The 139,908-nt window shown below is 37.2% G+C and overlaps 15 protein-coding genes, 4 non-coding genes and 1 pseudogene across 21 annotated transcripts; 10 read left to right on the forward strand and 10 right to left on the reverse strand.

Moving 5' to 3' along the window:
- Positions 1–5,920: 5,920 nt before the first annotated feature.
- LOC111793539 (uncharacterized) lies at positions 5,921–16,360 on the reverse strand. Its single transcript, XM_023675466.2, has 9 exons — positions 16,106–16,360; positions 15,563–15,643; positions 10,412–10,532; positions 10,207–10,301; positions 9,918–9,989; positions 7,297–7,584; positions 7,082–7,190; positions 6,454–6,640; positions 5,921–6,311 (listed from the first exon to the last, which is right to left on the reverse strand). Exons 1-9 carry the CDS (start codon positions 16,127–16,129, stop codon positions 6,209–6,211), a joined length of 1,080 nt encoding a protein of 359 aa, XP_023531234.1. The 5' UTR covers positions 16,130–16,360; the 3' UTR covers positions 5,921–6,208.
- Positions 16,361–17,202: 842 nt separating this feature from the next.
- CLPR1 (CLP protease proteolytic subunit 1) lies at positions 17,203–21,381 on the reverse strand. Its single transcript, XM_023675781.2, has 9 exons — positions 21,077–21,381; positions 20,558–20,673; positions 20,170–20,376; positions 19,970–20,074; positions 19,753–19,815; positions 18,056–18,167; positions 17,842–17,903; positions 17,585–17,767; positions 17,203–17,488 (listed from the first exon to the last, which is right to left on the reverse strand). The coding sequence occupies exons 1-9, from the start codon at positions 21,282–21,284 to the stop codon at positions 17,402–17,404; spliced, it is 1,143 nt and encodes a 380-aa protein (XP_023531549.1). The 5' UTR covers positions 21,285–21,381; the 3' UTR covers positions 17,203–17,401.
- Positions 21,382–24,259: 2,878 nt separating this feature from the next.
- On the forward strand, positions 24,260–25,076 carry LOC111793920 (C2H2 type zinc finger transcription factor family). Its single transcript, XM_023675997.2, has one exon. The coding sequence runs from the start codon at positions 24,284–24,286 to the stop codon at positions 24,893–24,895; it is 612 nt and encodes a 203-aa protein (XP_023531765.2). The 5' UTR covers positions 24,260–24,283; the 3' UTR covers positions 24,896–25,076.
- Positions 25,077–31,026: 5,950 nt separating this feature from the next.
- Positions 31,027–42,759, reverse strand: QWRF2 (QWRF motif protein (DUF566)). The gene is made up of 6 exons (XM_023675831.2): positions 40,958–42,759; positions 36,754–36,873; positions 32,107–32,223; positions 31,933–32,022; positions 31,598–31,705; positions 31,027–31,500 (listed from the first exon to the last, which is right to left on the reverse strand). Exons 1-6 carry the CDS (start codon positions 42,434–42,436, stop codon positions 31,420–31,422), a joined length of 1,995 nt encoding a protein of 664 aa, XP_023531599.2. The 5' UTR covers positions 42,437–42,759; the 3' UTR covers positions 31,027–31,419.
- Positions 42,760–55,649: 12,890 nt separating this feature from the next.
- LOC111792571 (small ribosomal subunit protein uS14z/uS14y/uS14x) lies at positions 55,650–57,079 on the reverse strand. The gene is made up of 3 exons (XM_023674079.2): positions 56,919–57,079; positions 55,982–56,081; positions 55,650–55,872 (listed from the first exon to the last, which is right to left on the reverse strand). The coding sequence occupies exons 1-3, from the start codon at positions 56,978–56,980 to the stop codon at positions 55,864–55,866; spliced, it is 171 nt and encodes a 56-aa protein (XP_023529847.1). The 5' UTR covers positions 56,981–57,079; the 3' UTR covers positions 55,650–55,863.
- A 1,206-nt stretch (positions 57,080–58,285) lies between these two features.
- On the reverse strand, positions 58,286–61,756 carry LOC111792187 (leucine-rich repeat protein 2). The gene is made up of 7 exons (XM_023673528.2): positions 61,325–61,756; positions 60,909–61,041; positions 60,550–60,621; positions 59,976–60,119; positions 59,831–59,902; positions 59,663–59,734; positions 58,286–58,615 (listed from the first exon to the last, which is right to left on the reverse strand). Exons 1-7 carry the CDS (start codon positions 61,401–61,403, stop codon positions 58,549–58,551), a joined length of 639 nt encoding a protein of 212 aa, XP_023529296.1. The 5' UTR covers positions 61,404–61,756; the 3' UTR covers positions 58,286–58,548.
- Positions 61,757–62,327: 571 nt separating this feature from the next.
- Positions 62,328–62,401, forward strand: TRNAN-GUU (transfer RNA asparagine (anticodon GUU)). The gene has a single exon. It is a non-coding gene; the product is annotated as a tRNA-Asn (tRNA).
- A 145-nt stretch (positions 62,402–62,546) lies between these two features.
- TRNAN-GUU (transfer RNA asparagine (anticodon GUU)) lies at positions 62,547–62,620 on the forward strand. Its single transcript has one exon. It is a non-coding gene; the product is annotated as a tRNA-Asn (tRNA).
- A 496-nt stretch (positions 62,621–63,116) lies between these two features.
- Positions 63,117–63,190, forward strand: TRNAN-GUU (transfer RNA asparagine (anticodon GUU)). The gene has a single exon. It is a non-coding gene; the product is annotated as a tRNA-Asn (tRNA).
- Positions 63,191–68,692: 5,502 nt separating this feature from the next.
- Positions 68,693–71,087, forward strand: LOC111792297 (RING/U-box superfamily protein). Its single transcript, XM_023673670.2, has 3 exons — positions 68,693–69,118; positions 69,739–69,929; positions 70,458–71,087. The coding sequence occupies exons 1-3, from the start codon at positions 68,900–68,902 to the stop codon at positions 70,825–70,827; spliced, it is 780 nt and encodes a 259-aa protein (XP_023529438.2). The 5' UTR covers positions 68,693–68,899; the 3' UTR covers positions 70,828–71,087.
- A 4,946-nt stretch (positions 71,088–76,033) lies between these two features.
- Positions 76,034–77,922, forward strand: LOC111792246 (putative protein phosphatase 2C 63). Its single transcript, XM_023673601.2, has 4 exons — positions 76,034–76,464; positions 76,627–77,000; positions 77,164–77,400; positions 77,481–77,922. Exons 1-4 carry the CDS (start codon positions 76,206–76,208, stop codon positions 77,748–77,750), a joined length of 1,140 nt encoding a protein of 379 aa, XP_023529369.2. The 5' UTR covers positions 76,034–76,205; the 3' UTR covers positions 77,751–77,922.
- A 924-nt stretch (positions 77,923–78,846) lies between these two features.
- Positions 78,847–81,536, reverse strand: LOC111792128 (uncharacterized; annotated as a pseudogene).
- A 122-nt stretch (positions 81,537–81,658) lies between these two features.
- LOC111792129 (uncharacterized) lies at positions 81,659–83,997 on the reverse strand. Its single transcript, XM_023673462.2, has 2 exons — positions 83,603–83,997; positions 81,659–82,087 (listed from the first exon to the last, which is right to left on the reverse strand). The coding sequence occupies exons 1-2, from the start codon at positions 83,900–83,902 to the stop codon at positions 81,968–81,970; spliced, it is 420 nt and encodes a 139-aa protein (XP_023529230.1). The 5' UTR covers positions 83,903–83,997; the 3' UTR covers positions 81,659–81,967.
- Positions 83,998–85,740: 1,743 nt separating this feature from the next.
- Positions 85,741–93,931, forward strand: LOC111792815 (phenylalanine--tRNA ligase beta subunit, cytoplasmic). Its single transcript, XM_087123471.1, has 20 exons — positions 85,741–85,900; positions 85,997–86,052; positions 86,131–86,228; positions 86,588–86,717; positions 86,804–86,919; positions 87,289–87,355; positions 87,666–87,707; positions 88,179–88,220; positions 88,363–88,439; positions 88,723–88,849; positions 88,935–89,102; positions 89,563–89,688; positions 89,794–89,895; positions 89,986–90,120; positions 90,278–90,352; positions 91,343–91,450; positions 91,872–91,967; positions 92,077–92,160; positions 93,182–93,271; positions 93,643–93,931. Exons 1-19 carry the CDS (start codon positions 85,843–85,845, stop codon positions 93,248–93,250), a joined length of 1,776 nt encoding a protein of 591 aa, XP_086979597.1. The 5' UTR covers positions 85,741–85,842; the 3' UTR covers positions 93,251–93,271; positions 93,643–93,931.
- Positions 93,932–97,229: 3,298 nt separating this feature from the next.
- LOC111794144 (U2 spliceosomal RNA) lies at positions 97,230–97,425 on the reverse strand. The gene has a single exon (XR_002815037.2). It is a non-coding gene; the product is annotated as a U2 spliceosomal RNA (small nuclear RNA).
- Positions 97,426–99,516: 2,091 nt separating this feature from the next.
- On the forward strand, positions 99,517–100,365 carry LOC111793679 (uncharacterized). Of its 2 annotated transcripts, none has more exons than XM_023675673.2 (2): positions 99,517–99,912; positions 100,117–100,365. In XM_023675673.2, the coding sequence occupies exons 1-2, from the start codon at positions 99,544–99,546 to the stop codon at positions 100,126–100,128; spliced, it is 381 nt and encodes a 126-aa protein (XP_023531441.2). In that variant the 5' UTR covers positions 99,517–99,543; the 3' UTR covers positions 100,129–100,365. The 2 variants fall into 2 exon arrangements, with proteins under 2 accessions (XP_023531441.2, XP_023531440.2); XM_023675672.2 differs by having other exon boundaries at positions 99,520–99,912; positions 100,138–100,365.
- A 9,698-nt stretch (positions 100,366–110,063) lies between these two features.
- Positions 110,064–115,038, reverse strand: LOC111793513 (MAR-binding filament-like protein). The gene is made up of 6 exons (XM_023675425.2): positions 114,727–115,038; positions 113,953–114,158; positions 113,337–113,628; positions 112,724–112,831; positions 111,313–111,557; positions 110,064–110,453 (listed from the first exon to the last, which is right to left on the reverse strand). The coding sequence occupies exons 1-6, from the start codon at positions 115,027–115,029 to the stop codon at positions 110,327–110,329; spliced, it is 1,281 nt and encodes a 426-aa protein (XP_023531193.2). The 5' UTR covers positions 115,030–115,038; the 3' UTR covers positions 110,064–110,326.
- A 5,208-nt stretch (positions 115,039–120,246) lies between these two features.
- LOC111793621 (cyclin-A3-1) lies at positions 120,247–123,673 on the forward strand. Of its 2 annotated transcripts, XM_023675581.2 has the most exons (7): positions 120,262–120,707; positions 121,491–121,735; positions 121,823–121,898; positions 122,327–122,400; positions 122,497–122,680; positions 122,819–122,953; positions 123,312–123,673. In XM_023675581.2, exons 1-7 carry the CDS (start codon positions 120,432–120,434, stop codon positions 123,408–123,410), a joined length of 1,089 nt encoding a protein of 362 aa, XP_023531349.1. In that variant the 5' UTR covers positions 120,262–120,431; the 3' UTR covers positions 123,411–123,673. The 2 variants fall into 2 exon arrangements, with proteins under 2 accessions (XP_086979135.1, XP_023531349.1); XM_087123009.1 differs by having other exon boundaries at positions 120,247–120,707; positions 122,327–122,680.
- Positions 123,674–125,485: 1,812 nt separating this feature from the next.
- LOC111794097 (TIP41-like family protein) lies at positions 125,486–128,858 on the forward strand. The gene is made up of 8 exons (XM_023676232.2): positions 125,486–125,768; positions 126,493–126,678; positions 127,102–127,192; positions 127,485–127,601; positions 127,721–127,780; positions 127,883–127,924; positions 128,087–128,215; positions 128,561–128,858. Exons 1-8 carry the CDS (start codon positions 125,629–125,631, stop codon positions 128,669–128,671), a joined length of 876 nt encoding a protein of 291 aa, XP_023532000.2. The 5' UTR covers positions 125,486–125,628; the 3' UTR covers positions 128,672–128,858.
- A 3,735-nt stretch (positions 128,859–132,593) lies between these two features.
- On the reverse strand, positions 132,594–135,131 carry LOC111792351 (uncharacterized). The gene is made up of 3 exons (XM_023673753.2): positions 134,940–135,131; positions 133,974–134,134; positions 132,594–132,869 (listed from the first exon to the last, which is right to left on the reverse strand). Exons 1-2 carry the CDS (start codon positions 135,089–135,091, stop codon positions 133,984–133,986), a joined length of 303 nt encoding a protein of 100 aa, XP_023529521.1. The 5' UTR covers positions 135,092–135,131; the 3' UTR covers positions 132,594–132,869; positions 133,974–133,983.
- Between the last annotated feature and the right edge of the window lie 4,777 nt (positions 135,132–139,908).

A 139,908-nucleotide genomic window follows, 5' to 3' on the forward strand; every position in this document is an offset into this window, starting at 1 on the left:
ATCATTCAGGATACAATTTCTAGCCGAACGGATAGTAAGACCACTTACTTGGTTGACCTAGATCGAAGCTAGTACGATCCCTTGATGGTAGCTTGACGCTCTTCTATCAAATTCAATTCTATTTAAGGAGGTTCACAATTATAAATTAGCATTCTACAGTGAAAATTGACTCATCTAATTTAACCTAAAATAATTAAACTTAATCCTAATAATTTAAACTAACTCAACCTAATTTTGTATAAAATAATTTAAACGAAGTAAATTTAATTTTGCATAAAATAATTTCAATTAACTCCAACCCATTAAAACGAGTTAAAAGTAGTCATTACTAACCTTCTAAAGAGTTGAAACTAGTAAAAAAAGAGTTCGAGCATCAGACCCAAGTTGGATTAGTCAAAATTCTAGCCTTGAGACGTCAGTAAGTGTATTCTCCGACTAGCTCGAACTCTTCAAGTGAGATGATAAAATGAAGTGAGGGACCTTCCTTTGATAGTGGAAGCCAACTCCCCACTTCTCAACTTAAAGTAATGTGGGACAAAAAAAAAAAAATTCTTCTTCTTCTCCTCCTCTTCTCGTTTTTGGGTTGTTACACTAAACTTCCTTTGCACCTTGAAAGAAACACGGAGCTGTATGGGAAACTAAGAATAACCTAGTTATAGGGATTAAGAGTTTCGAAACTCAAGTTGTGCTAGGAATAGACTAGCATGACCTAAAAGCTAGGCTACGAGAGAGCCTACAACTTAATAACAAACCTTCTAGACATGTGATAAGTATCGAGAACAAAATAATTCAAGCAAACAATAAAATTTAAACATGACGGGAGGATATAATAGTTTTCCCATAAGTCTTTCTAGCATGTTTTGTTATCATTCATAGGAGGATATCCGACATAAAATTGTTCTAAACAAAGTACGCAACTTACAAAATTCACTTCGACAAATACGTATATTGGATAGTAAAACTATGTCGTTCGCTAAACTAGGTTGACATCAGCAATAGCCACAACTGATATGCATTTCGATCGAGAAGTTTGAAGTTCAAATTCCTAAAGTATTTTAATTCAAAATAATTCAAATGGCAACTACACAAGCACTAGATGGAGCAAGAGGGTGGCGCACCACTTCGCTAGAGAGGCTTCACTCGGTGGCTTGTTTTTCGAGGACTTTCATGTTTGGTTGTTGCTTAATGAATTTATTATTTGAAATACAATATTATATATTAGATATTAAAAAAAAAAGAAAAAAAAAAAAAAGAAAAAAGAAAGGTTAGAAATTCCTGACAGCCGCAATCTTTGGTGAAGAATAATTATTGAGAACCAATTAAATTCAACCTTAAAGTCTTCAACCTATTAAACTAACATATTTTAGTTAGCTGGATTTTTTGATAATCACTGTTCTTTTTTTATATTATTAATTTAAATTATAAAATAAACAACATGGTTTGTGCCTAACTTTCTAAGACTTTAAACATGTTCGGGTTCACTTGGGTTCATTTTCACATGCATACCAAACTCATTATTACACTAGAAAATAAAAGATATGTACAGGAGGTCACCCAACTTAGAATTTCTCCAAGAAAACTACACTTAATTTTGGAGTTTTTATGATTGAGCCACCAAAAAGGAACGTGCACTTTGTTGGTATAGGTAGTGGCATTCAATTCTTTTAAGATTTTCTTAGTCATCCTATCCTCAAGATCGCTCTCATTCAAATATAGTCGTTGTTCACTTGTGTATGCCTCCTTTACTCAGGTATTATATAGTATATTTAGCTTGTGGTAGTGACTTTCAGTTCTTTTAAAACTAGGACGCTAGAGTTAGGTTGGCTAGATGATATCCTAGGTTAAGACGCCTCCAGCAAACTAAGCAGCTTAGGATCCCGATCTATGGTCAGAAGGTCTAGACCCTAGTTGATATGAGAAGGGATCACTACAAGGGAAGTAAGATTCGGATTACCTTGTTGATCGAATATCTCAAGACAAGAACATTGTTTGAGATTCGAATCACTCCACAAGTAAGATCGATCATGTCTAGCTTGAATGATTCTTGTTGATCAAATATCTCAAGGCAAGAATACTTGCTTGAGATTCGAATCACTCCACAAGCAAGATTGATCATGTCGAGCTTGAATGATTATACATGCAACCTAAACTACATAGAATTGCAAAGAAACTTAGCCATTGGTTAAAGAAAGCACAAATGCTCCTTTTACTATATTTTTCAAGTCTTCCTCCAAATACAACATACATGGCTTTATATAGCCTCAAAATGAAACTACTAAAAGCATTCCAAAAGTGGTAACATTCATACTTAAGGGCCATAATTAACCATGATGTAATTGTAACCTAGAGTAAATTAAAAGTCTTAAAATACATTAATGAAATACAATAAATCTAAATTACTCTAAATTGTAATCCACCCAAAATTTATAACATGAAACTTCATTCTTCTTCAATGTGGCATGAATTGAAATATCTTTTGATAATTTCAACAATATTTTCTTCACATCTTCGTTGAAGCATATTGTTCTCTAGACCCTAGTGCTCCTAAACTAAGAAAGACTAGAGGAGAGTACCTTGGAGCAAGAAGTCCGTGTTAAGAAGCCACTTAGCTGCCCTAGGAATCCAATAGATTCTAGTAGACACTGCACTCCAGGATCGTGAGCATCAATCAAAGGGATAGACCTATATGCACCCAGAGAGGCGTTAGTCTTAGATGTCTTAGAAATAAGAGAGAGTTTTAAATGCCTAGACGCCCCTAAAAATCTAGTAGACCTCCATGACATCCAAAAATGAGAAAGGTAACCTTTAAGATGTTAGCAGTTGGTACGGTATCAACATAGTTTCTACGTCCCTTTCTACTTCGAAGGATTGTGTGTTTGATAGTTAAGCTAGATTACCCCGCATAGCAAATTTGTTCTAAGAAGGGACGTAGGAATATGTGGGTAGTCTTAATAGCTGACAAGCACAGGGGTTGTTCCCCAACCCTGGGTGACTAAATGGTCCTGTGGGTAGGGTTTACTAGCTAACCTCCCATGCATGGATAATGAGAGCAGGTTAGCACACACTATAGTGTCCCCACCAAAAAGGGAGCTTTACGAGGTAATGCATCGACCTACGACACCAGTTGCACACTTCTTAGGCAAAGCAAGCTACCTATGTTTAAGAACAGAAAAGTAATTCACCCCTAAAGATGAGATTCGTGTCTAGACCTACAATGCCAGAAATAGGTGAACCACCTCATCGATACCTAGAGTGTGTCTATGAGCAGTTAAAATACCGCTTAAAATTTTGAGGCAGCCCAGATGCTTAAATAGCAGCAGAGACTAGACCCGAAACTTCCTGAGCCAAGAGTAAAGTCCATGGATACCTACTAGGATAAGGATCGATGAAAGTTTACAGATAGGTTGCTTACCAAGTATTTTTATAATCATCCTTTCTACTTTCTTTTTTTTTTTTTTTTTTTTTTTTCAGATGTTTGCAGGCTGTCAATTGAGGTGGAGGAGCGTTCGAGAGTTGTGTGGTCATTTTTTAATTGTATATCTTTGTATTTGAGTTATTTGTATTTCATTTTTTAATTGTATCTCGTACTTATTTTCTCATTTGTAATAAATTTGAACAGCACCGTCCTATAATTGGATTCAATTTAATTTTCATCCTGTTTTCATCTTTTATTTTTATTTATTTTCATTTTTGTCTTGAAATTATTTGAGAATTAGGTAAATAAAGTTCGTTAGAATATTTCTAATATGATGTTATCGGTCCACCTAGGTTGAAACGAATTTTCAGGGATGAAGTCAAGCCAGTTTTAGGAATACTCTGAGACTCCGACTCAGGTCAACTAAGTAAGTGGCTCCAATATCGGCTTGGTTGGATGAATTGTATAATGTATGATGATGTGTGTCCAATGTTGGATGAATTGTATAATGTATGATGATGTGTGTCCAATGACCCCGGCACGTATCATATGTATGATTGATATGTTATGCTATACTATGTTATGCCATGATATGCTATGTTATGTCACGATAAGTTGTGTGATGCCATGATAAGTTATGTTACGTATAAAAGCTATGTTATAACATTATCATGTCATGTTATATAAAACTGCTAGAAAACCGATGATCTATGATGCCTCCTTAGACCATAATTCATAGACTTATTATGTTATAGGTAAATGAAGGTTTGTCTTGCATCATACATTATGTCATTATTAAAAGCTACAGAGACCACATGCATATTTGTGTGTCATGTGCATCGAAATACTTCCCCGTTATGGTGAGTACATATACGTACATCACGACTGATGATTTACGACATTTATGTTCGCAATGATGTCATGCAAGTCCTTTCCCTCCTTGATGTTTGGCGCAGTCCGTTAGCGAGTGCTAGCCCGACGAGCAAGGTGAGGGTGTGCGAACCCGCCTAGTGGACCCATGCTTGCATGCATGGGCCATGTTTAGAGAAGCACTACACATCCAACCTTGACTAGACTCGAAAGCTGCCTAAGAGCATGTTATAATGTTTTTCAAATGATAGGTCTCTCCATGTTGCATGTGTGTGCATTTTCCGACCCCAATAGTAGAGTTACTTAGTCAGTATTTCTTAAAAAACTCAAGTCATGTGCTACTCGTACATTTCAAGTAAAGATAAGGCATGGCTGTATAGATGATCGCGGTGTCACAATGAAAGTCGTCGAACCACTATTAGGATAGCTGCATTATGTCTTTCTATAGCCCTTAAGGTCAAAACAAGACATTGATTTTTTTTTTTTCTTCAAATGCTACACTTTATTTTTCCGCTTTACCATTTTCTTAGTGTTATTTTTATAGTCTTACTTCACATGTTTAAGTTCATGACATCGTTTAAAATTACTTTAAATTAATATTTCTACACTTAACAGTTATATCATACATATGGTAACGACCTTATTATAGTAGAAAAATAGAGTCCATAGTTACTTTTCGTCTATGAAATTTAGCATATGGATCCGGATGATATAGATACTTTTTTTTTTTTTTTTTTTGGTTTTTAGGATTTTTCTAGTCTATTATATTTCTTTTTTTTTTTTTTTGGTTTTTAGGATTTTTCTAGTCTATTATATTTCAAACGATTTCATGCCTCACACGGTTATTTGTTAATGCATATTTAATGAGTTATGAAACATATTCTTATTGTTCGAATGGTTTGAAAAATTACTTCAAATATACTTTCGTGTATATACTCTTTATTCTAGAATTTTTGCAGACGAACCTGGGTTCTTTTAGCATGTTTTGTTCTCTTACTCACATGTTTACTAAAAAAATTTCAAGCCAAACGCGCTTAACATCAATGATTGAGCTACCAAATCAGAAGATGTTTTTAAGTATATGTAATAACTATTATTTTTTTTTTGTTAACCAAATTGTTATAAATTAATATAATGTTTAATAACACCATATATATATATATAATGTTGCTCAAACATAAAATAATTAAAACATGGCTTACTTAATCTATTTGAGTTTCCATTTCTTTATTGATTTAAATATCTAGTTTTAATGATTAAAATAATATGTAATATGTTGTGCTCTCCACTTTGTTAGTGATAGAGACAAAGGGACAAAAATGGGTATTAATATCTACTAAGTATATTACTTTTCATATCTATTTAGTTTTAGGAAATTTAATTAAGAATTAAAATGTGAAACCATTTTCTAAAATTAAGAACTAAAAATAAAGTATTTTATCGAGGCTTGGACGTCTATTCATACTTATCTTAACACATAAAAGTCATATTACTAGGCGTAATTGATCTTCCCTGTCTAATCAATTAAGATATCTACGTGAGTATCATATAAATAACTCTTTACTACTGGAGCAACACAAACTAAAAACCCCTATGATGTAAAATTATTGACTGAATGAGTAATTACAAAACAAATAGTTCAAATCAAAGATCTTTTCTTTAACCTAATTCTCTGATCCACAATCCTTACATGTGAAGGAACACAAGTAGAGTTGTAAGATGACAAAAAGGCTCGCATAAAAAACAAAAAAAAAAAACTTCATCTCACTGTGGCAGAAAAGCCTCAAGTAAAAGATACTTACAGTGTTCGTATATCGTCTGCATGAACTCGTAAAAGGTCCGATATCAAGGAGCCATACAAATTCTAATGCGAGCTACAAGGCTGGTAAGAGCTAAAGATTATAGACCTCTTCCAATATGGTCTCATTGTGCTGCTTTCAGTTGTTGCTCGTCTTCCACAACTTCTTCTCCTATACCTCTTTGTGCAAGTCTGTAGTACAAAATACCCATGGTTGCCAGACATGCCCTGCACATGATTCAGGAAATCCAATGCACATACACATTACACATTACACAATTAAGAAAAAGGAGCGCTTCAAGCAAAACCATAAAGCATATGATTAAGAGAATGAGAGGAAAAAAAAGGTATATAAATATACGGGAATTACATGATTGCTATGACAAGAAGAATTTTTCTGGGATCCATTCTGGAGGGTCTTTGGTGCCGAACACGGCCTTCACTGACATCATTGGCACCCAATGAATCTTTACGTGGAGGCGCAGTCACGGGTAGGGTTGGCAATGCTGTCGACCAGAAAGGAAGTAGTGCTCTAAGAAACTTGTGCCTAAAAGGACCTGCAGGCAACAAATAAATGGAGTAATGACAATAATTACCAAAATAACATGCAGCAAAAATGTGTAAAGTAAACTAAGGAATATATCAACAACAAAAACAATTACTAATATTAGTATTGACAAGGCAGAAAATTAAGAAGCCAAAACCATGACTGAAGCAAGGAGCTCACTGCTCTATTTTGTGGAAACAAAAAATAAAATGGTGCTGAAATTAAAGAGTCTCCAAAATATGTGCTGCGTAAGGAAATGGTGAGCTTACTGTCCCATTATCAAGAACTTTCAAGATGAACTTAGTTACATCACAACTTAAAAGGGAAGAAAATATATGACCACGAGTTTGATGTCTATTTTAACAAGGAACAAGTTTATGCAATTCCCGGATGAGAGTAAAGAGGGAAACAAATGGCCACTTAAGTGACGTTTGATAAGCATGTAACTTACCTCTTCGAACGTATTTCTTGTGGTTACCATCTTCATCATCAGCATAATACGAAATTTCAGAACTTTGCCTGTCATAATTGATTGCACCCTTTCTTGTGGTAGCAACAGGCTGGATTGCATTCGAAAATTAAAAATAAATGGTATGAGAATAAACTGAAAGTAAGCAAATGAATAATATGTTGACTAATCATCTTTCAATGAGAAGATATTCTTACGGCTGAAGGACTTGAGCCTTTCACAAAATTCCCTTCTGGACCAGGAATTTCAATCTCAACAATATCTGAAATGTTATTTTTGGAAGATCCAGCTCCAGTTGTGGCTGAGAATCCTTCACCCGTATTTGAGACAACGTTTGCTATTGAATTTAATGAGCTCTTATTGTTATGTGCATCTCCTGAAGAGGAAACCAAGGGATCTGAGGCAAAGGCAGGGGGAGGCCCATGGGATTCTGTTGCTGATAATCCTACTGGATGATTTCCAAACAAACTCTTTTCCAGACCAGTCTGACGAACAAAAAGAAACAATACTAGTAAGACAATAACATGGTACAACCAGCAACATAGCAATAGAACCAGGAATTAGATGAGACTCAAAGAGTCTCAAATAAAGTTCATTCAGTACAATGTTCCACCGTGAAGATCCCATAGGATGATCAAAAAAAATGTCAATAGTGTAGATTTTGTAAAAAAATAATAATAATAATAACATTCAACTTTTGCTAAATAGCTCAACCTTTTTTTTTTTGGATAATTTTCTATTTGGGAGATAACCTTGTTTGTTTAGATAGTATTTTATATGATTAAAGCTTTCCTCTGCATTTCAATATTGATAATGCACATGTTGGACATCATTAACTTAAATAGTATTTGAGCCTATAGACAAAACAGCAAGCTAAAAAAAGTTTTAATGAAGTAGGGCGATTGTTCGAGTAGGTCATATCGCAGCAGCTACATGAACCCCTTCCTTTCTGTTGCAGGCAGCACCTCGAAAAGCATGGACGAGCCACATACAAGGAAACTTGCACGTGTGGTTCTGGCCAGGATGCCAGTATACTGTACTAATATGTGTAGGTCCCGTAATTCAAGCCAGGATTGAACTCTACATGAGATTCATAATTGCACATCCACCACAGCTTCAGTGTAAAGGTAGCTACAAAGAGGTGGGCATTCTCACTGCTGTTTTCACAAAGACTGCACCAACTTAATGAGAGGCACCTGTACAGCTCTTTGTTGTTTTCCCAAAGAAAGCACTAACTTGATGAGGGGCATTTGTAAAGATCCCTATACTTTGTCACACTCATCCCCTAAAGCACGCAGTTTTTAGGTGAACCCTACACTTTTTAGGGCGTTTAACCTTTCAGATAGCCTTACAAAGAAGATCATTAAGATTTTTATCTTAGAAAAAAAAACTATTAAACAGAGAAATATATTCACTTAAGAAGTCATGCATAAAAGAAGGGAGATGAGATATCCCCAAAAGGCAAAGGGATTACAAAAAGGCTTCCCAACTGGCCAAAATATGTAAATCATAGCTACAAAAGAATTTAGAAAAGAAACCAAGAAGAGGAATGAAACTTGATAAGATCCCACAGATTTTCAAAGCTCATCTGCTGCTGCAGAGTGGAGGTTCTCTTATATTGCTCTAGCTAAAGACACCACAGGACAGCATCCACTGTATCAAACAACACAACTATAGCCACGTGATTAAGATTTAGGCCGAGAAAAAGCCAATGGATGGCCTCTTCAAAAGAGCAGGGAAAACACCAACTAACCCCAAAGATACTGAAGAGCTTTGCCCAAAAGGGGCAATGATTCAATGAACAAGACTCTCGGGGCTTCTTTTGCATAACACACGCCTATTTGGAGAGAGTAGAAAGTTAGGCATTTTCCTTCGGATATGATCATCAAGAATTTCTATTCCTCTAGTAAGCTTGTTGTATAGACTTCACAAAAAGGTTACTCAAACTGCATGGAAACTAAGTTCTAGTTTCCTCAAACATCATTGTAGGAGCCTGAAAGTTACTGATTAAAAAATGAGAGATCAACATTTTGCTCGAATTCCCTCTGATTAAGCTGTCTACAAAATACAACATCGTTCTTTTAAATCTCTGGTTAACTTTAGGTTGATCACAGAGATAGGACAGTAGATGGCAGGCTCTTGCAACTCCTTTTCACCTTCTCTTCAAGATGGCTCAAGGGGGCTCCTAGCCATGACCTTTATATTCCTACTTAGAAGTACGAAGTTCCAAGAGAGAAAAGGAGAGGAAAAATAAAAGTAGTTTCCATTTTCATCTGCTCTAGCTTCAAAAGCAGAAGGCCGGTAAATTCAAATGGGGCATCCAGTCATACATCATAGACCCCATGCTCGTGCAATACAAGTGGAGGAGAAGCTTGACGATGAATCTGATTATTGTTTTGTGATAGTGATTATTCAAGGATTATGGGAGGTTTTTAGCTTCTTGAGTGTTTCTTGCTACCCTGGAAGATTCTATGAATTTACTCAGATCAAGCTCAAGAAGCATATTAAAGATTGAGCGATCTTATAGGTGACTTGAAATGAAAGAAGAATAATTTTAAGGAGAGTGATTGGAACTTGAACTGTGGGATAAAGTTCAGCTTATTATCATTCTGTGGTATCATTCTGCAGTATCTAATATTGAGTATCCAGTAATTTTCCCATTTGTTTGCAACTCTTTAGTTTCTTAATTAGAGCATCACACATCCCCTGGGATTGTACAGGCAGTAAAAGCAAGAACTAAGGAAGAGAAAATAGAAATAGTCATATGAAAACTGAGATAATCATCTCCCCAAAAATTTCTCAGGCATGTGAGCCTAACCTGCAAGATAGCTTCCTTTAGCTTTGCGTGTAGGCGAGATCCTGAATCTTTAATGTTCTTCGGAGGCCATATCTGCACCAAGAATATACATGTATCTTAAAGTAATCAGACATGTGAGACAATATTGTAGTTTCCATTATAGAAGACTATATTCACATCAATCCGGGAACTTGAAAAATTCATCATCAAGAAGAAACAACACAACAATGACATAGAGGTGTCAAAGGCATGTCCTGGGATCATATATGAATTTGAATTAAATAATAAAAAGTGTACATATATACCATACCGAAATGGAACAGGCGGGGCAGTCGTAGCCAGCAGGGGCAGTGGATGGAGGAAAGCTCTTGATATGTGAGACCAAGCAATCCGTATGTATAACATCTAGCATGAGAACAATGAATTACATAACCACTTCAACATTTCAATTGAAATCCACTCTATTCTTAAAAATTGCATGGAAAGAAGGTAAGTAAATATACAAAGTCACATACGCAAGCATCCCAATCGAGTAGTTTGAGGACCAGTTCCTTCCTCAAGTGTAGCATGACACAGGCAGCAATTTGGAGGCCAATCATAATCTCCATTCAATACCCACTCTGAATAGGTGCGAATCTTAAAGGAAGAAGAAGCACAACATTAACATAGCACAAACCTAAAAGGAATAAAGCCTAACAAAGAGAATTGCTCATATTCTAAGTCATTCTATTGCAGCAGCTGAACAAAGGAGCTATTTAGGTGTACTTTTGAAATTTTGATTTAGAAACAATAGAATCTTAGTGGGGGAAGATATACAGGGAACGTTTGTTCTTTTTCTAAGTTTATGTCGTGCTTTCAATGTTTGTGAATAATGACTACTGTGATCTTTCATTTGGTCTTATTCTTTTGGACTACAACAGTTTTCTTTCTCATTAGGTTTCTGTTGGGTTCATTTGGGCAGTCATTTTTTAGACAAAGTTTTCTTGTTGGCCCACATTTTTTGCCCTATTTGGACCCTTCTATATTCTTTCATTTTTTCTCGCTGAAAACTTGGTTTCAATAAAAAAATAATAACGCTTTAGAAAACTGCAAAATGAAAAAAAACAAAGGTATAATGTGCACAGAAGAGAGAAGAAAAGAACTATGAGAAAACTCTCCAAAGAATTAGAGTCTACATGTAAAAATCCCTGGCCCCAAGGTGAAGTTAAAAGTCAACCAACAAATAGAGTAGAGAAGAAACATCATGAGATTTCTTATCAGACAAGTGACCCCAAAGCCAAAGGTATTTGAGGTGGAAACTCCAAAAATATATATAGAAAGAGAGGAACAGCAAGAGAAACCCCTAGAAGAATCAGGGGTCCACACCCTAACATCTCTCCATCTCAGAGTAACAACCTGATCTCAAAGGATATAAAGAAGCCTCACCCCATCAATCACCTCCCTATCAGTAAGCGAACAATGTAACCATTAGATTAAAGTAGAGAACCAAGAGAAGACAACACGGAGGATATCAAATACAACCTCTTATTCAAAAGGCAATAGAGACAAGGAAAAAGAAGCACATGGGTTTATCGCCAACCCAAAGATCCTCCCAAAAAAAAAAAAAAAAAAACTCACATCCTTCCCCAACAAAGCACCTGATAAACTGAGAAAAGAAAGAAAACATGAAGATATAGCTTTCCAGCGTTTTTTTTTTTTTTTTTTTTTTTCCCTTTTTGAAGCCCCTCAAAACCACTCAACAGGGTGAGAGTCGTACCTATTCACAATCACTTTATACCACAGATTGTCAGATTCTAAAAAGAAATGTCACAGCCACTTTGCCAAAAGCGTCTCATTGCACAACCTCAAGAGCTCCCAATACTCAAGCCTCCAAGCTCTACAGGCTTCAACACCAACTCCCACTTAACCAAATGGGACCCAACCCTCCTCAACCTCCTCCCACAAAAAGTTCCTCATCAGTCTCTCAAGCGTTTTACTCATAGTAACATGGATCCTAAATAAAGATAAGAAAAGGATGGGAATCCCACTTAAGACTGCTTTGGAAGAAAAATAAAACTTTTACCAACCAGACAACCATTTCTGAAACTTTTCTAAGATTAGTTCTAGAAAACATGACCCCTGACCAGACAATTTCTGAAGATTGAAATTTACAAGAGGGATGTATAATCCATGGTATTTACAAAAGACCTTCCCAATTTGCAATGAGGGAGGTATAACTATAGGAAGTAAAAATATTAGACAGTTTACACTAAGATATAACTTGGTAAACAACATTGTCGAAAAATTTTGTATAGGTCTGTGTCTTTTCTACAAATATTCTCTGATTTCTTTCTTTCCACAGATTCCAAAAGAAAGGCATGATAAGATTTTTCCATAATAGGGCTTTTGTGTTCTTGAAAGGGTGGTATGTTAAAGTCATATCCAAAAAATCCTTTACCTCCCTAGGAAATGTGAGATGTCATCCGAATACATTGAGAATCGTTGTCCAAAGATTCTGCGTATGTGCATTGCATAAACAAGTGACTTTGTGATTCGTTTTCTTTCTGACATAATGGACACCAATTTGGAGAAAGAGTGATGTAAAACATTCTTTTTTTTGAAGATTTTCACTTGTGCTGATGGCTTTATGCGCTATTTCCCAAAGGAAGAACTTCACCTTTTTAGGTTGATGTCCTTTCCATATTGTCTTTGCTAACGTGGGATTTATTGCTTCTACTTTTTTACCCATGTTCATCATTAAGGATTTTGTAGAAAAGACCCCGTCAGCACTGGGGAGCCAAGTCAATGAGTCTTCTTTGTTTGACAATACCACAGGGGCAAGATCAAGGCTTAATTTGGCCCACTCCATTGATTCATTATCCTTTAAATTCCTACCAAGCTTCAGGTCCCAAAATTTGTTGACAACATTCCACGTTTCTTTAATCGTGGCTTGCCTGTATGAGAGAGCCTGTACAAAAGTTGATACTTCAAGGTTAGCGTGGTGTTTTCAATCCATGGGTCAGTCCAAAATGATGTGCTTCCCCCATTACCCACCTTATGGCGAGTTCGGTTGGTGATGAGATTTTGATGTTTCTTTATGTACTTCCAAGGCCCTTTTGTAGAAGATGGAGGGGGTGATTTTTGTTTGATGTAAAAGTATATTTAGCCTAAGATTTCACCATAAGGCCTCTTCTTCATGATGATATCTCCATATCCATTTGGCGAGGAGAGCTTTGTTCTTCCTCCTTATCGAGAGAAGACCGAGGCCTCCCTTTTCTGTTGGGAGGTTTATAATATTCCAACCAACAAGGTTTGCGTCATCTTTCCACAAGTAGTTTCTGAATAGTCTTTCTATATCCACGGCCACTTTTTGTGGCATTTCAAATAGAGGCATGTAATAAGTAGGGAGGTTGGATAATGTGACTTGTATTAGGGTGAGTCTTCCGCTTTTTGAAGTATAACGTGATGACCATGTTGACAACCTTCTTCCTATTTTCTCAATAATAATCTTCCCAAAGGAAAAGGATTTGTGGTTCCCTTTTAGAGGTAGTCCTAGGTACATATTTGGTCATTCTCTCTTTTTACAACCATAAATGCTAGCAAATTCTTCAATGATCTCTGTGCAAATATTAATGCCCATGATCTCTACTTTAAGGATTACCACCCAAAAGAAGTCCTAAATAAGTAGAAGGGAACTGACTAACCTCACCCCCACAGCCACGACCCACAACGCTATCTTGGAAGGACAACAAATTATACCAAAAATGGAACTCTTCCTCTTGTTAATCTCAAGACCAGATAAAGCTTTAGAAAAAGACAAGGATCTATTTATATTAGCAAAATAACTCTCATGTCGAGAGCAAGAGAAGAGTGTCATCAAAAAACTAAAGGTGAGATTGATAAACCAAGTCGTTACCCACCTTGAAGCCCTCAATCCCACCTTTTCCCCTAATGTCAACACGTGCCTACTGAGAACATCAACCACTAAGAGAACTAAGAAAAATCTTGTCTTTGGGTCCTAACTTAGTTCCACATCAAAGTTTTCCACTTGACCCAAAACCCTTCTTCCCCAAAACTCTATCCAAAAAGTTTAAATCCACATGGTTATAGGCTTTCTCAAAGTCAAACTTAAAAATCATCCTTTCCTCTATTCTTTCCCTATAATCCTCGATGGCTTCATTAGCCATAAGAACTTAATCCAAAATTTTCTGTGCAAGCTCCCTGATAATTGGAAATGGAATTTGAAAGGACTCTCCTAATCTCCAGCTAAAGTCTTAGCAATAATCTTATGCAAACTTGTTATAAGACTTATGGGTCTGAAATCTTCCACCTTGTTTGTCTTCTCTTTTTTTTGGAATAAGACATATATAGGTTTCATTCATTTTAGAATCAGTAATACCCCGCTCATGAAACTCACAAAAAAACTTCCACATGTCCTCCTTAATGTTGTCCCAATGCTTCTAAAAGAAGGTTATAGTGGAGTTGTCAAGACTAGGAGACAAACCTATCAAAACCAAAAACCACCTTACAAATTTCCTTTAAGGTGAAAGGGGCCTCTAGCTCTTCCCTATCGAGATAGGATTCCACTCTAACCCTTTCTACAGATGACCTAGGGAAAGGGTAGGAGCATAAAAGATTTGATAAAAAAGAAATAATCTCCTTTCTCTCCCTTAGCACCTCCCCACTATCTTTCTCCAAGAAATAAATCCTATCCTTGTTCCTCCTTTCTCCAAGAAATCAATCCTATCCTTGTTCCTCCTTTCTCCAAGAAATCAATCCTATCCTTGTTCCTTCTTCCTTTGGCCCGATTGTGGAAGAAAGTGGTATTTTTTTTTTTTTTCTATCCTTTGCCCACTTCACCTTAACCTTTTGTCTCAAACTAGTATCCTCCTGACAAATAATAGATTCGAAGTCCCCTTCCAAGGAGACACATTCACTTCTCTCTCTCCTCCCTAGTCACATATTCATGAATAATATTTTTGTTTCTATCCTTTGCCCACTTCACCCTAATTTTAATCATAATCTACACTTTCTTTTTCCTAAGATCCCCAAAAATAGAAAGGTTTTGCTCCTTGAGAGTAACTTTTAAGACTTTGCAACTTTCCAAGGAAACAAAAACCCACCCACCTTCCATCTAAACAATGGAAAATGAGTAGTTATTCTCCCTATACCGTTTAGAGTATAGCTGAAGGAATACCATTTATTTGTCTCCCTGTACCGTTTAGAGCAAATTTTCCTGTTTAGCTTAAGAAGTTATTCTTAAGAAGGAATACCATTCTCCCTATACCGTTTGGAGCAAATTTTACAAAACTAAACAAGGAATAACTTCTCAAGCAGGAAAATGAGATTAAATAATTATTTCTCCCTATATAATCAGGTGAACTCTTTGGTAAATGATCCCTTCTGCACTATAGACAAAAGGTGGAAAATACAAAGGTGATCCCATGGTAGCTAATTATACAAATATTTATCAACACTCCATATTGTGAACCGCCAAAAATTACCACAGGAACATACGAGAGAGAGAGAGAGAGAGAGAGAGAGAGAGAGAGAGAGAGAGAGAGAGAGAGAATACAACTGAGAAGTCGGAAAACAGATTGAAATAAATTGCAAAAGAAACTCATGCCATAAGAGATTGAAATACAAACAGTATTTTCCCCCTACTGTAAAATGATGAATAAGCTTACCACGCATATTTGGTGTTCTGGGAAACATATGCATTCTCCACATACGGGAACCTTATGAACAAAACAATACAACTTCGTGGCCTGAAGCAACAAAAACACAAAGCAAAAGTATTCTCAAGTTCATTGATTTTAACAAAGCCAGAAAAAAAAAAAAAACAAGGCTATCACGATAACAAATTACAGAAACAATAAGAAACCGCATTTCAGTTAAACGGTAAACCAATAAGCAACATAGCGAAGTAAACTTGGACATTTCCTCGATCCAAATAATGATGCTTACAAAATTCATGAAAATCCATAGAAAATTAAAACTACCCCCGTAGCAATGAGCTTATAATTCCGTAATTCTACATACAATCAATTAGTCAACCATTCAGATCGCTTCAAATTCCAAGCTCCCAACCCCGGATCCGATCCCAATTTCAACATCAATCAAGCCTCCACAACCCGAATCAGAAATGAAAAGGAAAAATAACAAGTATAATCCTGCCCTGCACAACACAATAGCGACAGAAGGGAGAGGAAGAGGGAGAATCGTAGTACCTTGCGGCATTTGCAGACCACCATTGCAGTGACCGACGCGGAGACGCTGTGATGAAACAAAGTTGGACCGGTATGGAAAAATGGCAAAACTAACAATTCAACGACATGGATATAGATCTCCAAAGCTCTGAAATGTCTCGACCAAGGGTATCAATGGCTTTGAGCTCTCTCTACCTGAGTGAAGCACAACGAAACCCCCACCGTTTTCTTTTGCTTCGCCGATCCCTCCCCCCTACACTTTCTTTTTCTTTTTTTTTTCTTTTTTTCCTTTTTCTTTAAGACTGAAATTTCAATTTCTTTTGGAATATTTTTTTTATTTTTCTTCAATAATTTGGAAAATATTTTATCGCCATATTGTTTTATTAATTTCAATTATTCATTTACAAATGCTATATTCGCACACATGCGAATTGAGTGTTGTTTGTGTTGAAAAATTTAGACCCGAACCATTTAGTTAGTCTAAAAAATAGTTTAATAACTCAAGTCAAGTCTAGCAGATATCGTCTTTTTTGGACTATGTTTTGATATTTATAAAAGTTAGAGAAAACATTCAAAGAAGAAAATGTATTTATTGTATTCAATTATTAAATATTAAAATGATTAATATATATTATATACATTAAAAAAAATTAGAAAATTTGATTAGGTTAAAATGGGTAAATATATCTAAAATGTGACTCAAATTTGTTAAATATAAATTTTAACATATTAAATATCTTAATATATTACTTAATTATGACAAATATTTAATATTTGTCCAAAGTCACTTAAATAAGGTCAAAGCCATATGAGATATCCCGACATTTTTTCTTATCTAGAAAATTAGAGAATTTTCTGTTCGAATCATAATAAGAAAGATCTTATAGCGGACTAAAACGAAAGAGCAGCCAGATAGCTTGAAACGAATGAACATTCTCTAATCTAATGTTCAAATCATAATAAGAAAGATCTTATAGCGGACTAAAACGAATGAGCAGACAGACAGCTTGAAATGAATGAACGTTCTCTAGGACTGGCTCACATCGCATACGATTGCAAGAGCAAGAGCAAGTGTGAGTAAACATCACAAAATCATAATAACCTTAAAAACACAGAACTAAACCTAAATGAGAGAGTTTTTCAATATACAAACCGGCTATAAAGATCACATTGCTGATGTTCATTCATTAGTCAAGTCCTTCAGAAGTAAACCAAAACACCCCACCCCAAGAAAGAAAGAATTATAAAGCCCATCCAGGGGGTAGCAGCTAGCTATGAAAGAGTGGGGTTGTGTATCCTTCTATTTCTACACTTGAATTACCTCAACCCGGATGGCGCGGCTTGTGGATTGCCTCCAGCTCCTTTCCTCATGGCTCTCGACTGCGCAAGCATATCGTCGTAGTTCTGATTGTAGAAGCAAAATGTTAGACTTGCGTGACGAAATTCAAAGCATCTTAAAAGAAAACGAGAGAGAGAGATAGAAATGTATGTGATAATGACCCTCTTTTCGAACGCAGAATCCCGAGAGCTGATTATCTTGTCTACAAGGCCATAGTCAATGGCTTCTTGGGGACTGAAGTACTTGGGTCGTTGAACATCTTTAGCAATCTCTTCCGCAGGTTTACCAGTTCCTTTAGCTAATAGCTCGATATAGTAATCGGTGTTGGCATCGAGTTCTCTGGCCTAAGACACGAGTTCCAGGAAAATGAGAGGGAGACACTGGCTAAAGCTCAACAGAGAGAGGGAAGTATGCGTACCTTAATCCACATATCTATGACCGCACCACTTGATCTACTAACTTTAGGCAGATACAGTTTAGCTGCAATTATGAAAGACAATGGTCAAAAAGGAAGGGAATGATCCTCGCGAGCCAGGAAAAACAAGTTACCATAATCCTGGATGGTTGATGAGCATGCAGAATTATGCAAAATGAAAGAATTATATATCAGTTTTAAGAGGCGAGGAACGTACCGGAGGAGTTAGGCTGGACAGCACGGTAACCCTTGGTTCCAAGTGACAAAAGCATTGCTGCTTGACCGAATGCCATTCCGCAGTTTATAGTATAGACATCAGGTTTGCAATACTACACAGATGTAAAAAGAATTAAGCTGAGACCTTGTTGATGGCATAATAAAAACAACGAAGTAACTAAATCATAAACTATTGATACGGTTTTATTTTGGCACATTTTTACTTATCATAAAATAATTTAGCAGCCGACGTTGATGGATTAATAAGCTATCATCAGGTAGGAGAAAATGTCTCTGGGTCCTCGGTTTACTTCCAATGTAAGAAAGCTTTACGTGATAGAGGGGATGAAGCTGGTATATTTCCCTTTTAATCCTTCATTCAAGGGGGCTATCTTCCACCATTTTGGATTCCACAAATATCAAGTTTGATCTCCCAAGTCATTTGGAATTTCTTAAATTATAAATCTTTTTCCAATCATCCCTTTGTGTCCTAGTACGAAATCTCACCTTAGTTGAAGAGGGAAATGAAACATTCCTTGTAAGGGTATGAAACCTCTCCCTACCAGACGCGTTTTAAAACCTTGAGGAAAAGCCCAAAAGGGAAAGCCCAAAGAGGACAATATTTGCTAGCGGTATTTGGGCTGGTACAAATGGTATCAGAGTCAGACACCGGGCGGTGTGCCAGCGAGGACGTTGGGCCCCAAAGGGGTGGATTGTGAGATCTCACATTGGTTGGAGAGGGGAACAAAGCATTCCTTATAAAGGGCGTGGAAACATCTCCCCTAGCAAACGCATTTTAAAATCTTGAGGAGAAGCCAAAAGGGAAAGCCCAAAGAGGACAATATTTGCTAGCGGTGGGTTTGGGCTGTTACAGTTTGTTTTATTTGATACCTTGTAGGCAAAGGAACATCTCCCTTACTTGGGCTTTAGCTTGCAAAAAAAAAAAGAATAAATAAATAAATATAAATAAAACAAAAAGAAGAAGAAAGAAAACTTCTTCCAATAGGTGTGTTTCATAAACTCTGTGCCTGGCTCGTCATACATGGGAAAATTAACACCGTACTCTTTAACCCAATATTAACTACTTCGAGCTTAGGTCCACATTGGTATACTAACTCTAGGGGCGGGGCAGGGTAATGTCGGGGCAAAAGAATCACATGCTTTGACATTACTCTTTTTCTGCTTATGTTTAGGGAGGTTTTTGAAGACCAGCCTAAAGTTGATACTATCGGTCAATATCGGATGGAAATCCTTCTATAACTCCTGTTTTAGGATGAAGGAGGGCCATCATAGTAGGCTGTTTTTTTCGCTATCTTAAGGAATATTTAGCAGCAAGGAACACAAGATCTTTCAAGAGGGGAATGCTCTCTATGGGAAAGATATGGCATATGCTCACTTCAACACTTCCTTTTGATTTCTACCATCGATTCTTATAGAGATTTCCCTTCGCTTTTACTACCAGCAACCGGAGCTCTCTTGTAATATCGATTCCTGTTTGTTCATTTTTGGCGGCTCCTATGATGGTCGTTGCCTTCTTTTTATTTTTATAACCTCCCCAACTTCCATTTTTCTTACTGATCAATTTTTTCTTTTCAAGGAATGCATTTTACCAAAAAATTCAAAGACCAGATACGTAGTTACTCAATGACAAATATTGGACAAAAGGAATTAAGTTCAGTTAAGGAAGAGACTACTTACAGCCATCATATCTGCTATAGCATATGCTTCAGTTTCGAATCCAACATTCTCCATCTTCTCATTCTAAGTTATCAACAAGCACCAAAGCAACAAAAACTAGGTCTTGAATATTAAAATAACAACATGGTCAAAACAATGAAAATTACAACGATACTCCAAGCTTCGTTAGAACAGGAAATATAATACTTCATGGATTAAGGAAATATCAATTAATAACCTGCGTCCCCGGAGAGTTTATGTAGAGATATATAGGCTTTGATGGGTTATCATAGTCTAGCCACATAAACTGAGCAACAAGAAGCTCAGTCACTGCTGGTACGATCTGCATTTATTTCAACAAAATACAGTGATGTACCCCTGAGAAAAAATATCTTGCAAAGCAGAATTGAGTAAAGAATAAATATTTTAGTGGCTCACAGGCATGCCCAAATAGACTATACGAGCGTCCAAGAGCAAAGAAGGCAAATCAGGAGGAGCTGATTGGCGTCGCCCATATCCCCTTCCTCCCCCACGATACATACTAGCGCTCATACTATATTTTGATGGACCCTTTTTTCCATCCATGCCTGATAGACTCCACATTCCACCATTATTCAAATAGCTGTGGGCGGATGAGATGCTTTCCTGCCAGGTAACAAGCAATCGTTGTGGTTACTAAAGCACAATAATAATGCTTGGCTTGAACAATACTGAGCTTCCAGCAAAAAGTAAATGTGCCTGTTTCTTTTTCCTTTCTTTTTAACTGAGTATGGATTCGCAAATTTATAGAAATTACTGAACCCTCAAGATCAAATGAGAAAAGAACCTCAGTAACTAATTCTGACTGTCGCCTGACAGGATTATCTTCTGTCATGAACATGTCCAGTTGTGAAGGTGTAAGGCCATAAAGTGATTGAGGAACGTTCTCGTAGTTCTCCATCACTATAAGAACAGGAGATATGGAGATTTAGGGAATGATATTGTTTATTTTCGTCAGGATCAAACTCATGAAAATAACGATGGAACTAGAATTAACAAAAGAAAAATTAACGTGGATTCAAAGACACAACTCCCCAATGAGGTAGCAATTTCTGTTTACTGTCGACCAGTTGCTCAGTCTTAAAATATTATTAATAAAAGATTAAATTTACCCTCTCCAAAATCTCCGGCCATCGAAATACCACCACAAATCATCAAGAACACATGAAAAGAAAACGCCAAACGAACAGATATTTTCCAAGTTACCAATCAATCAACTAATTTCATCAGAAAACGAACGGAAACAAATAAATAGCTTCAGATGATTGAATGATTCCGGCCAGACAATTAAATATCGAAAACTTACAGCCATCTTTGAGATTCTCTTCTCTGAATTGCTTAGGAATGTGGTCCATCGATTTTTTGGCAGAGGGAGAAAGAAAGTATCTGCGATATGAAGTTCTTGGGCGAGAGGAGGGGAAAGGGAGATGGGTACCGAAAAGGAACGATGACTTTGAGCTGCCGACGGCCAACGACGGCGTAGCAGAGATATGAAGAGGTGAAGATGTCGCCATGGAGAAGGCCAGGTGAGAAGCTTGGCCGGATTTTGCCGATAAATTTTTTGAGGTCTTCGAGTTCTTCTCTGATCGAGGTCACTCGCTGTTCTGCTAACAACAAGACAACGAGAAAGGGAAACAAAACCAAAATTAGACGGAACTGCAATTGGGCTTTAAGCCCAAGCCCAGCCCAAGCCCAGCCCAAGCCCAAAGGCTTGAGGCCCAATAATCTCGCTATCTTTTGGGCTCTTACCTAACTCAAATGCAATCATGGTTTGTGATGAGACCTATATTTTCTTGACGGGTTCTTGGGCTTTACATTTTCTTTTCGAGTTGAGTTGAATGGGTTATACTTCTCTACACATATTTTACGTGCATGCACATGAACTCACTAGGCGGGCTTGCATAACTCCTAGGCTTGATTACGAGCTAGTGCACGTTCATGCTGCCGGGAACCAATGGAAGGAAAGGGTGCTTATTGTAGCATGGTGTAACGTCCATACAAAACATACAGGAGAAGCCAAGATGGAGCTTCCGACCATGCTAAGTCGAGTCAAATTGCGGTCTAGCTTGCAGGTCATGGGCATGCATGTGAATTGCGGTCTAGGTCAGGTGCGTGGGTTGGAACGAGCTGGTGGAATGCGTGCGAACCATGGGTATTTGGACTAGGTCGTGGGCAGGCGGTTTGATTCATGAGAACAACAAATAAAAAAAAAATGTACTGAAGGAGATATATTCCTTATTTATAAACCGATGATCTTCTCCTTAATTAGCCACTGTAGGACTCCACCCAACATTCCTCAACATCAAAGAAGGTATAGGTGTTTAAGCCGAGAGTGAGATTTTGCAAACGAAGATGAAAACTAGAAAAAAAAAAAAAAAAAAAAAAAAAAAAACACCGAGAATAAATATGAATTCAAATGAGATATATAATCTTACTAATTGGTATAAAATCTTGACACTTGTAAAAAACGCTTTTTGAAAAGATAATATCTTGACGCTGCGTCAACTTCTTTATACCTACTGATTAACGGAATAAATAGGTAGAAACACAACCCTAATTTCGAAAACCACGTATAATTTCGAGTTAAATCTTCAACTTCAAGTTAAACAATAGTTTCGTTATCATGAAGTAATCGATTTTAGCGAACGTAAAAACAAATATATCATGATATATATATATATATATATATATTACATGAGATTATGAATGTGGTCTGTTTAATATAATATTTGAAAGTATAAAAGGATAATAAGAATATAAAATTAAAAGAAGTTGAGAACTTGGTTATATTCGCCACGTATTTATACTCCACAAAAATATTAAACATGTTGAAAAGGGGTGTGGGAGTGCGTTGCGTGGCAAGTGGTGGGTGAGCAAGATGCCACGTTGAGGGGTTTCAGTCGGAGAAGCCAATGAAATAAATACACGTGGTTAAGTGTGACAATTTATTTGTCGGTTACGGGACGCATGTGAACACGGCCCCATAAAGAGGAAAAGTACACGCGTTCGAGTGGCGAAATAGCAGCGCGTAGTGCTGACGTCACTGACAGTTGGTGTCACGTAAACGTAGGGTGGAGACTCCACAAAATGCAATTTAAAAATATATTTAATAATTTTTTAATAAATTTATAAATCATGCCTTATGTGGCTTCATCAGACCTTAAGCGATTTGTCAGTTGAACATAGCTTGTGCATAATCCATTCTTGTTCAACCACACACACCGCCTGCGCGTGTATGTTCAATCGTCTGCGATGACATCCCGAGACTCGGAATGGTGTCAAGACATATGAACGATGTTGATGGGGATCAAGAAGACAAGATGAGAGCGACATGGCATTAAGAGACCTTGACCCCGAGTAAAGGCGTCTTACTTAAAGTGAGTTGGAGTGGTCATTCTAGGTGGTTTTGAGAGTTAGTTGTCGAAATTCTCAATAAGCGAGATATATAGGGATATTTTAGTCAAAAACTAAAAAATTGAAAAACGTATTAAATATAAAATTTAAAAATTTAAAAACTAATTAGATAATATAAAATTTTAAACATGAATTAAACAAAAACAATTTTAAAATTTTTTTGAAAAGAAATAAAAATAAATGGAAAAATGGGAAAAATAAGTTGGTGTGAGTTGGAAATGAAAGGGATTATGAGTGGAAGTGGAAGAAATAAAGGAGAATGGGATAAGAATACACGTGGGCGACAGCCGAAGTTTCTCCCTAACTTTTGCTCTCTTTCCACTTATTCCCTCTCTCTCTCCTCTCCCTTTCTCTCTCTCCCTTCATTTTTATATATTTTTTTTATTTTTTCTTATTCTATTAAAATATATTAAAACTCAAATAATCTTTTGAACTAATTCGAAATTTTTGTCCAACCAATTATTTTTTGAATTATTTTATTATTATTATTATTTTTAAAAAATCTTATTACGTATCATATTAATAATTAAAATATAATAAATTTTAAATATTAAACATTTACCAGTCATAATTCATTATTAATATCGATTACAAACGTTAAATGTTTTAAATACTTTTAGGAGTATAATATGGTTAGTTTCGACTATAATCCTATATCTAAATTAGTCGAGTTGACCCATAAAAAAAAAATGTCAAAAATCAAATTTTCATATTTTTCAAATATTTAACCAAAACCCACAACTTTTCATGGTATAATTTTTATTTAAAAGTTGTTTATAGGAAGAAAATGTAAATAATTAGTAAAATAAATAGAAATGACAAAAAAAAAAAAAAAAAGAATGAGGTGGAAATTAGGTAAGCAAATAAAAGAAAAAGGAAGACTCCACATTCATCGAAGTGCCAGCTCAGAAAACTCCAACCATTCACTAGTACACTCTAGTCCTTCTCCCATTTAAAAATAAAAAAAAAATAATAAAAAAAAATAAATTTTGTTTTGACTTGGAAAGAGTCCCAGCCACCGCCATCGCTCCTCCAGTTGACCGACCCACCTCCCCCTTTATAACCCACTTCCCCCCTCCCTTCCCCTCAAACCCCCACCATGGCCTTGCAAGCTCTCAATTCCCCGACCGAGCCATGGGTCAAGCCATCCAAGCGCTCAACCCACCCTCCGCTCGACTCCGACGACCAGCACTTAGCCTTTTCCCTTCTCATGCTCGCACACGGCGGAAACATCCCATCTCCGACGAAATTGCCTTATTCTTGTTCCGTTTGTAATAAGTCCTTCTCTTCTTACCAAGCCCTCGGCGGCCATAAGTCCAGCCACCGGAAATCAGACGCCGCCGCCGACACAGATTCCACCACCACTTCCGCCGTCTCTTCTTCTACAAGGACCCACCAGTGTTCCATCTGTTTCAAGTGTTTCCCCACTGGCCAGGCTCTCGGTGGCCACAAACGACGGCACTACGACGGCAACAACAATAAAACCCTCGCTGCTGGTTCCGATAGTAACGGCGACTCCACTCTCACGCACACCCATGTCCGGGACTTCGATCTCAACGTACCGGCCTTGCCGGAGTTCTCGCCGAGATTCCCGGACCGAGAAAAAAGTCAAAGTCAAAGTCAAAGTCAAATCCAGGAGAAGTATGTGGAGGAGGAAGTGCAGAGTCCTCACCCGTTGAAGAAGCCGAGGCTTTTGCTTCCGGTGGAATAATTCAGATTCCGGCGACGCTAAATCCAATTTTTTTTTTTTTTTTTTTTAAATATTTTTAGTGTGATTTTAATTATGGGTTTGGATTATTGGGATTAATTTATTAGTGTACAAAGTAATTTAATTTTTGGTTGTATTTGGAAATTTTAAATTATTAAAGAGATAATCATGATTATTTGATTTATTTTAATTAATTAATAAATACTGTGTTTTTGGTGGCTAAGGGATAGAGGTTGACCTTTACTAACTGTCCTTTGCACTCGTCCGATGGTTCCTTTAACGGTCGATCCATTAAAAAATAAAAAGAAATTGTACATTTTATCAATTTTTAATTTCAAAATTAAATTAATTCAATTTTTACCATAAGCTGTTAATTTTTTACGTCGTAAAGGTTGTGTATATATATATATATATATATATAGCGGTCGACGACTAGAATTTATATTATTTTTTAGAAGCTGGTATCGTTAGAGCATACTTCTCAACACAAAAGTCGGGATTGGAATAACCTTTGCTTCCGGCCCCTTATTGCTCAGGGCTGGATTGCCCCAAATACCGATCTAAGAAGGACACTTGCAGTGTTGTGATGTAAGAATTTTGTTTTTCTACTTTCACTTTTTTGTTGACTAGGCTTTCGTATCCTCGGGAATGAAACTAGTGTCTGGAGAGGGACGAATAACACATAAATCGAGGGCTATGCGGATCCTCAAACGGGATGGGTAGGAGCGGGTCGAGTCTGTATCGCCGTATATATATATAGCAACAACGTATAAAATTTTAGGAGTCTCGAGTTTTTATTATTATTTTTAATTACATTACTTAAATTTTATTTTTAAGAGTATGAAATTAAAAATTTATAAAGTAAAAAAGAATTAGGAGTGTGGAAAACGCGGTTTAGTTAGTTAGAACAGAGAGGGGATTCGTTAACAACTCATAGACAGCTGAAAAGCCAACGTGATTGGTTAACGGTAATAAACAGCCACCAAAATATTCCATTATTTAAATATTTCTTAAATTAATAAATAAATAACGCACCTTAATTCTTTCAAAATATATTGAGGTTAAATTTGTAATTTAACAATTTTATATATTTTTTGTATTAATAGTATTAAAATTTTCACGTACATTTCTTGAGATCCCATGTTGGTTGGAGAGAAGAACGAAACATTTATTATAAAGTTGTGGAAAACTTTCCCTAACAGACACATTTTAAAATCGTGAGACTAACGGCGATACGTAATAGGTCAAAGTGGACAATATATGCTAGGGTGGGCTTGGACTGTTACAAATAGTATAAGAGCTAGTTATCGAACGGTGCGAGACACTGATCGGAGTAGGGCTAGACCCTCTTCATAGTATACGTGTTTTAAAACCGTGAACCTAACGATATGTAATGGATCAAAGTAGACAATATTTGCTAGTGTTGAGCTAGGGCTATTACAGACAATGGTACATGCAATGTGGTTTTCCTCTTCTCGAACTTCTCCATTGTTTAATTTCCTTCGATTATTCTCGAAAATATGACTAAGTTTAGTTAATCATCATAGTATACCTCGACGAGAGACATGACGAGAGGCTCATACACTATTTAGACATTTGTATGCTACTTAAAGGCACCTTTTGAAAACTTCCAAGGTTTTGGGAAGCAGGGTAAGCGTGTTAAGCTTGCTTCGAGTTGAGTTTTGGCCTCAGAGTGCACGTAGGCACCTTTAAGACGCTTGTAAAGTTTCAAATGATCGGAAAACACATGATCTAGACAACGTTCAAATTCATTTTGGTCCCATGTGACACTTTAGACACCTTTAAGCTATTTGAGCGCTTTTTAGATACTTTCAAAGTTTCGAGAAGTGGGGTAGATTCATTTAACTCATGTTGATTTGTATTTTTGTCTCAGATAGTGCGCAAAAATGTTTTGAGGAGGTGGGTTATGCACGTTACCCTTGTCTAAAGAACGTTCAAATTTATTTCTGTCTCTAATGGACGCTTAGACATTTCTAACACGTGAAATTTCTTTTGAATGAAGAAGGCACGTAGAAAAAATTTTAAAATATCATAGTTATCCCGAAGCAACTTACATAGGAATAACTAAATTCTTCTGATGCTTTAGACAAGTGTCGAGATTATGAAAATTTAATCCCGATGCAACCTTCTTCGAGATAGATACACTCGTTCTTATGCAACTTGCGTAAGGAGAAGTTAGGATTATACCTGACACTAAATGCTTCTTGTGGCATTCGGGAAAAAGTAAAATTTTACAATGTAGACACTTCTTGATATATAATTTTAGTCACAAATCTCAAAAGCCTTCTGATCGAGGTGATATATCGAGACGTTGGGATGACTTGTAAGCAAAAATTCATATTAGTATAATGCTATGCTCAACACGCTTCGATGTTTAAGTTGGTGTTTAAGGTTGCAGTGATGTTGAGCTGAACTAGAGTGATACTATGTACCTTGCTGTTGTCTCATGAAACATTTGTACCTGACATGGCAAGGAGGGTTCCAAGACTAGGTGGTGCGTGCTTAAGTTGGTGTTTAAGGTTGTAGTGATGTTGAGCTGAACTAGAGTGATACTATGTACCTTGCTGCTGTCTCATGAAAGATCTGTACCTGACATGGCAAGGAGGGTTCCGAGATTAGGTGGTGCGTGCCTCAGCTCAACTCTTACGACGCTCAACATGTCTCTCCTCCTTCAAGCATATAAGACGAGGATTTGATCTAAATGTTGTTAATAAATTTTTGAAAATTAGTTTATTTGATAGTTATTTATTTTTGTTAACGAGCTCTTTTTTAATACATGAGGATTTAAATCGAGTCATTCATCATGTTACTTGTCCAAACGTGTTGTCGGGAAACACTATTAGATTTGATGATAGTGCACTAGAACAAGGGGTGCTAGCACGATTGAGCGGTTTTAATTATAATTTAGTAATTATTAAAAATAAGGGATAACAATGTTTTTTTTTTTTCTCGTTGTTCATATGTAAAATTAATTGAAGTTATATAAATAATAAATTTTTTAAATTAAAAGTAAGAATAGATTCTTATTCTATCTGCTCCATCTAGATGAACACAAAAAATAGGAGAGAGAAAATGCAAGAAAGAATATGAGCGAGAGGACTGAATTTTACATATGAACAATGAGAAAAAGGTTTCGGCGTGTCACGGGCATGCGGCCATGGGCGACATGCCTTGGACAAGCATGACCGTGACACTGTGCATAACCTCGATTTTCCAACATCAACATATTTTGTCGAACATGTGTGTTGGATTCTTTGCACCTTTTTTTTCTCCAAATACGTATCACCTTCTTTCACTAATCTACAAGTGAAATGATATCGTCTTCTTATGTGTTTTGTCTTTGAATGATAGATCGAGTTCTTCACTAATTGTACGACACTCTAACCATATGTATAAAGAATCTTCTCGTGCTGCCTCTTGCCTAATTCTTCTAGATACTCTGTCATCTATATCATCTGATATGAATTTGTAGGCGCTTATCATCATCCTCTTTCAAGGTTCAACTATTGCCACGTACTCAACTTCAACAAATGAAAGAGCAACGTACATTTCTGAAGCCTGAACAACCAGCTCATTGCTATTTCATCTATAGCGTAGATATATTTAGATGTGCTCTTCCTAAAGTCTACATCTCGACTAAGATCAGCATCCACAAAACCTTGCAAAACTACTAGATGTACCTCTAAGATATTTCAGAAGTCACTTCACAACTTCCTAATGTTCTGTCCCTGCATTTGTCATGTACTTGCTAAAAACTCCCACGGCATGTGTTGTATCAGGTTTAGTGTAGACCATGACATACATCAAACTCCCAACTATAGAAGCGTATGAAACTGATGTCATGTGCTCACGTTCCTCAACTATCTTAAAGAGTTCTCCTTTGACAATTTAATACGATTTGCCGAACGGGCAGCCCTAGGTTTAGAATCATTCATCATGAATTTGGATAACGCTTTTTCAATGTACTACCCTTGGGATAGATTTAATGTGCAAATAGATCTATCTCGTCCCAAGAATCTGCTTCACTGCACCCAAATTTTTTCAGTTTAAATTAGATCTATCTCGTCCCAAGAATCTTACAATCAGTATATCACCCCCGTATAGGAGTAGAAACACATAAGAACTAGTGTATTACTTGAAGAAACAACACTGATTATTTTCACTCCTATAGAAACCACTCTTGCACATGAAGGAGTCAAACTTCTTGTACCACCGTCTTTCAGTCCATACAAGCTTCTATTGAGGTTACACATCATGTGTTCCTTGCCTGGAACTACAAACCTTTCCGAGTGCTGCATATAGATCTTCTCATTTAGATCTCCACGTAAAAATGATGTTTTTATGTCCATTTGCTCAAGTTGTAAATTCTTTGATGCAACAATACTCAGAAAATTTTGGATAGTAGTTATTTTCAGAACACGAGAAAAGATTTCAGCATACACAATGTCTTTTCTTTGTGAATATTGTTAACTACTAACCGAGCCTCGAACGCCCTTTTTATCATCTGATTCAGCGTTCATTTTGAACACCCACTTGTTCAACCGAGCTCTATTTCTAGTAGGCAACTCAGTCAACACCACATATTATTCTTTGAATTAAAATAACGTTTGACAATTATTTTTATTTAATTAAACTCAATATTATGTCTATTAGTTTTAATTTAAAAAAAAAAATACATCTTATTGAAATTTTAGTCCAATTTTAAAAACTAAAAACAATATAAATATTTATAAAGTATAATATGAAAATATTGATTTTTTTCTCCCAAGACGTATATAAGTGGGCAACTAAATAAACAATTCATTGGATTTAAACAACCGAGTCATCTGAATCCCTATTGTCTAACCATGTAAGACACGAAACTCATTGAGTATTGACCCGTAAAACGACATTATTATCCAATTTCTAACCAACTTAATTGACCTTTTAACTCTTAAACTTTCGAGTCGTATTATTTTATTTTAAATAATAGACTTTTCTATGATAATGATACAAATGGGGGATTTTAAATGTTAGTTTTGTTAGAATACTTTGGGTGACTAAATTCACTAAAAGAAAGAAAGAGAGATTCAAATTTGGTAGGCTAATTGTAAAGACCAAAGAGACTTTAATTAATTCAAGTGGTGGAAGCCCCAAGGCATCATAATGATACCCTTTTGTTTTTGGTTTTGGACATTGACATTACCATTGCTATCAACTTTGTTCTTACCATTTGTTTGTAGAAAGCTTAAACACAAAATAAAAATAAAATGTTAATAGCTTTATCGTATTATCCGTCTTTGAATAGCTTTTGAGAACATCGACACAACACACTTAATGGAAATGAACCCAGTAATTCATCAAATTAACGTGCAACTAAAACAATCAAAATCTTATAAACAGAAACAACCCAATTGAATTTATCGAAAGAAATGAGCCAACTAAATTTACCTGCTTGCACCAAGGGTGGTGTGATGTCCCACATTGGTTGGGGAGGAGAACAAACCACCGTTTATAAAGGTGTGGAAACCTTCCCCTAACAGACGCGTTTTAAAGCCTTAAGGGGAAGCTCGAAAGGGAAAGCTCAAAGAGGACAATATTTGCTAGCGGTGGATCTGGGCCGTTACAAATGATATCAGAGCCAGACACCGAACGATGTGCCAACTTTCTCGCTGTTCCCCGAAGGGGGGTAAACACGAGGCGATGTGCTAGTAAAGACGCTGGGCCCCGAAGGGGGGTGGATTGTGGGAGTTGGGGAGAGGGTGTGGAAACCTTCCCTTAGCAGACGACTTTTAAAGCCTTGAGGGAAAGCCCAAAGATAGCGGTGGATCTGGGTCGTTACAGGTGGTGTGGCTGGGCAAGAGTGGGTTCAACAATCGGCTTATGTTTTTTGTCGCACACGTAAAGGCATGATTAATTCCACAAATTTCACTACACTGACCATAGTAAATTCTCTCTCGTAGTACCAAAATGGAGATTTGATTTAAATAACTAGGTACAACATCATATTTTACACCTGAAGAGGGTACAACACAACTATGGAGGTACATTAGCAAGTGTTACAATAATACGTAGATGAATTTAAACGTTTAGATGTATACTTTTGTCTAAACGCTTGAATTATCACCCTCATATCATGAAAGTATAACGATAATAAGAATGCACGAACTACAAGAATCATCAAATGATGAGAACATTACATATATACACATTCAACGTTGACATTTACTTGTTGCCTAAAGGGATAAAGAATTGCAGCACTTTTACACAGCTAATCAAAGGGATGCAAAGCCATTCCCTACAATCTTTCTTTTTCTTTTTCCAGATACACAGAGATACACATAACAATAGTGAAGAAATATCAAAGCCACCAAACCCAGATCCTAAATACCACCAATTTGTTCTTGTTACTTCAGTCTCGGCCTCCATCGGGTCGAAAAACGAAAAGGGGTCCGTGTAATGTTAGTAGAATAACGGGTGAGGAGTTGAGTCAAATCATCGGATCATATCATATCATATCAGTTCTTCTACACGTATTTGTTAGGCTGCTGTTTCGTTGGAAATCGATTCAGTTGCAATATGTGTGTTCGCAAGCTACAATCTTTCACCTATATTCATAATGGACACCAAACAGTACAATAAAAAGAAATGCAACACATGAACAGTTCACTTTTCGAGTACTGAAACTGCATGACTACGACATACCTGCATGGCTGCTAGCGTCGACAAAAAATCTTCACATTGTTGAAGTAAAATCCGTTCCTTCGCCGTCACCTTAACCAGTTCAGCCACCACGGAGTTCGTTTCTTCTACCTGTGAACAAGCCAACCATTTCTAAGTTATGAGCTATGAAAAGAGTCAAAGGAAAAGGCTCATCAATCTTCCTATTTCCTTGGCTATGCTATCTAATAACAACGCAAAGCCCCGAAACAAACCTAAATTGAATCTATAGTACATAGCTTTGTGCTGTCTATTCATAACTTTCATGCAGAAAAATGTTCAAAGTTTCTCACAAAGGTAAAAATTCTAAAACGCAGCACCTTAGATGATAGAGAGCAAATTGAGGATGCCATTGCTTGCATAACATCAACAGCTGATCCAACAGCATCCTTCAGGTTCTGAATATCCGCCTGATAAAATACAAAAATGATTTATTTTCTTCACATCTGAGCCTTTATTGAATTGCTTTCAATGAAAACTGAAAAGGCACATACTATTGATTTCCCAACAACTGGGAGCCGTAGAGTACTAGCCTTCAAAGCCTCGGTCGCTCCAAGCATGGAGCTCGAGTGATCTCTGTCTAAAAGAGCCCACTCTTCCAAATAACTTATCTACAATCAAATTGATTCAGTTGAAGAAGCTCATGTCAGAATTTGGAGTAAATTTAACATAAAATTGATAGTTCACAAGGAAATTACGGCCATTTTCAGAATTACATTATCCTATTGTCTTAAATGAATAAGAACACTGTGAAACAACACGATTCAATCTATTATAATTAGTTCATTGCGGTAAGAGATGGAGTGTAGAAGATAAGTTCAAAAAGTAAAGAGAACGGTCACCATGTTGATAGACCCCCAGTAACTAATGTGCATCGTAGTAAACAGGTACACAATGAGTCTAAGTGTTTGAGCGAATATATTAAGGGGAAATGTGGCTAGTTAGTTGCAAGGTATAAGCACATGATAATCCCTGTGTGAGATCCCACATCAGATGAGGACGAGAACAAAACATTATTTATAAAGGTGTGGAAACCTCTCCCTAGCAGACGCGTTTTAAAAACCTTGAGGGAAGCCCGAAAGGGAAAACCCAAAAAGGACAATATCTGCTAGTGGTGGGCTTGGGCCGTTACACCGTGAGTACATGTATAACAGACTGTTTTCCCTCTCTCCAAAAGTACCACAAAACTGCACACACCTTGGCTTGTAACAAAAACCTTAACTTCTCAAAAAAGGGGGGATGGAGAAGGAATATCTTGATCATCTATCTGCAACCCCTATGTCTATGCAAATATAAATCAAACTCCTCAATGTATGAGATTCAAGCTGTATGAGTTAAAATCATAGCTCCAAAGGATATGGTCAAGATCTTAAATCGCCTCCCTTCGATATAGAATGAGTCACAGTGGCTCAATCGAGTTGGGCACCTTTCTCAAAACGTGATCCGAAGTGTTAGCTATTGCGTGGAGAATCTACCACACAAGAAAGTTAACCTTCTAGGAAAATTTCACCTTCCATAACGAGACAAAGGCTAACTGGTCGAAGGAGATGGATTAAAAAGACAAGCAAAAAACGATTTACAAGAAAAACCTTTGGACGGTCTAGGACTCCAAATACAAACATCCATTCTCCTTGAATTACAATAAAATCCTCCAATCAGAGAAAGAAGGGCTAAAATATATGTCGAGACAATGGAACCCCAAGAAAGGTGAAGGCAAGGTGCTAGAATAAGGTAGAACAAGTCATCCAATGATTCCTCATCAGAGAAGAATAAAATAAACAAAAAACAGAGCAGAAAATCTATCTCCAACCACTTATGCCCCAGAAAAATGTATCCTTACCATCACACACCAAACAATGGATAAAAAGAGAAGAATGGAAGCTCCTCAGCAATACCTTTCAAATGGTTTCTATAAGTGCCTTTAATCCCACCCAAGATTCATTCATGGTATGACACACTCATACAAGCCCGGAGGAAATTCCAAGCCTCATTTGTCTTTGTAGCTTCTTCAGACCTTAGGCGAGATTTTCCTTCGCCAACCTAACACAACTCGTGCGGATTCCAAGCTTGTTTGGCCACACATGCCGCCCATGCATGCATGTTCAATCATCTGCGACTCTAGCCGACTTGCCTCTACACTAGATCAAGTCATTCGGCTCGACCTTGCCTCTACTTTAAGCCAAGAGCTCTGAAGTGCAACGTCACATCTTAGTCATCATCTTGATTCCCAACAACATGACCATGCATCGTGATGCCATCCCATGTCTTAAGACAACTCGACCATTTGACTTGTTCGAACATGTCATGTCATTTATGGATTCTCATCGGGGCATGAATCCTCTTGTGTCCATGTCAGGGCATGAATCCTCTCATGTACATGTCGTCATGTCATTTATGGACTCCGTATCGAATAGCGGTTGTATATACCAACCTCCGACGCATGAGATAGGCTGTAATGCTGGCACACCCATGTCATTCGACACTGTCCTTGAAAGACCCATTTCAAAGGAAGATGCTCGAGACACTTGTCTCGCAATTCTCATCCATGCCACAGGGTAGCTTGCTTAGGCCATAGGGCCCAGGGGTGGTGGAGAGCTAATACCATGCCTCCCCCTAAGGTACATTTTGAGGCATTTCCAATCTAGCTGGTGTAGACATGATTTTGGTGAACAGTCATATGGTGTCGTGGAGCGTCTGTCTAGTATCTAATTAACACCAAATTTAGCAAGCTTCATATTTCATATAGACGAACTACTCTTGAGCCGCATGCCCAAATTCCCTCTAGAACCCTGACTTTCGAGGTCAAGGCCCGAAGTTCTACTCGGCCCTTCAACAAGCCTATCTTTGACATTCATGTCGACATCATTGCCTCTGTCTTGCCTATGCCTCCGCTGGGCTTCAATGCATATCTTTATGGTGTGTTAGGACGATGCACCGTCCTCTTTAGTCGCTTCATGGCACTTGTCTGTCGTGGCCCTCACGTGGTCGGATAGGCGCCACTTGAGGGTTGCGTTTGTCACTATGTGAGGGTCACAACCTACTGTATGGTTGTGACAATTCAAAATCAAGTGGTCCATGCTTGCTCTCAATGACCTTTGTCATAAGTGTAAGATGCATGATGAAAACACCCGTCATTTAGACAAAAGGGCCTTGTAACAGGCCTAGTGTTACCTATATCTAATCCCCCAAGGTCCTACTTGCTTTTTCACCACCTCCAATTTGACTAAATGTGATCCATCCATTAATGAAAATCGAGTACATCAACAACCTAGTAGCTTTAAATCTAAGATTACATTTAAACCTAAAGCCTTTCTTTCCCGCAAGAACTTTATCCAAGAATTTTAGTTCACATGGTCATACACCCAAAGAGGACAATATCACAAGGGTTTATGCCCACATTAGTTAGGAAACGGACATATCCATTAATTAAACATAAGGAAAACATCCCCCTTGGTATGAGTCCTTTTAGGTGAAACAAAAATAAAGTCATAGGAGTTTATACTCAAAGTGAACAATATAAAAATGTGGGTTTCATTATCACTAATAAGTGGTTTTTGGAGAATTCCCCAAACTTAGGTCTATGAAATTCTTGTGGGCTCGAATGATGAACAAAGAAGTTATGAGCCATGGAGTCATAGTGATGGTGATCCATGGTTGAGAACTATCAGACAAACGATGTATGAATTCACTAAGGATAGAGAGTTGGACATATCGATAACTATTTGATGAGAGACCTTATGTTTTCTATTTGATGGAAGGATTGTGGAAATGTGATCAAAAGTCTCACATTGGTTAAGGGAAGATCCACGGTGTATCAATAAAGGACAGCATCTCCATTGGAATGGAGCATTTTAGGTGAAGCCAAAAGTAAGGCCCCAAAAGCTTGTGCCTAAAGTGGATAGTACCGTACCATTGACACAATGAAGAGCATTTATTGTCCCTAGTAAATCACCCCCCATTCACAAATGACTATTCGACCATCAAGAAAGATAAAGGTTGTGCATATCTTTAATATTATCGAATCTTTTGAGCTCTTTACCAGTCCAAATATGAACCCAGGCAACTAAGCAAGACTTCAATATAGGCCAGATAAGTTGCTTACTCAAAAGTTCTTTACCTAGCCTCTCTATTATCTCTAGCATTGAGAAATGCCCCATAACTTACTTATGCTTCCACTAAAAGAGAACCTAAAGTGACTTGCACTTCGGAATTCAATTATTGAAAGATGCAGGATTTAGCGTTCGAGGAGATCAACAGTCTTGAAGGAGACTGTCATCCAAGCTTTCCACGCAAGCCTTTCAATGTATTTTATATGTCTACTTTTCTTTCGCCCAAGAGTAGCTTTTGATAATTGAAAAACTTAAGAGAGGTTTCTATTGGGATTGATCACGAAAAAATGAAGGGGAGCTCATCCAGTTAACGAGAAGAAATGAGGAATCCCACAGTATTGGGAGGTCTAGATGAAGATAACATTGAGTTGAAAATCATTCACTCTTGACCAAAAAGCTTCTGCCTTTTTTGATGTCGAAAAACTCACAATGGAGGACAACAGAGGCTGACGAATATGGTGTTTCTAACAAAAATTGGTGGACAGAGTTAGCTTCCCTCGTTCCTTTTAAAGGCACTTAACTAGAAAATATTGAAAACAAACTCCCACATAAAACATATGGCTTGCGAGAGTGAGTTGGAAGACATACATTTTTATAGGAAAGATAAAATCCTTATAGATCAAAACAGATTCACACACAAAAAAAAAAAAAAACATAAAACGAGAAATCAACCCAACAAGCGGAATTACAAATGTGATTTTTATCCTTGATGGTCAGGTGCTGCTTATTCAACCCTCAAATCTTTTGATGGAGAAGAGCTCTACTCAAAAGAAGATGAATAATTTGGGCATCAATGATTTATGTCAGTGTTAATACATTAAACCTCTATGGGTATAATGCAATGGCACTTCAAGTGTCCTTTAGAAGAACAATGCATTTGTTTTTTCTGAGCCTGAAGAACAGATATTTACAAAGTTCTATCGCAATTTTCTTTTTCTATGTGCTATATGCAAGTTTGAAGGCATCTAAAGAGCCAAATGATAAACCAAATGACATTCTTTGGGAGAAAAAGAAAAGGGTTCTGAATCTTACTTGTCCCTTGAGGACGGATGTCAGCTTCAATTTTTGCCGTAGTAATAGTAACTTGATTCTTTTAAGTGTGACAGTATGCCGTAGTTCTGAGATAGTGACCCATGCATTCCAAACATTCCTCTGGTGCATAAAAAGAAAGATAAGAAATATTGTGGATTAAATATACGCAAACAAAAATTAAGGCTAAATTATTTTTAAAAATATATCCTAAACTTTGTTTTTCAAACCCTTAGAAAACTAATAGGAAATGGGTTCAATTCATGACAGCCACTTAATATCCTATGTGTTCCCGTGTCAACCAAATATAGCAGGGTCAGATGTTATCCAATGAGATTAGTCGAGGTGTGTGCAAGCTAGCCAAGGACACTCATCGATATAAAAAAATTAAAAATAATAATAAATGTTTCAAAAGTACTCTTTGAGTAGAAAAGTGTTATAATGTTGATTAATCAACATGTTTGAATGTAGTTTTGGAACATTTACAAAACCATTTTCCCCAAAATGCATACCCCACATCATAACCAAACCAATCACAGTAGTTTAATGTTCTTAATTATTCTAGTTACAGACAATACAAATCATTGGACCCTTTGCATATCAGGACTAGCAAAACCAACTTGTATCATCAAAATATAGATCAGGGACTTGACCGAAATCCCAAGCCTCCGACCCGTTTTACCTTTGGTCGGAAAAAGACAACGGAGAGCTCGCAGAAGAAAGAGTTAGTAACGTCCGTGTTGGATAGTACCAAAAGTAGTTCCCTCATATGGAGGATGGATTAAACAAAATAGCATCAACTTGAACAATTATAATTCTCCCAATTTCATGAGTGTCCTGTTTTCAGCTGTATTCTCCTAAGCATGATGCCAAGAAGGAGAAGAATAGATACTAGAATGGAAATGAGGGGGTCCAGAAACATGGTTACCTAGTTAGAAAGGGAAAGCCATTTACACGGGCAAGAGAAAATCAAATGTACGAAAACGGAATCGACGGTGTAAACCAATTTGAAAAAGGGGGAAAGAATCATTGATGAGACAATTAGAAACGAAACGGGCAACTCTCATCAATTGGTTTACAAGGGAATAAGTTGACGGACTGGAGATTTTACAACTAGAGTAACGTTAGAGGTCATTGTGATGATGGAGAAGAAGATAGAAGCCATTATCATTAGTATATTGGATGAAGCAACAGTGCAGTAATGACTAACAAAACATGGAAGGAATTTAAAGAAGCCGTATCAGTCTATTTTGATTATAGAAAGAATGAATATTGTATGAACAGTTTAGGGCTCTAAGCAAGAAGCAGCATTAGGGACTACCCGTAGTTCCAAATCATTATCGCAGCATAACCAACCGTACTAAAGTTAGTGTTTAAGGGTGATTCCTTTAAATGGGTAGCAATTCAAGATCTGGGAAGAGTATTGAAGGGTGATTCACTATTCTAAAAGAATGAAACTTTTCATTGAATAAATGTTAAGTTACATAAACTAATGCTCAACATCTAGGCAGGGGACTGAATATTAAGGGTTGATTGGGTTGGGCATGAGATTATGGAAGTGGCCATCACTACTGAAGGACATCAACACTTGAGCCAAGGGAAGAGGCCATATGGAGGAAACATTGGTTGAGCATATAATCATGGTTTCAGGCCTCCCTTCAGGCCATGATCCCTAATAAGGTAGTTTGAATGAGTCTGTGTCTTCAATCTTTAGAAAGACAGCGCTCCTCCGTTCATGTAACTTACCTTTTATTTTTCATCCATGAAGCTCCAAGAAATGGGGATTCCCATCGAGGAAGACTGAGATGTTTTCTAGGCCATCAGGTAGGAGCATAATGAGTATCAGGGTAGCGATTGGGATTTAAAATTAACCAGCTCTAAAGAAATATAGTATGGGCAAACTCTCCAAATCTCTCCAAAATCTCTCCAAATCCCTAAAAGCTCTTTTGTTCCACTCGAGCCAAAGATAGTTCATAGGCCAATTATAAATCTAGTGGCCTAATCAACCAGCAAACTCCTCCAAGCAATTGGTATCCTCTCACTAGACAGTATAAATCTAGTGGCCTAATCAACCAGCAAACTCCTCCAAGCAATTGGTATCCTCTCACTAGACAGTGAAATTGATCGTCGAGACCAAAAATCAATTTGAGCACATGAAGTGTACAGGCTTTGGAATGGTGTGTCAAGCAAAGACCAAGGAGCTATCAATTAATTGGAGGTGGCTTCATGAAATGAACCTCCGCCAACCAAAAAACTTCTCAAAACATATACTTTTCAGCCCCTTCAAATGCATCCTACTCAAACAATCTGCAACAATGACCAACGGAATAAAAGAATATGGTCACCTCAAAGCAATGAATATCAACTCAATCTGCTATTAAGAATAACTGAGTCATTAACACTCAGAGATACACCCGTAGATTCACTTCCTTCATTTACCACCAAACCATTTAGCTTGAGAACAATGTTTAAGAAAGACCAATCAACTTTGTTGCAACACGTAGGCCTTCTCCGAGTTACCATTTGAACTCAGGACCCTACAAAATACATTTGATTGCAGTCATCCACCACCCCGTTAGCCACAACAAGGGAATTAATAATTTGTCTCTTCCCCACAAAAACATTCTAGAAGGTGAAAATAGTTACAGGAAGAGTGGATTCCTGCCGTTCAATCCCGGTCAACGAAGTGAACTGCCTTTCCTACCGCGCTTTAGCACATTGCTCACCATTTTCTTGCACACTATCTTCCAAATTATTTTCCACTATTTGAAACTTTCCTTGTGGGTGAAACCATAGAGAGAATCACAAAATTCCACCACCTTCAGCTAGTTGATTACAGACACTTTTGAACAGATCAATAAAAGAACCTACTTTGGCATATATAAAACCACCAAAAGTGGAACATCAATAGCACCTACCAGACCAACTTTTTTTCAATTCCCATGACATTTCTTTCATGCTTTATCATAATAGTACAAAAATTTTTAAAAATGACTGATCATTCCAGCCTTAGCTTTCCAAATGCGTTTAAAACAATGTCGATTAACGGACCCACTTATAAAACAATTTTTAAAAAAATCAAGTAAAAACTTCAAAAAAGCCAAAAATGTGTTTAGAGAAAAAAGACAAACATTAGATTAGTGGGATCTACTTCTCTTTTCCATAGAAGAGAGGTCTAATAAAAATCTCATTCAAAAAGGAAAGAAGAGGAATCATATCATTGGAATCTCTATCGTAGGAATGTCTGCTAAGATCAGGCATAAAAGAAGATGCTAGGTCTCCCTTTCTCATAAATGAAATTGATTGCTTCTTATCAAGAAAAAGCTTATACTAGATCCTATGTAGATACTATGTAGATCCTATCTGTTAAGTAGAAGGTGGCATAGAAGATAATTCATGTGATGTTCCCACATTGGTTGCGGAGGAGAGCAAAAGACCCTTTATAAGGGTGTGGAAACCTTCCCCTAGCATACGCGTTTTAAAGCCTTGAGAGGAAGCCCGAAAGGGAAAGCCAAAAGAGGACAATATCTGCTAGCGGTGGATCTGGGTTGTTACAATTCATGAGTTGTTTCATTGCAATAAAGGAAACAAAAAAATAGAATCCCCATTGGAACATACATCCCAAACACAACCATTGATTCAATTTCCCAAGGGCAAGGGAAAATGTGAAGCATTTGCTGCCTTGAAAAATATACTTCCAAGAACAAAACTACATGTCTTAAGATTCTTTATCAGAGTAAGAATCTCACCCAAAATACTCAAATCCCCTAGACAAAACTCTCCAAAGAAATCTGTAAATCATATCCCTAATAGAGGGAAAATATTCAGGTCGGCCAAGTTAACAATACTTAAACTACCGAAAGACAATGGCATCACAACCAAATAGAGACCACGTGAGATCTCCCTCTGTCCATCCATCCCGACCCGTAGGAAGTTCCCCGTGAAAGATTCAGTAGCAACTGAATAAGCAATTTAAGATGAATTCTAGAAGAGAGAATTGATCTAAGGTAGTCGATATGGCTACAACGCCGGATACGATTCAAGGCCAACTTTTGGATGTAACAACCTTAGATAGATAGTGTCCATCAAGAACAAAATGTAAGTTAAGGTGCAAGTAGTAGACATTGAAAACCTCACGAATATCATGGAATTAGGCAAAACCACAGAATTCATCAAAAGGGTAAGATATTCAACACAAAATTAGTACCTCTGCGTTTAGTCTCTGCAGCATGAACGTAGCATCTGCCCTTGCGTTCACAAACCGCCATTGCAAGTAACGGTTATGCTGAAGCCTCAATACATGTGCATCAACAATGCGATCTTCCCCCATCTTCCCCCTCCGGATATCAACAGAGAAACTGAGAATGGAGGGCGTACTAATAGAGTTACTAACCAAGGATCCACCGACACCATTTCTCGTCCTGGAAGGACTAGAAATCCCCCTTGATGGTGATGACACGGAAGAAGTCCAAAGCTTACTTGGGGATGGAGGCCTGGCGCCACCGCGAATAGGGGAAGCCATTGTTCGTGGTGATAAAATTGGCCCATCACTTGAGAACCGTTTTGACTGATTAAACTTTGATGGGGCTCCCAATCTCGCCCCAGGACTAGTCGATAAAGGAGAACCAGGATCATGCAAGCGCCGCAGCCTGCTGTTGGTCTCTTGCCAAAACCTCGCAGATACAACAATCCCTCGAGGCCCATTTCTTCCCTTGGCAACCGAACCACAATCTTGAACGCCTGAAGTACTGCCGGAGGAAACACTGTCCGTATCAGATGTAGTGAGATCAGAGGGCACAGAAGACTCGTTCACAGAATCGGCATCTGGGCTTTGCCGAACGGTCTTCAGCAACTCGGGACTGCTTATATCCAAGCTCAATCTGCCATCAAAAGAAGCTCTTCTACTGTCATCTAGCATTGTTTGCTGTAACCCCCGAACCACCATCCCAGATCCAATTCCATTCACTTTCTTCTGCTCACCACTGCAATCCAAACTCCTCGACAACGGATTCCCCTCCAAATTAGCATGCCGGTTCCTCGCCGGCCAGCGATGTTGATCAAGTAATTTCGAATTCTCCACCTGAACTCCAGACCCATCGCTCTTATCCCTAAGTGGAGTCGCCCGACGCCGTTCCGGCGTCGAACCCTTCCTCGCATTACTCAAACTCGGCGTCGTAGTAGCCTTCGTCTTACTAATCGGAAGCGAAAACGCCTCTCCTTGAAAAGAAACCGACAAACTCCTCGTAGAAGTAACCAAAATCTTCGCAGCCTCAGTCGCATTACCGTGCCTCGATTCAATAACCGGAGTCATCGACCGAGGCGCCGTTGGTCGCCTCCGGTCCACCGATTGGGACCGCTTAGGTCCCAAGGAAGGCAATGGAGTAGACGCAGGGGTCAAATTAGTGGACCTAGATAGCAATGGAGACGGAAATCGACGAGAAGAAGCCGAAGACGAAGTAGTCGAGGAAGTAGAAGTAGAAGTGGAAGGCGAAGGAGACATATACCTTGAAGGAACCTGTCTACCTCTCGGTTTCCGATTAAGAACTCCATTGTCCTTCTCAGAAGGCAACAACGGAGGCCTGGCTTGATTTCTAAGATGATCTTGCTGGCGTTCATGACGTTGATTGGTAGAGATTTTGGGAGTTGGAGAGTGGGTCGAAGCTGCTCCAGAAATGGCAGCCACCATTGATGCAAGAAAGCAACCAGAAGCTCGATTTCGTCCGTTTTTCTCAGAGTTGGAAAAAGAAAAACGAGGATCTCAGTGAAGAATTCACCATTTTGCAAAGAAAAAGATTCAGGAAATCCCAGAAAGAAGAAGGAAGAAGGTTGTTGAAGGTGGATTGAACATGTTCCGTAGAAGAGAGGAAATCAATGGACATGGAAGGGAGCCCGGCTCGCTGTGTGCGTGTCCCCGTCAAGCTCACTTCCGTCTCCTCTGGGCTAGAGAGAAAGAGTAGGTGACAGACAAGATTTGAGAGCTCCGCTGCCTCATTACAGAAAGAGAGAGAGAGTAACATAAACTACTTGTATTTATACACTCTACACTCCTTTTCTTCTTGGGTTTATGAGACGTTACATAATTTAATTAATCCCTTCTTTAAATATATATACATATATATATATATATAAATACTCCCAAATTTTTATATATATTTCAAAACAATTAGATACGATACGATATGATAGTATGCAACCGAGCGAGACGCACAGGGATCGATCTACCACCGATAAACAACCGTAAATTAGGGTGTAATAGCTCAAGCCTAGCATATATTTAGCTCATTTATGTATCGTCGTTAGTCTTGCAATTAAAACGCGTATGTTAAGGAGATGTTTCCACACCCTTGTAAGGAATGCTTCATTCCCCGTCAGTTTCACCGTTAAAATGCGTCTGTTAGGGAGATGTTTCCACACCCGTTATGTATCGTCGTCAGTCTGACGGTTAAAACGCGTCTGTTACGGAGATGTTTCCACACCGAATGTTTATTCTCCATCAGTTTCACAGTTAAAATGCATATGTTAGGGAGATGTTTCCACACCCGTTACGTATCGTCGTCAGTCTCACGGTTAAAAACGCGTTTGTTAGGGACATGTTTCCACATCCTTGTAAAGAATGTTTCATTCCTCGTCGGTCTCACAATTATAAGGCGTCTATTAGGGAGATGTTTCCACACCCATTACGTATCGTCGTCAGTCTCACAGTAAAAACGCGTATTTTAGGGAGATGTTTCCACACTCTTGTAAGGAATGTTTCATTCCCCGTTAGTTTCACCGTCAAAATGCGTCTGTTAAGAAGATGTTTCCACACCCTTGTAAGGAGTGTTTCATTCCTTGTCAGTCTCACGGTTAAAACGCGTCTGTTAGGGAGATGCAGGAATATTTCGTTCCTATCAGCCTAAGCCTAGCAGATATTATTTGTTTTTGCCCATTACATATCGCCATCAGCCTCACAGTTTTAAAACATGTCTACTAGGAAAATGTTTCCACATACTGAGGAATGTTTCGTTAGCTTCTACAATTGACGTGAGATCTCACATAGAGTTCAGAGAATTCAATTCTCATTCTCAATCCACAATCGATATAAGCTCGAGATTTTTTGTCAATTTTAATTAATATATGGGTAAAATATAAAAATAAAATTTGTGCCTAATTTTTTTTTTCTTTTTCTTTTTACATTAAAATACATCCAATAATTAATAAATTACGAGTAAATATTAAAAAAAAAAATGTTCCTTTATCTTTTTGAGTGGCTACATGTGATCCCTTGTTTTCTTTTTACTTATGTTATCTTTTTATATTACAAATATTTATTTTATATGGTAAAGTTTAGTATCTTCATATCTTTAAAAAAGAATGTGATAGTTATGGTTGTAAAGCTCAATTATTTTAATCTTAGCATATTTATTTTACCCAAAAAAAATGCATTTTTTTAATTATATAATAAATTTTACCATATATATATATATGGTAGCTCTGTAAATTTTAAAAAATATTGAATAAGTCGATGACCTATTCCATTCTATACTGTGATTGTTAGGAGTATTTATATGATCTGATAACTCGAACAGCTTGAACTATTCAACTTAAACCACAATTTAGGTCGGGTTTTATTATTATTATTATTTTTTTTTTATCGTATATCATAAATATATACTTTTATAGGGCATTTGTCGTTGTCATGCCCTTACAAAGTGGGCACATTGGAGCTCATACATTAATTTATTTTTTTAATTATATTAATGATAAATTATTGATTATCATAATAGAAGTGGATGGTTCGAGTCTTGACTAATTCAAAATAATTTAATTTTTTGATTGAAAATTCTATTAAATTTTTAATAATGATATGATATAAGTACTCGACAAACTTTTTGACAAATTTAATTGATGCATTGTAGCCTCCATGCTCGTTTTTGTTGAGAAATGAATCGTGTTTAATAAGTTTGTAGTCTTTTCAAATTAATTATTTAAATGGATCAAATTAAACTCGAACTTGCTTTTTGGCCGAGTATAGATATAGTATGAAACCTAACGAGGTGACAATCATTATTACGAGGAAGCAAATGGCACGAGCATATGCTATAATATTATATTATAAATCGTTAATTAAAAGCCAAAAACGTCATTCATCATAATAATCTTCTGTAGGATAATATTGTCCTCTTGGGGCTTTCCCTTAGAAGGTTTCCAGCCCCTTATAAACTGGTGTTTTATTCTCCTCCCCAACCAATGTGGGACATTACAATCCACCCCCCCTTCGGGGCCCAGCGTCTATGCTGGCACTCGTTCCTTTCTCCAATTGATGTGGGACCCCCTCCCCCAACCAATGTTGGACATCACAATCCACCCCCCTTCGGGGCCCAACGTCCACGCTAGCACTCGTTACTTTCTCCAATCGATGTGGGGTCCCCCCTTCCAAATCCACCTCCCTTTGGGGCCCAGCGTCTTTACTAGTACACCGACTCGTGTCTACCCCTCTTCGGGGAACAGCGAGAAGGCTAGCACATCGTCCCGTGTCTGACTCTGATACCATTTATAACAACCCAGCCCCACCGCTAGCACATATTGTCCTCTTTGGGCTTTTCCTTTTTAGACTTCCCCTCAAGGCTTTAAAACTCGTCTGCTAGGGGGGTTTCCACACCCTTATAGGTGTTTTATTCTCCTCCCCAACCAACGTGAGACATCACATCTTAAAAGTAGGGTAAGAGTTGGGCTGTAACTCTATTTTCGAGTTGGTTAAGTTGACCCGACCAGAAAATTGTCAACTTACAAACCAACCCAATTTTATTCAGTTTTCCAAAAATTCACCACACCCAAACCTAGATAGTCCAGATTAATCGAGTTCTCGAATCATTTACCCTAAACCAATGTCGAAAAAATCACCCTAAAGTCAAAAACCAATATATAACCCGAACAAACCTAATTTTACTTTTACAAAATCTTCCTCTGGCTCATGATTAAAGAGATAATGAGAATACTTTATCACTTAATAATTAATTAATCACATTAATATTACATACATATAATGTAACAAATAATTACAATACTAATAAAAAAAAATAATATATTGTGGTTTTTGCAAGCTAAGTTAAGCTATAATTAAAACCCTTTCTTTTTCTTAATTGCTTTTTGCTACCTATGAGAGATGCCACATCCATTTCATTCCCTTTCTTTTTCCCTTTCTTTTCAAGCTACTCCCACGTTCGTCTCGTTACCCAAAATCAATAGTGTATTGCGTGGGTTAACAAGTTCGTTGCTCGTATAAAATTTCGATACTTATTCGATAAGAACGTAACGGCATGAGCCCTCGTACTTTGTAGTTCGTTTATTGAATCGAACTTGACTTTAAAATATCGCTATAGATGAATATTAGTATCTTGCGACAAAAATGCACTTTTTTGTCGTAATAAATACTTATTTATTATTATACCATTGTCGGAGTTTGTTATCATACCCTAGAAATTTGACATTTTTATTACAAAAAATATATAATAAATAAAATATCGTTAAAAAATTTTCATTTTGAATATTATATATATATATATTTTTGTTTCGAAAGATAGGTAGACGTAAAATATCGTTAAAAAAGTTTCATTTTCAATATTATATATATATATATATAATATTTATTTATTTATTGTAATATTTGATATGTTTTGTTTTGAAAGATATGTAGACGTAGAATACCGTTAAAAATTTCTCATTTTCACTAGATATACACGTACAAATTTGTATACATATTAAAAAAATAAATATTTTATTTACTTTGTCGTCGTATAAATAACATTAATAATGACAAATCATTCACAAATTTATTCCGAATGTTACTTAAAAAATTATTCTACCAAACACGAAAAAAAAAGTGAATTTTTTCTTAGATCGAGCTTTTAACCTAATTTGTAAATAAATTCTCGATAAATTATTCAAATAATTCGTCCCATAATTTGAAGAAAAAAAAATAGGAGAGAGAAAATAAGGTTAGAGAGAGAGAGAGATTTGAAATGTTTCATTCCCCATGTGACTTTAGACATACTCAATAAAATTAGAGTGATGGGTTTGTTTGTTAAGAAGCTTAGAGGCATTAGGTTTGTTTGCTTTGGAAGTGATTATAACCCTAATATTCAATTCAACTTTGTCTTTTTCTCTTATATCTTCTACCTTTCCTACCTTCCTTCTATTTTCCTCTTCGGGGAGCGGTTTTCAATAACAGAACCTCACTAAAAATCAAACTCTTAAACGAGTTCTTATTTTGAATAACCGGGTTTTTAGAACAAAACCCGTTATCAAACTGATTTAAAGAAACCTCACAGCGTAAGTTTTTATTATCAATAACAGACGCTTGATAAAAAATAAAAAAAAACCCGGCTTATTTTGAATGACCTGATTTCTAAAGTAAAGTTGTTATTAAATGGGTTTAAAGAAATTTCGAGTTTAAGTGTTGATATGGATTGTTTGTCGGGTTTGGTAAGTAGGGATATCCTCTCTTTTTCGGGAACGTCCTTGTTCGAGGTATCTTAGGCACATATTTTCCACACTTTCTTAAGACTAAAGGTTGAGATATTTGGGGGAGTTGTCCTAAAGGAAAGGCTTGGGAGAAGTCAATGTAACTCTAATGTGGCTGCTAAATATTGCCAAAAATTGGGTGCCTTGCAAGTTCATGAAACTATATATATATATATATATATATATATATATATATAGATAGATAGATATATATTTATTGTATATGTTTATATATATGTATTTATTGTATATGTTTATATATATGTATATGTATATGTGTATATGTATTGTATATGTATATGTATATAAGTATTGTATATGTATATGTATATGTATATTTAAAGGAAGACATGAAAAGGTAAAAAAAAAAAATTAAATAGTAATATACTCTAGGAGGGTAATTTTTTTTTTTTTTTTTTATCGATCCAAATCAAATGGACCACCCATTTTTAATCTTAAATTTTATCAAACCAAAGCGATAGTCACAAGTTACTATAATATCAAATTGTGAGATTTCTTAGAGAGAACGAAACATTATTTATAAGAGTGTGAAAACTTCTCCCTAACATACATGTTTTAAAATTGTGAGGCTGACGACGATACGTAACGGGATAAAACAGATATAATCTATTAGTAGTAGGTTTGAGCTATTACAAATGGTATTAGAGCCAGAGTGCCAGCAAGAACGGTGGGTTCCCAAGGGGGTGGATTGTGAGATTTCACGTTGATTGGAGAGAAGAATGAAACATTATTATAAGGGTGTGGAAACCTCTTCCAAACAAATGCGTTTTAAAAACAGAGAGACTGATGACGTATGCTAGCTGTAGCGACTCGAAAATGAAAAAGAAAAAAAAAAACTTGATCGCCAAAAAACCCGCGAGTTTTTCGACAACCGCCGAGTTTGGCGGATCCCACGCGAAATGACAACCATACCCCGCTCAACCTTCAGCCCACGACTCCCAGAACACCTCAGAATACCTGCAAACAGAGAAACGAGAGAAAATACGAGAGAAAGATAGATAGATAGATAGAGATAGATAGAGAGAGAGAGAGAGAGAGAGAGAGAGAGATTTCAAGTAACGCCGGCGAGTTTTCAAATTTTCCCGACGAGTCCCAAACCACCCGAAAATCGACGCCAAACGCTCAGTTACAATCATGAGAAGGATCCCTAACGATAGCACAATAACTCAAGGTACGTTTTGTGCTTTTTTGTACGCGTCATTATCGGTAACCAAGGTCAAAAATTGGGTTTTCCTAAACGTCCTTAGATTTATGGTTTTAAGTATTTTTAGGCCACAAAACTTCGAGGAAGGAAAGAGGGGGCGACAAACAAAAGAAGAAAAAGAAGAGAGAGGACCGAAATCGGCATCAAAACGCCGTGGGAAGGAGAGAGAAAATGCACTAGAAATTGCGCAGAAGTCGGGTAAGGAAGACGAGATCCATCAGATCTTGGTCAACCCGGATCTGAAACTCGAGAGCCCAGCCCGACTTCTTTCCCCTCAGCCTCTGCCTTCAGCCCAACCCAACTATAGGGGCGCAAACCTCAATCCAGCCCAGTAGCCCACGGTTCAGTTGAATCAACTCGAGACCAAACATGTGGTTCAACCAAACCGGCCTACAGCCCAATATTCTCGAGGCCCAAAGGATAGGTCCAACACATTACTCTCGGCCCAAAAGCCCAACAGCCACGCCGGTAGTCACTACTCGAGAGCCAACCCGAGCCCGCGACCCAAACCAGCTTCGACCCGATGCCACCGTACTACGTGGCACGTCCTGTTGCTGCCACATGACATCCAGCGGTGCAGGCACTCCTTTTGCTCGGCTAGGCTTAAACGGCTCAGCCTCCCTCTAGCAGCTCCTCCAGCGCCTCCCAACAGCTGTTTCAGCTTGGCTCACCTGTTTTCGGCCCGATTTCTACTGTTTCGACCCTCCCAGATCCTTTTCGGCCCTCCCAGATCCTTTTCGGCCCTGATTAAGGTAATCGAGGCCGTTTTAGAGTCGTATTTCACATTTATTGAGTGATTGATAATTTAATTGTGAAATACTAACGGAAGGTGGCGAACGGTGTGATAGGAAACAAACTCCGACAACGTAGTAAGTAGCTCTCAAGGAACGGGAGCTTACATTTAGCTAATTAGCGAGTACTTTGGCCAAGGCCAACCAAGTAAGTGAACTTACTATAGGATAGACTAAAGATTGTATGAATTATGATGATGTATGAGTATGATGTTGTGTTGTGGTGTATGTTATATGTACGTTATTTATGTTTCGATGCATGACGTACATGTTATATTTGATGCACTTGATGACTTTATGATGGATATGATGTATGCATGACGATATTATTAATATGATGATGTTTTCCATGTTGAGCATGTTTTATGATGATGAGTGTTATATTGCATCATGTCGTTAGATCAACATAGGACACAACCCCAAGAGTATGAAAATGATATTAATGTAAATATCCACGAGCACGTGTTACATAGTGTAACAAAGAGATGAGACTAGAGGATTGTGTTAGAAGAGAAGTATAGTTGGAATTAGAGGAACCTCATGCATATTGTGTGCTTATAAGCATAGGGTTACTTCCCCTAGAGATGATGAGTGCGGACGCACACCGTATGATGATGAGTGCGAATGCGCACAGATGAGGGTGTTCATGAGGCGCATGACATTATGGGGTTCCGCTGACCTTCGGACGTAGTTACAAATTAGCTTGACCAGAGGGTTCCAGGGGGTGTGCGAGCGCCCTGGGGATTCACACTCACACGTGTGAGTCGTGTGCAGGGAAGTACTACACATCCAATTTGTCCAAGACTCGAGACCACTCTTATAATCTTTAGAGATAAGTCCTTAAATCATGATTGCATGTGTTTGCATTAGCATGACCCCTATAGTGGGGTCACTTACTAAGTATTTCTTGGTCGTGTGCCATACTGTTGTTCACGTAAAGGCAAAGCGTCCATATACGGTTGACGACGACATCGTAATCAGAGACTGTGGTGCGTGCATAGAGCAGGTGCATATTTAAAATTCCTAGTCTTAGGTTAGAATAGGGTGTTTGCATTTCATTTATTTAAATTATTTAATTTGTAATTGCTTTTATCTTGTTTTGAACTCCAGCCTAACGTTTTGATACACGTAAGTTCGATGTGTTTTCTAGTAGTTTAATGTATTCTGAAGTTTTAAAGTTTCCGTTATTTATGATGAGCATTTTTAGAGTTATATTCCGCATTTAAGATAAACATAAGACATTAGTGATAACTCTGGATATGTGGAAATTTATGGTCATTACATTAGCGGTGGGCTTAGACTATTACACAAATAAATTAATTCAATTTGATCACTATCATCATTATTTTTCACAACGTGCATCCCTAATTTTTATTCCACTATGTATCAAGTCATTCTATAAATAATTCGGAGTTAACGATCAGAGATTTGAAACGAGTAAAATAGAATTCACAATTTTTGTCCAAGAACTTACCCTCCAACCTCTTCCAACCTCTTCAAGTACATGATTTGTCTTGTTTTTGGTAACATGCCCCTCCCCACATTACATAAAATTAGAAAATTATTTCCATCACAAATTTTCAATCAATCAAATCCAAAGGGGTAGGAAAAATAAAACCAAAGTTCTTACTATATATCAATTATGACCATTATTTTGTATTGGGATATGTTAGTGATTTTGACTTTGACTTAGACTTAGGTCAGCAAGTAAGTTGTGATGTCCTACATTGGTTGGGAAGGAGAACAAACCATCATTTATAAGCGTGTGGAAACCTTCCCGTAACAGACGCGTTTGAAAGTCTTGAGGGGAAGCCCAAAAGGAAAAGCCCAAAGAGGACAATATCTGCTAGCGGTGGGTCTAGGTCGTTACAAATGGTATCAGAGCCAGGTTCTGGACAATGTGTCAGCCTTCTCGCTGTTCCTTGAAGGGGGGTAGACACGAGTTGGTGTGCCAGTAAGAACGCTGGACCCCAAACGGGGGTGGATTTGGGGGCGGGCTCACATCGATTGAAGGAAAGAAAGAGTGCCAGCGAGGACGCTGGGCCCCGAAGGGGGATGGATTGTGATGTCCCACATTGGTTGGGGAGGAGAACAAACCACCATTTATAAGAGTGTGGAAACCTTCCCCTAGCAGACACGTTTTAAAGTCTTGAGGGGAAGCCCGAAAGGAAAAGTCCGAAGAGGACAATATCTGCTAGCGGTGGGTCTGGGTCATTACAAATGGTATCAGAGCCAGACACCTGACGATGTGTCAGTATTCTCGCTATTCCTCGAAAGGGAAAGCCCAAAGATGACAATATCTGCTAGTAGTGGATCTGGGCCGTTACATAAGCGAACTTGTTGTTAGTGTAACAACTCTAAATTTCTACTTACTAGAGTCACTACCGTCGTCGTCATCTATATTCATATATTGAATTAAACATTTAAAACTTCTTCATAAGACGTAAACTTCATCTTAAAATACTATCATAGTGTCATGACATCGAATTGCGATGTCGTTGTAAGCCATCAGGGATACCTCGCCTTTACTTGAAATAGAAGTTGCGCACGTCTTGAGTATTCAAAATAAATACTCACTAAGTAACCTCAATATTAGGGTCAAGGAATGCAAACAAACACCTGCAACTCATGATCTAGGAACGTATCATTTAAAAACCATCATAAGGGTGGCTTCCGATCCGAACAAAAATTGGATGTGTAGTATTTTCCTTTACACGACCCACACGTGCGAGTGTGGATCCCCAGACGGTTCGTACCCCTCTTGACCTATCATAGTCGAACTAATTGTCCGTCCGGAGGTTAGCAGACCCTTGAGTGTCATGCTAGGCATGATCACCATCATCATTATAGTTTACACATCCGTACTCATCATCATAAATGGGGAAGTATCCCGTTGTATATGTACACACAAATGCATGAGGTTCTTATAGTTTTCATCTTTAAATCATATTCGTCACACACCCCTATACACCGTTCATATATTACTCTAAGAACCATGTAGGTGTTGGTCTTCATACGCTCATCATCATTAATTTCAATTAGGGTTGTGTCTTCAAAAAAATGAATCATCGTCGTAATGCATCATGACATTCATTACATGCACGTCAACGTCATGCTAATCAATCTCATCATCATTATTATGTTGTCGTCATCATCATCAAATAATGTCATCATAATATCATAATCATCATCATCATATCATCGTAAAACAACATAATCATAATATCATACATCATCGTTGTTATGTCAGCGTCATTACATCATCATAATATCATACGTCATTATAATTTAGCCCGCACGTCACAACATATAAAGCATACAACATCATCATCATGTCAACGTCATCACATCATCACCATATAACGTCATTATAATATCATACATTATCATCGTCATGTCATCGTCACCACATCATCATCATATAACGTCATTATAATATCATACATCTTTATTATAATTTAGCCAATACAACACAACATATAAAGCATAAATGGCACATGTCAACACCACTAGACATGTGTCGTCATACATAAGGCAAGTCTTTCGACTAAGCCGATAGTAAGGCCACTTACATGGTTGGCCTTAGCCGACGTTCTCTTTAAACTCGAGTACATTTGAATTTCATCCCTCGAAGTTGCTCCAAGTATCGTTGGGAGTTGTTTCCTATTAGAACGCTCATCTTGTTTCGTTAGTAATACCAATTGCTTTGCTCAATTTAACTTAAATTGAGAAAACGTACCTAATATAATCTTAATTGTCTTTATTAAGGTCATATTTAGCTTTGGGAGGGTAAAAATAATGTAGGAATCGGTATCAAATAGTGTAACTCCAGCCGAATAATCCATTTTTGAGTCGTTAAGAGTCATCGAGACGTTGCCGGAGTTGAGCCGAGCCATTAGCGTTGTGTGAGCGGAAGGAGTCGTCGTGTGGATACATGACACGTGTTGCTCTCGAGAGGTGATGCATCGCGGGTGGCGTTCCGGATCATGAACACCATGCTGTGTGTACCGGTTGGTTTCATGCCTGTGGGTTTGGGTCCGACCCGGATCCGATGGACCCTTCTTCTCCACTTGAAGATCCCTTGACTTTTCAAATTCCTTTCTCTCTTTCTCAAATATTAGATTTTTATTTTTTATTTTTTTTATTTAGAAAAGAAAAACCTTAAGAATAATTGTTATATGGTAACTAAAAAGACCTAAAATTGAATAATTTCTTCATTCAAATTGAGAAAGTTTGACTTTTTAGTATTTGACTTTATTGTTTTTTTCTAGTCATTATAATTCAATTATTGACTTTCTAAATATTCCTATTTTTTTTATTTCAATAAATGATTAAAAAAAAAAAAAAAAAACATGTTGGATTTTGAAGCTTTATAAAACTAATATATATATTTTTTTTTATAATTACTCGAACATTCTCTTGAGACATAGTCACATTAAATACTGCTCGCTTCTTAACATTGAAGATTATCCCTACAGACTAACATGATTTCTTCGAATATATTTTGTCCTCACTCACATGTATCCGAGAGTATCAATTCTTTTAAACTTTTTTTAGTCATTCTATCAGCAAAATTGCTCTTATTTGGATGTGGTCTTAATTCATTTTTCACTCGAGTGTACCATTTTTTTTTACTCGGATGTCTATCACAATTTTTTTGTACCATTTTTTTACTCGGGTATCTGTTACATGCCCACCAACTTCTCCATCGGATCATACATGAGAGGCTTGAAATTTTTGACAAAATTATGAGTTAATTAGGTATAGTTGAATTAATTTAATTAAGTATAGAAAGTTTAAATTTTGTACATGATAATTTTTTAATTTAAGAAAAAACTTTAAAAAGATGTCGAGAGTACTAAGTTCCTTTTCTTCTTTTCTTACTTAGTGGCTCAGTTCTGGTTCTGTTTTAGTCTACATTGATATGCATTGAAATTTTTTTGCTTTATTTGACTCTTAGTGGCTCGGTTGTTATCGATAATAGAAGTTATGACTGTTTAAGGAAAATCATATATTGTCGTTGATGATAAAAATTGTTGCTATATGAAAGAATCTACTCGTTGTCGTTCAACCAAGAAGTTGCTCATCGTTTGAGAGAAGCTACTCGCCCTCGGTCAAAAGTTTATGGTCATTAATGAGAAGTTATAGTCAATACTGGATGAAAAATGATGGAAATATATTTATAATAATTATAAATAAACAAAAGAGGTAAATACTTGTTGTCCATACGAGTTCTATATGAGTCTCAATATGATGTCTAATCATTTATATTAACAAACAAACACATATCTCATTTAGTCATATTTCAATCAAAAAGTTAAAAATTCAAATTTTGAACTATTAGTATCGAAGTAGTGAAACCAAAATAGTGAATTGAAGATCTATAGAAAGGAATATGTAACATTGTATTATGTCGAATGGGTATTGATGGTACTCGTCTTCAAGGTTGTTGATTGTACTCTATTGGACTACACATCACACAACACCATTCACAAATTACAAAGTAAATATAAAGTCTACACTAGATGTAACATTGTATTAATATCTAATGAGAACATTGATGTGAAATCAAGGACGAAATATTTTTTATAAAAGTGTGGAAACCTCTCTCTAGCAAACGCGTTTTATTCAAAAATTTCAAGGACATACTAGTGGTGGGATTGAACAGTTATAGTTGGTCACAAACGCATTTTGGACAATATCTACTAGCAAAATGAGATTGGATTGTTACAGTTGGTCAGAGCTAAACATCAAATGATATGCCAGCAAAGAGACTAAGCCCCAAAGGGGGTGGACACGAGGTGGTGTGTAGCAGTGTGTCAACAAGGACACTGGCCCTAAAATGGGTGGATTGAAGATCCCACATCGATTCGAGATGGGAACAAGTGACAACAAAGACGCTGAACCCTAAAGAGAGTAGATTGTAAGATCCCATATCAGTTAACGTCAATTAGAGATGGGAACAAAACATGTAGATCGGAAGTCCCACATCGATTGGAGAAAGAAACTAATAAGAGCAAAGACACTAGGCCCCAAAGGATAGATTATGAAATCCCACACCAGAACAAAACATTCTTTTATAAAAAGTGTAGGAACTTCTCCAAGACACAATGACAATGGGCTTGTTTGACCTTTACTTTATTTAACACAATTAATTCTTTATATTAGCAGTCGTGCATAAAGTGTGTGTAAGTAGCTTGAACTCTGCCTAATTCGATAGATAATTTACCAGCAACACTACTAGTGCAAAGCATGTGAGATTGAGCTATAAATCATTTTATATTCATCAGTGCCCAAATGAATTTGTGTGCACCTAACAAAAAGGCAATATTATCATTCGGAAAGAATTAAGAAAAAGGAAGCAGAGAAGAATGCGGTGCTGAATGAAAAACACTAACTTAAATCTTCAAAATCAATAAACATTGTTGTAGTCTAAGTTCAACAATCAACTGAAGATTCCAGAAAAAAAAAAATGAACTAACTAGAGACAGAATCGAAATTCAAGGTTCCTTCTTATATATATATATATATATGAAAAAGCTGCAACCATATTCCCTCCATCGACCCTTAATGGAACTGAGAAAACTAGGACATTTAGCGGTACTGCAAGAAGAGTTGAGGTTCAACAGATAAAGACATTGAATAACTTTTGGATGTATAGTTCAAAATATAACCAATATGATCAAACAGTCATGAACTCAGAAAACCTTACCTTGATGAACCCAATTTCCTTGGCGTTGCTGCGGAAGCATTGTCTGCAGCACATAAGCCCGTACTTTCTGATCAACCCATGAGGGTTTCCGCAAACCCGGCTTCAATAAAGATCAGACATATACAAAAAATTTAATTCAAACTGAAAAAGACCTTCATATCATATTACTGTATAAATGTTAACAACCAAAAGCATCTATATATATATATATATATATATATACTCAACAATGGAAGTATATACAGCATCTCACGAATTCTTTCATTCACCAAAGTTCACCCAACAGCCACAAATGTTACTAGTGACTAATTACTAAGGACTCCCAATGTTTCATCGGCATTAAATCTATGATACTAGTCCCATAACAATTTAGACGAAAGATAATAAGAACATTGGCATAATCAGAGATTCATAGGGAAATTCACCAATGTGCTAATATCCAAAGAAAACGAGGATTTCATACCTAATCAATTTAGACAAACTATACAAATAAATGGAGATACATACGGGAACTATTTTGCTATTACTTCAGTTATTTGCTCATCATAGCCAATCGAACACAATATTTTCAGCACGAATATATAGAGATACGGATACCCAAATCAATAGAAGAATGTGAACAGATCCATAGAAGAAAATCAACACAATCAACCGTTACGCTTGCTTCCATTTATCAAAGAAACAAAAATCACTACTTTATGAACTATGTCAAGAACAAAAATCAAAACCAACCACATAATTTTGCCTCCTAGTCAAAATACCACGTCAAATTAACAAGACTCCCGACTTTCGACTCTCTAATCTAAATAAATAGCCATGATATTCAAGAAAAATATGAGATCTCCAATCACAGGATAGAAAATTTGACTAGATCACATCGGAATCATCTCAAATACAAAACAGAGGGAACAAATAAAAAAAAAAAAAAACAAGTTACCAGGTGCGGGAGCCGGGACCATAGCTCTTAGGGTGCGAGTTCCAGACGTTAGAATGCCCCATGCTTGGATTGCCTAAGAGATTGAAATCTTAAGAGCTCGTTAAGCCTTCGAAAATCCTCGCAAGCGGCAAACGCTTTCTGAAGAACCAGAGGAAGAAGAAGAAGTGAGTATTTATAGGGGAGACATTGAGAAGAAACCCTAGCTGACGTGTACGGAAAATATAATCTTATATCTAATTTATGCATTGTTTTCTCGCTTTTATTTATAATATATTTGTTTTTCCTAAATAAATATTTTTAATATTCGATTTTTTTAACAATAACAAATTTGAATATTTGATCCATTAATTCAAAATATAATATTTTAACCAATTACTTTTTCTAAAAAAAAATTAAAAATAAGTTTAAATATTTAAATTTTCACTCAACATATTTTCTTTTTACTTATGAGGCTTATATCTCATTGAATATTTTAATTCCATCCTTATTTATTTACATTTTAATTCAAAAAATATTTTTCATCTGGTAATTTTAAAATTAATTTGATTTGTTATCATATTCATCTCATCTTTTCATTTCTATTTATAATATTGAATATTGAAATTTAATTTTTTTTAAAATTATATTGATCTACCAAAATTTAATATTTTAAAAATTATATTATCCGCAAAAATATTATATTTTAATTATGAAATATTATTGAATATATTAGGATGTTTTATCTGGTTAGGGTTGAAAATAGAAATTATTTACATTCAAAACAAAATTAAATTTGGGACTTTTTATAAATATTATTATTTACATGTTATAGTATGACTATAATATTTAAATTAAAAATTACATTGAAATATTAAAATTTTAAATTTTAAAAATGGTGTCGGTGGAATATTATATAATATTTTTGCTTATAAAATATTATTAAATTTTCTAAGATGTCTTATATTTTGTAATAAAAATTATATCGTAAAACGAAAATTATGCATTAAAAAAATCTTCGTCCCAGTAATGCATTAAATGGGAAACTTGGCGAGCATGGAGGATAAAACTCGATACTGTTACCGTTAAGAGAGACGGATGATGGATAAAGTAAGATTGGAAGAGATTGAAAATATCGAAGAATCCAAAAATACAAATTATCTAAACTTCGGCCACACAATATGTATTCTAAACACATATTGCATAATTCTCCTAAATATATTTTCGAGGCTACACAACCCGAAGGTATACCAGCCAACTTCTTCGAGGACGTTAGCTCAAGATTATAAAATGAGATACGTGTTCATTAATCCCATGAATACCTTGTAATATTTTGATAATGAATCAGAATCGAGTTCATTTTGTTCATTAATCCCATGAATACCTTGAAATTGTTGTTAAATTTCTTGTTTAGTTTGAGATGAATTTGAACTATTACATGGAAAAAGAAATACCGAAGTTGGGCGACTATAGAACTAATTCTCGTTCGTTCTCGTTCTCGTTCTTGCTGAGAATTGAAGCTAATACATTCTTTATTTTGGTTCTTATATTTTCCAACACGTGCAATGTAATTGTCACAAGGATAATAAATTTTACTCGAACCTATTACCGTCCAAGCCATGTTGTTTCGAGACCAACGACGAGCTAGAGAGGTTCAGCATCCAAAGTCATATGGTACAAGTCCTTGCAACTCGGGGCCACTTAGCCTGTTGTTTTCATAACTGCAGCAAAGAAAAGAGCATATACAGTTAATAATTCAATTGAATATGTACTTTGGGATTCCAGGTTGGATTGGTCATGGTGACAAGCAAGAAAGAAATAAGAGTGGCCAGAAATACTCAAGAACGAAAACCAATCATTTCACAAGATGATCGCGAAGAATCGAAAACCAATCATTTCACAAGATGATCGCGAAGAATGACTAATGACGTATGAAATATGGACACTTTAACAAGAGTTACAAATAGTATCAGAGCCAAACACCGGAGTGAGGACGTTGAGCCCCAAAAGAGGATGTACACCGGGCGATGTGCTAGCAAGAATACTGGGCCCCGAATGAGGTGGAATGTGAGATCCCACATCAATAGGAGAGAGAAACGAGTGCCAACAAGGATGTTGGGCCCCGAAGCGACTGTGAGATCCCACATCGATTGAAGAGGGGAACGAAACATTCTTTATAAAGGTGTAGAAACCTCTCCCTAGCACACTCGTTTTAAAAACTTTGAGGGAAAGCCCGGAAGGAAAAGCCCAAAGAGGACAATAACTGCTAACCAAACGGTTAGCTTAGACGGTTACATTTCAGATACTCCAACAGCCCATCACTAGTAGAACATTTGTCAAATACTTGTGCGTTGGCACAATAGACATGAGTTGGATACTAGTTAAACAAACGAATGCATCCAATAATCCTTGAGCAAAATAAGTTGCCATGAATAATACTCTAAGACAAAAATAATAAATTTTTGGAGTAATATACATCAATACTTGTTAATCAAGTATATGAACAAGAATGCGTAACCGAGTTTTGAGTATAAATGTACTTGCGTAACCGTGTCATATAGTTTTAGCAAGAATGCGTAACCGAGTTTGAGTCACTGCTTTAGTTTCGACCCACGGTTGTTCAGTCATATTGAAATTCTATGAACGCCCAACCCGCGATCCAAGTATTTAGGTTCAGAAAATATGCCAGATAAGAACTCACCATTCTAACATGTGGGTTCATGAAATGTGTCCAGCAGAGAGAACAAAGATCTAAAGAAATTGTTTACCTTTCCATTGAGAAAGTAGAAAAGGGGCCATCAACTGGAATTGTTCCACAGAGCTCATTGTTTGAGACATCACTGCAGAAAAAGTTAAAGATAGCGTTAGTAACGAATAACGGGCGAGCGAGAGGGCGAGACTAGAGAACAAAGCAGTTGTTTCTAAACCAAACATACAAAATTTTGAGTTTAGAGAGTGATGCGAGTTCCCTCGGGATCGATCCTGTCAACTTGTTGTTGTTCATCCGTCTGTTTATACAAATCGAACCAAATGAGATACAATTGGAGCAAAACTAATCAGTGACAATAGAAAGTTGCTTACAGAAATCTGAGCGACTCGAGTTTGGCAAAAGATTTCGGGATTTTTCCTTCAAATTTGTTCTCATACAAATCCATGCTTACAAGGTTTTTTAAATTACCGAGCTCTGTAGGGATTTCGCCCGTTATCCCATTCCTGTAGAGCTCCCTACAGGGCATCGAAAAACACGAGAAAGGTCAGTAATGCTTACTGAATATAGCAAAGCCATCACCTTGCCATAAAGAAGCTAAACTCTGAAGCTAGTTAACCTAATTTCCTTCGTGGACCAGGAAACAAATGGAAGAACAAATTCTTTGTGGTTAAAAAAGAGGGTTTTCTGATCTTTCAGCCATATAGGATTTCATATCTTTTTAGACATTAATTAAAGTGAATCCCTAAGTACAAAAACTGTAAAAAAAAACATACTTTTTTGTACGAAAAATTCTCAGAAAAACAACCCCATAACCTACAGCTGTAACTATGCAATCCATCATGTTCAAGAAATTAAAAAATGTTCATAATCCACACTGCAGAACACAAATACATAAAAAAAAAAGATCTAAATAATTCTCAAAATGATGAAGAGGGTGAGCAGTACAGATATTGAAGATGCCGGAGCTCGCCAAGTTCAGGCCCCAAAGTCCCAGAAATGTTTGAATTTCCCAAATCCCTGAAAACACAGAGAGAAAAGAACATGAATAAAGAACCCGGTTGGATGATGAAAGTCCTCATCGGCTAATTTAGGGAATGATCATGGGTTTATAATCAAAGAATACACTCTCCATTGGTCGGAGGCCTTTTGGGAAGCCCAAAGCAAAGCCATGAGAGCTTATGCTCAAAGTGGACAATGTTGGCTTTGCTCAAAGTGGACAATGTCATACCATTGTGGAGAGTCGTGTTTGTCTAACAAACCCAAATAAAAACAGTGAGAAAAAAAACACAAGGGTAGAATCTCACAAGCGGATCACATGGCTATCAGAATCACAGGTAACATGAAACCAAGTGCAAGGATTAACCAGAGTAGGGTCCCAACTCTGCAGCACATTGGTGGGATCAGACAGCCTTCTCCTCAGAGCATGCAAAGCATTTCCTAAAACCAGAAGAACAACCCAAAAACATGAACAAGTAACTAAAAACCAACCTCCAGAAATAAAAAAGAAAACAAAATTTTACGAAAAGTTATCAGAGGCAAAACATCAAACAGTTCATGGGCATTCAATTGCATTCAGAGAATTCGTAGAAATTACAGGCGAAAAGCCCAAAAACATGAACAAGAAACTCAAAAACCAACTTTTAGAAATAAAAAAGAAAATAAAATTATCAGAGGCAAAACATCAAACAGTTCATGGGCATTCAATTGAATTCACAGTTACCTTCAGAATTAGTAGAAATTACAGGCGAGAAAGAGAAACCCAGAAGGAGAAAGAGAAGGGGGAGAGGGAGAGAAGCCATTGGAGAAGAAAACAGAGAAATCGAAGCAAACCCCAGAAGAGAAATGGAGGTAAAAGCGAAGAAAAAGAAAAGACGAGTACAAAACAGTGGGATTGAAGAAGAATTTGACTGAGAGAGAAGGATGGGTCAAGTGGAGAGAAGAGAAAAGAGGGGATTCATATAGAAATCAGAGAGAGAAACTTTTTGAGAGAGGTGAAGAGAAGAGAAGAGAAGAGAAGAGAAAAGGCATAGTTAGTGAATTGGGTTGGTGGGTTAGTGAGGGGACAGGTTGGACGCGTGAAATGTGGCGGTGGGGCCGGCGCCGGTGGGGGTCCACCACCGTTTTCATAAGAGGTTTCTTCCTTCCGGGCTGTGGCTTTGGGGAACCGGTGGACAGAAAACGCAGAGAAGAAGAGGGTTTTGACAGTCATCCTTTTGTGCTGAATGCCTTCCATTGTACCCTACCATCACTACTTATTATCTTCTCATTTTTCCTTTTAAGGGAAAAATTATTATTAGTTTTTTATTTTAATTTTTTTTAGAATCTTTTGAATCTTTGTAAAAAAAAGATTTTTTTTTTCAAAAAATCGTCTATCGGCATCTCATAAATTAAGTTGTATTATGCTGAAATAGGTCAGTTGGTTAGAGCATGTGAACCTTAACCACAAGGTCCGAGTTCAAACTCTTCACCACAAGGTCCGAGTTCAAACTCTTCTTCTACTATTTATCATTCTCATTTGTTGTTTTTTTTTTTTTTTTTTTAATTTTACTAAGAAATTTTGTTAAATAAATGGGCTAGAATGGTTCAGCTGGTGAGAGCGCGTGCCTATTAACCACAAGGTTGGAGGTTCAAATCCTTCTTCTACCGTTTATCCTTTATTGTTTTTATCCCATTTGTTGTATTTTTTTTTTTAATTTTACTCAGAAATTTTGTCAAACAAATATGTTGGAATAGCTCAGTTGGTTAGAGCGTGTGGCTGTTAACCACAAGGTTGGAGGTTCAAACCCTCCTTCTAGTGTTTATCATTTATTGTTTTTATCCCATTTGTTAACCACAAGGTTTGAGGTTCAAACCCTTCTTCTAGTGTTTATCATTTATTGTTTTTATCCCATTTGTTGTATTTTTTTTCTTAATTTTATTCAGAAATTTTGTCAAACAAATATGTTGGAATAGTTCAGCTGGTTAGAGCGTGTGGCTGTTAACCACAAGGTCGGAGGTTCAAACCCTCCTTCTAGCGTTTATCATTGTTGTTTTTTGTTTTTTTTTTTCATTTAAAGATTTTTTTTTTTTTTTTTTTTTTATCTTTTTGTAATTTTACTAAGAATTTTTTTCAAATAAATATGTTGGAATAGTTGAGCTAGTTAGAACGTTTTTTTTTAGTTTTTTATCTTTTTGTAATTTTACTATTTTCAAATAAATATGTTAGAATAGTTGAGCTAGTTAGAATGTGTGGCTATTAACCACGAGGTCAGATATTCAAACCCTCCTTCCAATGTTTATCATTGTTGTTTTTTTTCTATTTAAAGTTTTTTTTTTTTTTTTTTAATTCTACTGAGAAATTTTTTCAAATAAATATGTTGGAATAGCTCAGCTAGTTAGAGCGTGTGGCTGTTAACCACAAGTTTGAATGTTCAAACCCTTCTTCTAGCGTTTATCATTTTTTTTTCCATTTAAAGGAACTTTTTTTTTTCTTTTCTTTTGTAATTTTACTAAGAAATTTTTCAAACAAAAATGCTGGAATAGCTCAGTTGGTTAGAGCGTGTGGCTGTTAACCACAAGGTCGGAGGTTCAACCCCTCCTTCTAGTGTGCATTCACCTCCTTTTAGTGAGCATCAACGTTGGTTCTTCTTCAATAATTTTATCAAGATTTTTTTTATGGGCTCAAAATCCGCTGTGCAGGCCTAGTGTCACGGTCATGCTCGTCCGGCGTGTTGCCCATAGCCGCATGCCCATGACAAGTCCAACCCTTTATGTCTTTTTATATTTTAGTGTTTTACTTTTATATTTCTAGGACGTATGACGTTTGAGAAATATCATGTCTAGGCCTGTCAGACATGAAATGCCTCGGAATGTACTGTAGGGGGATACGACTAGTTGTCAACTTCTCCCTACCCAAGGTTATATACTGTAAGCCGTTGTTATTTCTCTCTTGCTTGCTTATATAACGTCTCTTTCAAAAATCTCTCCTGCCCTCGCATTCTAAAATCTTCTCTTAAAACCGAGGCCAGAGGCTCGAGCATACGTCGCTTGGTCGTAGGTGACGCAAGAACGAATTGGCTTAGCTCACTTGTCGTTGGAAAGTGAGTGCCGCACAATCGCAAGTCCGCTGCCATTAAAAGTGCGATTGTGACACCCAGCGCCCTCGTTGGCATAGGATGTCTAGCTTCAATACCCATTTGTATCGGTCCAAACCCACCACTAACAAATATGCACTCGTTTTCAAAATCAAAACTTTTATAAATGACGTGACTTTAGAGTGTTTTATTACCTTTCTAGGTGGTCTTTGATTATCATAATTAATGAATAATTCCTCAGAGAATAAATTCTTAATTATTAACTTTTTATCTTCTCTTACTAAGATTTAGGAGAGTGGGACATTGAGGGATCCGGTGTGACCATTAAAATTGTTGTTATTTCAGTACATAGAATAACAATGAAAGTCATTTCATTGTCTGAGACGGTAAGATCCCACATCGGTTGAGAAAGAGAACGAAACACCCTTTATAAGGGTATGAAAACCTCTCTTAGCATACCCATCTTAAAAACCTTGAGGAAACACCCGAAAGAGGACAATATCTGCTAGTATTGGGCTTGAGCATACAAAGACTCTGTCCCTGTCGAGCCTCTTGGAGTGCTTGCTATGCTAGGGGTTGTATTCTTCAGAAGGCTCTAGACGAATCAATCAGATGCGCCGATCCTATGACCATAGCTAAGCCTGTTCGATTTATTTCTTATTCTGATACCATGTTAGAAGATGAACAGTAAACTCAAATGAGTTTTGGTTGGCAAATATCGATCATGCACGAGACACGACAACACCTTTGCTACTTTTGATGACAAAAACAACAAGAATCACAAGACCCAAATCCTTACATTTAGTGAAAGGCATCCAAAGAAGATGACATTAAATCATAGTTTTAAAGCCACACATTATAAGAACACATTCGATCCCCTTTTGAAAATGTTGAAATCCCTGTAATGGGCAGCTTTGCTTTTCAAATTCTCTTCATTGGATTTGGGCTAAAGATTGTTATTCGACAGGGACGGAAGAGGACTACGATGACCAAGTACTTACATGTCCTTCTACAATCACTCTTCCAAAAGCCCTATAAATTCGGATTTTCCCGGAAAATTACTTCCCACAACCTGTTTGGCTCATTTTCCCGGAAAATTTCTTCTTCCAGTCCAAACCTGCTTGCCTGAGATTGTATGGCAAGGACTTCTGTGCAGGCTAATGCATTGCTTTTTAGGTAATAATCATCTTGTTTTCATTATGCTTTTGTTTCTTTCTTTTTTTTTTTTTTTTTTTTCTTTTGTAAGTATATTATTGTAACGGTCCAAGCCCACCGCTGGCAATTATTGTCCGATTTATCCCGTCACGTATCGTTGTCAGCTTTACGATTTTAAAACGCGCCTACTAGGGAGAGATTTTTACACTGTTATAAGAGTATTTCGTTTCCCACTCCAACCAATGTGAGATCTCACAATCTACACCTTTGAGATCCTAGCGTCCTTGCTGACACACTGCTCGGTGTTTGGTACCTACCGTTAGTAAATATTGTCCGCTTTGGCCTGTTACGTATCGTCGTCAACCCCACGATTTTAAAACGCGTCTACTAGGGAGAGGTTCCCACACTTTTATAAGAGTGTTTCGTTCCCTACTCTAACTGGTGTGAGATCTCATAATCCACCCCTTTGGGATCCCAGCGTCCTTGCCAGCACACCGCTTGGTGTCTGGCACCGACTGTTAGTAGATATTGTCCGCTTTGGCCTGTTACGTATTGTCGTCAACCTCACAATTTTAAAACGCGTTTACTAGGAAAGGTTTCCACACTCTTATAAGAGTGTTTTGTTCCCTACTCCAACTGGTGTGAGATCTCACAATCCACCCCCTTGGGGTCCTAGCGTTCTCGTCGGCACACCGCTCGGTGTCTGGCACCCACTGTTAGCAGATATTGTCTGATTTGACCTGTTACGTATCGTCGTCGACCTCATGATTTTAAAACACGTTTATTAGGGAGAGGTTTTTACAATTTTATAAGAGTGTTGTTCCCCACCCCAACCGATGTGAGATCTCCAATCCACCCCCCTTGGAGTCCCAACATCCTTACTGGCACACTGTTCGGTTTCTAGCACCCACCGCTAGCAGATATTGTCTGTTTTGGTCCGTTACATATTGTCGTTAGCCTCATGATTTTAAAACGTGTCTACTCAGGAGAGATTTCTACACTCTTATGAGAATGTTTCGTTCCCCATTTCAACTGGTGTGAGATCTCACAATCCACCCCCTCAGGGTCTCAGCGTCCTCATCAGCACACCGCTGGGTGCCTGGCACCCACTATTAACAGATATTATCTGATTTTACCTGTTACGTATCGTCGTCGACCTCACGATTTTAAAATACGTATACTAGGGAGAGGTTTCCACACTCTAATAAAAATGTTTTGTTTCCTACTCCAACCGGTGTGAGATCTCACAATCCACCCCCTTGGAGTCCCAGCGTCCTTGCTGGCACACACCTTGGTGTCTGGCACCCACTACTAGCAAATATTGTCTGTTTTGACCAGTTACGTATCATCGTTAGCCTCACGGTTTTAAAACGCGTCTACTAGGGAGAGGTTTCCATACTCTTATAAGAATGTTTCGTTCCCGACTCCAATCGATATGAGATCTCACGATCTCCACCCCTTTAGGGTCCCAGCGTCCTCATTGGCACATCCTCAGTGTCTAGCTTCCACCGCTAACAAATATTGTCCGCTTTGACCCATTACATATCGCCATCAACCTCACAGTTTTAAAATGTGTCTACTAGAGAGAGATTTTCACACTCTTATAAGAGTGTTTCATTCCCCACTCCAACCTGTGTGAAATCTCACAATCCACCCCTTTAGGGTCCCAGCGTCCTCGTTGGTACCCATCTCTAGCAGATATTATCCTTTTGACCTGTTACGTATCACCGTCAGTCTCACGATTTTAAAATACGTTTACTAGGGAGAGGTTCCCACACTCTTACAAGAGCGTTTCGTTTCTCACTCCAACCGATGTGAGATCTGACAATCATTAAATATTTGTTACAAAGATATACGAGTTCAAACACGTGTCTCAATCAAGTAAATGAGACAATAATGATCTCTATTTGCAGGAAAGTGAAGCAATTGAGGCGCCAATTCAGCAGCCTTGCAAATAGCTCACATAACAAAGAGGAGACAGAAACAGAGCCATTGTCCTATAACTCATCAACGTGGGTGCCCCATCCCCGGACTGGAATATACTTCCCTCAGGGCCATGAGTGGGTCATGAAGGATGTCCCTGAAAATGCAGCTTCCTTCTCTCCCGTTTTCTGGTTCCGGGATTTCGATGGCGTCGACGACCTAAACCCCGACACTCATCCCTCTCCCGGACCTCGACTTGCTGCTGTTTTAGGTCCCGGGCAGGATTGATCTTGGGGGAAGATGGGTATCAACTTCAGAGTTAGCATAGGAGTTTAAAGTTGGAGTATGGATGGCCAATGACCAAATTGGCCTAGGAATAATGTAAAGTATGATGGTGTAATGATCACTCACATCTCCGAAGATGGTAAATATTGCATAATAAAGTGAATAAATTTTATTAAATTTATCGTAATCTATCAACTTAAATGTGATACCCGGGTAATATAAAGGTACATAAATGAACCAGAACTACATCTGGTTGAGATGATCCTCACGATAAGATAACTAAGAGAAAGTTACTATTTATACCAAGAAGGTGGCTTCCTTTCTCAGTAGTTCAATCATAGGAACCGTTAAGCGTACTTTGCTTTGAACAATTCGACATGTATCGGGATACTTCTTCTTTATGATGAGTACAGGTGTGTCCACTTGGTATGGTACACAACGGTCGTTGTACCTCCGGGCGTTCGGCTACAACCTAGAGAAGCTAGCCCGACGAGCAGATCCAAGAGGTGTGCAAGCCCGCTTGGTGGGCCCACGCTCGCACGTCTAGGTCGAGTGTAGAGAAGCATCCAATTTATTCGAACTGGATGCCACGCAAGAGACTATGGTTTTAAATGATAGATCTCAATTCATGTTGGATGTGTTTGCAATTCATTTACTGAGTATTAAAATATTCCAGCTTTCTGCTCCTCTTATAAGGTACCCTATATGGGCATCAAAGACCATGGAACTTGCATAGGGTAGTTGCATTTATTTCTGTAGATCTTAGATTAGTACAAAGCATTGTTCTTTTAATATTTTCGTTGGTCAGTGATAAGTCAGTATCAACGACTATGACAATGTGAGATCCCATGTCGATTGGAGAGGAGAACGAAGGATTCTTTATAAGTGTGTGGAAACCTCTCCTTAACAGATACATTTTTAAATCGTGAGGCTGACAGCGATACGCAATAAGCTAAAACGAACAATATTTACTAGCGATAGGTTTGGGTTATTACAAATGGTAACAAAGTCAATCAACGGACAATGTGCCAACGAGGATGCATGCCCCCAAAGGGGGTGGATTATGTCGTGAGGCTGACGACGATACGTAACGAGCTAAAGCGAACAATATTTATTAGCAGTGGGTTTGGGCTGTTACAAATGGTAACAGAGTCAGTCAACAGGTAATGTGCTAGCGAGAGGATGCTTTGCCCCCAAAGGGGGTGGATTGTGAATCCTATAATGTTCGGAGAGGGAAACAAAATATTCCTTATAAGGGTGTCGTCTATATATTGATAATAATAATTTTTTTAAACATTTTTGTTATAAAAGTGAAAAATGTTAATGCTATTTTTTAAAGACATTTTTTAAAAACTTTTTAAACGTTAAAAAATATTTTTTAAATAAATTACTAATATTTTCATCTAAAATTTACCCTAAAGATATTTTAATTTTTTTTTTTGGAACATTTAAGGATATTTTTGAGACTTTAGGATTATTTATTTATTTATTAATTTACGTTTTTTTTTTTTTTTTTTTTTTTTTTTTTTTTTTTTAAATTCTCTCGAATTATTTAATCATAAATAAAAGATAAAGATAAGAATCTAGTAACCTGTTGAGTTCCGATCCAAGCTCGAGTTTTCCGTTCTCTTCGTCTTCATTCAATCTGTCTCGTAGCGTAAGCAACCAAGCAATCCCCCGCCATTTCCTGCAACTTCCATCGATATTTCTCCGTAATTTCCCCTATTTTGCTTCCCAGTTTAAATTCCTCTCCAGTTTCCGCTTCCTTTTCCTTCCCTTTGTTGTGAAACCGCCTTCAATTTCAGTAATTTCGTCAAATTTGAGGGGAAGAACAAGCATTAGAGCAGCTGAGTCTGTGTATGACGAGCGCTTCGGAGTTGTTTCACAGTCGGAGGTATAGATTGGGTCGCACAGACGCGGATTTAGGGCTTGATTCTGAGCCTCCTGATCGGCATCTTCTGTATCAACGCCGCCATCATGGTCATAATGGCAATCACCGCCGCGTTTTGAACGCATGTGGTGCTTTCCGCCGGTCCTCGCTGCAAGAACGCCGTCAATCTCCCCGGTTTTTGAATCCTGTAAGAACAAACAAATTTGACAAACTTCTCTGTTTGTGTTATTATCGCGTGCGGATTTTTCTTGTTGTTCTTACTTCGGAAATGATTTTGACTTCGAGAAATTTATATTAATTGGCTGCTAATTGTTGGAGTTGGAGGAACTGTTCAAATTTTATTTTGATTGAATTATGTGTTTGTTTCTGACCTAACAGTGTTTATAAACTGTATAGCCAATTAGGAGGAATATGTTGAAAAGAGCATTATGCCCTAATTCATCAACTTAAGTTCTTGGTCTGAGAGTACTGTTCTTTTCCACCTAACCATTGACTTAAGTTTTTTCTGGATTTTGGATTGATCTAACAAGAACTCTTGTCCACCCTGCTGTTAATTCAGTGATTATTTTCATTCTTCAATGCTAATTCTGTTTTCATATTGCTGTGAAATCCTTAGAACCAAAATAAATTAAATGACAGAACTAGGTTTTGAAAGTGATGACGACTAAACTCTCCAAAATTTATTAGCTTTTAATGCTACTTGGCTATGAAGTCTTGATTTAATTGTGGTTTTTCTGGGTTGTTATCTTGGACTGAATGTTGAATTCAATTAGTTTGGAGGTATTGACACTCCATATCTTCTTGTAGCTTGCTGTCGATCGATCGCCTGCTCAATCTGAATCGGGTATAAGCGTTGGTTCTAGAAATAATATCAATGCAAATATTCAGAATAGCTTGAGGCCTGGGTTAAGTGGGGATTCCAGATTGCCAGGCTCTGTTTTACTTGCAAGAGAAAGGCTTTTCGAGAGATTGAGAGGCGCCTCTTCACCAACGATCAGGTTAGTTGCTACTCTATTATCATGTGCTTGTTTAGACTGCTATACATAAAAGTTTGGGAATTCAATTGGAATTGTAATGGCCCAAGTTCATTGTTAGTAGATATTGTCCTCTTTGAGCTTTCCCATTCGGGCTTCCCTTTAAGGTTTTTAAAACGTGTCTGTTAGGAAGAGGTTTCCACACCCTTATAAAGAACCGCTTCGTTCTCGTTCCCAACTGATGTGGGATCTTACAGGAATAGTCCCTCCTAGAGACATAATCTTTATACCTATTGACGCGTCATGAGTTTGCCTGTGGCATCTTTCTAGATTTTGGTACGATTATGACTGCTATGAATCTGCTTGTATATACCCAGAAAATAGGATCCAATTCCTATAAATTCGTACAATTTCAACTCTTTACGAACTGCCGAGCTATCCCGTTTCATCTTATTCTCCTAGATTTATATATGGATATTGTTTGTTCATCTATGTGTTGAAAAACTGGAACGGATCCCTGCTCTGTCATAACTGAAGTGGTTTATTTATCAGAAATGGTCTTGTTGAAGCATTGGATTGGAGTCCAGAAATTTCAGCAAGTCGATCGCAGATGATATCCCTCGAGGATGCTGACAGGTTGCGGTTGGTTCCTGCAGTCAGCAAGAGGCCCCCTGGTCTCTCACAGGAGGCAATCAACTGCTTACAACTGGAGCGTTTTATCGACATAGAGCATATCATTGACGATGACTTGACGATGATAAGAACATCAAACGATTGTAGCATATGTCTAGACAGTTTCATAGATGGAGACAAGCTCATTCATTTGCCCTGTAAGCACAAATTTCACCATGCTTGCTTGGAACAATGGATTCGAACTTGTGGTGAATGTCCATATTGTCGACAACGTATCGTTGTTAACTAATCTTTTCTAACACGTTTTGCAACTCGGGATTTCGTGTATGTACAAAGGTTAAGACAGTTGACCAACAAGCATCAGAAGTTGTGGTATTAATCCCTCTAAGTTGTGAGTTGAGACCAAATTGTGTGGGAATTTTATGAAAGATGTGTGTAGGATACTATATGTTGAGAAAAGGATGGTTTTTTTTGTACAAAATGAAAAAGCAGTCGCGTATGTACTCTAGTTAAAAACTACCACTGCCATTCAATTTGAATTTTTTTTTAGCTCTAATGTCATTATTTTCCGTATTTGAAGTAACATATAAAATAAACAATTAAAAAGGTACCAACTCGTTGTTGTAAGTTATGTTGTTTCACGTTTGCTCCGTGTCACAATCACTCTTGCGGCAGTGGGACGGTGATTGTGTGACATTTGTTCAAATTCAGTGAACAAGTCAGCCATGAGAAATTTGAACGTCATGGACAATGTTGACGTTTTCTCGGGTCTCGAATCACGTTTGCGAGAATTGTTTTCGAAAACATGAGCAAGGATAGATTTTTAAAAGAGAGTTTGGTTCTCGACCCCCTCCGTGGCTATTGAGCTTCTACGCACCCCCACGCCTCCTTGTAGATTCTCATTTCATCCTTGGCCTAACAGTTCACAGACTTGGGTAGCTAACTTAGCCTACACAACGGTAATTGATATTGAATGAAGAATTCTCTCTATCAAGTGGGGACAACATGGTGGGTGTTAGCTTGCTCGTCATCCATTGGAGGTTAGCTGATGAACCTGTCACAAAGGCCATGTAATCACCCGAGGTTGGGGGGGGAACAACCCCCTGTACGTGTCAGTGCCGCTTACTACCCGCATGATCAATGTTCCCCATGACGATTCATCGTGTAGGGCAATCCGAACTATCAAGTTACACATCCCTAACCAGCCTCACGCCTAACTCAACGGTACCCTATCCGAGTGAAATGGGAAATGGAAACTCCACAGACACTGTACCAGCTGTTATCAACCTACGCAGTACCTTTGTTTACCAAGGTTGTCATGGTGGTCTTCTACGTCCCTAAGGCAGTTTGGTGGCCTTGACATGGATTCATGGCTCCAGGTTTCACGTTCCGACTCTTCGAGTCTGGTTCAATCGGGAGCACTAAGGCTATATCCTCTGATCGTCTTTCACGATTCTAATACACTCGGACTACCAGAGGCATTCCATCTTAGGTAATTGTCTAGTCAAACTAACTTTAACACCCTAATCTTGGTTTGTTTTCATTACTTACACTCTACCGGGAGAATCATCCACTCAATCACCTCGAGTTATTGTACAGTAAATCATGCAAACAATCACATATACTCTACGGGTACTAACATCCATCAAGCACCCAGAGCACAGATACACAATTTCCATCATCCGTATCAACACAATTATGTACAAGCAGTAGAAAAACAGTCCATTACATCATGTGAGGAGTTCAGTTATGCCCGTAATAAGAGTGGTTATTCTCATACTCATCCAATCATTCTAGCCACAAGGCAGGTCGAATTTATCCACCTAGGGTTTGGTTTTACTAGCATGTATGCATGCGTTACCGAGCGATCCCAATAAGTATTATTTCCTAGAATCTGTGAGATTACTTACTTTATTTTCGCACGCACTCTCGAGTTTGTTTTTCGATTAGCATGAGGCTTCCAATTTTTTGAAAACTCTCTAGTACGTTCTCGGTCAAACAAAATTAAGATTAGTATCAAAATTGGAACTGAAAGCGGACAAAGAAATTTCAACCGAGCCAAGAAAGAGCTCCCACACGACACTTTAGGAGCATTCTCCACGCGTAGGAGCTCATGTGTGGGCAGTTTAGTCAGCTACCGATTTTGAGCCCTAGCAAGCGTGGTTTACCTACAAATATTTTGGGAGTGACATGTAGCGTGCTCGGAGTGGTTGAGAATCGGGTCGATTCAGTCAAAAGGTTGGTGCGCGGATCTTAGGTCAAATACTAATCGAGTCGAGCTGACTCGCGACACGCTTCATCGCCTGAAGTCAAACATGCTTCTCCATTCCATGTTTGATGCATGGGAATCACTTGGTCGAATGCGCTCTGCCGCCTAATATTCGACACGTGTCACTTGACCTTCTTCCCTACAGAACCGTCTTTCAGGACACGTGAGATTTCATAACTTCTTGCATTGAATTCGGATTGAATTAATTCCTTCACCAAGGTCGTAGAGTTTTCATACATTTACACGAAGGTACTTTCTTAATCTTTTTTTAGATATCAACACGCTAAAATAGTTGCCTCAAACTTAGGGTTTTGAACGTTCTTACCCATTCTTGGAACTCCCCTAAACGTTGACCACATCTAGGGCATGCCTATCACGTGGCCGTTACAAAAAATGATATTTTTGGGGTAATAAAACCAACACCAATGAAAATTTACGAGAATATCAATCGTAAAAATAAGATTTAGTGATACAAAAAACGTAGCTTAGTTCTTCGATTCGTGATGAATTTATGAGAGTTTTGCTCAATTGCTTTGGGGCAGATGATTATAAATGAAATCATGGCTTCAATCTAGAGGAACCCGCGTCGAGAATTAGGTAATTTTCGATTTTTTAAAGTTTTTTTTCTCTACTCTTTGGCCAAATAAATTGTTTCTCTCCATCGAATTCATGAACAATTGCTCGTCTTGCAAACGTGCACCGCCTAATCTAATCGTGGGTCATTATCGCTGCTCGAGAGGAAAACAAAATATATATATCCTTTTTGCACGATGGTTGGGGTTTGTATATGTACTATAAGCTGTTAGAAAAATTACGAGTTCAAAACGATTGCAATGCAAAGAGCGTAGCTAGACAATCCAACCGAGGTATACTAAATGATGAGATAAGCTTAAATGAAGTAGATTACTTGAACTCAAGCTCGTATGAGCTAGCTCATGTGACCTTGAGCTCAATGATTAAAATAAAGCTCAGATGAGTTAGCTTGTTCGAGTATGAAACGAGACCCCTATACTTAAAGATAAGCACAAGTTAGAGTTGACAAAATTAGAGATAAGACTATAATGATGCATATGGATTTAGTTGAGCTGTCCGAGTGTTTACCATAATAGGAGCTGTAATCTATATCCTACGGGATTGAGATTTTAAATATAAATCTATAAAAAGGCTAAGACACATGGCATATAGAGTTTTGAGAAGAAATTGGACGTCGGTGTAGTGCCGGTCACACCAACCCCGATGCTTAAATTAGCTAAGAAAATTTTGAGTATAGCAAGGATTTTAGGAGTGACGAAAAGCTTACGTTCTCAAGATCGAAGATAAGTATTTATATGAGAGCTCTTTACTGTTTATTTTCTCCCTCTCGTAAATTAAAGATGAACCATACCAGATTCAACACGGGTTCCACAAATTCAGGTCATGTTTCATTGTGATGGTCGACCTCATCCCTTGTCGAGGGTGAGGAGTGAAATTGAGCTTTGGCTAAATTGCTTCTCCTCTTCTTTGCTCGGTGGTTCGATCCTTTTATTCTAGCTCGAATTTGTCCTCCATTAGACTTAATTTCGTTCCTAATTTCTCTTATAACTAGAATTTACACTAAAGAGATCGAGTCAATTTACCCATGGTAATTTTTCAAAGTCTATTTGAATTACTTTTCAATTTGAAACATTTAAAATTATTTTATTTTCACCCATAAAATTTGGTAAATAAAAAAAAAAAAACTATTTAAATTCTCACTATTATGACAGTCTTCCATGTCCAGGATTTGGAATCCAGATTTAGCATCTAGTGGTCCCCACATTTCATTATAGCTCTTAAAAGTGAGAAATAACATGATCATGTAGGAATGTCGGGACCACCAAATGTCAAATCATAGTCTTGAAATATTACAATAAGCTATTAACTAAAACAAGGTTTAGCCAAATAAAAAATTAAAATATATAATTTAAAATTGGAAAATTAAATGTTATAATAATTTGATGTTAAGAATTACTTGATTTGGTAAGTTTTAAACAAAAATAAAAATAAATTACTTGTGGGATAAGTTATGTTTAAAATTAATCTAAAATAAAACAGTTTTATATTCAAATTAAAATCCAAATTATTTCCATATTGATGATTGGATACACAATCACAACTTGGGTACTAAGTTTCTCTTAGGAAGACCAAGTCAAATTATTATTATTATTATTATTATTAATTTTTTTTTAATGAAGATTTGGTCATTGCTGCCCATAATGGAAAAAATATTCTTTTTTTTTTTCTATAAAATTATAATTACTTTCCAAAAAGCTCATGATTTTTCCTGAATTAAATTCCAAAAATATGATAATAAATGCAATTGGGATTTTTAAAAAAGAAAAAACAAAAAGAAAATGCCAAGTCTAAAAAAAATGTTTTTTTTTTTAAATTTTGACCTTTAAAGTTTTCTATTTTTAAATATAATTTTTTAGTTTTTTAATTGAATTTTGAAGGGTATGGTAAAAACATGTTTTTTTTAGATTAAAAAATTATATACCGTGGGGTAAAATAGATAAAAAAAAAATCACTTTTTTTTATTCTATTTAGTATAATTATGGAAAAAAAAAATGAGAGTAAAAAAATAGAGACAGAAAATTAGGAATAACCTAAAGTGAAAAATATATGAAAGAGGAAAGTTGTGAATGTCACAAAAGGCAGTTTAGAATTGACCGTACAACAGTAAAAATTGAACTTATTGAGTTACAAGGCTGACAGTAAATTTAAAAAATGGAGTCCACAAAAAGGCAGTTAAAATTGACAGTAAATAAGTTTGGGAGTCTACAACAGTAAATTTAGAAAATGAGTCCATAAAAAAAAAAAAAACAATTAGAATTGACTCTAATAAGTTCGGGAGCCTAGAATGAAAATTGAACTTATTGAGTAAAAAGATAAAATTAAATAATCGGATATTAAAATTGTGAGTCTACAACGAATGATCGAGAGTAAAAATTGAAGTTATTAATTGACGAGACTGATAGAAAATGGAGTCGGAGTGACTCGTAATGCTAGTTTACAAATTCAAACACGATTTTAAGGCTCAAAACTTGTAATTTAGGATTGAAACCAAAAGGGAAAGGTTTGAAAAAGGAAATTTTTTATAAAAATTTATAGATGGAAATTGCAAGTAGGGAGATGAAAAGTCAACAAAGGGCATTAAAATGGAGGATGAAGGGTAAGAGAAAAACAAAATTGGACACTTTATTTACGCGTTAGTGAATCAAAAATGGTTGCAATTTCAGTTTTCCTTCATCCTTTCCTTCTAATCACGCGGTTCTTCCTCCTTTTCTTCCACTTTTCCTCTCCCCTTTAACCCAATTTCGCCTCTTCTCCCAAAAATTTATTTCAACAATAGGGTTTGATTGTGTGTTCATTTGGAGCCCATGTTGCTAAGATCGTGCTATCGGCCGCTTGAGCGGTGTTTTGGGCGGTGGGCTGGCGATGGGCTGCTCTGGCACTCGGATTTGAAGCCTCATGCCTCTGGTGATTACTCGATCGCTGTTGTTCAGGCTAACTCTTGTCTTGAAGATCAGAGTCAGGTTTTCACGTCCCCTTCTGCTACTTATGTTGGTGTTTATGATGGCCATGGCGGCCCTGAGGCTTCTCGCTTCGTTAATAAGCATCTTGTTCCTTATATGCACAGTGAGTCTCTGATCGAACGCGTTTTGGTAGATTTTAGGTTCTGTTTTGATTTGATGGGAATATCTCTGGTTTCCTGAACTTGTTTTGAATATGAACTGAATCAAATTGTTGGATGAAATGGAAATTGTTCGTATGAATTTAGGTTTTGAGTTTATGTTGCAGAGTTTGCTTTAGAACAAGGTGGGCTATCAGAGGATGTTATTAAGAAAGCATTCAATGCTACTGAAGAGGAGTTTTTGCGTTTGGTGAAGAGGGCTTTGCCTGCTAAGCCACAAATTGCATCTGTTGGATCATGTTGTCTTGTAGGTGCAATTTCTAATAAGAAGTTATACATTGCAAATCTTGGCGATTCGAGAGCTGTTCTTGGCCGTAGAGTTTCTGAGAATCAAAGAACACCCGTCGTTGCAGAACGATTGTCGACCGATCACAACGTCGGCGTCGATGAAATTAGGGAAGAGGTTGTTGCACTTCATCCCGACGACGCTCATATCGTTGTCTATACTCGTGGAGTTTGGAGGATAAAGGGCATAATTCAGGTCCATTTTGTTCATGAATTCGTTCTTGTTCGACTCGAATCATTAGAATTCTCTCGTTATAGTTTTATTGAATGTGATTACTGGTAGCTATCTAGTGTCACAATCGCACTAACCAACACGTCTAAGACAAACATGACCATGACACGTATCCTTTTGACTATAGGTTTCAAGATCAATAGGTGACGTCTATTTAAAGAAACCCGAGTTCAACCGGGATCCAATATTCCAACAATTTGGGAATCCTGTTCCATTGAAGCGACCGGTAATGACAGCCGAACCATCAATCCTAACACGCGAGCTCAAACCACAAGACTTATTCCTGATCTTTGCATCAGATGGCCTCTGGGAACAGCTGACTGATGAGGCTGCTGTGGAGATAGTTGTCAAGAACCCAAGAGCTGTAAGTTGCAGAGTTCTTCCTTCCCATTCATGTCATTTACAAAGCTTTCTAAACATTACACTTTCTTTTAACTGATTCAGGGAATTGCAAAGAGATTAGTGAATGCTGCCCTACACGAGGCGGCGAGGAAACGAGAGATGAGATATGCTGAGATAAAGAAGCTCGAAAAGGGTATTCGACGTCATTTCCACGACGACATCACGGTCATCGTCGTTTATCTCGACCATAACAAAGGCTCACGTACGAGCCGAGCAAAGAACGTCGTTACCGGGTACACTAACGCACCTGTCGACATTTTCTCGGTTAATTCAAAGTATGAGGGTGAGGAAAAACTTCACACAATGTTATGAAAAATATGAATTTATTGATACACAAAGAAATAGGAGGCAATGGTAGGTAGGGGATAGAGAGTGTTGTTGTAGATAGATAAATTTATATCACTAATTGCTGCTCTGCTAATATAAACCAACTTCCTTTGATTTTTTTATACTCAAATATAACCACTTGTTTTTCTTCGTTTTTTATTGACTTTTTCCCCCGTTGACTTGTATGAAGTTGTGGAATTCAATAATGGCAGCCAGTTTTGTCCTTACATCATCTTTTTGTTTATCGGTTTTCTATGATCGTTGGGAGTATTTCTAATTTATATCGGTCGTCTCGTACTAGAGAAAGGTCCTCTTGATGCTCTAATGCCTATATTGGATATGGACCGAATTGTCTCACGATGTTTTGAACCTAGCTCATGTACCGTTTTAATGGGTGTATTAGGGAAAGGTCCTTTCATGCTCTGACGCCCATATCGAATATAGACCGTAATGTTTCACGACGTTCTGAACCTAGCTCATGTACTGTTTTAATGGGCGTACTAGGGAAATGTCATCTCAATGTTCTAATGCCTACACTGGATATGGATTGAATTGTCTCGTGACATTCTGAACCTAGCTCACGTACTGTTTTAATGGGCGTACTAGGGAACGGTCCTCTCAATGCTTTAATGCCCGCATTGGATATGGACCAAACTGTCTCACGACGTTTTGAACCTGGCTCACGTACAGTTAGGTCCATATTCAATGTGGCTCTAAGGCCCACATTGAATATGGACCTAACTGCCTCACGACGTTCTGAACCTAGCTCACACATACCGCTTTAATGGGTAAACAAACCAACTCTTAGAAACATACTTCAGTCCCAGGTGGCAAAGAGCTGACATTGAGATGTCAAACCTTCCTGATGACGTGAGCTCTTGGGGAATATCAACATGTTATCAACTTTTATCCATTGAGCGGTTTGGCCTACGAGACATTGTAGATTTGCAATGCATTCATGAGGTTGATCTTGGTCGATTTTTTAAAGAATTGTCAAATTAATCTCGTTTTTTAAGAGTTTAAAAGTTAGAATTTTGAGGTTCGATAAAATCTCAAAATTTACAATTTAATCTAATCATATCTACAAAGCAAGCTTGCATTGTTCATTGCTATGACCATTTCTTTTCTTGCTTATATGCTTCAGCAACCTGCGTTTCTCTTCTTTCGTTATGTGTGGGTCGAGATTGCAAAGGTTTGAGACGAAACTATTTGCATCCTCCCAGTGATTTAGTTTACAAAACGAGTCTACTAGAGAGTTGTATGTGTTCGGATTAGGCTTACATCCATTCTTGATCGTATAGCTCACCACATCAATCGCCTCTACAAACATCGAGTCAGCAGAATAGCTTGCATTGAAGGTATTATACGTAATTACATCTGGGACAAGCCTGAAATCCTTCATTTCAGCAAATATCCTCGACGCCTCTTTCATTTGACCATTCTGACAATAGGCGAAAATAACGGTATTAAACAAAATGATATCAGGCTTTATTCCTTTCTCAATAATTTCCCTCAAAATCTCCTCCGACTTGTCGAAGTTCTCCGAGCGACTGTACCTGTACATTAGGCTATTATAAGTAGTCAAGCTCGGATATATCCGCTATCCTTCATGAAGTTTAAAATGTCGTTCGTTTTCAAAACCATCCTTCTCCAACCATAGATCGAAACCATGGCATTTAGAGTCCTTAAATCAGGCGAAAAACCGTGCTTCCTAAGTTCGAAGAAAGCACGCTCGGTCTCCATCAAAAGATCGCTTTTACTATAAACCAAAACCAATGTCTTCAAAAGCACAGCTTGAGGTTCAATAATGCTGGCATAGATTTCCTCAGCAAGTGCAGACATCCGCCGGATCTCTTTGCCATTGGCATAAGCCTGAAGTAAAGAACAATACGTTAACTCATTAGGTTTACACCGACCGTTCTTCATTTCGGCGAGCACTATCTCCGACTGCTCCCAAAGGCCTCCCCGAGCCAAGGCTGCTAAAACGGTATTGTACATCGGCAGATCGGGAGCGAACCCAGCATCCAACATTCTTCGATAGATAGCCATGGCTTGGTCGAACAAACCACATCTACTATAAGCGCTTATTAGAGTGTTGAAAGTGTCCCTCTCAGCCACAAAACCTGCCCTTTTCATCTCTTTGAACACTCGTGAGACCTCACAATCCATCCCGTTTTGCCTAGACACTGTCAAAAGTGTGTTCCAAGTAACAATATTAGGCGCAAACTCGCATACCTTAATCTCCTCGAAAACCTTCATCATCTCCACGAAATTCCCCTTCTTACCGTGCAGCTTAATCAACACATTGAATGCGCATATATTCGGTTGGCACCCTGCAACTCTCATCTCATCAAATACTCTCATCGCACAATCGTCCTTTCCCATCTTCTCGAAACCAGACAACAACGTCGTGTAAGTAAAAACATCAGGCTCAATCCCCTTCTCCATCATCTGTCTTTTTAGCTCCATAGCTTCATCTAACAAACCGTCCAGCGCATAAGCAGATATCAATGAATTATAACTCACAATACTTGGCGCAAAACGGCTCGATTCCATCTCCTTCAAAACCTCCATCGCTTCCTTAGGTCGTCGAGACTTCCCATACACATCCAACAACGCGTTGTAAGTAACCTTATCAGGACTAAACCCAGCTGCTTTCATTTCTTCAAACACCTCTGCTGCTTCTTTAGACAATGACCCTCTGCAACAACTGCTAATAAGCGTATTATATGTACACAAATCTGGGGCAACCCCGTTACTCTTCATGCTATCAACAATGGCAGCAATTTTACTCCAAGGCATACCCATTTTCCCATAGGCATTCAAGATGATATTATAAGTAATTAAAGTTGGTGTATAACCTTCTTGTTCTAGCTTGTTAAACAACATCACAGCCTCTCTATATCTACCATTGCTAGCATAAGCAGTTATCAAAGAAGTACAAGCATAAATGTCAATAATTACTCCATTATTTCGAAGTTCATGAAGCAAAGAAGCTGCAAAAGAAGCCCAACCCTGTTTACCAAGAACACTAATAATCACAGAAATGACAGAGCTATTCAAAATCGATGCAAAATCCTTCCGATTACGACAAAATTCAAAAACACGCAAGGCTACTTCATTCTTATTGCGAAACACTAAGCCCTTGATTATCCCCAAAATGTCGAATGAAACAGATTCAGGGGTGAAATTAAGATCTTCGGGACTGGTTTCAAACAATTGAAGCAAAATTTCGTTAAAAGAGGAGGAATCTAATTCTGGGTTGAGTAAAGAATCGAGAATTGGTTTACCCTTGGTAGAGAGACGGTGGTGCGACCATGGCTTCCCGTGGGATCGGCCTTTTCGGGTGTGGGTTCTGAAAATGGATTTGGGGTTATGGGTTTGAGGGGAAGAGGGGTCTTGGTGGGGATGAAGGATGCCTTGGAGAAGAGGGGCTATGGGGGATGATGGGGAAGAGAGCGGCTGCGGCTGCGGCGGAGGAAAGGATAGTGTTGTATGCGGGGAAGAGGGCGAAGGGGGCTGGTGGTGGAAGACGGGGATGAGGGGTTTGGAGGGCGGTGGATTGGGGAGGAGGAGGGGAAGAACAACCTTATCCGCCATTTTTAGCCACTGCAGAGTTTCGCGGGGTTTAGAATTTTGAAGTGGGGGTTTATGTGAAGTTTTGATCCTTTTCGATTGGTTGACCTTAATCGATGTTAAAATACTCTTGAACTTTCAAAGGTATTTATGAAACGATACTAACGATTTCCATTCAAAACTAACAGTGAAGGTATTTTCGAGACCTTAAGGGTAGAGAAACTAAAAGTTACAGTCATCATACCTCCAATGGTTTAGAATAGGTAGCCACAACGTGTTGATCGATCACATCGGGCGAAGCTAAGTGCAAACCCAAGTGCAAAATGGTAAGCATGTAGTATTAAAAAGTGAAAGATTTCCCAAACTAATGAGCAACAAAGATTTGAATATAATAATCCCTACACAAATCTCCAACCAAAGTTCTTACAAAAGCTTTCCTCTGTATCCACTACTACAAACAAAAGGGCTCTGAACGCCAGGATTCAGTGAGGAATAATACCTAAAAGCATCCGCATCAACCGGATTTGGAGACTTCCACAACAAAACAACACACACAAAGTTCATCTTCATGGACTCAACTGAAGGTCAACTGAAGGTCCCCAGATCCCTATTTTCCGTACTTCCAATCATTTTAGAAAGTGGGGACTTATCAATCCTGCAATCTCCAGAAACCCAACTTCATCTTTCCCTCCGAATATGTTCTTCAGCTTCTCGTCGCAGATTATGACTTTTTTGTCGCTCGGTTTCTAAAACAAAGATGAACACAATAAAAAACAAAACAAATATTGAAAAGAATGAAGAATACAATCAGAAACAAAACAAAACAAAACAAATCGACTCGACTTTGGGTTTCTGTGCTTTGAACCCCTAATTTCTGAGAAGGCCACTATCATACAAATTTTCTGTTTCTTTGTGAAGTATTAGGCAGCATTTAATGTAAGAGAACTCAAGGAACTAAAGTATATATCGCCAACATGCACGAAAAAATGATGACCGTGACTCAATTTAGGGTTTCCAAACTAGGGTTCCTGTTTTAGGTTCTTTCTTTTCGAAATCCAGGTCCCGTTGTTTCCTAGGGGAACATTGAGATATTGGAAGGAGAAAGCAACTTTTCAGAACCGCCCTAGAACGCGAGCAAAAACCCGCCGATGAGCGAATACCATTATCCGGTGACTAAACGAAAATATAAAAGTTTCCATAATCCATAATCCTTAGCCAACTAAAGTTACAAAAGCCAGGGCTGAAAAGCACGCTGAGGAAACCCCAACAACTGCTTCAAGAGGAATAATTATAACATTATGAAGTTAGAGAAAACGAAATCTATGTGAAGAACTCAAGTAGGGATAGAAATGTGGGAAGGAATAAAGAATTAGAATTGGTTGACAGAGTTGGGGAGAGTTTATGAAGAGTCAAATAAGAAGAAATGCCTAACGAGGAGAGAGCTCAATGAATGGTGGAGGCTGGTAGAAGAATCTGTGCAGACATTATGGAATGAGTCTATGGTAAGTGCACAAAGAGAAGGTATTTATGTTCAAGAAATATTGCACTAAAATGGGTGGATTCAACTTCAGAGATAAATGAAAACCAGAGAATGAACAGAAATTTTGCTAAATCTGTTCTTAGTCTTTGAAAACAAATGCACAAATCAGAAAAAAGTTAACCATGAAACTCCGAAGCAGCAAAATCATCTTGAAACCCCTCATAAAAGAAGAACTCTCAACAACAAGGATATCAAATCTTATAGAATTACTACCCAAATACCAAAACATCTTCAAAACAATGCACTAATAGTGGTAGAAATTCATCCAATGGTCATTATAGCGCAGCCCAACAAGAACACTCTATGAAAATTTAAAAGACAACAAGACATTTTCATATGCTAATAATACATCATAACTCGGAGCAAAACTCCCCTAATCTATCGTCAAATGAAGAATTAAGAGTCGCAGAAATTAATCTAATGATTATCGAAGCAAATTTTAAACAGAACACAGTAAGAAAACTCTAAACAAACCATCCAAGGTCTTGTTCGGAAATGAGGGCTTCAGACATCATTTCAGAACAAGACTCTTTCGTCACGCAAGCCGATACATCATACAATATCCTCAGAACAGAGCAAAAACCCCTAAAAGTGGTCACCGAAAAACCTATTCTCTAATTAACTAGTATCACTGAAAGACGAAGACGAGGTGAAAGGAAAACAAACATGGAAATAAAGAGACAAGGAAAAATGAAAAACAACAGAGGAAGAGAAATTCTACCTGAAGATTATGCTCTTTAATGTGAGCCCAAATGACCTTAAGGGCTTGGGTACGGGAAATCTCGGGAACACCGACAAGCGCCTGCATCTCCGGAGAAATCCGCTTGGGCTTCATGATACCTCGGGGCTGGCGTTGGGAGGCAGTGGCCTGGTTGGAGGTAGAAGCGAAGGTAACGGTGCGGGCGAAGTGCAAATTAGACGGAGGGAATTGATAGGGATGCTTGACGGAGGAGGGGGTGGCGGAGGCTCTGACTGTGAGGAGCGACAGTTCGCCGGAGATGAAGGTGGAGACGAAAGCCATGGCCGGAACTGACGACTGGAAGTGTTGGGTGTGCCTGTGCGTTCGGTAACTGGATAGAGCGAAGGTGAAGTGGTGAGACTGAGAAGCTCGAAATTCTGAACGCGCCTTAATCCAGTCAAGTTCTCTGGAATTACAACAATGCCATTATCGGGCTTTGGGCCTAATCTGAGTTTCTGGGCCCTGTTGGGCCCGATTTAATAAGGATTACCCATCCCACCAACCCCTAATTCGTGGTGTTGCGATCGTAATTTTTCAATAATGTGGTGTTGTTGTCTTAACATGTTTACGATAAAACCTTAAGGAGAACTCAAGCTTCATTTACATGTTTTGCCTAACTTTGTGGCTTCGTCGGACCGTCGATGAGATTTACCTTCGCTAACCGAGTATCGTTTGCTCAAAATCCATATTTGTACGGCCACATACGTCGTTCGTGTGTGCATGTTCAATCGTTACGACACAACAACATCGCATCTCATTGTCATCTCAGTTCCTAACAACACGATCCATACATCGTGATATCATCCCACGCTTTGGGACACATCGGTCATCTTGGCTTGCTCGGACACATCCATTGAGAACTGATCCATGTGTCAATCATCTCCATCCATCTAATTTCTCTTGAGCATCGGATTCTCCTGTGTTTATGCTAAACCATTTATGAGATCCGTTTTGGATAGCGAGTGTATAATCCAACCTTTGACACATGGGTTGGGGCACAATATTGGCACACTCTTGCTGTCTGGTACTATCCTTGAAAGACCCTTTTCAAAGGAAGACGCTTGAGACGCTCATTCTGTGACGTTTGCCTATGTTGTGACACAGCACGTACCATTAAGTAGCTCGCTTAGGCCACAAGGCCTAGGGGTGGTGGAGAGCCAACACCATGTCTCCCCTATAGTACATTTTGAGGCATTAATCCCTCTCGATAGACGTCATTTTGGCGAACGGACATACGCCCTCGTGCATAGTCCGTCGAGTATTCGTTTGACAGCAAACTTGGCGAGCTTTCATCTTCCATATCGGCGAACTTAATTCCCAAGCCGCACGTTGAAACTCATATCGAAACTCCAATTTCTAAGGTTATGGCCCGAGCCCCTACCCAATCCTCCTTGAGCTTGTCTTCGACACTCGTGTTGCCTCGTTCTCTCGAGCTTTGCATAGGTCTCAACTTTGCTTCAATGCACTCTTGGTGGTTGGATGATGCCTCATCCTTCTCAGTTGCATCATGAAACTTCTCAATTTTGGCCTAAACAGGGTCAGATGGCGCGCCACTTGAGGGTTGCTCATTGTCTGTCTTACGTATGGAGGGCACAACCTACTATCTCTTGGTGAGATTGCTACACACAACTTATAAGGGTAAGAGTAATCCATGATTATATTGATCCCACGCACACATAAAGTTTTTCGATAATATTAAAAAATAAAAATTTTAAGAAAAATATAATAAATATATTATATTATAAATTATATAATATTTTAAAATATTAACTATATAAAATTTATAACAAAAAAGAAAAAAAAAATATATATATATGTTCACAAATTAATTAAAATAATTTATATTCAAGTTGAACTAAAATTTAATTTATAAATTTAATCTTAGATTGCGTATCAAATAGAGAAATAGATTTTTAAAGTCAAATTTCTTTTTTTTTTTTTAAGAATCTTTTTCAATGGGAATTATTTTGAAAATTACGATAAATATATTCGTATATATCTCATAATTTATCAATTTTCCACGTGGGAAAAACAAGTTTTCTGAATGGGCCGTTTCTTTTGAGCCCATAAACGAAGAATAAGCCCATTAGCCCAATTGGCTAAGCGTCGCGTCTGGCGTGGGAGCAGACTGCTGTAAAGGGCTCCGCAGGCGATTCTGCGCTGCTCTAGTGTTTTTGTTGCCTGCTCGTGTAGCCTTTGTTCCTTCAGAAGAAGAGTCGACCATGCCGACCGTAAGCGTCGGAAGAGATCGTCTATTTGCTGCCCTCGGAAGAACTTATTGTGAGCTTGAAGTTTTCAATCAATATGTTACGTTGTTCAATTATGTAATTGCTTTCTGTTAATTTCATTTAATTTTGTTTCATTTTCATTTCTTAGCGCAGGAAGAGTTCGAAGAGCTGTGCTTTAGGTTTGGAATTGAACTTGATGATGTTGTAAGTATTTTTTTTTTCTCGATTACGTTCATGATTTGGATGTGAATTTTCTTTTTTACTTTGGCTTGTTGACTGTAGACGACAGAGAAGGCGATTATTAGGAAAGAGAAGCATTTGGAAGAAGAAGCTGATGAAGATGAAGAAGTCATCTACAAGATTGAAGTCCCCGCAAACAGGTACATTTCTTTATAATTTTCTCTAAATTGCAATTAGGATTCAATACGGGGATGGAGCGTTTGTTTCCCCTTCTTCTTCTCTGTGTGCGTGCGTGTCCGGACAAGTCCTTGAGATTTCTGCTAGGTTAGGCACAGATTGTAACGCATCCAAGATGTTTTGTTTTTCTTGTAAAAGAACAATTTTTATCTATTTGTAAATGTGCCTGCATTGGCCTCATTTTGAGTTCTTGGATTTTTTTTTTTTTTTTGCAAAAGGTAGAAGACCGTTGTAAATTTCATTGGAGATTATAAAACTATTTGAACGTTGTAGTTGTTGGCATCTGAGATATAACTTGTAAATCTACTTTATGGTTTTGTAGATACGATTTGCTCTGTCTTGAAGGGCTTGCTCAAGCACTGCGCATTTTTAATAAGCAGGAGGCGACACCCAGCTATAAATTAACCAATATAACCAAGGAATCTATGCACAAAATGCATGTAAAACCTGAGGTATAGTTTCCATTTGAATATGTAATTTATATTATTATAGATGATATCAACTTGTTTCTATTTATCTGGAACTTTCAACTTCTCAGACTTCCTCGATTCGTCCTTACGTGGTTTGTGCTGTTTTGAGAGACATAACTTTTGATGAAGCAAGTTATAATAGTTTTATTGATCTGCAAGACAAGCTTCATCAAAACATTTGTCGGTAAGTTTGGATTGTAGTTAGTTTATTGGTATCATATTCGATGTGATCTTCTCCTATCTTGTGCATTGTTCTGATTTCCATCCAGCCACACAAGTTGTAAAGATACTGAGTCGAAACTTACAAGTTGTATTGTTTTGTTTTAGCAATTCCAATAGGATATAGGACAGGGAGTCCAAGTATGTAGCAATGACGTAATTTTGTGATCAAGACATAGTTATTTTTTGGTGCATGAGCAATTCTTTTGTTGACTATAATATTTTTGCTACGTCTGATTTGTATGTTTTACTTTCTAATTCTTCCTCTTTTTCTTGTTTTATTTTCATTTGTGCTGGAAGTATTATCTTAAGAGTTTTGTTTGATTTTTTTTAGACGGAGAACCCTCGTTGCCATTGGAACTCATGATCTGGATACGCTTGAAGGCCCTTTCACCTATGAGGTGGGATTTCCTTGTGATCATAGTCTTGGGACAATAAATATTCTGTTTCTATTAGTAGGTCCAGTAGAATGTGCTGTGTAGCATTAGATTGCATTTTCTGTGTATTCATCCTCAGTTTCTGTAACATCTCTGGAAAATTATTCTGCTGTAGTGCAATACTATAGATTCTGCTCTCTGATGATTGAAGTGTTAGTTGTGGTTAACTCTCTCTCTCTCTCTCGCTTTTGTTAGCTTTTGGTCGATACTCATTTGTTCCAGTGAATACAGTGTCCTAACGTTGACATTCTCACTTTCCCCTCATTTGTTTCAGGCTTTGCCACCAACAGCTATAAACTTTGTGCCACTGAAACAGGTAAAATATATAATGCACCTAGGACGAGTTTTTCCCTCTTTTTATCCGTTGATGAGATTCAGCAAAATGAGTATTTCAGATTTCATTTTTTCCTTTTTGAAAGGTCTTATTTCCATGACTTAAAGGAATCAAATATGTACTTGCTGCGTGTTGATATGTTGTTCTGAAATAACCTTAGTTGATTTCACTTAGATATTTGGAATTGATTTTCAGTTGTCTGTTCCTAAATTTGATTCTTTCATAAACATTCAGTATTTGCTGATTTTTTAGTGAGGGAAACAACTCCATGATTTCTTCTTCTAGCAAACTTTTGAAATGTCAATTTCTTTGTTAGTAGATCTCTCCGTGAAACATTTCATTATGGGTTTTATGAGAATGAGATATACTGACTCAACCATTGACCTAGTTAAGATTATCGTCTGTCTTTTAATGTGGTTTGGAACTAACTTTTTATTTTTTTATGTGATGCAGACGAAGAGTTTCAGAGCTGATGAGCTGATGGAGTTCTATAAAGTAAGTGCCGTAATAAGAATATATCTATTTTCTGTCTGGTATTAAGTCCTAGATGTATGTTGTTATGATGTTTTTTAGTTTCCCTTTCTCTGCAATCGATGTCGAGACATTTTGATCCATGTTTCTCCATGCTCATTTGCAGTCAGATTTGAAGCTGAAGAAGTTCTTGCACATAATAGAAAAATCACCTGTATTTCCCGTTTTGTTTGATCGCAACAGGTATACTACCACCACACTTTCTTATGTTTGACATTGTTGGGATCTTATAGAACTTAATTGGCTGGTTTACTTGTTACTATTAGAAAACACGGGCATTTTATAGTTTTCATTAGCTTATTGAAAATATTTGTAGTTTCTCTTAGTTTTCTGATTTTTTTTCGAAGAAAAAAGTCTTCTTTTTTTTTTTTTTTTTTTTTTTTTTTTTTTTTTTTTGTAATTATTGAGAACGGCTTTAAACATAAAATTTACCACATTTTGAAATATATTGAGCTCCTTGCTGCAGAACTGTTTTGTCTTTACCACCAATTATCAATGGTGCACATTCGGCTATTACTTTGAAGACAAAGAATGTGTTTATTGAATGCACTGCAACTGATCTGACAAAGGCAAATATTGTATTGAATACTATGGTAATAATTTTTTTGAGTTGTGGAAAAGTTTATTTGCTGATGTAAAGTAATCCCTAACTTTTGGAATTTCTTGTAATCTTCTTAGGTGACTATATTTTCAGCGCTGTGCAAAAAGAAGTTTGAAATTGAGCCAGTTGAAGTGGTATATTCTGATGGGAAGTCAAGTATTTATCCAGAGCTATCTCTCTACAATATGGAAGTTTCTCTGTCTTATATCACTAATTGCATTGGAGTCTCATTGGAGGCAGAAGAGGTAGTTTTATAAGCTCATATATGCTTTTTTTAAACTTTATTTTTAGCCATACCATACGGTTTCCTTAACACATATTCAGTATCCTCCTATATCATAATAGAAATATAAGAATCAATAATTTATTGTGACCTTTGGCATTCACTATTTTTTTTCTTTTTTTTGTGCTGAAGTTTTCCTCGAGGCTTGAGTTTAGCATTTTACTTTGGCTTGCTGCTAATGCAGACTATAAAATCTTAGAAGATAATGTTAGGATGTTCAACGTAGTCAAAATAATTCAATTTTCTTGGTTCTTTACCCAAAGAAGACAAGGATTAATTTCAACTATGGAATGCCATCAATTGGAAGTTATTGTAAGTTCCAATTCTAAGCATTTGCAAAATGGGAGGAATTGATAAGTAGGTATTATATTGGTACAATGGAATGAATATGATGTGGCTTGTGATATTTTACAATCTTCCAGGTTACCAGTTTGTTAAATAGGATGCAATTACACGCTAAGCAGTCAATGTCTGGTGACAAGTCTAGTATAACTATATCAGTGCCCCCAACAAGGAGTGATGTGCTTCACGCATGTGATGTCATGGAGGTAAAAATAGTACATAGTAGGGATAATCTTGTGAATACATGTCTATACATAATTTCTTTTCACCTTGCAAATAGTTATTGATCTTGTAAATTTATTCATTTCTAGGATGTTGCTATTGCTTATGGGTTCAATAACATCCCAAAAAGTAAACCTGCATCTTTGCAGCCTCTACCACTAAATGAGTTCAGTGACCTTATCAGAGCAGAGGTACGTCTTAGTAACAGTTGATTTTTCTATATGCTTTGGATATGCAACTTCCTTGCTTACCATTTTGTTTGTTCACTTGTTTCTGTTTAGATTGCAATGACTGGGTTCACAGAGGTACTTACGTGGATCCTATGTTCTTATAAAGAAAACTTTTCCATGTTAAAGCGTGAAGATGATAAGTCTACCGCTGTTATCATCGGAAATCCCCGTTCAACTGATTTTGAGGTTTGTAAACCCCATCTGGTATTTTTTATCAACTTGGGTAAACCTATCTAAATATGCCACATGCTAGAAATCACTTGAATTATGTATGCTTTCACTAAACATTTGGAATGATGCTCTGCCTTGGTAATAACGTTTTGCACTTTCTCAACATTGCCAGGTTGTACGAACCAGTCTTATGCCTGGTCTTTTGAAAACTGTTGGACATAATAAGGATCATCCAAAGCCCATAAAGGTACATGCATAAATTTTCAATGACTATTCATTTATTTACCATATGGAGGTCCAAATCTCTGAAACTTTGGTCATTTGTGATAAAAATATTGGTAGACATGTGGCATTAATATACACATGCACGTCTGTATGGATGTACGCTGGTAGTAAGTGTATGCATATTTTGAAGTTTACACGTGGCAACTGTTCTAGGTTATAAGTGTGTAATAAGCTTATGTGATGGTTATTACATTTTGATGTTGTCTGTGGCTTAGTGTCATGCTGTGGATGCAATAGTAGGTCAAGTGCTATGAAACGTGCCCAGACTCCATTGTTCTTGGGGAAGAATTGTAGAGTTCCATTGTTAGTATGGATGGTGAGGTGTGACTGTTATGTTGGTTTATCCTCTAAACGACAGTTAGGACCTGAACGAGTAGGAAAAATTTACATATGGTATTTTCCAGTCGAGAAGGTCACCTCTCGGAGAAGAAAAGAGAAGTAGTTTGTACGGTTGTTTTTAGTAGGTCTTGGTGTTACAAGCTGAATTACATGATAAAATGGGTCTCTGAGTCTTCATTGTTCCAGTATGCTCTATTTAATTGATTTCTGTAAGTATACTGGTAAATGGTAGAAATTGTAAATAGATTCTTAGGAAGAGGAGGTTTATCTTTTCTTTCATTTTGTGCTTCTTGTACTCGTTTGTACTCTTAATTCTTATTGAGTTTATTTTCTGAAGAAACAGAGGGTTTAGGAGTTTCCCCAGTTGGATTGGCATTCTTTAAGGTCTCATGAAGATTTCTAGTGTAGTCCATTTTTACAATTATTTGTTTCATCAGATGATTCAAGGGGCAGTTAAACTGTCGGGGCACTCATGGGTGTTGTTTGAAAAACAAGGATGTTATCTGTTTATTAAGCTATCGTCTCAATATATTTTTTTGAAGGCCTGTTTGTTTTAAAGTCAACATCAAAAAAGCTTAGAAAGTTAAATTATCTGTCAACTTTTTTGTTCTAGATATTTGAAGTAGGTGATGTATCATTACTGGATACTGCAAAAGATGTTGGCGCAAGAAATCATCGTCATCTTGCTGCTCTATATTGCAGTGCCAATTCTGGGTTTGAAGTAAGAATCTAAAGGAAGTCTAGATCTGCCCTTTATCGTTGATTGTTCCTAATTTACTATTTATTTTCTGTCATTATCTAACATTTAGACGTGTTATTTTATGACAGTGCAAAAACGTTGGTGAATATATTAGAAAACAAATAGGAATTTACAAGAATAGTTCACTAAGTAAAAAAAAAAAACAGCGAAGTTTTGATGCATTACAATTTCTGAAGAAAACTTTTAGAAAATATACCAAAGAAATCCCTTAATTTTATAAAGTTAGTGTTATGCTCAATTTTCATCTGATACATAGTACTTTGCTTTCTAAAGATACTAATGTTCTTTAAATCTCATTTTTTTTCTGTGGCCATCTTTTTCGAGTGTTAATTCACGGTGCCGTTTTGTATTTTTAATCATTTTATTTTTCTTGATATTTCAGTTGATCCATGGTTTGGTCGACAGAATTATGGAAGTCATAGGGGCTCCTTTTGTTTCAGTTGGCGTTGAAACTGGGTATTACATAAAATGTTCAGATGTAAGTGGGTTATTCCGTGCGCTTTATTTCATGGAAGGTTACAAATTAGAAACTTAGAATTGACTCTGTTTATTGGCATATTCCCTTGTTTTGTTTATATGTCCTGCAGAATCCAGAGTTTCTTACTGGTAGACAAGCTCACATCATTTATAATGGAAAGAAAATTGGCACTTTCGGCATTGTTCATCCCGAGGTAGTAACACCTCTTCAAACTTATGCTTGAATCTTCCCCAACATATTATATATACCTTGTGTGTGTAATATAGTGTCACTCTTTGTTCTCCCCTCCCTCTCTTTCTTGCATTGATTGTGAGATTGTGAGCTTCTTTGAGTTTCAAAAATTGATACCATTGCAAGATTCTTACTCAATTAGCTTTATATGAGATGTTGTTCATGCTTGCAATACTCTTGTGATGAGTAATCAAGGTTCCAAATGTAAGTCATAAGATGCATGTATATAAACTTTGGTAATAAGTTCATCAATTATTGTCGTTGTATGTTTGCCATTTTTTTTTAATTGAGATTTGTTTTTGGTTGCAAAGTTTATTACTCTATTGATGAACAATGAGTGATGCCAAGTTTCTCCCATGTTCCTGGATGTTGGTTTTATTTAATAACCATTTGATTATTGAAAGTCGTGCTTCTTTTCTCACCATTTCTCTATGTTGCTTTTCACCTTTCTTAAGAATATATTTGAGTTCTTAGTCAAATTCCAAAAACAAAAACAAGTTTTTAAGATTTCTTTTTTAGCTTTCAAAACCTTGGCATGGTTTTTAAAAATATATATAAAAAAGTAGATAATTAAACAAAAAATTCGTAAGTGGAAGAGTATTTATAAGTTTAATTTTCAAAACCCAAATAGTTATCAAATAAAACTTTATTCATTTTGTTACAATATTTTATGTAACTTGTACAATTCAGAATTTAGTTTTTCCGTAGTTTACTTATCAAGACATGAAGTTCGATAAGCCATCAATGTCTTAACTCAATTCTTGCTTTCAACATTATTATTCACGGCCCCAGCTTGTTCCAGCTCTAGTTCTGTCGGGGGCATGCAAGCTTCATCTTCTGATTTATCTGTATCTTCTACTGCATTTCGAGATGAATTCTTGTTTCTGGACATTGAAAGAAGAAAATGATATGTGGTCTCGAAAATGAAATATAGTTCGTATTTGTATGGTGCTACTAATGATATCTCCCTTGTTTGACCTCAGGTTTTGAATAACTTTGACATTCCTGATCCATGTTCCTTTGTCGAACTTAGCATCGAGAGCTTTCTATAGTATTCATTCTACAGTTGACGAGTAAGTAAACCTTGCTTCTCTCTATCTCTTTTTTTTTTTTTAATATTATTTTTCAAGGTGTCTTGTTTTCTTGTTCAATTTTATGCGGGATATATAGCAATGTAAGACTTGAGGCTTTTCATCGTATACGTAGTTCATCTTTGACCTCCTATATTGAAAGTCTTTTGCATAATATTTCTATCGCTACCTTTCTCTGGAGTCCCGTCCTCTCCAGTGTTAGTTATCCATTTCTCATGTCGAAAACGACATTGAACGATTCTTAAAAAGTTTGTTTTTTGCTGATGAAGTAGACTATGCATCTTTCGCTATGTTAAAACGCTGAAGTCGGTTTTGGTTTCGCTGATGTGGGTATGTTTTTTTGGTTACTGTAGGTTTCTGGGTTCACCTCTGCTGAGTTTCACAGGATACTCCAAACACCATATGCATTTGCACGCCAGGTTTCGAAAATTTGAAGGCCTTTTATTTTTTTCTTCGTTTCAAGCTCTCATCATAAGGATCACGTTTGAAACTTTGGCCATTTGTAGTGCATTTTTTATGGCTAACCGTCAGTTCTACCAGTTGATAGTTTCTTTTTTTTTTTTTTTTTTTTTAAATATTTATGGGCATGATTACATTACAGCTAGAGTCATTTTTGGTTTATAATATACAACCGTTTTTATCTTTTCTGAGTTGCTTCTGGAGTCCTTATCTACATCATGTTCTTTCATTTCTTTTATTCGCCAATCTAAATTTTTAAGGTTAAATTTACTTTTATGATCCTCTGGTTCTTATATGTTATTTTTGAATTCAAAAATATGGTGAGTGATTGGAACTCTGACTTTTTCGTCGAGGGGGCGTATAAGTGGTAGAGTAAGTTATGCTCAGGTGACCTTTCTATAGAGTTAGTTAGTATAGGCCACCATGTTACCGTAGCCCACCTCTGCAGATATAAAGTACTCCACACAAATGCACCCCCTTTAGGTATTACCAACACACTTTAGCAATTAATACTACCCAACAGCGAATATAACTCACACCAAAGAATCCCATACTCCTTAAACCTTCCGACTACGATGTTTTAGAGTCGACCATCGGAGACTGGATCCTCCTTTTAGAGTGAGGCACCCTCCACTGTGCGCCAAAGCCGAAGGCGTAGTGGCCTTTCCTTCGGTGACTGCATTATGTAGGCCTATCCTCGTGCAGGGTGAGTCGGGAAACTGCGGTATGAGTTGTTTACTCTTTTGACATATAATAAGCTCCAAAGAATCCCTAACTCCTTACACATCCTCTGGTTGCCGACTCTGATGTGAAGGTTTTCGCACACTTCCTTGACATCTGAGACACGATCAGTTGAGTAGGGCACCATCCACTGTGCGCCAATGCCGAAGGCTTAGTGGCATTTCCTTCGGTGACTGCATTAAAGTACTCCACACAAATGCACCCCCTTTAGACATAACCAACACACTTTAGAGTACAACTACTTACTGTATACTCCTATTGTATACTCCTATTCATACCAAACCACGCACACAAACACAAAGTAAAGTACTCCTTTAAAAGCACATCCACACTTTAGGTATTACTAACAACCAACTGAGAATATAACTCCAAAGATATAACTCACACCAAAGAAGCCTTTACTCCTTACGCCTGACACTGTTTCCCGACTCTGATGTGAAGGAAACCATGACTATAACCTTGACATCTGAGACAGGATCAGTGGAGCAGGGCACCTTCCACTGTGCGCCAAAGCCGAAGGCGTAGTGGTATTTCCTTCGGTGACTGTATTATTCCTCGTGCAGGGCGAGTGGGGCAACAGCGGTATGAGTTGACTCTTTAGACATATAATCACCTCCCACCTTATGAGTTGTTTAACGAAAGGAATAAGGCTGCTACACCCATGTACAATCGGGATGACACGGGTGAGTTATCGTCTTTATCTTCCATTGGATGCGAATGACACAGGGTTATATCCTCTTAGTCTTCGACTTTACCTTCCATGGATGATAATGATAATAACAACCTCCATTCCGGTGTGCAGGATCCTCTTTTGGAGTGGTGGTGTATCGAGTTTATGGTATGGAGGAATTGCTGTGTAATATTACATTGCTTATTACCCACAAAACAAACCTTCGGTGTCTTTGGTGTGGTGGTGTATCGACTTTAGGCATTTTAGTGTAATACACATTGCTTATTACCCACAAAAAATCTTACCCTGAATCAGGAAAGAGGCTTTATGCCCACAATGCTTATTACCCACAAAAACATCTTACCCAAGTACTCCACACAAATGCACCCCCTTTAGACATAACCAACACACTTTAGAGTACAACTACTTACTGTATACTCCTATTCATACCAAACCACGCACACAAACACAAAGTAACTCGTCTCCCTCTTCAATCAATGTCATTCTTCTCTTCAATCAATGTGGGATCTCACAATCCACTCTGCTTTGGGCCCAGCATTCTTGTTAGCAAATATTGTTCTCTTTCGGATTTTCAAAACGCGTCTGCTAGAGAGGGATTTTCACACGCTTATAAAAAAAATGTTTTGTTCTCCCCAAAAGATGCATGATCTCACACCATCTTGCAATTCATCAATATGTGATGCTGTCTTTTTTTTTCGAGAGGGTATGTTTTATGCTGGTAGAGCCTTTCTTGAGCCTATTTTTAAGAGTTAGTTTAGTATGGTCACCTTCTCACAAGTCAACCATCCATCTTGCATTATGATCTCCAACTTGCAGTTAATTTTGAATTTCATAGGTACATTTATAGCCGCCCATCTATTTTGCATACAGCTTCTCCAATCTCCCAGGTGTTTTGAGAATTTATCTTCGGACTCTTCAATAAGTTACTCTTTCAAACAGACGAAGGAGTTCGTTAGAAGACATGGGAGTTTGTTAAAAGACATGGTGGTTACTTAATTTCAAGGGAGGACTCTTTGTGAGACCAAAATCCCACATTGGCTAATAGTGCAAATTCCCATATGCCTAAAACAAACCCACAAAGATTCCTCCATTAGAGGATTGGCAAGTCACATATTTTGAAGTATTTTTTTCTCAAAACTTTTTTCTAAAAGAAGTTTTTGTTTCCCAAAGTACCGAATAACTCGGAGTACTCCATCATCTTGTCCTCCCGTTTCTATCTAACCTCTTCTATGGGATGATTTTGTCATGGTACCTTAACTAACGAACTCTGTATCCCTGGTATGTAAAACTTTTACTTCTCAAGCTTATCTTCTTTTCCTGGTCTTTCCTCATAGTTTAGGACTTCACCTATCTGAAAGGGCTCGTAGCCTATCACGTGGGTCGGGTCAGTCATATATTTATGAAACATAAACACATGGAATATATTATACACAACGAAGAGAGATGCTGGTAGGGTCAATCGATATGCCACCAATCTAATCTCGGTATAGAATTTTAAAGGTCTTGATGAAGTATGGGCTCAACTTGCCTTTTTGTATAAATCTTATAACATTATTCATCGGTGTCACCTTCAGGAATATCTTATCGCTTACCTCAAACTCTAGGTTTCTATGCTTCACATCGACATGACAGAGTTTCTACATGACTTTACCCTAGATCGTACGCATCCTTGTCAAGGATGTGAGAGCTTACAAATACGCATCCTTGTCAAGGATGGATGTGAGAGCTTACAAATAGGAGATCTTAGTAGGGTGTCTCATTTTCCCCCATTTGTCAATAACTTCGAACAACACCAGTTTATTTTTGTTTCTTTTTTCTTTTTTGAAATATGTTGTTGTGTGCTTTCAAATTGAGCAAAATTTTGTCATGTTTTATTTTATTCGTTTTTGTCTTACCTTTTTTTGCCATGGTCCAAGATTCGTGACCTCTAAAATCGGGTTGTAACGACCTAATAAGTCCCCGAACCTCCATTCTTACATTGCCCTCCCCCTTGACCAAATTAAATAGGAACGGATTTATAAAGATGAAACAACTCTTGAACTGGGCTTGGAGGGGTGCGCCAGGCCCATGCAGTAGTGCAACGCAAGGGCGACGCTCGAAGGCCCAGGTAGCAAGCTACCTTGGTGGGCCTTCCCCCATAAAAAATTAATTTAATATCATGTGGGCCGATGGCCCACGTATCAGATATTAAACTGATAAGAACAGATACTACACTTGATCTTAGCCAAAAGGCCGAGAAAGGTATGAAGTTTACGTTCAATCCAAGGGCATTTTATATTGACATTTGGTGCAGTCTTTATGCCGCATTTTCGATGTGGGACGTTCACTTTTGGAGCCTCTCTACCTCCTGATTAATATGTGAACAAGCTTTTTATTTATTTTGGTTGAGATAGGAAATTCTTCCTCCTTCGTCTCTGCCTCTTATTTTATTCTTTACTGCTGCTAAATTTCTCGTTTATTTTCGTGGGAACAGGGTGGAATCCCGTTCTCGTCTTTGCCTCTTATTTCATTCTTCATCCCTGCAAAATTTCTTGTTTATTTTCGTGGGGATAGAGTGGGATCCCGTCCTCGTCTCTGCCTTTTATTTCATTCTTCATACCTGCGAAATTTTTCGTTTATTTTTGTGGGGTTAGGGTGGGATCCTTGCAAGGAATTTGTAGGAATTGGGTTCTCAAATTTTTTTTCCGTTTCTTATACAATGAGGGTAGAGGCGTGAAAGGGTCGTGACGAGGAGAGAGAGATCGTTAGTTGCCATAGAAGACTATAAACAAGTTTTCCCATTACTTAATAAGTTTGGATGAATTACGAGTATTTTGTAGCAATTGTTTTTCTTTATCAAAATAAACATGATATTGTAATTTAAACGTATGAGATTTAAATTAATTATTTTATAAAAAAATTGAGATTAAATAACTAAAATAGCAATAGCAGCATATTTTGATTATTATATTTAAGTGGTAATAATTTAGTATTAATTACTTTAACCTGCCTTTTAATTTCATCTTTTAAGAACTTACCAACAATTAGACATCAATTATTTTAGAAGTCTCAATCATTTTGAGAACTAAAACTAAAACTACCACGGTGGCTCCCGTAATTAGTTACTAATCATAGTTAAATGTGTTTGGTTTGTTTTCACAGCAAATTATTATCGTAACCAAGAATTTAATTATACGAACTATATATATCTTTCACCGGTCACCGTCATCGACCTTCAGCCAATCCGGCCGTGACACCTTCCTAAGACTCACCAAACTCTCCATCCTACTTTGCGTGTGTTCCAAATTTGCCTCAAAAGGGTTTCCCCCATGAATAGCTCGCACTCTTGATAGTAATAATTGTAAACTAAGATTGTATTAAAAGTGAAGTTTTCTTGAGGGAAAGTCGGAAAGAAAAATCCAAGTATGACAATATCTACAAATGGTGGACTTTGGCTGTCACAATCATGATAAAGCTCGTCGTTTTACACTGTAACAAGCCTACCACTAGCAGATATTGTCTAGCAGATATTGTTCTTTTTAGGCTTTCCCATGTCTGCTACGAAAAGATTTTCACACCCTTATAAAGGGTGTTTCGTTCTTCTCCTCAACTAATGTGGGATATCACAATCCAGCCCCCTTTAGAGCCTAGCGTCCTCGCTGGCACTCACTGCTTTCTCCAATCAATGTGGGATCCTCACCAAATCCACTCCCCTTCAGGTCCAGCATCCTTGCTGGCACACTGCCTCGTGTCTACCCCTCTTTCGGGGAACAGCCTCCTCGCTGGCACATCGTCCGATGTCTTGCTCTGATACCATTTGTAACACACCAAGCCCACTGCTAGCAGATAGCCTTCTAGCTGGCACATCGTCTGGTGTTTGACTCTAATACCATTTGTAGCGCCCCAAATCCACTGCCACTAGAAATTGTCCACTTTGGGCTTTCTCGAGTCTGTTAGGAAAATGTTTTCACACTCTTATAAAGTGTTTTTTGTTTCTTTTCCACATCCTTGTAAATGATGTTTTGTTATCGTTTCCAACTAATGTGGGATATCACATACTCAGTTCAAGAGATCGTAAACAAACTAACCTTCATTTCTTTGAAGACAAGACAAATTTTACGATTTACTATTTTAAATAATTAGCTCATGATTAGGAGTGTTGGTTGAGTAAGTTGTCCTGCCACGTAGCGCTCCCACAATCCATGTTTGGTCCAAATTTCATTGTCTGTGGGCCCACCCGACAGGACAGGTTCCTGAGATGAGTTTGGTGGCGGGGAGTTCAGTCCTTAAATTATTTCTTACGTTAAAATTTATTATTGGATATCAAATTTCCTTAAATTCTCTATTTATTCTCTTTCTTTCATTTCCTCTTCACAAAACAACAATGATGGATCCTCAAGCTTTGTTGTCTTTCACTTTCATCTTCATTGCCTTCGCCGCCGCCGGAGCTCAGTCCCCTTCCACTCCTCCCACCGCCACTCCTCCGCCTGTTTCATCTCCCCCTCCACCCACTCCCCCTCCCGTGTCAGCTCCTCCTCCAGCCACTCCCCCTCCTGTGTCAGCTCCTCCTCCGGCAACCCCACCACCTGCGCCGTTGGCATCCCCACCAGCGGCAGTTCCGGCCCCTACACCCAGTAAGAAGAAGTCAAAGGCAGCTTCAGCACCATCGCCCCTGTCGAGTCCACCCGCGCCATCAGCTGAGGCCCCATCACCCACCAGCTCTGATTCTCCCACCCCATCTCAAAACCACAATGTAAGTTTTAAAAAATTATAATTTTTAGTTGAACACGATTCTCCACAATAGTATAATATTATCCATTTTGAGCATAAACTCTGGTGGCTTTGCTTTGGACTTTTCAAAAAAGCCTCGTACCAATGGAGATAGTATTATTTGATTATAAACTTATGATCATTTTCTAAATTAGCCGATGTGAAACTTTCATTTGGATATTTATAGAAGGGTGGTTGATAATTGCAGAGCGGAGCGGAGGAGACGATGGTGGGGAGGATGGCGATGATTGGAATGGGATATGTATTTATGATGGTGTTAGGGTGAGGAGTGGACATTGTTGATATGTGTTTTGGTTGTGCAGAGCCCCCATTTTTGGTGTCTGTGTTCCCTTGGGCTGCTCTATATTTCATTTCATTTTTACTATTACTAGCCCTTTGATCTCTCTCTCTATATAAATACCCATTTGCTTTGATACGAGACATTTTAAATGAAGCTAAAAGTAAAGTCTGTGAAATTTACGTCTAAAGTGGACAATATCATAGTGATGTGGGGATCGTTGTCCCTTACAAACTCAAAAAGATAGAATTTTTTAGTGAAAAAAGAAAAAAAAAAAATTAATGAGTCTAAAAGGCATTAGTTACGGTGAAGATTTGTGATAGAGTTTTATGGGACTAAGTAAAGAATTAGACGAATAAATAACTATTTAAGGGTATGTTCGGTGTTACATTGTTTGAAGGGAGAATGTTGGAAGTGGAACTAAAGTCTCAGGTTGGTAAGATAGGAGAGGACTCTCTCTAATGGTATGAGATATGTTGGAGTAAGACCACAAGTAAATACACGAGAGCTTATGTTAAAGTTGGACAATATAATACTACTGAAAAATGGTGTGTACATATTCTTGGTCCCTAACAAGTAATAATTGGTATTTGAGCTATTCACCTAGAGTAGAAGCATTGGATCAACTTGATTTATTTAGTATTAAAAAAAAAAAACAAAAAAAACTAAGTTTAAGTCGATCCAACCTGTGAGATAATAGGTAACTACCATAGAAATTATTAAAAAAAAATAAAAACAATAAAGTTGTAACGCTCCGTTAATTTTTTTTAAAAAAATTGCATTAGTCGTCGGTGGACGCAAAAATTCTAGCGACGGGCGGAATTTTCGTGACCCACGCTGAGACACAACCCTGCGACCTCCACGGATCGCCAAACACCACCTTAGATGGAGAGAAGAAGAAACTGAAACGTCTCCAACGAGTTTGAACCACGCACCCCGATGCCTAATACGACCATCCCACACTATGAAAGATATTTTTGACCATCATATGTCCACTTAAGACACGTTTCGTGTTGCGTCGTCGTTCGTTGTCGTCCGAAAAGCGATTGAAAGTTCGAGCTTTTTGGAATTTGGTAGATCTACCATTTTAGACATCTACAAGCCATGAGTTGGTGGAAGGGAACCAAAGGGTCCAACAGAGAGCCAAAGGAGGAAAACAATGAGAAAGATGTTAGATAAATCCAAAATCAGTTTTTAGTTATTATTTTTAGGTAACTATTTTTGTGTTAAACCCGCTCAACAATAAATTGAGTGGAAGTGTTTTAATTAACTTGTCAGCTTCTTATGTTAGCATTAAATTTGTTATTTAAATATCATTAGAAATAAAATGTCTTCCACCCAAATGTTATCTCTCTCTCTCTTCGTTTTTAGTTATTTTCTTCTCCCAACAATTTCTTCGGCTTTTTCCTCCGATTTCCTCATATTTGCTCCGTCAAAGATAATAGAAAAACTACAAAACTACACAAGGAGAAGATGGTGCACGGTTTGCTGGCAATCAAAGGCGTGAACAAGTAGTGCAACAGGTGTCTCATCAGCAAACAGAGACACACCCCTTTTCTGTCTCAGGCATCCTACCGCGCCGGTGAGCCGTTGGAGCTCGTGCACGACGATATCTGCGGGCCCATCAAATCGACGACCCCAGGTGGCAAGACCCTCTTTCTCCTGCTAGTCGATGAAAAAAGCCGCTTCATGTGGCTAATCTTGCTGTAAGCGAAAAGTGAGGCAGCAGAGGTGATTAAGTGCATTCAAACGCGAGCTGAGGCAGAATGCGGGAAGAGATGTGAATGCTGCGCACAGACTAAGGCGGAAATTCACCTCAGCAAGCTTCGGTAAGTACTGCGACGAGCTCCGCATGCAGCGGCAACAAACGACGCACTACTCCCCTCAGCAGAACGGGGTTGTGGAACGCCAAAATCAGACCATCGTCGGGACAACAAGGTCATTGCTGATGACGGCTGGGATGCCTGGGAGGTTCTGGGGAGAGGCGGTAATGACGGCCTTCTATCTCCTCAATTGATCGCCAACGTGAAGCCTCGACAGGAAGACGCCACACGAGGCCTGGTACAACAAGAAGCCAGTGATACATCATCTCTGAGTGTTCGGCTACGTTGCATACATGAAGGTCGCGCGTCCCCACCTTGCCAAGCTTGATCCCAGGGGGCTGAAGGTCGTCTTCATAGGCTATAAACTCGGGAGTAAGACGTACAGGCTCTATGATCCTATGGGGAGGTGAGCTCACGTGTCGCACGATGTTGTCTTTGACGAGAGCACCTTTTGGCAGTGGAAGGACGTGGCCGAGGCAAACCAAAACCCAAATCAATTCACGATGGAGTACCTCATCACCAAGCCGGGAGAAGGAGGAGCACAACACATCAGGAACCGTTACTGCCACCAGTAGCTGCATCAGGCACGCCTAGCCAACCCCAACTACAACTCCGGCTGCACCCCCTGAACCGGTGGAGTTTGCAACACCACGTACTGCGGATTCGACGCTGAATGCCGATCAAGATGATGATCTGGTAACTAGGTACCAGAGGATGGAAGACCTACTGGGAGGAGGTGAACCACCTGGACTAGCGGCGCGCGAGCTCGAAGAAGAGGTGGATGAACAAGACGTGGAGTCTGGAGGACATGCCACCGGGACACTGAGACATAGGGGCTCAAATCGGAGTTCAAAATATATACCATAGGGCTTGGGGGAGATTGTTAGATAAATCCATAGGTTGAAAATCATTCCTAGTTTTTAGTTAGGATTTTCTAGGTAACTATTTTTTCTTTTAAACCTAGACAATTAAAGTGAGTGGGAAGTCCACTCAAGCGCTTTAATTAAGTTGCCCACTTCTTTCCATTTTTAAGATTAAATTTGTTATTTAAATATCCAATGAATGAGAAATAAAATCATCGGGTATTTAGGGCAAATATTATCTCTCTCTCTTTGTTTTTGCGTTATTTTTCTTCTCCCAACAATTTCTTCGGCTTTTTCTTCGGTAACGATTTCCCTAGGAACCGCGGCCTAGCGGCTAGCCCAACCCACGCCTGCAGGCCTGCGACCCATGACCCTCGCCTACAGCAAATGCAAACCCGAGGCCCATCCAAGCTTTGGCAAGCCAGTACAGCCAGCCATAGCCGAGATCCGCATAACTGAGAGTAGATCCGTACGCTTACACCTCGACTCGAAATTGCCTGCACAGCGTTGGCCTCTTTTGTGCCACGTGGCACACCTACAGCGAGCGGCTTCTTCGGCTCAGTGGCTCGAATCGGTTGGTCGTTTTAATGCAGTATTTCACATATGTCAGTTGAATTATTATTAAATTGTGAAATACTAACGAAAGGTGACGAACGATCTAATAGAAAACGAACTCTGGTGACGTTTGGAGCAGCTTTCGAGGAACGGGAGCTAACGTATATTAATTTAGGGAGAATGCCAGCTAAGACCAACCAAGTAAGTGACCTTACTATAGGATAGGCTAGATACTTATTTGTTGTATGATCAACACGTGCCAGTGGCACTGACGCATGTCCTGTATGCTTTATAATTATGACATAGGATGTATGAGTTATATGATGATGCTTATGATGTACTTGACGATGTATGATGATGATGCATGACGATGACGTGTTATGATGGTTGTGATGTATTTGACAATGTATGATGATGGTGTATGACAATGACGAAGCATGATCATAATTCCTTAAATGATTACGCTGCTTCCATATTAAGTAAAGATGCATATTATGAATGACATATTGCATTCTGTCGAGAAATCGACCTAAGACACAACCCTATAAAAGATTAATGATGATGTTAAGATGGATAGTTATCGCACATGTATTACTAATATGATGAAACTAGGGTTGTGTCAAAAAGACGTTTCAAAGAAGAGAAATTAGAGGGACCTCGTGCATTTTTTATATAGAATCATCACATCTATTACTAATTGGAGACGAATGAAATGATGCACCTGAATCCAAAATACAAAATTCAGTCAGACTTTCCACACTAGGGATTAAAGCATCCTCAATATCTTCTGCTGAATATATAGAATCATCATCATCTCCAGATTTGTGATCCTGTTTCTTTTTCTGTTTTGTACAATCTGTTCGAAAGTGCTATTTTTCTCAACAATTCTAACACGTTACGTTTGGTCTATTTGGAGATTTTCTCCGATTCTTTGATTTTGATCGGTCATTTTGTTTGGGCCTGTTGATTTACTTCTTCCCCTTCGATCAACACTAAGAGCGTTTTCTGATGAATCCTCAATTTCTCGTTTGCGAATACTTTCGCTGAGAACTAGATCTCGAATTTTATCAAACTTTTCTCAGATCCTTGAGAATTGTTGATCATAGTAACAATAGTATCTTAAGACTCGGGTTAGAATGACATCAAAACTAGTGCTTTAATTTCATCTTCGAAATTAATTCTTACTGAGCTTAATTGACTTACAATCATATCGAATTTATTTATATGATCTGCAACATATTCACCTTCATACATTTGTAGATTGAATAATCTCCGCATCAAATGCAATAACCAACTTTCGTACATATTCGACAACGCCTTTAATAGATCTGACGTTGTCTTCTCCTAGATGATGCTGAACACCAAGTTTCTTGACAGCATTAACCGAATCAACCTTAGGGTTTTTCGATCCTTGAACTTTCACAGCTACGTAGTCATGGTATCCGCCTTCACCTCGGACAGGGGTTTGTGAAAATCTTTGGTACATATAATCTTCAATGTACATCTTCAAGAAATCAAAATCAAATCCATCAAACTTCTCAATTCCAATATTTGAGTTTTCCATCTTCACAGATCGTGGTGAATCTCGCCTAGCTCTGTTACCAGTTGTTATGATCGCACAACAACGAACACATTCGATCTTGATGAACACAAAAAATAGGAGAGAGAAAATGCAAGTAGCAAGATTGGCTAGAAGTTTATATTGATGACTTCAAGTGTGTATAATAAGAAAGAATACAAAAAATACATTTTCAAAGTAGTCTAATCAAGTATATATATGGTTCAGTTTACTACTATATATATATATATACTAGCTATAATTGTTTACTATTTATGACAATTTACTTCATATGTAGTTTAGTATCCATAGCTTTACTATGTATAACCATTGAATAAGATATAAATAAGCAACAAACTCCATAACCTAATTACGTGTGCATGTGATTGATATGTGATTTATGTGTTTGATGTGTATCACCAAACGTTATCACTTTTTAAAAGTAGAAATCAAAATGTACCAAACTCAAAAGTTGATAGACCAAAATAAACGTTCCTCCGAAAGTACATGATCCAAAATGAACCAAAAAACGACGAGTATCGCAACAAAAAATAGTATCTAAACCTAATTTTCTTTGTTTGATTCTTTTATTTCCTTTCTTCCTCAACAAGTGTTGTTTTTGCAGATTAACCCTCAAAGAAAAGAATATTACGTAAGAAAAAGAGAGAAAGAAAATGGGGAAAATAGTGTAAATAATAAGAGAAAGAGAGTGTGTTGGAGGAGGGTCCATCCTGACTCCTCACCGACACATCGCATAGATCCCCTCTCTTCCTGACTCCTCACCGACACATCGCATAGATCCCCTCTCTTCCTGACTCCTCACCGACACATCGCATAGATCCCCTCTCTTCCTGACGCCTCACCGACACATCGCATAGATCCCCTCTCTTCTCACCCACCCAATACAGCTGTTCTCTCTGTCTTTACATTAATTTTACTTACCCCACCCACACTTTTTTCAAATAAAAAAAATTTTAAAAAAAAAACAAATAAAATATTATTTATTTTTTATTCAATAATTAATTAAACCCAACTCATCAAACATCGTGTTGGTTAATAAAACATTATATTAAAATAACATTCCTCAAATTTCAATATTTTCTACCTTATTTTAATTTTAAATTTTAATTTCAAAAGTAGAGTCGGGTAGGATTAGATTGTAACACCAATTTTAAATGGATCCACGCTCACCGTTCTTGTTTAAAAACAAAAACACGGAGTGCGAGAAGTGAGTGTAGTGTCTGAGGATTGGTTCGTGGCGTTGAAAGGAAGAAGATGAGAGGTCAGATCTTGATTGTGGGTTGCTTCTTATGTTTTCTTCTCTTAAGTGCTTCTTTCATGGAAACCGCCATGGCCGGCGCAGGTACTTTCTCTCTTTTAACTCTTCCATCTTCCATTTTCTCTCCTTCAATCTAAGCTTTCAACTTCATGCCTGTTTTTTTACTCAAATCTATGCTATTTACCTTAATATAATGCACCCGGATCTTTGTTCTTTTTCCCACGTCCGGTTGGGAGGAGAACGAAATGTTAGGAATCACGACTCTCCACAATGGTATGATAGTATTCCCGTATCGGGTCCAGTTTGAGCATAAGCTCTCATGCCTTTGTTTTAGGCTTTCCTAAAAGATCTCGTTCCAGTGGAGATAGTATTCCTCACTTGTAAACTCATGATCTTCCACTAAATTAACCAATGTGGGACTCATTCCCAATGATCCTCAACACGAAACACCCTTTCTAAGGGTGTGGAAACCTCTCCCTAATCAACACGTTTTAAAAACTTTGAGAAGAAATCCGAGAGGAAAAACCCAAAAAGATAATATCTGTTAGCTGTTTATTAAATTTCTATCGTTCAAAAAATTTGATTACACGAAAAATCAAATTAATCTTAACTTGATCGATATAATTTGAGTTGAGTTATGAACTTATTTGAGCTGGGTTAATTTAAATTTATTATTAATTTTAAAATATATACTTTTGTTAAGTTCATTGTTTAATAAAAGTTGTTTAACTTACAAAATTTACAATCGTAATAATTGGGTTAGATCTAAAAAAGTGTTTGGACAGAACTCACGAACATTTGTTAAACTTTGTTATGAGTTTAATGGTCACATTGAAACTTATAAAAAATAATAAAAGAATGAGTTCAAATTATGTTAGCGAGCGTTAATGAAAATGAAACAAATAAAAAGTTGAATCATAAGAGTATAAAATGAAACAAATAAAAAGTTGAATCATAAGAGTAAAACTGACTCAAGTGATGATACATGGAATGTGTTGGGGTCGGGGCAAGACGTGTGCACGAGACCGTGCAGGAAGAGGTGCTCGCACGCGAAGCTGAAGCGTAAGTGCATGAAGTATTGCAGAATATGTTGCGGTAAATGCAAGTGTGTGCCGGGGGCTTATGGGAAGCGCCACTGCCCTTGCTATAGCCATGTGCACACCCTTAGGGGCAGGGCCAAGTGCCCTTGATTTTAAGGCCATTGTGGCATTGTCCCTTTAATACCAACCTTCCAAGAGACCAAATAATTTTGTGTTTGAATTTGAGTATTAAAGGTTGAGAGTTTGCGAGTGAAGTTTGGTTGGTTTGATAAACAATGTGTATTTATGGTATGTAACTAAGAAATGTAATGCTGTTTGAGCTTTTATTCAATAAGAACCATAAGAATGTTATTTCTTTTCGGGTCTCTTTCGAGTTTCTTTAAATCACTCTTTATTGGCTCATTGGGCTAACACTTGCTAATGAGCTGTGTCGGACACCACGAAGGGAAAGGGCCCGCTTAACATCATGATGAACATAAATGTCGTGAGTGGTAATATACTCGTTCGTACTCATCATAACGATAAAATATCCCGATGCACATGACAAACAAATATATATGAAATCCCCATAAATTAAAATTATGGCATAATTTATGATGCAAGTCAAACTTCCATTCATCTATAACATACTGAGTATGTGAATTATGCATATATAATCTATGTCAATTCTTTCATACCCAGCGTAGCTTTCATGACATGATCTAGGGAGGTTTATGCATTATAAAATTGCAATATCATAACATTTTATACAACATAGCATAGTCACATTATAACTTGGCTTATATACATGACATAATTTACATAGCATAGGATATCATTGATACATATGACACGTGGAGGGGCCACGGAGCACGTGTCATTATACATTATACCATTCATCCAACTAAGTCAACAGTAGAGCAACTTACATGGTTAGCCTAAACTATAGTCACTAAATATTTTCAAAGCTCACTAAAGCCACTTACATGCTTGACCTAAACCAGAGTCACTAAATATTTCCAAAGCTCGATTTTGTTCCTCAAAGTTGGTTTCAACTTAGTGGAACCCACGATATCGTATTAAAATATATTAGTAAACTTAGCTTACCTAAAATATCAAATAATTCCGGTTTGTAGCTCAAAATAATTTAAATTGAGCAAGGATCATGCTGACCTAAATGCCAACAATAAGGTCAAAACAGCTCTCAAAGGGTCGTAAACGTAGGAATCGATACCAAAGTGTGCAACCCGAGCTGAATACGTCGTCAAGCTTACCGATGGAGTCGTTGAGTCACGGTGAGTCGAGGGCTGGAAGAATGGCTCGATCGAGCTGAAGGTGAACCGAGGTTTGGGGGATGGCTCGATATGCACACGGCACACGTGTAAGATCGGATAGGTAACGTGGGTCGAGGGCTCGATTTTTCTGGTCAAGGTGCGGATTCCAAAAAGCGTCTTATTGGGCTACGGTGTTTGCTGGGTTAGGCCAATTGTGAGCGTTTAGGCTAGAAAAAATGCTAGGCGTGAGGTTGTGCGTAGGTTGGGTATTAATGTTGACCGGGCTTGAAGTCTTACTCGACTTCGCTTCTTACCCGCGAACGTCTTCTTCTCTGCCCGACTTTCACTTCCAGATCCGTCAACGTAATCCCCGTCCACCGTTCTCTCCTCCGTTTTCCCTCTTGCCACTTATGACGGCAAGGGCTTAAAAACAAACATGGAAACATGAGAAAGTAGGAATCATCTCCAAACGATCTGTCTAAAGTCTGAAATTTCGATGAAGTTTCTTCACAAGAATTGTTCACTGGCCTTAAGAGACCCATCTTGGGTGGAATCACTCAATTCCGTCAAGAATTAAGGAAGAATGAAAGGTATGATTTTCAGATTCTTGATTCCGATTTTCGTTCAAATTCGAGAATTTTTCTTAAGATTAAGTTATGAATTTTTAGTATGTTCATATTTTGCACTCTCCCACATAAGTCAGAGTTGAATTGGAATGAAAAGTTGAATTCCGATGATCGTCAATAGGTTAAAAAAAGAAATTCGTAACTTTTAGTTTTTGGTAATCTTTGAACTTGATTATGTTGGGATTGACTAAAACTTATATGTAAATATGGATTAAGTCCACCATTGTCATGAATAAACTAAATTAATTTGAGTGGTATAGAGAACGTCATGACAATTCAAAGAAAATGGAAAAGAATCAAAAACTGGTTTAGAAATCTGGAAATTCTGATGGAGTCAAATTCACAAGTGACCGCAAGTGAGAGAGATTTCAAGAATTTTAATTCTTCTAACACATGGACAAGCTAGGATTGAAAAACCTAAGACTATATATAATAATATGGGTTTAGATTAAGTCAACGTTCCTGACGAGATTAATAAACTTAAAATACCTCTTATCTTTTTCTAGGTAAATAGATGTTTGTTTCTTTATGCCGGCAAGAAAAGGCCCCTGACTCGAGAACAAAGCAAGGGCTATAAGATTGACTCGGTGTTTAAGGCTAAACATGATATCTAGTAAGCAAATCTTTACAAGATACATAAATTCGACTTTGGGTCTAACTCAAGACAAAACAACACTAAGAAACATACGATCTTAGGATTGCTTTGATTCCTTGACGCTATGTGGGAGAACTTAACCAAGCAATCCTGCTACGGCCCCTATTGTTTGATCCAATATTGATTGGGGACGAGCCTTGACTTCCGGAAGAATGAACTTAAATAAAAACTTCTACTAGAGTAATGAACTTAAATAAAAAGCTTTAATCAATTAGACTTCTACTAGAGTTGACAATAAAGATTTGTACTTGTACAATGTTTTGGTGTGGTGTGCCAAACAAATAAAGAAAGAAAAGGAAAACAAAATCTATATTCACTAGGGAAAATAACCAACAAAAAGAAAGGAAAAAAGAATAATCACCTTTACTTGAAAGCTGTGTATATACTTCCAGAAGATATCGAAGCCCCACCCACCCCTTCAGAACTCTGTCACTGTCGCCCTCAACACTATGAAGAAAAGTCATCACTGGTCACGCCACCTGAAGCGTTTTCAACATTGCTTGAAAGGGAAAGAAGGTTCATCAACTCCATCCTGTATTCCAGGCCTCTCATGTAATGCCCCAACAGCATACACCTTTAATACAAAATTGGTGCAATATTAAGATACAGCAAATAGCAGAACCGCACACAAACTCCATCCAGTTGAAGGCTTAAGAAACAAATCAGCAGGATTTTCTCAAGAATTATGCAGAAAAGACCTTTTTTTTCCAATGAAACAAACTGCATGGTCAGATTGATTTTCTCTCAGATCTCACACTGGTTGGAGAGAACGAAACATTTTTTTTTATAAGGGTGCGGAAACCTCTCCCTAGCAGACGCATTTTAAAAGCTTTGAGGGGAAGCCCGTAAGGGAAAGTCCTAGCAGACGCATTTTAAAAGCTTTGAGGGGAAGCCCGTAAGGGAAAGTCCAAAGAGGACAATATCTGATAGTAGTGGATTTGGGCTGTTACAAATAGTATCAGAGCCAGACACCAGGCAATGTGCCAGCGAGGAGGCTAAGCCTAAAAGGGGATGGACACGAGGTGGTGTGTCAGCGAGGAGGCTGAGCCCCAAAAGGGGTGGACGCGAGGCAGTGTGCCAGCAAGGACGCTAGGCCCCAAATGGGGGTGGATGGGGGTCCCACATCAATTGGGGAAGGGAACGAGTGCCAGTTAGGACGCTGGGCCTCGAAGGGGGTGGATTGTGAGATCACACATCAATTAGGGAGGAGAACGAAACATTCTTTATAAGGGTGTGGAAACCTCTCCCTAGCATACACGTTTTAAAAACCTTAAGGGAAAACTCGAAAAGAAAAGTTCAAAGAGGACAATATCTGCTAGCAGTAGGCTTGGGCGGTTACATTTTTTTTGTTCCAGCCAAATATTTTAAACATAGTGCACTATTGTACATAACATGCACACAATGAAAAATAAGAACACGAGAAGTTGTCTAACCAGAAAAGTAGACGAGCCAGGTAGTCTCGTGTTAATGTTAAGAGGGGCTGGAATTGGAGAGAAGTATTCTCAACAAGTTCTGCACAATCTTCATTACCAATATCTGTCGTGCCCGTTCCAATATTTTCTGATTGAGAAGGAACTTTGGAATGAATCTTTGGGGAAAGGGTTGCAAGAAGTCCGTGGACAACAGAATGTATGGCTTCTTTTAAATCAGGGGATGTAGGTTCAGAGAGCTCAGCCACCTGTTTATCATAACTAATTGAAGTAAGCCAAGGAAAAATCATAATAAAGCCAAACATAAACGTGATCCACAATCTCATGCATGCTCATCGCCCCCTCCCAACAGGGTAGAGCAAATCAATAAATTGAACATGTTCCCTGTAAAAGAGTAGCATCCACGTATTCACAAACTGTGTGTGTGTGTGTGTGTGTGTGGGTGGGTGGGTACATGTGAGAGCGAGTGGGTCTCCGAGGTCGAAAGAACCAGCGTAGATAAAAATACGAAGGCATACAATCTTGTAGAATTAAAATAATGAAACAATATATGCTTCAAAAATGTAAAAGGAGAAACAAAAATCATTCTGTGTTATTCAACCTGATAAGTTGCACTACGGAGTCCAACTGTTTAGCCAAAAGCCAAACCTCTTACCTATACACCCATGACACGAGTTAGAAGAAAAATGATAAGCATGGATGGAATGCAAACATTTCATCTTTGTTGAAGTCAATCAAGGAAGGAGCTCAAGGTTGGTAAACAACTTGGATTCTTGGATAAATCTAGAAGCTCAGACCAGAATAGTTTGAACTTCTACATGATTTATCCATTGATAAGATTTCAAAATTATAATGACCAATAGCCATGCTACAGAGACTATCAACAGAAGCAGCAGTATTTCTAAATGTTGAACAAGTTGAGGAAATAGGTTGATTAGATATCATGCCAATTATAACTTACGGTGGAAGAACCACAATAATTTATCGTCAATAGTCGGGTTGTACTAGACAGAAGACATTTTTTTTTTTTTTTCCATATATTGTTTTTTTCAATATTTTCAACCTTTTTATATTTGAGAAGGAATTAAAAAACAATCTAACATTTGCTCCTTGTCATGCCATGCACTGCCTTGTATCAACTATTGTGAAAATATGCGGAATAAGAAAACATTTTCTTGCACATTCCTAATCCTTAATAAAATAAAAGAAGGATACAGCAAACTTCACATGAACAACCAAAAGCAAAATTTCAATAAACATATAAATAGCACGCTACTTTGACAAATATGAAGGTGAGCCTATATTACAAAGTTCAGTAAATGTCTTCATAGTAGTTATGTGTGTACTGCACACGTCATCTAGAAGATCTTAAATTGACAACCAGGGTTTGACTGTTCTGTAAAAATAAACGCACCTTTTCTGGCTGTAATGATCGCAGATAGTCCAACAGATCATTTTTCTCCTCGCCAACAAACTGCTGCATCTGAAGAGCAGCACTTTTTCTCTTGACTTCATGGAGTTCCTTCAACAAATTAACACAGGGACGTAAGAAAGTATATTAGAAATGGAAGACAGAAAGTTCCTAGATGAACTAATGGGATGTTAGTCAATATATATATATATATATATATATATAGTTCCTAGATGAACTAATGGGATATTGGTCAATCTATATATATATACAACAAAGAGAACAGAGGTTAGAACAATAAGTCAAGAACCATGGTAGAAAGACAATATCTCTGATGAAAAGATCCTTCCATTTTTTCTCAGCAAAGTAAGTCAATTGCTGGACTGAGTTTTACACTCCAAGCCAAGCAGGCTCCACTAGATTTAACAGAAAAATTGAATGTGCCAGTTGCAAATAGCCAAATAAAATTTAGAGCTGTCGCCATTACCCAATGATTAATATGATAAATTCGCCTAAAATCATTATCTAAAAACGGCGCATGATTATGATTAACCCATTTGGGGCTGGGTTTGTTAAATAAAGTAGAGAGACTCCCCAAACTTACAAGGATATATACCTTTTTAATTGAAGATAATTGAAACTGTAAATGAAGAATATGCTGTTGAACTTCAGGAGAAGTTTCACCAATGCCTTGAATATTAAGGTTTTCACACGGTTCATCCAAAAATTCCTCGCATTTGGAAGAAGCCTCATTTTCATCTAAAATGTTCTCCGAATTAGCACTGTCAAGCAACATTTCATGTAGATCAACTCTACAATCATCATTTGTTTGTTTGTCGTTATTTCCATCATCAAAGTCAAGATTTCTTTCAAGGCAGAGTCTATATTCAGCATTACGCAATGTGTACCTGAAATACCATCAGAAGAACAAAGAGAATTACCATCAAAATGTGCTAACACGTAGTAGGAATTAGAAAGGAGAAAGTAAATATCACATTCTTCATGGATGAATTGGTATCAGAAATGAAGACATTGATGACTCAACTCAACTCTATCAGTAGCCATCATGTATTAAAATGAGTTTTTTTAAAATCATATCATATGAAACGGTTAACGATGCTTAATCGTTACAACAAAAACATACAAATTTTCCTGTGAAAAAAGTTGGTCTTCTCTGTCTTCTCAAGGAATCTCAGAAATCATAAAGACACAAATTAGGGCAGTCAACTAACCCAGTCATTATTGAAGAAACTAATAACTTAGAAACTGGTTCCCATAAAGCCTCAACCAAAACTTGAAACTGGTCAGATGGAAGTAAGCCCAGCATGCCAGAGATAGTCCTTTTCATAGCATCCACAGTGGTCGGTGGAACATCTTTTTGAATTATGCTTACATCTAATGGCTCTATCTCTTGTATCAAAGATGAGAGAACTGATTTCTGAAAAATGAAAACACAAACTGTCAACTAAAGAATTTTATGCTGAAAACATATAAAAATTCATCACATGCAACAAAAATTAGATCTAAAAAACTTTAGTAGCTTAAAAATTGTAGTGAAATCCCCTTATTTATTAAACAATACATCACATAGTAAAATAAGTAAGAACATATGTAGAGTTCGTGCTAACTGGTATGTAGGGCAAGAGTTGTACCCACACAACAGAAAAATTGAAGCCTAATCACATGAAGTAGCTTGATTTGACGATCACATGACAAATATTACGAAGTACCAGCACAGTTAATCATTCTACCAACACAGAACTAAATGCAAGCTAATTCAATAGGCAACTGAATCGAATCACAGAAAAACCAGAACTACTTTCTTCCACTTAATCCAATGGAAGAGAACTCAAACCAAATAAACAACAGCAAATTAAAAAAACTACTGGTATGCAAAGAATCAATCTGTTCTCACGCTCTGTATTCAACGTGTTCCAATAGAATAAATCTAAATAAAAGCTAATTCCATAAGCAACAGAACAGAATCTTAGAAGAATGAATCTGACCTTGGATGAAAATGGCGGATTCGAGTGCTTGCCATGATCGAAGTCATCGGAGGAGGAGTCCAAAGAGGAGGAGATGGTTAGGGCTGAGAATCGGCAAGGGAATTTAGAGGAGGAACGAATAAGAGGGAAGGAAAGCGAGGGTGTGGGAGAAGAAAATTGGCGAGGAGAGCGTGATGAGGAGGGCCGGAGTTGCAGAGGGAGCGAGAGAGAAGAGGTGAAGGTTGCCATCGGCAAGGAGAGCCACAACCTCAACCACTTCTCGGTCTCCCTCTTCTTCAACCTGCTGGCCTGCGTGTGCACCATTTAACTGCAGCCACAATTAAGATGGAGAAATTTGATTGGAGAATTGTCTCTTCTTCGGCTCGCCTTGCTGTCTCAACCGTTGAAATTATCCCTTTTTTCTTATTTTTTAATTCGATAATTTGACAATTAATTAAGATAAGAATTAGAGACTCTCGACACCTGACCGGCCCGGATAGAAAATTAGGGTTGTTACATTATTAACTGGATTCCACATTATTCACATGGTCGTTGCCGGGATGTCACCAGGATGTCACCGAGATGTCATCATTCATACAAGGGTGTCTTACCTTTACCTCATAATTAAGAGTATGGCCCCGGATAGAAAATTAGGGTTTCACATGGTTGTTATCGGGATGTCGTCATTCGTACAAGGGTGTCTTACTTTTACCTGAGAAATAAGAGTATCATGTTATTTGAGTATTTTAAGAATACTCAGTAAGCAACTCCATTATTGAAGCTGAAAATGCATGTAAATGCAATCATGAAGGGATCTATTCTTCTATAAAAAAAAATTTCATCAGATTGGACTCTGCTTTCTAGTCCATGCTAAAATTGGATTTTGTATTTATCTGCACATGAACTCATCAGGCAGGCTATCCACACCTCTGAGTCAGCCCTTCAGTTAGCGCACGCTCATGCTATCGGGGCCGCGAAGGAAAAGGAAACCGCATGATATCATACAAACATAGATATCATAATGTACGCGTATATACCTATCATGACAAATAAGTATTCTGATGCATGTGACAATGCATAAAATCGTCATAGCTTTTGTAACGGCCTAAGTTCACTGCTGGTAGATATTGTTCTCTTTGGGATTTTCTAGGGGAGGTTTCCACACCTTTATAAAGAATGTTTTGTTCTCCTCCCCAACCGATGTGGGATCTCACATACCCCCTTCAGGGCTCAGCATCGTTGCTATCACTCGTTCTCTTCTCCAATTGATGGGGGACCCCTAATCCACCCCCTTTTGTGGCCCAGCTTCCTTGCTAGCACACTGCCTCGTGTCCATCCCCCTTTGGGGCTCAGCCTCCTCGTTGGTACATCATCCGATGTTTGCCTCTAATACCATTTATAATTACTCAAGCCCACCGCTAGCAGATATTGTTCTATTTGGGTTTTCTCTTTCGAATTTCCCCTCAACGTTTTTAAAACGCGTCTACTAGGGACAAGTTTTCACACCCTTATAAAGAATGTTTCGTTCTCCTCCCCAACCGATGTTGGATCTCACAACTTTAAATCATGCCATAAACGTATGATGGAAACCGTACATTCATCATTTCATAAACCTGAACTAATCAAGTACCATGATTTGCATGGCATATCATATAGAAGTATTATGCATCATACGACATGAAAGTCACAACAAGATCCATAACATAAACATTTCATAGCATTAAAAAAAAAAAAAAAAAAATAGAAGGTCACCGTTATTACATGAGCAATCTGAATAGAGTTAACAGCCTAATCCAACCCAACCCTTTATTTTCAAGTTAGGTTGTCAATTTTTTTTAATTATTTAAAAATCCATAGGTGTTACATTAATAATTAAAGTCCCATAAATTTCAAATATCAAACATTTATCAGTCATAACACATCACTAGCATACATGATAAACCATAGTTATCTACAACACATAATACATTAATAACTAAAATCTTATAAAATTTTAATTTATTCGAATTCAAGTCAATCCAAAGTATATGTTGTTGACAACTTATATGTATATGTTGTCACATTAATTTACACCAATAATATTGTAAATGACATCATATGTATTATAACTTTTGAATTCTCATTAATTAATTATGATTTTGTGACTTAAATTATTTTTTAAAATTAAGTTGGAATTATATAAACATTATTTTTGTAATTCAATTTGATAAATAAATCGAAGCTCTATTATTAGAGTGCTAACATTTGATGCGTTCTTACCAAGTTTACTTGTATTTAAGTCGGTGAATATTATTTTTCGGAGGAGATTCAACGGTTGGAGTAGTTGGAACAAGAAGACTAAAGACTCACGATTAACTTTTTGATATTTATTTAATGTACGTTTACTTAACCTTTGGTTTTGTTTAATTCGAAGGAAAATTAAAGTCGTACCCAATATTTTCGCTGCATAAATGAGACGTTCATTTCTAATCTACCCAAACACTCATTTTTCATGATTATACATATGCATGAAATCTCGTGGCTAAGAAAACATATGTTATAACTCGTGATGCATTATTATAATCATTTATTTCCTAAAACGGAAATAGGCATCAGGCTCTATATCCTAGCAATCTCCCATGAGACTGATCCAGTCAACTAGGAATTTCATTCTCAATCTGCACCGTAATACCGTATCACTTGAGGCTTTGCACAATCTCAATGTTCCAACATCAACACAACGTGTTTGCTGGACTCTTTGCACCCTCTATCTCCTCCAAACACATCACCATCTTCCACTAACTTTCAAGTGAAATGGTATCGCCTTCTGTGTTTTGTCTTGGAATGATAGACCGAGTTCCTCACCAACTGCATGACACTAACTATCTACCTGAAGAATCTTAACGCATTTCTGAAGCCTAGACATCCCATCATCCATGGTTTACTCTCACTTGCTTCACATCTCATTCCTCAGCAACAGTTTCAAGAGTTTACTCTCACTTACTTTGTTGTCTCATAGCCTTTCTTCTTTTGTCCTTTTACAAGACATTTTCATCAAAAGTCACGTCACAATATCTCCGAACTTTTTTATTCTTGTCATCCCCAAACTTGTACCCGAACATGTCAGAATCATAGCCTATGAGATAGCACTTCATAGGCTGACGCTATTACTCTTCTCTGGATCAACACGAACATACGCAGTACAACCAAAAGTTATCAAGTGAGAGTACTTGAGTCTTTTTTTTTGTCCATACTTCTTCTGGAAATTTGAACTCCAAGGGTATTGACGACCCTCTATTGATCGAGTAGACTGTTGTATTTACAGCATCGACCCAGAATGTCTTTGGCAATCTAGAATGAATTCTCATACTCTTTGCCTGCTCATTCAATGTTCTGTTCATTCTTTTAACAACACCATTTTGTCTTTGTTTTACCGGTAATTGTCCTCATTAATTGAATTCCCTCAACTGCACAAAATGCTTTGAATTACGAATCATCGTACTCTTCTCCATTATCAGACCTCAGACAATTGATCTTCAAGCCGGTCTGATTTTCAACTTCAGCTTTCCATTTCATTGAAAGTGGCAAACACATATGACTTGTGTTTCAAGAAATAAATCCATACCTTCCTACTGAAATCATCGATGAAGGTGACGTAGAACTTTGATCCACTAAGGGATGGAACTGGAGATAGTCCCCAAACGATTGTATGGACTATTTCCAGTGCTACTTTCTTCAGTTCTCTGACAATCTTTGTGAAGCTAATTCATTTCTGTTAGCTCATAACATAGTTCTCACAAGGACTCATATCAACAGATTTCAAACCTTCCAAAACTCCGTGATGTTAAATGCCATGTTTCTTGACAGCGTCAACCGGATCAACCTTAGGGCCTTACAATTCTTGAGCTTCCACTGCTCCGTGGTCATGGTATCTGGCTTCACCCTCAATAGAGGTTCGTGAAGATCTTTCTTCATTCTGCATCTTCCAGAAACTGAAATTGGATCCATCAAACTTTTCAATTCCAATTTTTGAACTTTCCATCTTCACAGATCGTGGTGAATTTCGCCTCGCTCTAATACCAATTTTTAGGATCGCATAACAATGCACACACTCGATCAAATCGCATAACAGTGCACACACTCGATCAAATCGCTCAACAGTGCACACACTCGATCAAATCGCACAACAATGCACAAACTCGATCAAATCGCACAACAATGCACACACTCGATCAAATCGCACAACAATGCACACACTCAATCAAATCGCACAACAATGCACACATTCGATCAAATCGCACAACAATGCACACACTCGATCAAATCGCACAACAATGCACACACTCGATCAAATCGCACAACAATGCACACACTCGATCAAATAGCACAGCAATGCACAAACTCGATCAAGTCGCATAACAATGCACACACTCGATCAAATCACACAAAGAATAGGAGAAAGAAAATTTAAGGAGGAATATTGACTAAAGGTTTCATTGACACCTAGATAGAATATAGAGGATGAAAAAAAAGTACATTAGAAGGATTTACCAAATCTATACGAAATATATGTTATATATATATATATATATACTCAATTTTTACGAAATATCTATCGAATATATATCTAACATATCCTTATGAAATATCTACCATATATATTTTTACCGCATAATATCTATTATTATTGTATATATTTCTATCAGATTTTTACATACGTTATCCATATCCCAGTAACTAACTTAAAAAATATCTACCACACAACTATTCAAATAATCAAATTTTCAAAAAATAAAAAATAAAATAATAATCTAATCCAACTTATAGTTGGGTTGCACTATATAATAATGATTTTTACAATTTAATAAAATAATAATCTTATTTAAAAAAAAAAAAACAATATACGGTAGGGACTAAGAATTACCCAATAAAATATTTTTTAAAATAATTTTTAATTTTTAAAAAACTCGACTAAAACTTTTTTTAAAATAAATATAAAAAATATATTTATTTATTCATATTTTTTTTTCAATTAAGCTATAAAAACATTAAATATAATATGTGAATTGAAAAAAAAAAAAAAAACCATTCCATAATATACCAACACCTTCCTAATAATACTAATATAAGTTGTTACTATATATATTTATATTAATTAGTAGTTTCAAATAAAAAAATATTATATATATATATATATATATATATATATATATATTTATATATATATATATTTATATACCCGATCACAAAAATGTTAAACTCTAAGCTCATATGATACGATAATTGAATATTCATACTATATTATTATATAATGAATTATATAAAATGAATAAATTTATTTATTTTGTTTTATGAATATTTATTTTATCACCAGAAAATAAAGAACTTTTTAAAAATAAAATAAAATAGATTATTGGATAAAGCAATATTCTTTATTTATCTAAATTAAAAAAAGGAAAAAAAAAAAAAAATGATATGGCGCAATTTTATCTAAATTTTCGCTACTATCGCCAACCGCGAGTAGCTCAGAAAGCGGCAACAAATGGATTTGAAATTCATGAAAATGGCGGTATTTCTCCCTCCTCTTCCTCTCTATTTCATAACTCCATTCCGCTTCCAATGGATTCCCAGATTCTCGTTCTCCTCCCCCTCCTCCTCCTCCTCCTCCTCCGGATTCCTTCTGCGGCAAACTCTGCAACTTCCTCATCATCTCTCCGCCGCTCGGAATCGGATTCGTTTCGTCTCCCATGGACGCGTCGGAGTACCTCAAGCCCTCCGTCCGAACTTCGAAGAAGCGCGACTTAGAGGATCATTCTCTGCAACTGGCCTCCGCCAATAAGAGAGTGGCGCTTGGGGAGATCACCAACTCGTTGATCTTCAATACCAGACAGTGCTCGCTTTCTGATCAGGAGATGACGGATAAGGATATGGACGAGGAGGAACGTCCCGATGGAATCTCTGTTGATTGTTCGAAGAAGTGTCGTTCTGCATCTAGCATCTATAACCACCTTCGATCTCTGGAGGTATGGATTCTGCTTCCGTGTCTTTAGATATCGGTTTGGCTAGTTTTTTTGTGATCGCGATAATGTGTATGGTGAAGTGATTATATTAACTGCGGATTGCGATATCTTTACTTTGTCTTGGTTTTAAATATCCGTTTGGCAAGTTTTCTGTGGTCGAGATATTGTGTGTAGTGAAGTGGTTGTATGACCTGACTGCGGATTGCGATGTCTTTTCAATGTCTTGAATTTTACTCACCGGTTTTGCTAGTTCTCGGCGATCGAAGTGGTTTTATGATTTGAGGATTCAGATTTCTTTTCTTCCAGCATTTTAATAGTTTCATCGTTATCATGTTCCTTTACGATACATAAATTATCGATAATTTGAGATTCCTCGCTACTAATTGTTATTATTTTTTTTTTTTCGACTGTTGCTTCTGCTATATGTTTGGATGGAATTTCACGTGCTTGGGAGTTCCAAAATTATCATAGGGCAGGATAGGTTCTTTCTCGAATATTTTTGTTTGGAATTGGGGCAATGTTTCGAAACACAATTTTCTGGCTCAATTTCACTATTCGGATTAGAAACATTTTTCTATAAGGCATTCAGAATCACAAGTTTTTTTTTCACAAGTGAAGTATGTATGTTCATATTCCTGCCTTGCCAGTTTCCTCATCTATCAACGCGTTCAAACAAAGCAATGCGACTCTTAATCCCATTATTTTATCAAAATACTAATCCTCAAATTTAAGATTTTCAACTTTCGATATATTTGATCCAACTAATTATTTCCTTGCGTGAATTAGATGGAACTGCACATGAAGGTACTGCCCAATAACATCGTAAAGGCTCAAAATGGTGATTCCATTTTAAGTTTCACTTATATGCGAGAAATTCTTGTGGATTGGTTAGTAGAGGTTGCTGAAGAATACAAGCTTGTATCGGACACCCTATACCTCACCATATCACATATGGACATATACTTATCCTCGCAAGCTGTTGACAAAAGCAAGCTGCAGCTTCTTGGTGTTTGTTGCATGCTTCTTGCATCGTAATTACCGAGAACCCACTTGTTTTATTTGATCATATTTATGGCATTCGTTCTAAATCTCAGTTTTATATTGATTGGGTTCTGTAGAAAGTATGAAGAGATCAATCCTCCAAATGTTGAAGACTTCTGCTATATAACAGACAATACATATACCAAAGAACAGGTATTCACCTACTCCTTTCAATGTCTTAATTTGTGCTTTCGCTTCTAATATTTTGGCACTGTAAGCATCTGGCATTCCCGTTTTTCCTAAGATTAGTCAATACAAGGAAGAACCTACCATCTGCCATGTCTCTATATCTACATTAAAGTCGATCAATATTCACAATATGCATTATAAACGTAGATGAAATATCCATAATCTCAAATAATAACATCACCCATATCAATATAAATCCTAACTAACTTGTTCCCAAGTTATAAGTATCATTGCTAGTATTTATGTTCATACTTTTATTATTCATAATAGTTTTTTGATATTAAATTCCAATTCTTTCCCACATTTCTTCTTGAAGATCATGCAACTAATAGGAGAGTTGGTAGGCCATGATAACTGACGAAGTGTGTTATCTGGTTTTGTTTAATCTGCAGGTATTGAGTATGGAGAGAGAAGTACGCAAATTCTTGAGCTGTGAAGGTGCCCCCACCATAAAAAATTTTCTCAGGCAAGAATGCTCTTCAACTATCTTATATTTAGTACCTAAAAACATATATTTCTTCTTTTCTCTATATGCGATTAACTCATTGTTGCCCTCTTACAGAATATTCACAAAAGTTTCTTTGGAAAATTGGAAGGCTCCAGACTTGCAATTCGAGTTTTTGAGTTGTTACCTTGCGGAGCTAAGTTTGTTAGATCACCGTTTTGTACAGTTCTTACCATCAATGGTCGCTGCATCAGCTATTTTTCTTTCTAGATTCACAATTCAACCAGATGAACATCCTTGGGTAAGAGATATGTTCGTAGCTTGATTAATAACCCATTTATGAATATAGTTTGGCAATGTTTCTTGCTAACTTCGTCATAAATATGATATTATGTTTTTCAAGCGATGACAAACTTTGTTGCTTGATCACGTCTTGCAGTGTTTAGCGCTGCAACATTACTCCGGTTACAGACCATCTGAACTGAAGGAATGCATTCTCGCCATTCATCGCTTGCAATTAAATAGAAAAGGAAGCTCTTTACAAGCAATAAGAACCAAGTATAAGCAGCATAAGGTAATGTGTATACGTTTAGTTATTTTGCTTATTCTTTTGAGTTGAAACGTATACACTGATAGGAAACTGAAAAGATTAAACTAACGTGGTGAGTGCATATGTATATTAGTTAGGGGCACCATCTTTTAAAATTAAATTCATCAAGGCTTATACCCAAAGTATGGTATTATTGTGGAAACTTGTAGGATTGTTTTGATTTTATTAGCAATTTGATATGGGTATTAATCCAAATTTCTCTGGTTTTACATAAACGAAGCCAACATTCATCTCTTGTAAAGAAAAAAATGATAAACTTAGAAGCTTTTGTTTTTATAGTTCATCATCTAATAATATTTAATGATGTCTTTTCATTTTTCAGTTCAAGTGTGTGGCCGAGTTATCTTCTCCCTCAGAAATTCCTGCATATTACTTTGAGGACATTGACAAGCAATCATTCAACAGGTTCTTGAGAACTTAACTGTTTGATTACCTTGAAGCTTAAGCCCTTCCTTTTCCCTTGGCTAGCATAACATGCACAGTAACCATGCACAAATAATGAGAATTTGTTGCTAGTTAGATAGAAGATACCCCCCTCTCTCTCTCTCTCTTCGTTGTAAGAATGCAATTGAATCATAATGAAAGTTCTTATAGTTGAAATAGTTCTTGCACTTTTTAAGCTGCTATTAAGCGAATTACAATGATAAAGTTTAATGAAATCACTTCAAGAATTTTGGAGAAAAATTGCTCAAATTTATAAGTTCAACTTTGCAACTGTATTAGTAGTATATATGGTATTGGCAATGTCAACGAGCTTATGATAATACTCCAGATCACACATGGATAAGATCATTCTATTAAAGTGCTTTGCTTTACTTGATTACGAACAAGCGAAATGGATCACTTTGTATAATACTCCAAAAGGCACGTCTAAAATACATGACGAATATATTTTCATTGGTAAAAGGCCTTTCGAGGAAACCAAAAGCAAAGTTATGAGAGTTTATGCTCCAAGTGTGAAGAGTCGTGATTCTTAACATGGTATCATAGTTATGTCTTTAATTATATCGTGTCAATAGAATTCTCAAATGTCAACAAAGAAATTGTGAATTTTGGAGGTTTAGCCGAAAGTGACCCAAGTGTTGAATAAAGGGATATACTTTGTTCGAGGGCTCTAGAGAAGAAGTTGAGCTTCAATTAAGGGGAGGTTGTTCGAGGACTCCATAGGCCTCAAGGAAGACTCTATGGTCTACTTTGTTCGAGGAAAGGATTGCTAAGGGTTGTTGGGAGGGAGTCCCACATTGGCTAATTAAGGGAATGATCTACTTCGTTCGAGGGCTCCAGAGAAGAAGTCGAGCCTCGATTAAGGAGAGACTGTTCAAGGTCTTTATAGATCTCAGGGGAGACTCTATGAACTACTTTGTTTGAGGGGAGGATTGTTAGATTGTTGAGAATTGTTGAGAGGGAGTCTCACATTGGTTGATTAAGGAAATGATCATAAGTTCACAAGTTTACAAGTAAAGGAATAAATCTCCATTGGTACTATGAGGTATTTTGGGGAAATCAAAAGTAAAGCATGAGAGCTTATGCTCAAAGTGGATAATATCATACTATTGTAGAGAGTCGTAGTTCCTAACACGTGTATCATAAATTTAGCTCCTCATTTCTTTAAAAAACAAGTTAACTTTTAACATTTTTGTGAAGAATGCACTCTACGTATAAGCTTCCCGAACAACAACCATTGGAAGTTCTACCACAATAAGCTATGTTAGCTCGACTCTAATACCCATCGTTAAAAAAAATTGACACTACTTTTTAATGGCTTACTTATAGGATACTTCCTCTATCTAACTGAACTTACTCGTTTCTATATAGTAAACACACCGTTTGATTAGATTATCATTGGATATAATTCTTGCCATCAATGCTTTGTGCATCGTCCATTTTTCTCTCTCTAGATTCACCGTTCAACTAGAGAAACATCCATACATAAGTGATACGTTTAACATTAATGGTTGGCTCGAGTACAATCGATCAAATCTTCTCTCCTAAAAGAAATAAACGACAAAAGATTTGACGTTTATTATTATTTAGAAAGCATGCTCATGCTTCCTTTTGCGTTTTTCTCTTAAAAAGATAGATTCAAATGAATACCGAACAAATTTCGACCAACCATTTGAGTGCATAGTACTAACCTACTCGACCTCGACACCCCATGAGTAAGACAATATTCTTAACTTTCTATCTTCATTCTAATATTTGCGATTCATTTTCAAGTGATAACAAACTTTGCTACATCATTATCGCACTGTTGTTAGCGTTTACGTACTTTCAAATTACTGTACTTAGCAGTTAGCACACATTAGACCTAAAAAATAAATTATTGTCGTTCTCGACTATAATATTTAAATCTTTTTCCTTTTAAACCATATAAATATTTTTTAAAATATTTTTAAATTATAAATTTTGTTTCAATAATACATAAAATATTTTTTTATTGCAAACATTGAATTTTATTTAAAAAATACCTCAAAACTTTAGGACAAATTCTTGCATCGTCTCTAGCATAAGCCCTAAGGTGGACCCGCGTCAACCCGACGATCCTATTGTTCGTCGAACTGGCGGAACGGAGACGCAACAAAGACGGAAGAAACTGAAGAAGCAGGTCCGAAATCTACCACCGCCGATTGCGTGTCGTAATGGAAGTTGCACTGGACGAGAAGGAATTGAAAGCCGCCGGAGCTGAGCTCCTGATCGACGGACGGCGAGGTATCCGTATCCATGGTTGGGAGATCGAGACTCACAACCGCTCCATTCTTACGTCCTCCAATTTTGAGCAGTACTTTCTTTTTCTATCTCTTTATATATGATATCTATTACTGATTTTCGAAAGAATTGTGGCTCCTTCTAAATTGAACTTCTTTACTTCTCCGAACTATGGAAATGGATTTCGCTGTGAAATCAAACAGTTTCTCTTGCTTTGGAGTCCGCTTTTGTCTTTCTTGAATTTAATTTGCTTTTTATCACTGCAATTAAATGCATCGTTTGCCTCGGTTGTGCTTCAATTTTAATTTCTAAGCGTAGGTTTATGTGTATGTGATGGCAGATATCTGTTGACTACGAATTCTGTATCCTGAATTTCAAACTGTGATCCGAGTTGTTGTAGCTGTCAAGCCATAGCTTTATTTTCATACTTTATACTGTATATAGCATTATTTTGAACTACTATTGCTGTAGATTTTAGGCTTTGGATGATATAATATTGTTCTTTATCATGAATAGAACGTCCACAGATTATTTTCTGTTCCGAGGTGTTCTATAAGGAGGATGTAGTGATCGGTTTTAAGTTCTATTAAGAAATGGAAACGGAGGGCGCACAAATTGTTGGATGTTCTTTTGTTGTTGCTAAAAGTTAATGGTTCAATTTGTACTCTTAGTAAGGAATTGACTACCTTTATTCATTGTAGTTTCAGTTGAGATGATCCCCTAGACATGCACACAAAAAAATAAAAAATGTCGAAGAACAGTTGCACTTTGAATAATATCACTCAATCTGCTTGTAGATGGGAGCAGAAACTTCAGACGTCTCACTTGCCAGAGATGGTGTTCGGTGACAGTTCGTTAGTTCTCAAGCATATGGAAACTGGAATTAAAATTTATTTCAATGCCTTTGATGCTCTAGCTGGGTGGAAAAAGGAAGCTCTGCCTCCTGTTGAAGTTCCTGCAGCTGCACAATGGAAATTCAGAAGGTAACGACTATTTTTCTTTCTTGTTGATCCATGGCTGGAAAGTATTATTAGATTTATGTTAAGAAGTCATAGTTATACATTACTTTATTATGTTTATAATTTAGCGGCTGGTGAAATTTAGGGCCACTTCCATTTGGTTTATCTGTCTTTCTGTTGGCATCTTGGTGGAAGGACTTGATTCTTTGAATGGATGCTAATGCATAGCAATTAATTCCTTTGAATTTAAATGCTAGTATCTTTAGTTGTCAAAGATAAACATTAAATGATTTAAGTGTTTACTGGCACTTTCTTCTGGGATAAATTAAATTTATGGCTTTCGGTCTGTCTATTTTTCTGTAAATTATTTCCTACATCTGATGAAAGTTTTTCTTGATGGGTAGAATATATCATTGTAGGGTCTGACACAATTTTCTGAATTTGCAGCAAACCTTTCCAACAGGTGATATTGGATTATGATTATACATTTACAACGCCATATTCTGGGAGTGAAACAATTGAAATAAATGCAGAGAAGGTATGTTCTTTTGTCCTATATGCCTCTCAAAGCTGTGGTTTCTGGTTGAATCAAGTGCTTGACTAACTTCCATTGGTTGTGGAATTTTCTGACCTATTAATCTTTTAGGGGGTTGGAATTTTCTTCTTTATTGCCCCCTTCGACGTTGGTTCCTTGGCTTTGCAGCATCAATTTGAATAGCTAATGTGATTACAAGGGCATTTAATTTCTAAACTGAAGAATGCAATCATTCTCTGTTGCTGTATTCTTTGCATTCTGCTGTGTCAGTAATAGTATTTTCTTTTCTGATCAGCATGGAGGAGAAGAGAAAACATCTGCAGAGAATAATGGTCTTTGTTGGGAGGACAGCAATGAGAAAATTGATTTAGTCTCACTCTCACTGAAGGAGCCTATTCTCTTTTATGATGAGGTGGGAATCATTAAGTATAGAACATATAAATAAAAGTATTCTGTATATACTTTTCTTTAATTCTCCGCTCTTGGTAGATTCTTTCCTCCCATGACCAAACTGTGCATGGAACTCAACAGGTAATCTTATATGAGGATGAGTTGGCTGACAATGGTATATCACTTTTAACAGTTAAAGTGGTAAGTTACCAAATTCTGATGTTACTAGTATGAAAATAATGTTCTTATTAAAGTATAATGATATCAACATGGGCTTGTATTTTTTATGTTTTGATTTTCTAGAGAGTCATGCCAAGTTGCTGGTTTCTTCTTCTACGTTTCTGGGTAAGTTGATTTTCTGAGCATTTAATAACCATTTGTTTAAGAATCTGTAAACCACTTAACCCATATCATTGTCTTAGCATTTTTATGAGAGAATGTTACGACAATATCAATTTTAGTTCTTTTGCTTACTATTTCTCTTCCCTTCTACCTCTGTATGTTCAGCTTAGAGTTGATGGAGTGCTTATGAGACTAAGGGACACTCGTCTGCATTGCGTATTTAGCAACAGTGAAAATCCGATAATTCTTCGAGAAAGTTGCTGGAGAGAGGCTAAGTTTCAAGCTCTAGCTGAAGTAAGTTCATTGGCTTGCTTGTTGTATTAGGGAAAAATGTGTCAACTCAAAATATAAAATATTAACCCTTGGGAAAGCTTCTCTTTCTAAAAATATCATCCTTTGTGAACATCGTGAAAATGAATATAAACGTGCGTGCTCGATTTTAATTTCGAAATCATAATATTATGCATAGACATGTTAGAAGCAAAATGTGAATACATGCTAGAAAAAGGCAAAGTCTTTTAGTCTTGCTATGATAGTCTATTTAACCTCTTTCCATAAGCTCATAATTTCAGTTGTCTTATACAATTTGATGATGTTTTTATCCATCAACATTCTCTAAATCACCGAAACGATTTGCAGAAAGGATACCCGACTGATTCTGCTGCCTACAACGATCCGAGCATCATCTGCGACAGACTCCCGATCATTATGCAGAAGACCCAAAAGCTTAGAGTTTCTGGTAAACTATAATCATGTAAATTGGCTTGCCATCATTCTAGTCAAATTAGCATTTCCTCATGCATGTTGTTGTTGAAGTCTTCTACTTTCAAGTATGTATTCCATGGCTTATGTTGGATACGTTAAACTTGTTTGCATTTTGTGGAAAGGAAACTGGAAAAGTTCAAAACATAAACAAGGTAAAGGATATTGGAAAATACTTGTATTTCCTCCCCCCAAAATTGCATAAATTGGAAAAGACTACTCTAGGAAGCATTTCCAAACAAAATATATGAACATAATATCTTTTGGCAGCTTTGTAGTTGGATCAGAATTGAGTGGCCAATTCATAGGTCAAACCCATGGCCTAATCCACTAGTTTTTCTCCGTAGGTAGGGCACAAACTTTTCCCTTGGCAATTCTCTAGGGACTGGAGAACTCATCAAAGAGTTCAAAATTTTCCATTCTCATTACTTGTTGTAAGAAGCAACAAGGTTAAGTTATAAATAAATTTGATCGGTTAAAATTTAGTTTCTATGATTTTAAAAGTTAAAAACATCATAATTCGATAAAATCTTCATAAATAGTCATTTTCTAGTAAAATTTTAACCTATTAAAACCATAGAAACTAAGTTCTTTTTTAACTATACCTTTCTATTCTTCAAACTTTTATCTCAATTGGTGATTGGGATGGAAAATAAAAGAAAATAAAAGATGATATGAGGGGACAAAATAATGAACAAATAATGGCATATGATATGAGGGAAATTATTGGCATAGTCTGGTTGATCGGCACTTAGGTAGATTATATTTATTGCTGCATTAGGACTGTCTCCCTATCCTATCCTATTGTCTTAACTATGAAAATGTTAAACATAGAAACTAATGATGAATTTTCAAACTTACCTTTAACCAAAGTTTTCGTATAGGTTTTTGCCTAATTTTTTTTTCCAACGGAGTACATTGAACTTTAGGATAAGTCAAGTTTGAATTATGCTCATAAATTTTGAAAAAAAAAAAATTTCTCTTTTACTAATGAACTTTAAGATAAGTTGAGTTTGAATTATGCTCATAAATTTTGAAAAAAAAAAAAGATTTTACTCTTTTACTAATACGCTGGAAAACGAGTGACGATCAATGTGTAAAAATTGGAAGATGTACACAACATAATCGCACATCATTCACGTAAGTTGACGTGACAACAGTGTAAAAATTAATGATTTTTTATCAATATCTTTTTAAATGAAATGAATAGTAACTATGACGTTAATCTATTTGTAAGTAATATCACTAATGTTTTTTTAATTTTTTCACGTCAATTGTCACATCAATTTTTATATTTTATTGTAAAGAAAAAGATATTTTTTTTGAACGTTTAAAAGTATTTTTGGAATAAATTTCAAAGTTCCAAGAAAAAAAAAATGCAACTTTTCTAAGTTTAAGGAAATAATTGAAATCTACCTCAAACTTTAAAAGCATTTTGTATAATGATACTACTTGTCATAATCATACTTTGACGGCAATGGACTTGCGATTGTGCTGCACTCACTTCTCAAGCAACGTATGCTCGAACCTCTGGCCTCTATTAAAAAAGAAAGTTTTAGAAAACAGGGGTAAAAAGATTTCGAAAGAGAGTTTTGAAGCAAAATTTGAAAAATTGAATTTGGTGTTATATGAGAATGTAAGCAAAAGGCAACAACGACTTCCTGCATATAACTATTGGATAGGGAGAAGTTGACAAACTCTACTTGGAACTTTGAAATCAACTTTTCTCCATAGTGCATGTCGGATGAAGTTACCATGAAGAACAAAACCATGTCTTGTCTTTAACATATGCACTACTTAGCTTAGATGTGTTGGAAGGTGTTGAACACAACTCACTATGAGAAACACTCGCACTCTTTATTAACACCGATCGAGAAGAGAATACAAGACACTCTGTAAAATACTTCTGCTTTTTATTGTTTTTGGATTTCTTTGATGAATAACCTAGGTACGGTGGAGGGGTATTTATACTGTAGCCTACGCAATCTAGACCTAACAAATCTGAATCTTTTTCCTAAAATATCTAGATCTCTTTCTCCTCAAATCTCGAGGTATTTTTCCTAAATCTCTACTAAAATAAATATATGATGAGCTCGTACAATTATTGGGCTTGACTCTATTGGGTTAGTGACGTAAGGATCTTAAGAAATCGTTAGAGATATCAAAGATTTTTTCAAAAAAAGAAATTCAGCAAAATACAGGTCACTTGCATTATTAGGGAGAGCTTTCTCTCCCCCCCTCATTTGTATAAAAGAGGAATTCCCTAACTCCTATTGGATTTTCAAGCTAAAATCCTTAATTTTCCCATCAAATCATACTCCCTGATTTCCAATCAACTTACGAGCATGAGAATAGGTAGACAGAGATGAAATCAAAACAAACAAAATAAGACACAGACGACTTTTAGAGAACATTTATCCCATCGAAATAAATGTGGATAGCACCAAAAATACTAATAATAATAATTAGCCACATTATTTGTGTATTATCACCAAAAGAAAACGCCACAAGGCAAAGAAACCACTGCACTCAATTACTTGCTATCCAGTTCAACAGGTACCAATAGCACAACCAAAGGATTGTCATGTCACTGATTTCATTGGATTTGGTATCTAAGGCACTTAGGACTTCACATATTTATATTCAGTAGCCATACAGATCCAAATCGAGACAAATCTTTACATCTTTCTTTACATAACCATCAATATTCTTAAGAAATCTTATTCACTGATGCTTAGCTAAACTGTCTTTTTCCTTTTCAAGACGTAAAATGGTAGACCCTGTGTAAGTTCAATCCCTTTGGCCATTCACAAAGTGACCTCTCAAAGCAACAAGTTCCCACTTCCCTGTAATGGTAGAGGAATCCATAAGAGGATACTCTCTCTCGACAAAACACAGGTACAATCTCATATATCATCCACCCACAAAAGGGCCTACTTAATAGAACAAAACTAATGTTTTCTCCAAGAGAATGGGACTTCTGTCTCGCAATCTCATTCACCTTTTGACACTGGCTGCTTGTCCTAACACTACAACAATTACCCTAATTCTTTTTATCTAATAAGTTTTTAATGGATAATCACCATGCAGCTGGCTTAGAATTGACAGATCACAGTAACTCTTTACCCAAGATTGCCTATGCTCCAGTATTTGCACCCAGAAGCTTGTATCATTTTTTGCACATTAGTTTGATGAGGGCACGTGGTTGTTGCAAACTTACAGTTTGGTAGTGTCTCATTTTGAAGGTGGAAGTTCCTAAGAAAGTGAATTTTTTCTTTGGGTCTTTGTCAAAGAAAGGTTGAGTACTTATAGAGTTCAAAAGAGGTTGCCTAACTACATGTTCATTTTTGCAGCTTTATGCTAGAATAAGCTCCTCCAAATTTGGGATATTGGCTGATGTTTTCTCAAGAATAGTGGGAGGGAACTTGTTTCAAATGGGCACCCGAGAACCATCTAGACTAATGCAGCAAGGCTCTAGTTTGGAGACCTGGTTTGAGAGAATTCAAAGAGTTCCAAGGGATTGAGTGGTGCCATGAAATTTTCTAGAATCCACTTAGATTTCTCAACCACTCGGTACTAATGAAAATCTTTGCCAATTAAGAGTCTTGTGGGATCTTATTGGCTTGGTAGAGGATATTTTATCTGCCATATAGGGCCTTTTGCTAATAAAAGCTTCGTTCCCCATCCCACAACAAAGAATGAAAAAAAAAAAAAAAAAAGTTTCAATTTGGAACTCAACAAACATCAGCATTACTCACATGGTTCAAAGGGAAAAGGTGTTGGCCGATCCAAAAGTTAGGATAGCTACCGAGGGCAAGTTTCATTGCGACCTATCCAACCTCTGCAAATTAGCAAGTGTTAGTATAGCCGCTGAAAATTCAAAGTTTAGTATCAACACAAGACTCAGATGGAGTTTAGAATATTATCCACTATTTGATTGAGACTACGTCAAATAAAAATTCTTTTTAACTGTAAATCAATCACAGACATTGTGAACAATGATGAACAAGAAATAACAGCTCGCCCATATGAGTATCTAGCAAATGTTTTAATCCCAGTTCTGATTATAAAGAACACTTATTATCCTATTCCAGACCATAGTTCCTGATGTATCAACTCTTCAAGAGTCCCCTGCACCCTCATATTGCCGCACTAGATGTGTTTAATCCCATTGAACTTTAAGTACCTGAAAGGGGCACCGCAGCTGTGAGAAGCAATCAAAAAGTTTACAAATAAAATCATCTTCTTATCTTCTAAGTGTTTTTGTGCCAAAATACAAGACAACGATAATGATTGGACCCATGAAACAGGCACCTAAGTGATTTATCAGCCAGATGGACAAAAGTTTTACACATAATGTATAACTACAAGTGAAGAAATAAGCATGACATTCTCACTATTGTGTCTTAACGAGAAAAAGGCAATAATATAAAACTGTAGAAACTTCTAGTTTATTTAAGGGAGATGGTATCACCAGCAACTTCTTTAAATGATCGCAAGGGTTTCCAATTTTACTTGAAACTTTTATGATTATCATTTGAGCAGTCAGACACCAAATATTGAAGTTGAGAGACTGGCAACAAATTGAAACCGTGTGGCAAAATAAATTCAATGAGAAAGGAGATGTATGGCAAATTGAACGTACGTGGGCAATGTCATCAAAACATGATAAAGCATGGGATCCAAATCTAACAATTTGTAGAACTTGAATACAAAGAAATTAAAAAAAGGATCGTACAAGTTAGAAGTAACTCGGTTCACAATTTAGTAAAAAAAAAAAAATTTCAAAAAAATTTCAAAAAAATTATTAGAATTCCCTCCAACCCCGCACCAAACTTTTAGAAATTAACAGTTGCATAGCAACTTTTCTGCCAATCGTCATCAATAAGCATCTAGATTTCTTGGTTCCCAGTTTCCATATAAGTTGGATAATACTTGGATCCAATGTATTATCCAGAAGCAAAAGCACAAGCAGACATAGAAAAACCTACAACATTGTGTCAGCCTCCTGCTCAGAATGAGCGAATGTCCTTGAGCATCATCCATCTTCCACACTCCTGCCTATCAATTCCATCCCAAACTCAAATGCTGTGTGTGGGAGAAGCTAATCACCGAAACTTAGTGTTGTTTGACTATTTTTACCTACCATTCCATAATCAGAAACCATTGCTTTGAAAAATTAACAATTGAAATGCATCCCTAGGATCTAGGCCACTAAAAGTAACAATAAGAGAGATAAAAAAACTACTGTACTGTGCATGTAGCGTGTCCTAGAACAAGCAAGACTCACAAAGAGACCACTAGCGATCTTGACAAGTACGGCAGAAGGTACCATGAGACAGCTCGCAAAAAGCCCTGACATTAATAGTGAGGTGGGATGTCAAACAGGATGCTGCTGTCACGCTGTAAATGGGCAAAAAGGATTGAACGCATCCCAATTCTCCCAAGCTCCTAGGGTAAGAAAACAATGAAAATAACAGTTAAAGAAACAAAGAACTACAGATAATAACAAACGGATCACCCAGAAAATTCAGCAACATCCATTAATAACTATAGAATAGAGAAGTTGTATTTTCTGTCATAAGCAATTGGAAAAAATATATATCATATATGACAGAAAGATGTCAATATGGAATAGAGCCAAAAACAAAAGTAAAATAATTGCTGAATTACAAGCTTGGTGGGTTGTGCCTAATAAGTTTGAACTTTAAACAGTGTCTGCTACACTTTCAATGTTTTGTCTAATTCTAAGAAGTCCTAACAAGTTCAATAAGTTTTGGAACACTAAAAAGAGTTACTAAATTTCCACGCCAATTTCCTTTTATCCAAAAAGCATATGCAACTAGATGCTGTGAAGAACACGTTGTGTGGTCATAATACAGGAAAATAGAATAGAAGTGGTCACTTCTTTTCATCTAATTTCTACAAGTAACCCCAAGAAAGCAGGCGTTAACTAAATAAATGAAAGGCCTACAAATCTATAGACAAGATCCATCCATATATCTAATAAATCTTTGCTCTGATTATTCTCTCCAATTTCTTTTCAACTAATTAAGCTACAAAATCATTAAAAAAAAAAAACTCGAGATGCCAAATCTACAGAAATTTGTCAAGCATAGTCCTAGCCACCAGCTAAGTATCAACCAAACACGAAAACGCTAAGGAAACAACCAGGCACTAGGTGAAGACGCTCATGGCTACCATCTACGATTTGGCAACACAATAAAGAAACGTTAGCGGTTTTAGCGGAGGAAACCTGGAAGGAGCAGAGAAATGGCGGGCCGGGAGACGCCGAGGAGCAGTGACCGGCGGCGGTCGGAGTTGAGGAGCCGATGGAGTTAACCGGGAAGAAGAAGAGCGCACAGTGGACATTAGCGTCCGAGAAAGAGATCCTGAGCGCCAAGCCATTGTCTTCTCAGATTCTACGCTGCGGCTGTGTTGGGGCTTTGCGAGGGTTTTAGTTTCTCTGCAATTCCTTTCGAGATATGGTGTTATGCGGTGTACGATAGTTATCCTGTGTCCTCATTTTTGGTCCGTTCGATTATAGATAGTTTGGACTTTTTTTAATGGAAAATCAAATCATCCATAACTTATTATATTTATGATGTCTTCTAAAAACATAAATATTTGTCCCATAATGTTGGAGAAGTCCGTGCATGCATATATACAACGTTAGAGAAGTGGAGATACGGATGGAGATGGACAAATCTTTTTTGAGCCGGAATCGAGACTAAACTTGTACTTTTATCTCTATTATCGAAGAATCGTGCTGACTTATAAATTCACCTACTTCAACCCCGCTTTGTTTTTTTTTTTTTTTTTTTTTACGAAGTTAAATAATTCATTCATCATATACGTCATTCTAGTTGATCTATATCATGTCAGCTCACCCGAGATCAACAACGAGCAAATTGTTGGCAAGGTCTCACATTTTTTTGGATTATTTCTATTGATTCTTGGCTCAATAGTTTTGGCTCGAGAAGATCTATAATTTTATTAAAGATAGTGAGAACTATGAAGGCCAAAATCGAAAGTTAAAAATGAGGAAAAAAGCAAAGACGAAGACCTGTGATTGAACTCGAGGTTGATGAAGTTTGGTCCCGAGCTAGTTTCATTTGACAACCAGTCTGATCCATTGAAATTAGTTTTACTGTCGAAAGCATGATAGTTGTAGAAATAGCTCGTATGTTCGATTTTTGTGATTTTTGTGGTTATCATGTGAAATTGAATAGAGTATAAGCCTGTTACATCCACAGTTAATGTGAATCATGTATGATATAAACATGTTGTTGTGCCGGGACAATTAAAAGTTCACCAACTAACCCTAAATCGTGAACTCGACTAGATTGACCAGGGTATGTGCAGTATTTTTAGTAGCTAGCAATGATGTGAATTCATCCCTTATGATAATTGTACTATGTGGGGGACTATTAGAAGGTTGCTAGTTGACCTCTACCCAATCGGCCCGCGTTCACTTTTGTACCTATATGATTATGAGTTAGTATAGCACAACGTAGGACAATACGGAGATGTCCAACTATCCTCAATCGTGATCTTTTTTCGGATGAGAGTAAGAGACCATATAGGTAGATGATGGTTCGCAGGTATGAGAGTCACTCCTTGATGATGACGACGTTATAGGGGCAAAATAGTGAGATACCAACAAACTGGTACTAGAAAATCTGTATTTGTGGACGGTGTCCATAACAATATGATGAGAATATGAGTTGAACTATGATGGGTCACATCTTACGTATCAATGATATATAGGTTGATTACGATAAAAATGGTCAATAAAGAGCTAATCAAGTTGTCCTAGAACCCTAAGATATTCTCGATGAGATAGTTGAGCTTCAAAGAGCTAAATATTAACGATCGATGAGCTTACGAGCGCCTTGATAAAGTGAAAGCCGAGAAACTTTGATGTTACCAAACTAGAACCTTAAGTTGATACTCTCCTTCATTTGTAACCAAAACCCACATTGATCCTCTCCTTCTCACACGCACACATGGACCCACCAAGCGGGTTCGTATACGTACCCTAGGGTTGGCTTGGTCGGGCACAACGGGTTAACACGTCGTTGGATACCATAGAAAAAGAAAGACCTGCATGATATCATTACGAACATAAATATCAAAGGTATGCATCCGTACTAACATAACATAACGGGAATGTCTCCCGATGCACATGACATACATAAATGCATGAGGTTCCCATAATTTATAATCATAATATAGCATTAACATCATTTCCTTTTTTCCTTTCATCCATGACATAGTACATATATGCATGTATACATGGTAGTCATCACATAATCTATCACATAGCTTTACATGGCCAGACATAACATGACATACATATTATTTCATTTCATTCACAACATGACATAATGGATATCACATGCATACATAACATAGCATTATATGTCATTACATAGAACACGTAAACATAGTATAAATATTATGGCGTATGCAGGGCCCGCGTGTCATGCACCATCTTACATCATTCAATTTTTCAACTCCAACGATAAGATTAATTACTTGGTTGGCCTTGGCCGAAGCTCCTAACTACTCTGTACCTACTTCGGAACTATGCTTCAACGTTTAGCTTCACTTGCCCTTAATAATGTAGAAAATAGCTTTAGGAGGGTCGAAAACTTAAGAATCGTTATAAAATATATATATCGAACCGTCTAATCCGCCAAGCCGAGCCAACACTAAGTCGAGATAAGCCCCGACTAAGAGCAGAACATGCACCTAGCACGCATGCGCGAGTCGTCACCATGAACTATGGAGTGGGAGTGGAAATGCATTGTGAGTTTAAGGGCGTGCGAATGAAGACTTAAGAAGGGATGTGGGGTGGTTGATTCCGTGAAAACGACGCCTCGCTAGAAATCATTTTTTTAATATTTTTTATTTTCAAAATAACTATCGTCACATTTGGTAGACCCAAGAATATGTAAGTACTCTCTATATTTTTTTAACACGACTCTGTTCGATTCGGGTCAACTCGAAAATTTGTCCAATTAATCCAAAACCTGAACTGAACCTATTCGATTTCAAAAAATTAACCTAACTCAATCCGAAATATTATCTAACCCAACCCAACTATTATAATTTGGACTGGGTTGAGTTGGTTTGGGTTATCGAGTTTAATCAATTTATTAATTTTTTTTAAACTAAATATTAGATTTTGAAATAATAAAACTCCTAATTAAAATAAAGATTTGTTTAAGGATATTAAATTATTTAAAAAATTAAAATCATAGCAAAATTAAATCAATCCCAAATGATCCAAATTGGTAATTTTCTAAATAAATATGATATTAATAAAGTTGAAAACACATGGTTTGAAATTTGCAGTTATTTTGGAATAAAATGGCCTTTTTGAATATAATATTCAATTAAATATCAGTTTCCAAAAAAATTCACAAATATAATAAATAAATAAAATATTTTAATTACCATAAAAATATTTCAAACAAATCAAAGGATATATATTTAATAAATGAAAAAAAAAAAAAACATAGGCTATATATATATATAAGACATCTTTTAAATTTCTCGATAGAGAAGTACAAAATGAACATGAAGAACTATAACATGTTTGAAAACATTTACACATGTCAAGCCGCTCATGCTAAAACATTACGACACGTGTTTAGAGATAGAATATAACAAAAATCCTCCATTGTCGGATAGAGAAACAAGACAATCTTTTCGGTAGGTCAGTGGCCAGCGCCGCGATGACTTGGACCTGAATAAGCTTTGTATACATGAAGAAGTTTCGTTGCTGGAGAAATCGACGAAGAAGGGTAGTGTTTGAGAGGTCTCGAGGCGTGGAGTTGAACGGAGGAGAGTAAGAGGAGGAAGAAGATGAAGATGGAGATGGCATTGAGAGCCAAAGGGAGAGATTTGGAGTGCATTTTAGTTGAGAGAAAAGGGTGAGACTGTTTGGTATAATTGAGAGAGAATGGGTTGATATTGTTTGTTTATATAAGAAAAAGAAAGGAAAAAGGTTAGGTGATTTGACTTTGAGGCGTAGGTGAGCGAAGTTGGCGGAGAAATGCCTTTCTTTTGTGTGATGTTTTAAAAATGGGAACTTCAAAATCTTCAAATCCTCAAACTTTGACAAATCAAACAACCAAAAGTTTCCATACTTTTCATAAACGGGAAAAGCGGAAAGAGGACAATATGTGTTAGTTGTGGACTTGAGCGGTAACGGCCCAGATCTACCGCTAGCAGATAATGTCCTTTTTGTGCTTTCCCTTTCGAGCTTCCCTCAAGGCTTTAAAACGCGTCTGCTAGGGGAAGATTTCCACACCCTTATAAATGGTGGTTTGTTCTCCTCCCCAACCAATGTGGGACATCACATGAACGGTTACAAATGATATCAGAGTTAGACATTGAGCGGTGTGATAACGAGGACGTTGGGTTCTAAAGATGGATGGATTGTGAGATCTCACATCGGTTGGAGAAGGGAACGAACTAGCAGCAGGCTTGAACGGTTACAAATGACATCAGAGCTAGACACTAAGTGTTGTGCTAGCAAGGACGCTAGGCCCTAAAAGGGAATGGATTGTGAGATCACATATCAGTTGGAGAGGGGAACAAATGGTATCAGAGCTAGATATGGAGCAGTATGCCAGCGAGAACACTGGACATCAAAGGACGGTGGATTGTGAGATCTCACATAAGTTAGAGAGGAGAGCAAAACATTTCTTATAAGAACGTGAAAATCGTGAGATAGACGACAATACGTAACGTACTAAAGTGGCTAAGAGATTGATAGTTTGGTATCAAAGACTTTGTTTGCAATGTTAAGCATGTGGTTAGAAATGGGGAAGCAAGTCAATGGCTGCAAAAAAAAAAAAAAAAAAAAAAAAAAAAAAAAAAAAAAATAAATAAAAATAAAAATAATAATAATAAATAATAAAAAGAGTTGGTAAAAGGGGGTGGGTTATTTTAGGACTAAATTTGCATTTTATTTTGGTTAGTATTTTTTTAATATTTAATTTTTTAAAATCTTTTTATGATATTAATTTTATAAATTTTATAAGATTATGATGTATTAATTAATGGACTCTTCAACAAATAATGTAAATTAATTCATAATAGATATATAGTTTTAATTGAATAAATAAATATACTAAATTATTTCATAAAATATATTTAATACATCACTCTAGTTTGCATAAATATACAATAGCATTATTTAGTATATT

Source organism: Cucurbita pepo, chromosome 4 (assembly GCF_057944985.1).
Source record: "Cucurbita pepo subsp. pepo isolate OVF chromosome 4, ASM5794498v1, whole genome shotgun sequence".
NCBI lineage: Eukaryota > Viridiplantae > Streptophyta > Magnoliopsida > Cucurbitales > Cucurbitaceae > Cucurbita > Cucurbita pepo.

What these genes read in the sequence shown, in the direction of transcription:
- LOC111793539 (XM_023675466.2), bottom strand. Translation starts at nt 16,129, where the DNA reads ATGGTGGTCTGCAAATGCCGCAAG. An exon ending in GCCCCGCCTGTTCCATTTCG is followed by an intron (nt 9,990 to 10,206) that starts GTATGGTATATA and finishes TTCTTGGTGCAG; the next exon opens with ATATGGCCTCCGAAGAACAT. An exon ending in AAGGCTCAAGTCCTTCAGCC is followed by an intron (nt 7,191 to 7,296) that starts GTAAGAATATCT and finishes AATGCAATCCAG; the next exon opens with CCTGTTGCTACCACAAGAAA.
- CLPR1 (XM_023675781.2), bottom strand. Translation starts at nt 21,284, where the DNA reads ATGGCGACATCTTCACCTCTTCATATCTCTGCTACGCCGTCGTTGGCC. An exon ending in TGTCCAGCCTAACTCCTCCG is followed by an intron (nt 17,904 to 18,055) that starts GTACGTTCCTCG and finishes TCATAATTGCAG; the next exon opens with CTAAACTGTATCTGCCTAAA. An exon ending in ATTCTGCGTTCGAAAAGAGG is followed by an intron (nt 17,489 to 17,584) that starts GTCATTATCACA and finishes TTCTACAATCAG; the next exon opens with AACTACGACGATATGCTTGC.
- LOC111793920 (XM_023675997.2), top strand. Translation starts at nt 24,284, where the DNA reads ATGGCCTTGCAAGCTCTCAATTCCCCGACCGAGCCATGGGTCAAGCCA.
- QWRF2 (XM_023675831.2), bottom strand. Translation starts at nt 42,436, where the DNA reads ATGGTGGCTGCCATTTCTGGAGCAGCTTCGACCCACTCTCCAACTCCC. An exon ending in TGCAGAGACTAAACGCAGAG is followed by an intron (nt 36,874 to 40,957) that starts GTACTAATTTTG and finishes TTTATGCACCAG; the next exon opens with AGGAATGTTTGGAATGCATG. An exon ending in CATCCGTCCTCAAGGGACAA is followed by an intron (nt 32,224 to 36,753) that starts GTAAGATTCAGA and finishes ATTTGATTGTAG; the next exon opens with ATAAGTTATTTGGAAGAGTG.
- LOC111792571 (XM_023674079.2), bottom strand. Translation starts at nt 56,980, where the DNA reads ATGGGGCATTCTAACGTCTGGAACTCGCACCCTAAGAGCTATGGTCCC. An exon ending in GGTCCCGGCTCCCGCACCTG is followed by an intron (nt 56,082 to 56,918) that starts GTAACTTGTTTT and finishes TCTTTATTGAAG; the next exon opens with CCGGGTTTGCGGAAACCCTC.
- LOC111792187 (XM_023673528.2), bottom strand. Translation starts at nt 61,403, where the DNA reads ATGGCTTCTCTCCCTCTCCCCCTTCTCTTTCTCCTTCTGGGTTTCTCT. An exon ending in GATAGCCATGTGATCCGCTT is followed by an intron (nt 60,622 to 60,908) that starts GTGAGATTCTAC and finishes CTGTGTTTTCAG; the next exon opens with GGATTTGGGAAATTCAAACA. An exon ending in CTCTCTAAACTCAAAATTTT is followed by an intron (nt 59,735 to 59,830) that starts GTATGTTTGGTT and finishes CTTTTTCTGCAG; the next exon opens with TGATGTCTCAAACAATGAGC.
- LOC111792297 (XM_023673670.2), top strand. Translation starts at nt 68,900, where the DNA reads ATGACGAGCGCTTCGGAGTTGTTTCACAGTCGGAGGTATAGATTGGGT. An exon ending in CTCCCCGGTTTTTGAATCCT is followed by an intron (nt 69,119 to 69,738) that starts GTAAGAACAAAC and finishes ATCTTCTTGTAG; the next exon opens with CTTGCTGTCGATCGATCGCC. An exon ending in GCCTCTTCACCAACGATCAG is followed by an intron (nt 69,930 to 70,457) that starts GTTAGTTGCTAC and finishes TTTATTTATCAG; the next exon opens with AAATGGTCTTGTTGAAGCAT.
- LOC111792246 (XM_023673601.2), top strand. Translation starts at nt 76,206, where the DNA reads ATGTTGCTAAGATCGTGCTATCGGCCGCTTGAGCGGTGTTTTGGGCGG. An exon ending in TCTTGTTCCTTATATGCACA is followed by an intron (nt 76,465 to 76,626) that starts GTGAGTCTCTGA and finishes TTTATGTTGCAG; the next exon opens with AGTTTGCTTTAGAACAAGGT. An exon ending in TTGTCAAGAACCCAAGAGCT is followed by an intron (nt 77,401 to 77,480) that starts GTAAGTTGCAGA and finishes TAACTGATTCAG; the next exon opens with GGAATTGCAAAGAGATTAGT.
- LOC111792129 (XM_023673462.2), bottom strand. Translation starts at nt 83,902, where the DNA reads ATGGCTTTCGTCTCCACCTTCATCTCCGGCGAACTGTCGCTCCTCACA. An exon ending in TTAAAGAGCATAATCTTCAG is followed by an intron (nt 82,088 to 83,602) that starts GTAGAATTTCTC and finishes TCTTTGTTTTAG; the next exon opens with AAACCGAGCGACAAAAAAGT.
- LOC111792815 (XM_087123471.1), top strand. Translation starts at nt 85,843, where the DNA reads ATGCCGACCGTAAGCGTCGGAAGAGATCGTCTATTTGCTGCCCTCGGA. An exon ending in TCTCATTGGAGGCAGAAGAG is followed by an intron (nt 89,103 to 89,562) that starts GTAGTTTTATAA and finishes ACAATCTTCCAG; the next exon opens with GTTACCAGTTTGTTAAATAG. An exon ending in GTGCCAATTCTGGGTTTGAA is followed by an intron (nt 91,451 to 91,871) that starts GTAAGAATCTAA and finishes TTGATATTTCAG; the next exon opens with TTGATCCATGGTTTGGTCGA.
- LOC111793679 (XM_023675672.2), top strand. Translation starts at nt 99,544, where the DNA reads ATGATGGATCCTCAAGCTTTGTTGTCTTTCACTTTCATCTTCATTGCC. An exon ending in CCCCATCTCAAAACCACAAT is followed by an intron (nt 99,913 to 100,137) that starts GTAAGTTTTAAA and finishes TGATAATTGCAG; the next exon opens with AGCGGAGCGGAGGAGACGAT.
- LOC111793513 (XM_023675425.2), bottom strand. Translation starts at nt 115,029, where the DNA reads ATGGTGCACACGCAGGCCAGCAGGTTGAAGAAGAGGGAGACCGAGAAG. An exon ending in AATTATCTTCAATTAAAAAG is followed by an intron (nt 112,832 to 113,336) that starts GTATATATCCTT and finishes AATTTGTTGAAG; the next exon opens with GAACTCCATGAAGTCAAGAG. An exon ending in GATCATTACAGCCAGAAAAG is followed by an intron (nt 111,558 to 112,723) that starts GTGCGTTTATTT and finishes TATGATAAACAG; the next exon opens with GTGGCTGAGCTCTCTGAACC.
- LOC111793621 (XM_087123009.1), top strand. Translation starts at nt 120,432, where the DNA reads ATGGACGCGTCGGAGTACCTCAAGCCCTCCGTCCGAACTTCGAAGAAG. An exon ending in ACCACCTTCGATCTCTGGAG is followed by an intron (nt 120,708 to 121,490) that starts GTATGGATTCTG and finishes TGCGTGAATTAG; the next exon opens with ATGGAACTGCACATGAAGGT. An exon ending in CCAAGTATAAGCAGCATAAG is followed by an intron (nt 122,954 to 123,311) that starts GTAATGTGTATA and finishes TTCATTTTTCAG; the next exon opens with TTCAAGTGTGTGGCCGAGTT.
- LOC111794097 (XM_023676232.2), top strand. Translation starts at nt 125,629, where the DNA reads ATGGAAGTTGCACTGGACGAGAAGGAATTGAAAGCCGCCGGAGCTGAG. An exon ending in ACGTCCTCCAATTTTGAGCA is followed by an intron (nt 125,769 to 126,492) that starts GTACTTTCTTTT and finishes ATCTGCTTGTAG; the next exon opens with ATGGGAGCAGAAACTTCAGA. An exon ending in GCACAATGGAAATTCAGAAG is followed by an intron (nt 126,679 to 127,101) that starts GTAACGACTATT and finishes CTGAATTTGCAG; the next exon opens with CAAACCTTTCCAACAGGTGA.
- LOC111792351 (XM_023673753.2), bottom strand. Translation starts at nt 135,091, where the DNA reads ATGGCTTGGCGCTCAGGATCTCTTTCTCGGACGCTAATGTCCACTGTG. An exon ending in CATTTCTCTGCTCCTTCCAG is followed by an intron (nt 134,135 to 134,939) that starts GTTTCCTCCGCT and finishes TTCTTACCCTAG; the next exon opens with GAGCTTGGGAGAATTGGGAT.